General features: G+C 31.8%; 2 protein-coding genes across 26 annotated transcripts; both read left to right on the top strand.

Moving 5' to 3' along the window:
• The first annotated feature begins 1,425 nt into the window (after positions 1 to 1,425).
• Positions 1,426 to 47,231, top strand: LOC143071120 (tubulin polyglutamylase ttll6-like). 25 transcript variants are annotated; one of them, XM_076245222.1, is made up of 21 exons: positions 1,426 to 1,531; positions 13,309 to 13,563; positions 17,282 to 17,393; positions 20,337 to 20,377; positions 20,989 to 21,107; positions 26,780 to 26,910; positions 27,581 to 27,737; positions 28,300 to 28,443; positions 28,749 to 28,834; positions 29,723 to 29,948; positions 31,545 to 31,726; positions 32,055 to 32,240; positions 33,222 to 33,396; positions 35,025 to 35,252; positions 35,646 to 35,663; positions 37,383 to 37,742; positions 40,286 to 40,375; positions 40,761 to 40,989; positions 42,936 to 42,989; positions 43,480 to 43,521; positions 44,248 to 47,231. In XM_076245222.1, the coding sequence occupies exons 2-21, from the start codon at positions 13,338 to 13,340 to the stop codon at positions 44,517 to 44,519; spliced, it is 3,078 nt and encodes a 1,025-aa protein (XP_076101337.1). In that variant the 5' UTR covers positions 1,426 to 1,531; positions 13,309 to 13,337; the 3' UTR covers positions 44,520 to 47,231. The 25 variants fall into 25 exon arrangements, with proteins under 25 accessions (XP_076101337.1, XP_076101352.1, XP_076101333.1 ...); XM_076245237.1 differs by lacking the exons at positions 35,646 to 35,663; positions 37,383 to 37,742 and adding exons at positions 36,146 to 36,181; positions 36,646 to 36,684; XM_076245218.1 differs by lacking the exon at positions 35,646 to 35,663 and adding an exon at positions 36,146 to 36,181.
• Positions 47,232 to 54,956: 7,725 nt separating this feature from the next.
• On the top strand, positions 54,957 to 75,635 carry LOC143071122 (organic cation transporter protein-like). Its single transcript, XM_076245245.1, has 10 exons — positions 54,957 to 55,224; positions 57,792 to 58,085; positions 58,545 to 58,776; positions 60,860 to 61,049; positions 62,968 to 63,097; positions 68,883 to 68,986; positions 69,884 to 70,101; positions 70,871 to 71,000; positions 71,610 to 71,682; positions 72,285 to 75,635. Exons 2-10 carry the CDS (start codon positions 57,792 to 57,794, stop codon positions 72,510 to 72,512), a joined length of 1,599 nt encoding a protein of 532 aa, XP_076101360.1. The 5' UTR covers positions 54,957 to 55,224; the 3' UTR covers positions 72,513 to 75,635.
• Positions 75,636 to 144,179: the final 68,544 nt, after the last annotated feature.

The following is a 144,179-nucleotide window of genomic DNA, read 5'->3' on the forward strand; positions in this document are numbered from 1 at the left end:
AGTATGTACAGAAATATATCCGCAGTGACCGCCGTTGATTATAAACCATAGGCGGATCCCAAGGGGGGGGGGGGGGGGGCTAGGGGCCATGCCCCCCATTTCGTTGAAAACATTTGTTGATTATATGGGGAATCGCTGAAGGATGAGAGGAACCCTCCCTCCCTTTTAGGTCAGTCAGTGCCCCCCTCCCTTTATATGAAAAGTTCTGGATCCGCCACTGTAAACTAATTGATAGTAAATAGCAAATATTATTCATTTTCGTTTTCCTCCCAAAATAGCCCAAACTGAAACACGTTAAGCAAGGATGATACATGCTAGAACTCAAAATGACAGCAGAAAGCAAATTCATATACTTTATTCATAGTCTTTGTATGTCCAAAGTACAGAAAAACACAAACCGGAAGTCTAATCTGACTTAAAGTTTTGTCCAATGACGGGAAAATATCCGGACGCATTCTTTTTCGTTTTTATCCCAAAATAACCCAAACTGAATGATAATAAGAATGGATGACAAATGCGACTATACATGTTACCTATAGGACACAGAGGCATGATGATTAATTTATTGTGGAAGGAGGAGAAGCGACACCCAAAATGAGGTCTTCTCGTTTAATAGTATAGATGTTCCTGTCCCATGTAAAATTAATCAAAAAGTCCACAAAACTCATGACCATTACGAGTCAAACGTTATAAAAAAACAGAACGAGTAAAAATAACAATAAAAGTCCTGGTTTGGTACAGACATGTTCTGAAGAAAATAATGCTTTAAATTTTTTTTCTGTAAAGGAAGTTAAACCTCCCACTTCTATGACAGTTTAATCTTGTTTTATAGGTCGCTAAACCTCACACTTGTAATGTATGACAGTTGTTCCGTGTCTCAAAATCTGTTATGATTGGGTGAGCAATCAAACAAAGTCGGATTTATTTTTGCCTTAGTATCTTAAGATTCGTATATGCTTCAAAATAAAATTAAATATACAGTTTTACTTAAAGTCAATACCACAGGTGCTTGAGGCAGGGACCTCTTTTCCTGTTTTTGTTTTTCGTATTTAATATTTTCATAAAAAAATAATGCAGTACAATGTTGTATGATATTTTACCATACATGTTGTTTATTTGGTCATCTTTACTTTGAATAAGACTGTAATGAAAGATCATAGAGCAAAAAGCTACTTTTTTATGATTGACGCCGGCTCTTTAGCGAATTTCATATACATGCACAATCAAGTTGTCCCTTTATTTATGTGGGGTTACTCAGCAACGCATATCAATACGCGTTCTCAATATATTAAATGGTTTTCTTGCGCGCAAAAACAAACAAACTATGTTCAGAAAATTATAAAATTATGAAAGCGTTTGAGTTTCATAAATTGCCCGTCATTTCCCAAACTTTGGTCTATGAAATGGTTATAAAAAATAGTGCGGAAGAAGAAAATTTTAAAGTGAGTGATTTACCTCCACCATTTTTAAACAACATGGAGGATAGTGTTTTGGAAATCACGTAAAGTTATGTGTTTTTATCTACCTCCAGGTAACCATCATTCACATTGCATTTTAAATGAAAGCCAGTGTTGCCCTTGTCTCAGATTTACCCGTCAAGTCTTCACTCATATAAGTAGAGTATGCTTTTTACGTTTGTGAAAGAGGTGATTGTTTTGACACCTCCACTCTATATATATGTCATATATAGTTCAATATTCAATAATTTACAGATAACTGCAGTTTATGTCACATTCTTTGAGGTCGGAAACAGACCGCGATAATTTGTTTCTTTTTACTAATGAGAGTCCTCTTGGTGTGTCAATGATAATTCAGCAGATCGACGTTAGTGCAAAAAGGTTGAACAAATGCCAATGGCAATCATTCATTGACATTGAATCAGTTGGGCAGAATTTTTAAGTTACAAGTGAGTTGTTTACCAGAGTGAAAATTGTACATACAAGACTTTAAATTTACAAGAGAGACAATCCAGTGTGACTCAACAGCAACACACATAGAATGTAGAATTTTTATTAAAATCACTGACACTGTACATTAATGTCAATACACCTTATCGCTATTTGTCCACCATTGCTGCACATCACACAGGTCCCTGTAAAATTTTGACGTCATAATACAAAATATTTGACGCCACAATGGAAAAGCAATTGTTGTATGACGTCAATAGTTCAAGCGATACAGATTCTCTGGTCAGCCACGAATAGCAATAAGCAAATAGCGATAAGGTGTATACACCTTATAGCTACATTTGTATATGTCCACCATTACTGGACATCACACAAGTTCCCGTAAAATTTTGACATCATAATACAAAATATCTGACGCCACAATGGTAAAGTGATTGGTCCTCCTACAAAGCTTCATGTAGCTACTTATATTTTATTTTACATCAACCATTTGTCAACACATAACAATAATACCAAATTACTTTGTAATTTATACCGATTAATGATTATCTTAATTTAAATGGATTAATGATAAATCATCTATTAAAAAAAAAATCTTTAAAAAAATTCTAGATTTTTTTTCTAGCCTGCGAATTAAGTCACAGTATGCGAGACTTACATGTACATGAGTACAGGTACAACTACATGTATCTGGCAGAGGTGGCGTAAACTATTTGTATAAAGCTTTAAATTTCAAAAGGCAAAAGATCTGGATGCTTCATACATGTCATATCTTGATACCTTTTATATAAATTAAACAGGATTTTTCTCAAAATTGCATTTTAGTCTAAAATGAAAAAATCTCAATAATAAATGCACACAATAATTTCTGAATTTACAGTATATGCAATAGGTCAACACTATTTTGTGCATGAAAAAAGGTATATATATGTCTGTCTGTCACAATTAATCTTACCTTGACCTCATTGTCGTAGATTTTTAGAAATGTTGAGTTACTGTAAATTAATGATTTTAGTAAAAAAAAATTATCTTTAAGACTTTCAACATAAAATCAATGGTCATGCAGTAAAACAGGCATGACATTTATAGTGTTTGTACAATGATTTAACATTTCTAATCAATCAAAATATTAAAAATATAATATCAAATTTACACCACACACTTTTTGTGTGCATTGTAATTCATGCGTGAAATTATGCGCAGTCGAATAGTCCCGATCCACCTTAAATGTATTATTTTAGTCTCCATCATGTCCATGAACTGAAAGATCAATGAAATGAGATTAAATTCAGATTACTTTTAAACTTTTGCTATAAGATAATGATATGTGTTTTCAGTTTATACAAAATATCTAATCTTGATGCATCTTCATGATCTTTGGACTGACCCGTTTTGAAAATGGTGAGTCCAGACTGATTTCATGAGTCCAGGACTCATTGACTCACCTTAGTGAGAACCCTGTAAATACGGCGCGAACACAACGCTGGAATGTCACTTATGTCTTATATTGTAACGTCAAGACTTTGTGAGGTGTCACTTGTATACTTGGGCATTATTAGATCGATTACATTATTAAAACATGCAACGTTTTATTCCTTAATTCACATATTCCCGACATTTTGGTGCCGTGCCCAATGAATTTGAATAAGCTGAAATCGATTAGGAAAGCGAACAGAAGTGTAGTTACAAGACATTTACGGAAAATCGACGATTTGAAAAACGAAGCGGAGTTAGCCAGGGTAGATCTTTTAGCAACATTTGAAAGTGTGGAACAGAAGAAGAAACTTTTAGAAGATTTGAATCAACAAATTATAAGTGCAATCAATGCAGAGGATATTGAAGAAGAAATTCTCAACACAGATGAGTATACTTTAGATTTAGAAACTAAACTAAAACACTTGTGTATATTCATACAGAGTTTAGACAATTCGAATAATCATAAAAATCAGCAGTTTACTTCATCATATCAAACATTAAATTATGAAGCGCCACCTTTTATTCCTACTTCATGTATTGAAAATCAGCAACAGAGTTTTATCCATCACTGTCAACATTCACCACCTTCCGAAATTAACTTTGCCCAATTTCAGTGGAAATATTATTGAATGGCAATCTTTCTGGGATTCTTTCGAATCAGCAGTACATATGAACCCGAATCTTCCAGATATTCAGAAATTCAACTATTTAGAATCACAACTCGGAGGTGAAGCTTCACATACTATTGATGGGTTCGCATTGACAAACGCTTATTATAAGGAAGCAATTAACGTATTAAAAGAAAGATACGGACAATCGAATAAAATTATACAAGCACACATGAAAGCATTGCTAGACATCACACCCGCAAATAATGATTTAGCCAGTATACATGTCTTTTATGATCACATAGAGGCATCTGTACACGGATTAGAAGCTTTAGGACAATCGCAAGACACTTACGGCACATTACTAGTCCCAATAATTTTGAGCAAGCTTCCCGGAGAAGTAAGGCAACATTTAGCGAGAGATCATGGATCAAACACATGGATTTTATCCGATTTACGTAAAGCTATTCAGAACGAGATTAATATTATTGAAGCAGGTCAGGATTACGGTATCCGACAAAGCTATTCAACCACGCCTACATGTACGTTTCTCGTAGAAACACATGAATCTTACGGAAAAGAATCATATACCCCAAGAAGAGTCGATTATGTAAACAGTAACCAACGTGTTCTAACCGCGAGACCATGTATATACTGTCAAGAAATTCACGCACCGGTGAACTGTACACGGATTACAGACACAAACGAACGAATGGAAATCGTAAAACGCAGCAATCTTTGCTTCAATTGTCTGGGTACGCATCGAGTCAATGACTGTAACTCTGGACATGTATGCCGTTATTGCAAGAAAAAACATCATACTAGCATATGCTATGAATCAATGGTTGATAACAGAAGTAATTATGTCCAAAGTGGAACTTACACGAATCAAATCGTAAATCGTATCGAGAACGATGAACATGAACACGGGCATTTTACTGAATCATCACAATCCTTAAACGTTAACATTGTGAATGATAAAGAGAGAAAAACAGAAGAGGACACAAAAGTTCTTCACACATCGCATAAGGAACATTCTAATGTATTATTAAAAACAGCAGTTGCACCCGTTTGGTCCGATCGTATAGGTATTGACGTAAGTATACTGTTTGATGAAGGTGCGCAACGTTCCTTCATAACAGAAGATCTATTGCTATGAAACTAAAATTGAAAGTTGACAACACAAAAACTATACAACTATCATGCTTCGGAGACACTGGCAATCCTATACAACACCTAGGTAAAGGTACATTAATGTTCGAGACAGAGATGAAACAGAAAATACCAATTGATGTACTTGTCGTACCGAAAATAGCCGTTCCGTTCAAAAATCATATCCGCAAATTAGACTTGACTGAAAACAAATACATGTTTTTACAAGGATGAAATCTGGCTCATCCGATCACAAACGAAAGTATATTCGAAATTGACGTTTTGATAGGAGCAGATTACTATTGGCAGTTTGTTGGAGACAAAATCATCTGCGGAGATGGACCTACAGCAGTAAAATCAAATCTAGGTTACCTTCTATCTGGTCCGTTAAAGGAAACAAGTATCGTGAAAGGTTATGATAATACAATAAAGAACAAAGAGCAAAGAAGTTTCGTTTGAAGAATTGATAACGAGGGAAGTAACAGAAAAACAAAACAATACATACCGCACCACCGAGTTAGAAAAAAAAAGATGCGTGCGAACAAAGTACCGTACAAGACATTCGACCGTCCAAAACGTAAAGCAAGATTAAAAGCTGGTGAGGATGAATCTACAATCAAATGAGATGATGAAAGAAAGATGTGAACTGTTAACTACCCCTTTTTATATGAACTGTGAATCGTAATTAAAGTGTTAATGTGTCAAATTTTAATACCACTATACAGAGACAGTAATTATTTTCTATACAAAGAGACTTTAATTTTCAAGCGTAAATATTATTAATTTGAAATTTCATATTCAAATTAGAGATTGTATTTTATATTGAATTTTATCATTTGCGGCCCCCAGAATGTTGTAAATACGGCGCGAACACAACGCGGGAACGTCACTTATGTCTTATATTGTAACGTCAAGACTTTGTGACGTGTCACTTGTATACTTGGGCACTATTAGATCGATTACATTATTAGAACATGCAACGTTTTATTCCTTAATTCACGTATTCCCAACAAACCCTGTGCATTGTTGTTATTAAAATAGCATATTAAGTCAAAGGAAAATTTATCTCTAGTAAAATTTGTCTTAAACTTATAAATTTGACCTCCCCCCCAAAAAAAAAATAATAAGTGTTTGTCACTATTTTAAATTGCAATTTACTGACAATAGTGTCTAGGTCATTTAAAAAGAATGAATAGACTTGGGTTAAAAATCAGCATGTGGCTTGTGTGGGGAATAGTCACTCCAGTGTAGACCAGGTTCAAGTTTGGTTGGGGTTATATTTAGCTGGCATTGACTGTGCAAGTTGATTGTTGGAGAAACTATTGGTTTCACATATTTTGATGTCATTCCGATGTATTGTTATCGTCTAAATTTGCACACATAACTTTCGTTTTAGCTTTGTAAACGATCTGTAAAACATGATAAATACACAGATATTAACTTGTTTCAACTAACATTCCTTATCGTTTGTTATAAATACATGTACATCACTTCAATGAATACTGATAAAAAAAATTTGTTTAGAACATAAATTAAAAATATGAAAATGTTTTGTTGTTAGATAAGTAAAAAATCATTGATAATATCTATGTACATGTACTGAAAAAATTGTGTTAAAGCATGCAGAAGAATATCTCAAGATTTTTTTGGGACATTTCTGGCAAGGACCAGTAACTATTAAAGTAATTGTTTTTGCGGGAAAATATGAACGCCTACTCCTATCCAATCTTTTAGAAAAATCAGATTTTTACAGAAGAGAGTCCACCATGCTCTTGCACTGCACTATATAATATTAGAATAGTAGAATAGAATGATATACAAATGGATGAAAATTATATATATATATACATGTAACTGTACTTATATTAATATAATATATAACAACAAACCAATGTATACTGATTTGTGTCATTTATTCCTCATCCACGCACAAACTTGTCTCAGAGAAAAATATATCTCTGTACATTAACCTCAGTTTCAGGTATAGAGATTTTATTTTTTTTCTGTGACAAGTGCTTTTGACCAACCACAAGAACTTGCGCTCATCATGGTCATCCACTGTTCAGTTCTTCAGTACTTTGATTTTTTTTTTAGTAGGTAACTTTCAAATTTATGCAATTGTAAGAATATAATCTAAGTTGGTTGACTTTATCTCTCTTACAAAACATGGATGTTAAGTATAACCCACTGACCATAACTTAACCTAGTTTATCATATCTATATTAATAAAGCATACTACATGTAGTATCTGATATCCATAAACAACAAGAAAGTACTTTTTTTTAGGTAGCTTATATTTCCTGTCAATTGTTTTATTCAATTACCAAAGTTAGTTATTAAAGACCTGTTTTGTTCTTCGTTTTTGCTTATAATTGTTGACTCTAAGGTTTCACAAAGATATACAATTCAGTTTTGCCTCATTTGTGTTTGGCAGTGACCTCTCATTCTAAAAGTTAAATCTTTTTATTGAATATAAATTAACAAAACTAATTCTGTTCAGTTTAAACTTCTTATTGTCTTTACATATATTATTTTTGTTCATGCTGGAATTTTTCCAATTTGATATGCAGTATACATATAGTGATCATTGTTCCATGAATATAATAATCTCTTGCATTGGTTAAAAGAACATGGTAAACCGTCTTTATTTAAAGTCTCTATGGTGGAACAATAAAAGGCTGGGAATATATGATCAATAATGTTAACACATACATGTATATAGACCTATTATAGTATAACTTGGATGAAAAACTTGTCCTCTGTGTGTAGTCTGTAAATATAACAAGTCAATTTTGTTCAGACCATTTTTATCAACAGAAATGTCAATATAAACATCACATTAACAAATATCAATATTTGAAGTTGTTGAAGGTTTAGAAGTAGCCAGAAAACCGTATTTAAAGTATATCATATACTGTTGAAGTGTTTTATTTTCTCTTTGGATAATATCGTGGTAGACCAGTGAATTTATAACTTTTGGAATAAATATTTGTAAGATTGGTGATCATAAAATAATCATGGTTCCTGGATAATATTTTATGTTGAGATAAACTGAAAAAATGCTTTTTCCTAAACATAACAGGTAACTCTTAGAATTAAGTGTCAGACTAGTTTATGGATAGATGATTATTAGTTCATATTCATATTCATATGTTTAACTTTTAATTAATTAAAAATCTATTTAAAGCTTCTCATTAGTTAACACATGACATCTTTTCTTGCGCAAATCAAATAACTGTAAACCAACTAATTTTAGCAGGAAACTTTATTTCACGTTTAGTCCTTACTTGCCCATTTGACGCCGATTTCATTTCACAATTTTCAAATTTGTCTGTTGAAGTTAAATGAGGAAAGCTCCCAAGATTTACAGATACGGGACAATTTATATTCACGTTATTTTTTAACTTGCGAAAAATTCGTTGTTTTACAGTATTAACAAATAGCAGTATTTTGCCATTTGATCATTTTGCAAGCTTTTGAGAATTATATCTGATGATGTCATATGAAAAACCTGTGTTATAAGAGAGTAATACTAACATCATAATTATACCTTCACCATTATGTTAAATGAAATTGGATTTCCTGCATTTATCATGCATTTCAATAACATATGGTCAAATCCCTGAAAGACCGACCCCCTTCTAAATTATTGAAAACTACATGTATCATTTGCATTGATAATAATAATCTTGGTGTAAACTAGATACACCTATTCAGACTCAATATGCATCTAATACATAATGTTTCCACAGGTCATACAATTCTGTATGCAGAAAAAAAATCCATAAAAATCAATGTTTGCTTCAACCATATTATTATCCATATATATACTGATACTGTGCTCTTTGAGCAGTCAAATTGCATTGACCCTATATTCATATGTGATATACAGTCACTGACCGTATATCACCTTGTTTATGATGTTGACAATGCGTTTCTGTAGAGTTTTATTTATGACGTCAGTAAAACATGCAGGTTTCGGAAATTTTACGTCTTGCGCTCAAAATTAAGAAATTATGGTTTTTAGTACATTGTACTTTTTACCAAAAATACTTCATTTAGAACAGTTATAAATGAGAGTTGCAGTATATAAAGAATAACCATGCATTGTCTCGAAATATAAGGAATTTTTAAGACTTATGATAAATTTTACACTTAAGATATACATGCAGTACATGAGATGATTGTTCATTTGTTGTTTGTGAATTTTGATTTTGATTTATTTGTGAAAAAAAGATTTCTCACATCAGTGCCATATATAGCGGTTTATATTTATGACTTATCATCAGTAAGTTCAAAGTAAGGATTGTTTAATGAAATAAATTATTCAAAATTATATTTGTTTAATTGCCAATTGAAAACAAAAATATAGCCTGACCAATTTAATGTAAAAAATGGCCTTTTATTCAACTTGCCTCAACATTTGAGAAGAAATGACAATTTTCTCAGATTCACACAGTATTTCATCAAGATGCCAGATTATAAATTAACTAAGTTTGTTAAAGAATTTTTAAGATAGCTAGGTTGACATTGTATTGTCAACCACATTCCGTGCCTAAGTCTTTTATAAGAAATAAGTAGGTATACCTAATTTCATGGTGATCAGGAAAGGGATTGGAAAGTTTTGTCAACGATAACTTTTCTTTCATGAAATGTCATATCAAATAATCATAAATTGTGTATTAATAGTATAAATATAGAGGTGAGATTGATAATTCTGAGGGACAAACACAATTAGAGAGATAGGTGGTGTTTACCATAGCTGGCATGAGAGTATTAATCTTAACTTAACCAAATAAACACTTTAGGTCTTTGACTGGAATATTTCATTTTATAAAGAGTTGTCATTTATTTGATATGGGTATAGGTTTTAATTTATGATTATAAGTTAAGTTTGAAGATTACTTGACTTCAGGAGCAGGATTTTCGCGCGGTGTTGAAGACCCATTGGTTTCCTTGAGCTGTTTTCTGCGATTTGGTTAGTTGTTGTCTCTTTGACACATTCCCAATTCCATTCTCAATTTTATAACATATATTTTGTACATTAAAAGTCTATACTAGTTAGCCTAGAGTCCTCATCCTTATAAGTGTTATGGCCAGTATATACAAATTTGAAAGTTAAGACCCAAATAATATGAGTGGCAACGCTAAATGTTTATCATCATACATCTAAAGATAACTTTATTGTCGAGCCTGCAACTTTTGTTGCAGAAAGCTCGACATAGGGATAGTGATCCGGCGGCGGCGGCGGCTACGGCGGCGGCGTTAGCTAACTTCTTAAAAGGTTTATATTTAAGAAGGTGAAAGACCTGGATGCTTCATACTTTGTATATAGATGCCTCATGTTACGAAGTTTCCGTCAGTCACATGTCCAATGTCCTTGACCTCATTTTCATGGTTCAGTGACCACTTGAAAAAAAAGTTCAGAATTTTTGTAATGTTGAATTCTCTCTTATTATAAGTAATAGGATAAATATATTTGGTATGTGCGTACCTTGCAAGGTCCTCATGCCCGTCAGACAGTTTTCACTTGACCTCGACCTCATTTCATGGATCAGTGAACAAGGTTAAGTTTTGGTGGTCAAGTCCATATCTCAGATACTATAAGCAATAGGGCTAGTATATTTGGTGTATGGAAGGACTGGAAGGTGTACATGTCCAACTGGCAGGTGTCATCTGACCTTGACCTCATTTTCATGGTTCAGTGGTTATAGTTAAGTTTTTGTGTTTTGGTCTGTTTTTCTCATACTTTATGCAATAGGTTTACTATATTTGTTGTATGGAATGATTGTAAGGTGTACATGTCTAGCGGGCAGATGTCATCTGACCTTGACCTCATTTTCATGGTTCAGTGATGAAAGTTAAGTTTTTAAGTTTTGGTCTTTTTATCTAATATTATATGCCAAAGGTCAACTATATTTGGTGTATGGGAATATATTATGATTTATATGTCAGTCCCGCAGGTTTTATTTGACCATGACCTCAATTGCACGGTTCATTGCACAGTGTTAAGTTTTTGTGTTTTGGTCAATTTTTCTTAAACTATAAGTAGTAGGTCAACTATATTTGTTGTATGGAAGCTTTGTTAGCTGTACATGTCTGCCTGGCATGGTTCATCTGACGTTGACCTCATTTTCATGGTTCATTGGTCTTTGTTAAGCTATCTTGGTTAATGTTAAGTTTATGTGACAGTTGTAATAAAGCTTTATACTTCGGACTATCAACATAATATCAATGATTAGTAAAGAAGGTGAGACATTTCAGTGTGTGCACTCTTGTTTTTAATGATTTATAAAAACCTTTTGTAAATAACTTTAAATAAGATTTCAACTCCCTTAGGAAAGTTGACCTTAGATGGAAGAGTCTATTATTTCTAGGTCCTTTTTGGTCATGTAGATCTTGAACAGTTTTGGTTCTTGTACAATTGTGGCTTCCAAATATAATATTTGGCTTTCAGTGTTCTTGGTAAAGATTAATCCTGAAAAGGGCATCTGTGTTATTTTTTTTTGAAACAGAATTTCTCAAATTGAAATATTAATAAGTCTGTTAAAAAAATTCTATTCACCACGGTATCACATTAAAGTTTAATTTCTGTCTTATTGTTTTACTTCATGGGAAAAATCAATAAAAGACCAAATGAATAATTTATTTATTATTTAGTTATAGATCTGAGTCTTTTGTGAATTTAAAATAACAAAGGATTTGTGTGAAAGTGTAAACTAAAGGTGATAATTATATTTCATATTAGTTTAGAAGGCTGTTAAGAGAAAATACATTGTTATGTGCATTATTTTAAACAAATGTGAACCTGAAAAATATGAGTTCAAGACTAATGTGGAATAAAACATTTAGAAGATTTCATTGTAAATTCAGTCATGTCAGTGTATATTTTAGACATTGCTTTACAATCTGTTATGATCATGCCTGTACTATTACCACTTTCAATGCATAACTATTCCATGACTTGTTATTGATTGTATAAATAATTCCTTGGACAACATAGTATTTTATAGCCTTTCCATGATCTTTTCTTCTATTCTTAGTCTCACATCACTTACTATTGATTAATTGAGGATTTTTGCCATATTTATTTTTTAAGTGATTCAGTGATGAAACATCATGGGTTCCATTTTCTGTATATAACTATACTTTTACTCTTTAAAAATGTACAAGTGTACATGTGTTTGGACAGATTCAGTACCTAAATGTTAATTTTTATGCCCCACCTACGATAGTAGAGGGGCATTATGTTTTCTGGTCTGTGGCTCCGTTCGTCTGTCCGTCCGTCCGTCTGTGGTTCCGTTCGTCCGTCCAGGTTAAAGTTTTTGGTCAAGGTAGTTTTTGATGAAGCTGAAGTCCAATCAACTTGAAACTTAGTACACTTGTTGCTTATGAGATGATCTTTCTAATTTTTAAGCCAAATTAGACTTTTGACCCCAATTTCACGGTCCACTGAACATAGAAAATGAAAGTGGGAGTTTCAGGTTAAAGTTTTTGGTCAAGGTAGTTTTTGATGAAGCTGAAGTCCAGTCAACTTAAAACTTAGTACACTTGTTGCTTATGATATGATCTTTCTAATTTTAATACCAAATTAGATAATTACCCAATTTCACGGTCCATAGAACATGGAAAAGGATAGTGCGAGATGGGCATCCGTGTACTTTGGACACATTCTTGTTTAAAGATTTATTAAAAAGAAAAATGGTCTTCTGGTTTCTGAGTAGGTCTTCATAGTTTATAAAATGTTTTGATATTTCATAAGAAAAAAATTAAGATTTATCATTATAATAATAACAGTGACTCTGATGAAGATTATAATGCAGTATTCTGATTTTTGGGATTTTAAATATTCTAGATATACATGTATGACCTTAGCCTGCATTTGTGAATATATATATTAGTATATGTAATCAGAAAAAAGTGATATAAAACAAATGTAGACTAGAGTGTTTTGTATGTTTTCCAATGATAAAAAAGAACTTTATCAATACTGAGGTTATTTGTATAGATATGGATTCTTTGCATTTGAAAGGTCAAGATTTAAAAATTAATCTGTAAAACAAAACCACTACCAGATGTCTTCAGAAATAGCCTTAATTTATCAACATGATCAAGCAATATGTTTGTAAATTGATGTAATAGAAGTTACTTTGTTTTGTTGACAGGTTAATATCTGCTGTCTAAGTCGGTCATCATGAGTAACAAGGATTCGGAGGATTATCCCTCTGATGGAGATACGACTGCACGGGGAGCTGATGATGATAGTAGCAGTAGTTCTAGTGATGACAGTGATGGAGAAGAAGGGGAGGATTCAGGATATGATAATGGTGGAGGACAGGCCACCCTATCCTTGATGGATGGAGCTTCTACCCTAATACAACAGTTTCCAGAGGATGAGGATGATGAAGGCGAAGCTGACAGTAAGTTTATCACTTACAAATAATAAGAAGATTATGTCAATGAAACAGTTACCTCCCCTGAATGGGAGGAATATGCTCTGGAAACAAGTGTCTAAACTATTTGTGGTATCTTTACATCAAACCAATTTGCTGGGTCTTTTTGTCATGCACATGTTGCTTTATGAACTGGCTTAGTTTAAGATGGCTGTGCTTGTTATTATATTAGTAGTTCAATTCTTTGTACATTACACTAAATTGACATTTTGATTATCTTTGTCTGGGCCTAAATAGACGTCTTTACATAATACAGTTGCCTATAAATGCTTACATTCACTCCATTTGAACTTTGGTGGATATTTATATATATCATTGGCAATCATACCACATGACACATCTCCTTATTTTTATTTTTGCTCATTTTGGTTAAAAAGTGTGTTACGTAATAAGTTGACAGATCTTGACATAACGTGGTCCCATAATCAATGAACAAGGGATATAATTACCTCTATATCCTGTTAGACAAGTTAATGTAGGAGATTTATTTCTCACTCAATATTATAATGACTGATTGCACCAAAATTCAAAATTATTACTTAAACTTTGAAGTACATGTACCATCATTCTGGAATAGTTTTTTGCACTCTGCAGCAATAATTTAAAACGCTCTTAAAAAATTTGTTAAGAACTTTAGTGTGTTTAATTTCCAGTTCATATTACCAGCTTGTACCAAGTGGTACTGTATTAAAAATCCACAATATTTGTTTGTGTGATCTTAATCCTTTAGTATGTCTTATTAAAATTGAAATTAAAATTGAATTTTAATAGTTTTTAGATAAATCATGAAACTATCCTATGCTCGGTTCAACTTCATATTGAAATATTATACAAACTTTAAGCATAAGCTGCCATTGATTTCTTTCTGTTTTATTTACTTAAGACAGTTTAACATAATAGAATAAACTAATGTCCCCTTTGTATGCAGAATGTTCAATATTGATATGAATTATAAATTTTATACACAAAGTGGTATAATTTACTCATCAATTTACCGGTATATGTGTTTTGAGTGTTTGAAATGGGCAAACGTGGGCAAATGTGGTTGTAAAGTATGAAAAAGAAAGCTTGTTAAAATTAGGATTTAAGGATTGCCATGACTATCAGTAAGTTTTTGTTAATTTTAGTTCAGGTAGGGTAAGAAACTTGAATGGTCAACATTTTTAGCTCATCATTTGGCATCTGTCTTATGTCCGTTTTTCTCAAAATAGATCTTGTCCTTAAAACGATACATCAATTGGATTTTAACCTGAGTATGTTATGTGTCCAAAACATAGCAACTTTTACTTCCCATATATAGCAAACAGAGATAAAATCAACAACAACATACACAAAACTTTAAGAATTCTAGTAGAGTGCAAATTGCTGCCAAACTTCTATAGGGAAATGATAAACTAATAATACTCTTGATATCACAAGGGACTACAAAAAACTAAGTTATATGTTCAACAGTTGCCATAAAATGATTTTATTGAAGATCATTAACTATTTGGCAACATATATTATAATATTGTTTAGACCTTTAGTGCATTGAAGAGCAATGTTTATTGTTTTGTACAAATAAAATCACTATTAAATGTTTTATGATTCCAAAGCTTTGCTTACAAAAACATTGTTATGTCATCAAGTACTTTTTAAGTCAGATGTTAATATGTGCATTTGATTGTCAATCCATAACAACTGCCAACAACATCAAGTCAAATTTTTACTATTGCTAAAATTCTATAAAGGAAATCACTACTGAAATTATAAATGAAGGGATGCTTGCTCTTTGTAAAAGTTGATAAGAGCTGAATTAGTCCTTATCTGGTAGACATTGCACAGATACCGTAGATGCCTTAATGTCTGAATTTTCAGTCCTATAGTACCTATGGTGTCACATTATATTCTGTCATAAAACGTAAATAAAATTGAGAATGGAAATGGGGAATGTGTCAAAGAGACAACAACCCGACCATAGAAAAAAACAACAGCAGAAGGTCACCAACAGGTCTTCAATGTAGCGAGAAATTCCCGCACCTGGAGCAGGGGTTAGACATTTCAGTGTGTGCACTCCTGTGACAGGAGTCCTGTCTGTAAGGGTCTGAATCTAGTGCAAGTTGTAGCAGAAATTTTCTACTACTACAGGAACAACAACTTCCATGATGCATTTCATAATTTAAGAAATAGTAACTAATTCCAAGGTTTCAGAACTTGGTGATAGAAAATGAATTAAGAACAATTTTTAACGTTTTTCAAAAGTTGAAAACAATATAGAACAGCCATTTTTTTTCAAAATGAATTCAATGTTTGATTACTGTTGCAGTGAGTGAACATTTCAAATTTCGATGTATTTCATATTTGAGCCCAAGGTTAACTATGTTGATGGGACTAAAATATGTCACCTATAGACCCCAAAATATGTCACCTATAGACCCCAAAATATGTCACCTATATCCCCTAAAATATGTCACCTATAGACCCCAAAATATATAGCAGGTAATAAGTATTTATGATATGATGTATAAAGAAAGGATTACAACAACAAAGCTTACTGGATTACTTATATTATATATATATTAAATGCTTGGTCATGGTTTTTAATAAATTATTGGCAGAGGAGTCATTTATTAACTGAATTCTTTGATAAAATATCTGATGTTGTAAGTAATTGCATGTCAACAGTAATATTTTACTCAAAGTTTGCATGTGTATTTAATTTAGTATAAGACAATTCATGTGTACACCTTATAACCATTGTTGGGAATCCTTATCATCAATTTATAGCATATAGAATACACCAAGTAGTTGTGCAACAGAATTAAACCTGGATAAGATTGACGTGGATATGAGGGAGGGGAATTAATGTCATACATAATGCATTGTAATCATCTGTTCATTTATATACAAATGTACATGTAACATGAAATACACATGCTGTTTAATTTTATATTGCAATATATGTAGTTTAAGATGCCATTAAATGGGAACATCCCCTTCAAATCAATACATCTGTAATAAAACATACATGCCTAAATAATAGGAAATCATTCAGTATTCAAGAGTTAAGACATTTCATCCTAAAGCTCTTTTTTATTATATGGGCTGAAGTCCTGCCGTCTTTACTGCCTTGTGGCTTTTGTCTAATCATGACATGTATAGCATCTTATGATAAATATGTGACTGTATTGAGAGTATTCAGTTTAAGTCTTGTGATTGGGGACTCTAGTATATCATGTAGTGTACATACCTATATATGGTTTCATGAACTTCTTCTTTTTGACAGTAATTACCTATATAAAAGGGGTCATCAGTCTGACTGTGTATGATGTATAACTTAAAAGCACACCTTTGTCTGTTAAATGATAAAACTGATGTTTGATATTTGCAAATTGTGATTCACTGTGCATGTAATAAAACTTTGTAACAATTCATAATGTCCCTTGGTGGTCTGCTGGAAGAAAAAATAGTCCCGGATGAAATCATCCACTTTTTTCAGCCATGGTCAAATTTCCTGCCCTTCACCCTGGTTAATCAACTTTGCCAAACTAGACTCCTTGATATATTAATTAAACTGTTCTCATCATGCATATTTTTCAATATTTGCCACTGCAGGTTAAATGAATAAAAATCAATCAAATGTTGTTTGTTGTTTGTTTAACTTAAAGACATAGAAATCAAAGATTATGCATGTCTTGTTTTACAGTAGACACAGGTATTAGTACGCAAGCAGACACAGAAGCTGAGGTAGACAAACAATTGGAAGACGAAAAGAAAGAGTTAGAGAAAAAAGTGAAAAAGAAAAAGAAACGAAAGAAGTAAGTAACAGCATAAACATTTTTGTTGTCTCCATAACGTTGGTATTTATTATCTTACAGGTTTTTGTCTGCACATTAGGGTATGTAAATCATGTGTGATATACATGTACATGAATATTTCTACAGATTTCATTGTTTTATACAAGACTGCTGTTATACATGTATCTTAACTAACCCTTGAATAACAAATGCAGCAAAAAAAAATTCCAAAGATGGAATGAAAGGTATACCTCTTTAATGATTGTAGTAATGTTAAAAAAAATGGATACATACCTGAATTGGTGAGGGTATTTGTCAATAAAGACCCAAGCAAAAACAAAAAAGAAGACAACTAGAGGTTAAACTTAAAGTTTTCAACTAAGTCTTATAAAGATACATGTCAAGCTTTTCTAGAAAAGTTAACAATAAATCAAGTAGGTAACCATTCTCAAACATTTTACATCTGCCATCAAAACTAAATTAAAAAAAATATGATGATACATATCTATGTGTATTAATGGTGAAGATCATAACTGGGAATACTAAAGCTGACATGGGACTGTCAGATATTCAAATGGCAGGTTTAAATCTCTTCAATGGAATATAAAAAAAGTTGCATTAAAATAATAAAAATCTGTTAAAAAAAAACCAACCTTAGATATCGCTGAATCATAGTTAACAATATTGTATTAAAGAATGCTAGAAACAGAAATTTAAAATATTAATCCTGCCACTCTAGAGTAACTCTTAAATACCTAATTATTGAGAGTATTGGATAATTTTTTTTTTTTTTCAACAAGCACACAATAATTAATTGTTCCTTGGATGACTGTAAATACATCATGTTTAATGTTATTTCTGAGTTCACTAATACAAACAAGATAAGTCTTTAAAAGTCTTTGAATTTTTTATCAAAGCAGTTTGAAGAAAAGACATTCAACATGCACGAAAGTTAATATTGATAGTTTCAGTTTTTAGAAAGACATAAATTCTTATATTCAGATAAATTCAAAATGACTATTTAACTTTCATCACAAATATAAAATACAGATCTCTTTAAATGAAATTACACTGATACACAAAAGGAAAAATGAAATTGAGAAAGGTTGAATAAGAGCATTCCATTTATATGTCATAAATCTATAAAGGTAGCTATAATATGCTGTGAAGCGTATTTTGAGAGTAGACAGCATAAATACTGTTCAATAAATTGTAATTTGGATATCTATTTATGGTAATTCAGTTTGCATAATCATCAACATATCCATTAGACGTTTAATATTTGAAAACGATTATTCTAATATCAGTATACAATTACTTGAAGAGAACTAGGAGGTCTTATGATAAGTATTAAAGCTAGAAATTATATCTCAAGGTTGATATATTATTTATTAATGTATTCAATATTCCATTAAAAAAATACTACCACATTTAGGAGGCAGTCTTAATCTGCACTCATTTGCCTGTACATAATAAAATTGAGAATGGAAATGGGGAATGTGTCAAAGAGAAAAACAACCCGACCAAATAAAAAACAACAGCAGAGGGTCACCAACAGGTCTTCAATGTAGGGAGAAATTCCGTCACCCGGAGGCGTCATGTATATACTGTTGCATACCTCATCAAAGTAGACACCTTGCTAATAAGATCAATGGTTTTGTAATTAAATTTTCATAGTTTCTTGGTCCAGATATAATAAGTAATTATTTACTATAACATAAATTTTGAAGACTTAAATATGAGAGAATAACAGGACATTTTGTTGAATGAAAGAATTACCAGTAATTATGTTTTCTTATGATATCTGAGCTGAGTGTGGTCATTTTGTTTTATATTTATTCATAGAATACAAGTAAGATATGAAAAAAATGTATTTAAACTGACTTTTCAATGGCCTATGTTCAAATAGATTGGTATAATATACCTAGTAACGCTACACTACAATGAAAGCTTTCAAGCATTTATTTAATCTATTTAAAGGGGGATAAAGTATATATGGCCTTAATTTTAGAAAGGTCATTGCTTTATGTTTCATTTTGAATATTATTTAAATTTCTTATTTTCCCTAATTATGCTACAAATCAAAGCTCAGTGTTAATTGCTGTTACATCCTTCAGTGTACGTCCAAATCGTTGCCATCATTGTTACAGTTAAAAGGAATTCACGATATTGACCGTGATGCTTTAAATAGCAGACCTGATAATTCTGTTTGATTGTAGTAGATCAATAGGATATTGTTTTGGTGTTACAATGTTACCGTCCTTTATCAAATTTTATTAACTTGTCAAATATAATGACAATATATCGATTCAATTTAAAAAAAAATAAACCATCAAAGTTGAATAGAGAATACACAAAGCTACTTAGATATTGTATTTATTAAATGTGATAAGTGCCTTGTATTATTAACTGTTAAACAAAATATTTCAATGTAATGTAACAATGTTAAAAATATAAAGGGCTAAACATTTTAACTTCATGTAATAGTCTGAAATAGTTTTATAAAGTTATATTTCTGTTAGCTTACTAATTTAGTCTTTCAAGTATTTTAAACAAACACAGGAAACACTTTCAATACCTGTATTTTCAATATCATAAATCATTTCCAATAAAAATATATAAAACCGTTATACAAAAAAAATAGAAAAAAAGGAGGAAAGCTTATGTACTCTTAAAACTATTCTAAACCACTACATGTTGGAATAAAGAACTTTTATCATTGGATGGCATTGTTATTATCAGAGTATTACTGGCAGTGTAAGGCCAGTAGACCATGGAACAGAAGTTATTATAATAATCTATCAGACAGACCTACAAATGGACTTCTTTAAGCAAAGGGTTAACATTGTCTGAGATTTTCTTATTTTGTATAATTCTTTCCAATTTCCTGTACATCCAAACAAAGCTACAACATTAATTATTAGCCTTTTACTTAACTAAAATAAGTACTTTGTTACATTTCAGAATCTACTACATTTGTCTGACAAATTGCAAGTATGAAGTTGGTAAGTATGTTTACATTTTGCCAAGTTCTCAAAAAAGCTTCTAAACTTAAAATGGTGTGAAAGATTTTTATGCCCATTTATTATGCCCCATTTATGGGCATTATGTTTTCTGGTCTGTGGGTCCATCCATCTGTTCATCCGTCCGTCTGGCCTGCTTCAGGTTAAAGTTTTTGATGAAGTTGTAAGTCCAATCAACTTTAAACTTAGTACACCTGTTCCCTATGATATGATCTTTCTAATTTAATGCCAAATTAGAGATTTTACCCCATTTTCAAGGTCCACTGAAAATAATGCGGATAGGGCATCCGTGTACTTTGGACACATTCTTTAAAGATATGATAAATGAAAACGGTATTCAAAAGTTTTGGGAAGCTCTAAGTCACCCTCAGTCTACACAACACAATATATATAAGGAATTATCATAAAAACAAAGATCTGACAGATATTTAAATGGAGTTGTGAATAAACAAACAAAAAAATAAAGCCATAGGAACAATTTTGAACAAGAATGACAAATACATTGACCAAAAATTAAGAAACGATATCATGAGGCACTCATTATCATTGGTATCGTTTTTGTTGATCTCCATATATTTGTTCTATTTTTACAGTACGAAAGATGTCCAAGCGATTTGGATTCAAGGAAGTATCTGATGATGATGAATGGACTTTATACTGGACGGACTATTCTGTGGCATTGGAGAGAGTTATGGAGATGAAAAAATATCAGGTAATAGGTAGTGAAAAATGTATGAATGAGATGGGTAGCCATTCTTGTCAGGCTTAAATTAAAATATTGTTTGTTTGCCCTTTACTGACCGACCCTGTCAATTCGTTCCGCCTGAAAATCTTTTATTTGTATTTACCAGCAAGATTTTATTTTATTTTATCTTTTCGTTCCTACCAAAAATCTTATATTTGTATTTCCCACTCAAAACTTTTTTACCGGAATCCTCGGGTTTTATCTTTACCGTATAAGGTCTAGTCCATTTGGTATCTCGTGAGCGTTTGACATGAACACTTGCATATAGAGTTTCAAAGCATTTGTTTGAAATCGATGTTGAACGCTTTGAGAAAACATGATGATATGACGTTAGCTGCGAAAACGTAGCTCTTAAGGTCCTTTTGATGATTTTTGATATTTGCGGACCATAGATTTATGGCAAAAAAAAAAATCAAAGGACAATAGAGCTACGTTTTCGCAGCTAGATATTACGTACGTTACTCTGTATCTTTATACTTGGAGAGCAGGGTTCACTTACAAAAAAGTTCGTTTAATACAAAATTATCAACGTGTGTACAAACTTTTTTGTAAACGGACGTTGTATACTATGTACAGTAGGGATGGCCTTTTGTGATACGTAGATCAGGATGATTATGTTAAAGATGCCTTCGACCAGCATTGCTGTATTATTTATATCTGACATGAACCAAAGGTGGCAAAAGCCTGTAAAGTGGAGAATATATGGCAGTAAAAGCTCCCAAGTTTTCCAAACAGATCATTTATAAATTGCGATGTAGAATACGTACCCGAATGGAAAAGACTACCAGACAATCTCGTGTGTGCTAAGACAATTGAGAGCTTTAAACTTCGGTTGCTCTCACAACGTTGGATTAATTTTCCAGCGCCTCTCTCCCGTTGCCACTGATGCCATATATACTGGCCCTGCAACGTACTTATTCAGATTCAGAATTGAGTTCAAGTCTTGTAGCATTTTTATTGGAAACCCAGACACACACGAAAATTTAAACACTCTAGGGACTTTTTCTACTAGTAATGTATCTCTGCCCGGACATATTTTACCAGGACAAAGTAATCGCTTATGATATACAGTAAACCTTTAGATAGAGGTCAGCGTACAAGGTACGTAGTACAGAATATTAGTGCAAGTTAAAACTCTTCAAAGTTCCAGGCATATACACGTTGAAAATATGCGGCACAGCTCTATATTTTGATATTTGAAAACAAAGTAGTCTTGCATATGAATTAACTTCACATTCTTCATGATATTGTTTTTTTCAAAACTTCCTGGAACTATTATACTACTAGTCCCATCAACTTATTAGCAAAAGCAAAACAGACAAAAATGACATTATGCAGATTTTGTATATTATGTTTCTTGTCACTTGTGTATACAATGTACTATGTTTGCATTTTAACCCGTCAGGGTTTCATGTTTTTTTGCAATATAAAATAAAATATTATACCTACCTGCCTACCCATGACAAAAAATATACCGAGCCAAATTATTTTTTTTGGGAAAAAAATAAAATATTTTACCTACCTACCTACCCTGTTTCAAAACATAGGGTCGGAAAAGGGCAAACAAACAATATTTTAATTTAGGCCTCACATACTAAGCTTTCATACAAGTTTACTTAAAGTTAAACATGATCTTAGAGGGGGATTTTAGAAGACCTTTTATAGAGTGCCTTCATAATAGCAGATCATATTTCAGGTTTGTAATAATGCTCTTTTAATGTTTTATAATGTTAAATATGGCTTTAACTCATTCGCCCCCAAGACATTTTTGGAAAATCAGGCATTTTCGAAAATTTGCAAACATATGCAAATTATATGCAAATGAGCAAACTCCTGATGCTGTAACTGATGCTCATCTATTAAACTATTTATTGGGATTTGGGGGTGGATGGCATGGGTGGGGAGTGGGGTGGGAGGTGGAATATTTTCTCGTGGGTTTGAACCCACCCCCAGTGAAAAATGGTAATTTTCCGTCTATTTTTCGATTTCAAAACGACCTTGAGAGGTGAACACTGACAAGACTGTGTTCTTTGGTCATTCAAGTATTACCCTATAGTTACAGTAGTCCATTCTTGCTAGCTGGGAGTATATTGGACTTCAGTGTCTTGCTTGGGAATTATTATTGTCAAGTCAGGTCTGCCTAAATGTCCGTTTTTATGGATTTTTGACAAAACGGTGACCTAGATTTTACAGACTAGATTCCTATTGGCCATATTATACCTCGTTGTGTTCCTATACCACCTATGCATGCATATATGATAATAGTTTTTACCAACAGTGACTGCCAGTTACGTAGTGGCCATCAAAAGATGCCCACCCCCACCTGATTTTGGCTACTTTTCATGTTTTTCCGATTTTGAACTCTTAAACGGCTTTCAAAGTGCCAAATTTTCATGAACAGACATCCGAGAAGAGTTGATGGACCATGAACTGCTTGGTTGAAGTCCCTGCTATCATGACAGTTCAGTTGGGGCAGTTCAAAAAAAGTATGGAGGGTCATACGGGCCATCAAATAATGGTTGTCGCCATCACGCCTACAGGCGGGATTGGGGGTTAAAGGGTTAAAACATAATCTTGCTTCCTTAGCTTTAATATTTATATTAAATTTCAACAAATTTATTTTGACTTAAATATTACAATCTTATGCATTATATTGGCTAAGGAATTGTTAATTGCCAATATGAAAGTGTTATTTTGCTTCAGGGCAAGCATGATTTGTCAATTAGAATAATTTAAATTGTTATTGAATCAATTTAATGTATAATTTTAATGTTAACCGATTAATTATATATTTATCAGATATAATAGTTAATCCTAAGTAAAGGTTAGGTTTAAATTATGACTCCCTTTTATCACATGTAACGGGTAAATATCAGGGAAAGTATGTAATCTAAATCTTCTCGTTGTTTAATTGTTACAAAGATCTAATCAGGAAAATTTAAGGTATCTGCACACACATAAGATGCAATATCTATAATACTAAAATTTCGAGGTCCAATTTGTCAGCCATCATGGGGTAAAAACAACAAATCAAAGAATTCAACTTTATATAGCTAATATAGGACAATGGTCTTGATTAAAAATTATACCACTTCAGACCCTTTTGTTTTCCACATTAATAATATTGCCAATAATTATCAAGTTCCGGGTCTAATCCCATACTGATACCAATAGTATATTCACCTGTTACCTATTACCTTATCTGTACGTTCTGCATCTGACAGGCGCACCACCAAACAGTGTATTTAGGATTTTGCTATATACACGGGTCATAATCACAGGGTTGACACTACAAAATTCAATCATTGTCAGATTGTTCCCTATTGTGGTATTTTAATTAGTAAGACTTTCTAAGATGACAATATGAATACTAAAAATCTGGACTTAAAATAAGGTGTATAGGTACAGTTTTCAATTTGTTATCCGGCATGACGTAAAACAGCGAATTAAAGAATTCAACTTTATTTATAACTAATATAGGAAAAAAAACTCCAATTCCAGGATCTTTTGTTTTCCAAATAATTAATATTACCAATGATTGATAAGTTCCATGTCGACGGGTTCAAACAGAAAGATTTCAGTGAAAGCAGATAAAACTGTGCATCTTATAATCGTCATGACTTTATCAGACAATACCAATACTAAAACAAGGCTTAGGCATAGTTATATAATTTAATTCAGTCAAGGACCCGCGATATCACGGGTGTGTTCTAGTTTATAATGTATGTATATGTTTTATGACTTCGTTGGAATTAGAAAAATCGAAGTTTGTAGTAACTGGCATTCTCTTCACCAATGTTTATGTACTTACCGAATTGATCAATTATTAATCTAGCAAGTAATCCTATTAAGGTGCTATTTTTTTTCTAAAAATAAACTTTATCCTATACTTAATAGAAAATAAAAATAAAAATATGGGGTCACCATTCATTTAAGCTCACAATCTGCCTTCGAAAGAAGCATGCATTTTTGTTAATTTAAGGTACTTTTTTTCTGTTGAACTAATAGGAGAAAAAAAAAGGTAATATCGAAATAAAAAACAGAAATTGCTTTATTGAAAGTTTTTCAATAGTTTAGTTTAAGGATGTACTTGGGTGATCTCAGGTAAAATTAAAAAAAAATCAAGAATTTAAAATTGATGCTTTAAGCTAGAAGAGAATTAGTTAAGGATCAAAATAAGCTAGAAATATTGATAGATCATGGAGCTCCTTTCTGAGATATTTGATGTATAAAATATGGCCGGAAAAGGCTGACTCAGACTTTTACCTTACATTTGCATTGGCATTGTTTGGGTTTCAAATCAAAAGAAAGAAATCAAGAATCTGTTTAAATTTTGTCAAATGAACTTTTATGACCTATTAAGGTGGTACCCAACATCTTCACTAAAATTAATTTGGCTTGTTTAATTTTCATTAAATTTTGACAAAGTATTTACTTTGACCCTTTAACAAAAATATAAAAATTTCAAAAAAAAATTGATCCAACCGTTTTATCGGGAAAATGACACTGGTTATAGATTAGATTTAGATTTTATTTTATTTAAAGTGCAACCTGATACAATATACATGAAATTACAATTACATTTCAATACATTAGCAATAGTATACCATATCAGCCAACCTTTAGAGGCTTATGAAGCACTAACAATATTCATACAAGATTATAAACATACAAAGAATATATATTAACTCGGTTATTCATTCTGAGATCTGAGGTTGTTTTAAGTTTTTATAAAAATATTTCTCTCTTTTTTAGTGTTTGTTCTTTTACATCATTGCATAAGTGGTGGTTTTAATATGTTAATTGTGAAATTCTCATTTAAAATAGATCTGTAATATAAATATGTATAGGTGTAACACCACTAATTCAGGCCCGGCCAGAAAGCACATACCAGAAAGTAGTACATATTTAACACAAAATAGTTCCTACGCATGGACATAACTTTCAATATATTTAGAATATTTTATTAATTTTGGTATCAAATGAAAGCTGCATGACTGGTGATCATTGCAGAACAATCTTTGACTGATAAATTTGAATAATAAAAAAATGGCATGAAATTTAAAAAGGAGGGTACATTTTGCCTTTTTGTCAGATCGGAAGTACCTGTTTTGGTACATCCGAAGTTCCGGGAACCAGTTCTTTCTTATATGCAATGTAAGGTATGTTGATTTTTTCAGTACAGGACACCAGAAGGTGTTGCTTTGACATGCAATGATTGTCACTTGATTTGAACTTAAGATAAAAGAGCTGTGACCACTCGAAATTGAGGAATTTAACATAGAAAGCAATGGGGCCATTAATTAGTGGTGTACTTCCTATATAGCAGTTTGACAAAAACTTATCATGATCATTGAGAAGCTTAATATTCTCTAAACAACACAATGTAATTAAAACGTTTAGCTGATTTTACAGAGTTATCTCCCTGTAGTGTAAAGTACCACCTTAAGTCTTATGTTAAAAAATAAATAGGTGAACGAGGGGCTAACTATTTTACCTTGTATTGTATGGAAGAACACCAAGTAGTAGTTGAATCCTTAAGAAATTACATTTGAGAAAGTTGAAATACATTTCTTCAGATTGTATAGAACATGTTTAATATTTAAACATTGGAATCAACTTTTCATATTATTTTTCAGAAAATAAATCATTTTCCTGGAATGAGTGAGATATGTAGGAAGGACATGTTAGCCAGAAACTTAAACAGAATGCTCAAGATGTACCCTAAAGAATATAACATATTTCCTAAAACATGGTGCCTACCTGCAGAGTAAGTTGTGCCATAGCTCTAACCAATGTTGTCATTTAGTTTTTCATGTCATTTCTTTGTTTGGAATAACAGTTTAACAAGCTCCTCTGTAATACTGTTTACATCTATTTGTCAAATAAGCTCTTATCTATGTTGCTAAAAATTGACATATCAGTTATCTCCCTTTGAGAATGGAAATGGGGAATGTGTCAAAGAGACAATACCAGACCAAAGAGCAGATAACAGCAGAAGGCCACCAATGGGTCAATAATGTTACCCATGTCTGTTATTCTGACTTTCCGTCTTTTTGAAATAGATTTGGCTTTGCTTTCATGTTTAGTTGAATATTGATGAGTATGTGTAGCTCTTACACAATTCAAACTCTTATTGTCCTTAAAAGTCAAAGGGAGATAACTGATATGTCATTGAATAATAAGAAGGGTAAGAAAAACATCACTGTCAAGAGAAAATATTGTTATTAAAACTACAGGAAGGAAACAATTTGATGTATTTTCTATAAAACACATGTGAAATGTAATTTGATCTCAACTATATGAACAGTTTAAATAATATAAAATCATATTAAATTTCATATCATTCTTCAACTATCCATTTTGATAATCATTTTAATGATTAGAATTACATTTGTTTATATGGAACAAATTTTAACAACTGATACCTATTTGAACAGCTATGGAGATTTCCAAGCTTACACAAGACAGAAGAAAAATAAGACTTACATACTGAAACCTGAGACTGGCTGTCAAGGGAAAGGAATCTGGGTGACCAAAAATCCTAAAGAAATCAAACCACATGAGCACATGATTTGTCAACAGTATATGCCAAAGGTTAGTATTGTATATCACAGAAATAGACAGGTTCTAAGAGTAAAATATGAATACATTCATGCACGTTGTGGCTCTTCTATAAAAAATTGAAAACAACATGTTTAAGAATTTCTTGTGTCCGGAATGCTTTTCTGGATTTACCTTCATCAGGAACACTCAAAGCCAAACATGAGTTTGAATCTAAACCAATTAATTTAAACAAAAACAACATTGATTAAAACTGATCGATATCACACCAATTCCTTTGGAATAAAGTTTGATATAAAGAACTAAATTTTCGTAATCCAAATTCATTTGGAAATACAATGTACAACATATTTTAAAGGGTTCAAATATTTGATTGTTTGATAAACGTTAAATGTTGTCAAAGCAATTATTGTTGGTATTAATTTATTTCATTTATAACATGTAATTATGTGTATATTTGACTGCTATAAATTCTTGATTATCCATTGGAGTTTACCCATTTCATGTGTACAGAAATGAGATTTGTATTTAAATTTTTGAAACTTTAATTTCATTGTGATGAAAGTGATGATGTTGCATTTTTTTTTTATTACAGCCATTTCTGATTGACCATTTCAAGTTTGACTTCAGACTGTATGTGTTAGTGACTTCATGTGATCCATTCAGAATTTTTCTGTTTAATGATGGTTTAGCTAGATTTGCAACAAACAAATATGTAGAACCCAGTCATAATAATATAGTAAGTATAGAGATCAACTGTCCATGTTAAAAATAAATCTATATCTATAGGACATATATGTAGTAGTAATTGAAACTAGTCGAAAGATGTGAAAATACCAAGGGGAGATTATTCTAATTAATCAAGAAAATCATAAAGAGACTGACAAACAAATGGCAAAACAAAAAAAACAACAGCAAAAAAAACAAAATTCAAAACTATGAACTACCATAAAAATAAGCAAGTTATCAGATGTTATGGCTGTATTGTATGATTCTTTATATATACATTAAGTGTGTTTTCTATTCACTTCTTTTTTCTTTCAGGATAATGTTTTCATGCATTTAACAAATTATGCCATAAATAAACATAGTGAAGACTTTGTCAGGGATGATGAGGCTGGAAGTAAAAGGTGTGTTTCATTTTGATAATTAAGGATTTAATTGCAAGTTTCACATGTATGAACCAATTTTCTAGTTTATATAATTAGTATGAATAAAAGAAGATATGTTATAAAGATCAATGATACAATAACCCAACAACACTAGGTCAAATAAAATCACATGACCTTCAATTATTGACAAGGTCGTAAAGATCAATGATACAATAACCCAACAACACTAGGTCAAATAAAATCACATGACCTTCAATTATTGACAAGGTCGTAAAGATCAATGATACAATAACCCAACAACACTAGGTCAAATAAAATCACATGACCTTCAATTATTTACAAGGTTGTAAAGATCAATGACACAATAACCCAACAACACTAGGTCAAATAAAATCACATGACCTTCAATTATTGACAAGGTCGTAAAGATCAATGATACAATAACCCAACAACACTAGGTCAAATAAAATCACATGACCTTCAATTATTGACAAGGTCTTTCACCAAAACAAACTCATAATCACAAGAAGTATACTCATGTCTAGACAAATAGTAATAGAGACAACTAAATAATTTGACTTTGAAAAAAGAGCCACTTTCAAACAGAAAAAATAATCTGAATAGATCACTGGATTCCACAATGTTGACGAAGCTGAAAAACTTTCAAACATTTTGCTTTATTAAATGCTTCTAAAAGATTTTTGAGTACTACAGCTTGACAAAAACTATATAAACTCGGATATGATTTATTTCTACATAAGATATCTGAGAACTTGAGCTTAACCAAATCATACAATCACAGCTATGTTTTATTTCTTCAGATATAGAGTTTTCTGAACTTATGTAATAAAACAATGATTTTTATCATGTTATGAAATTAAAATGTCTAACTTCTATTGATTTCAGGAGAATTAGTACAATAAATAGATTTTTGAAGGACAAAGGCTATGACATTGATAAGATGTGGACAGAAATAGACGATGTTGTGATAAAAACATTAATTTCTGCTCATTCTATACTCAAACATAACTACCGCACATGCTTTCCTAATCATGTCAAAGGCAGCGCTTGTTTTGAAATCTTAGGATTTGACATACTGCTGGACAGGAAGCTTAGACCACAAGTTTTAGAGGTATGTATATAAAATGTACTGCTTTACATTACTCAAAAATCATTAAAAAAGAAAAAGTGGAATGATTTTCAATGAGACAATTCTCCAAAAGAGACCAAATGACACAGAAATTAACAGCTATAGGGCAATGTATGGCCTTCAACAATGAGCAAAGCCATAGTCCTAGTCAGGTGTAAAATATTGTATTTGCTTATCATATATTGTGAATAATTGAGATGTGACATGGGAAAGAAGGGGTAACAAAAAAAAAAGTATGAATAGGAATAAAAATGTAGCACAACAATGTTATAGTGTCCTTCATTATAAGTTGGAGTTAAGCAGTTAAGGGATGAGAGAATTAGAAATATAAGTAAGGAAAAAGAATGTCAATGACTGTATATTGTACAAAAATTTCTTAAAGAAAAATCACTGAATGGCACAATTTTTGTTCTTCATATGATTTGTTCTATAGGTTGAATTTGAGCAACTTTGAATTAATCAACCATTGTTCCCAATTACTCATTTGATGGTGTGTCACAGACAATCCCCACATCATGTGATATGGGCACAATGAAGACCTTTTCAAAAAGATTAAAATGTTCTTAAACTACCTGTACCCATCATAAGTTGCCTTGACACCACCCTTCTTCCCCATTCCCATTGAACAGTTTCTGTAGCAACCCTAATTAGGGCCCCGCCTTTAGGCGGGTAGCCCTATAGTGATCAGTCTGTCCGTCCCTCTGTCCGTCCGTAACACTTTAACTTTGTGTCCGCTCCATATCTAGAGAACCATTATGATTTCATACTTTACACTTTACATGTTTATTAACCACCACCAGAGGGCGTGTCATGATGTATGTACAACTTCCTAGGTCAAAGGTCAAGGTAAAAAAACGCTGGTTTCAGTTAACAACCCTGTGTCCTGTGGTGAAGATCGTGTCCGCTCTATATCTTGAGAACCGTTATGATTTCAAAGTTTATACTTGACATGTATATGAACCAACACCAGAGGGTGTGTCATAATTTATGAACGACTGCCTAGGGCAAAGTTCAAGGTCAAAAATTTTGGTTTCAGTTGACAACCCCATGTCCTATGGTAAAGATCGTGTCCGCTCTATATCTTGAGAACCGTTATCATTTCAAAGTTTATACTTGACATGTTTATAAACCAACACCAAAGGGTGTGTCATAATTTATGTGCAACTACCTAGGTCAAAGGTCAAGGTCAAAAACTTTGGTTTCAGTTGACAACCCCATGTCCTATGGTAAAGATCATGTCCGCTCTATATCTTGAGAACTGTTATCATTTCAAAGTTTATACTTGACATGTTTATAAACCAACACCAAAGGGTGTGTCATAATTTATGTACAACTTCCTAGGTCAAAGGTCAAACTTTGATTTCAGTTGACAAACCCATGTCCTATGGTAAAGATACAATTTTTTAATGCACATTATTCACAGCGGGGCCCACAGAGATGGCTCCCATCTCAATGATATCTAGTTATATATATTTATTATATTATAGTATAAATCGTTCAGAAAAAGTATTCAATGATTTTATTTGTAAATTTAACCTATGTTTGAGCTGATAATAAATAATGATTTCTACATTTCAGGTCAATCACTCTCCCAGTTTTAATACAGATTCAGAACTGGATAGAGAAATCAAAGGTGCTTTAGTCGTAGACTCTTTAAATTTAGTCAATTTTGGTGCTTGTGATAGAAGAAAATGTATAGAGGAGGAGAAAAAGAGAATAAAAGACAGATTAATGGGAAGAGGGACAAAGAAGGAATCTAAGTAAGTTAGCAAGGAACTTTGATTAATAGTTTAACTTATGATTATATTGTTTTAATGGTCAAGTACTGCAGCGTCATTGGTAATGGATAAGATCAATTGAAATAGGAAGATGTGGAACAAGTGCCAATAAGACAATTATCCATCCAAGTCACAATGTATAAAAAGTCAACAATTATAGATCAAAGTCTATTTTTTCCACATATCAAGGCTATGAAAGAGCTATTCAAATTGATTTAAAGTAAGTATATATTAAAATCTATGAAAAACAGAAATTTGTGTACATTAATAAGGTAGTATTATACTTACTGAATCCTGCTTGATTTTACAGAGAAGAATTAGAACTTGCCCAGAACCAATACCAGGAGTATTTAGAGAGATATGAGAACAATCATATGGGGAACTTTAGAAGGATATATCCAGCTCCAGGATCAGAGAAATATGAGAAATTCTTCCATAGTAGTGGTACTCTGTTTCAAGAAACTGCAGCTTTCAAAGCCAGAAGTGAAATGGCCAGGTACTAATCTTTGTAATCACAATAAAAAAAAAAAACACTTTTAAATGGAATTAGACCTATAAATTTGAATTATTTATTATTAATACTTTTAAAATAAGAAGTTTAATGTAATCCATCTAAAGAGGAGTCGCATATCAGAAAAGTATCCAGTGAAACAAAATAATGTCTTATCAAAGAGGACTCACAACTAAGAAAGCAGGAGTGGTATAGAAAAGTAGAGCTCTTAGTATATTCTGTTGTAAAAATAGACAGATAGTCATTGAGGTGGAGAAACAAATCTTTTAAAATATCAATTGAATTTGACCAAAATATTCTGTGAGCTATGAGGGGGAGGACAGGGGGGTACCCTTCTCCCTTATCCCACCCCTCTTCTCCTTTCTCCTACCCCTGTTCTCCTTTCTCCCATTAGAATAAAACATCTCCTTCCTCTCCTTTCTCCTACCCCCTTTCTCCTTTCTCCCACCCCCTTTCTCCCTGTCTCCCTTACCCCTGTCCTCCCCCTCAGCTATAGGTCAAATAGTTTGTTGAATGAAATGATAGTAAGGAATACATGTCTGTCTGGCAGGATTCATCTAAAAATGACCTCATTTTTGTGTATTAAAGAGGCTCAACATTAAATTCTACCATAAACATTAAAGCTGATCAGCTATTTTTAGTGTGTACACTCTTGTTAACAAAATACTTGTCATGAATAAAAAGGTGTATAATGTGATAATATTTGATCTATGTATACCTATATTCAAGCTTACATAAATGCCAGACTTTTTAGGTGAACCAGATTATAAAAATGTTCCCAGAGAGATAAGCATTGATGTATGTTGATAACTGATAAATTAATACTTGCTTTAGAAAATATAGAAATAGTATAGAAATTGCATTGTAAGTGTCATTAAAATTTATCTGTGATGATTTAGGCATTTTATTTGAAATAGTGTGACTCATTTGAAGACTAATAAAGATTATCTATGGTATTAATTACAGGCAACAACGAGATGAAATTGCCAGAAAAAAAGAAAAATTGGAATCTATGTTAAAGGGAAAGAAAAGTCAGCAATCCGTTAGACCAGAAAGTCCCAACAGTAGGAGAAGAAGGTCATTAAAGAGAACCACCATGCCCTCTCGGAGGCTCTCAGGTTCTAGGAATAGTTGTAGTGAGGTAAGTGAACCACCATGCCCTCTCAGAGGCTCTCAGGTTCTAGGAATAGTTGTAGTGAGGTAAGCAAACCACCATGCCCTCTTGGAGGCTCTCAGGTTCTAGGAATAGTTGTAGTGAGGTAAGAGAACCACCATGCCCTCTTGGAGGCTCTCAGGTTCTAGGAATAGTTGTAGTGAGGTAAGCGAACCACCATGCCCTCTTGGAGGCTCTCAGGTTCTAGGAATAGGTGTAGTGAGGTAAGCAAACCACCATGCCCTCTCAGAGGCTCTCAGGTTCTAGGAATAGCTGTAGTGAGGTAAGCAAACCACCATGCCTTCTCGGAGGCTCTCAGGTTCTAGGAATAGTTGTAGTGAGGTAAGTGAACCACCATGCCCTCTTGGAGGCTCTCAGGTTCTAGGAATAGTTGTAGTGAGGTAAGTGAACCACCATGCCCTCTCAGAGGCTCTCAGGTTCTAGGAATAGTTGTAGTGAGGTAAGCAAACCACCATGCCCTCTTGGAGGCTCTCAGGTTCTAGGAATAGTTGTAGTGAGGTAAGAGAACCACCATGCCCTCTTGGAGGCTCTCAGGTTCTAGGAATAGTTGTAGTGAGGTAAGCGAACCACCATGCCCTCTTGGAGGCTCTCAGGTTCTAGGAATAGGTGTAGTGAGGTAAGCAAACCACCATGCCCTCTCAGAGGCTCTCAGGTTCTAGGAATAGCTGTAGTGAGGTAAGCAAACCACCATGCCTTCTCGGAGGCTCTCAGGTTCTAGGAATAGTTGTAGTGAGGTAAGAGAACCACCATGCCCTCTTGGAGGCTCTCAGGTTCTAGGAATAGTTGTAGTGAGGTAAGTGAACCACCATGCCCTCTCAGAGGCTCTCAGGTTCTAGGAATAGTTGTAGTGAGGTAAGCAAACCACCATGCCCTCTTGGAGGCTCTCAGGTTCTAGGAATAGTTGTAGTGAGGTAAGAGAACCACCATGCCCTCTTGGAGGCTCTCAGGTTCTAGGAATAGTTGTAGTGAGGTAAGTGAACCACCATGCCCTCTCAGAGGCTCTCAGGTTCTAGGAATAGTTGTAGTGAGGTAAGCAAACCACCATGCCCTCTTGGAGGCTCTCAGGTTCTAGGAATAGTTGTAGTGAGGTAAGCGAACCACCATGCCCTCTTGGAGGCTCTCAGTTTCTAGGAATAGATGTAGTGAGGTAAGATAACCACCATGCCCTGCCCTCTTGGAGGCTCTCAGGTTCTAGGAATAGATGTAGTGAGGTATTGTTAAATCAGAACCTATTGATAGATACAAAGAAAGAAATGATACCTTATTTATATTTTTAAACAGAAAGGTGTTTATATACTATATCCATGCTAGTAACGAATGAAGCTAGTAGGAGAAAGATTTAGGACATGATGATATCTTTATTGATATAGGAAAATAAGTATGTTACTTAAATAATTTATATAGTCAAAATATTTTTTATCTAATGGAAGAAAAAATAAATAACACCATCATAAAAAAACATGAGATAAGACAACAGTTCTTAAAGAAAAACCACAATAAAAATTACTCGTTGAAAAGATGAGGTGGTTTCCACCACCAACAAGTAAAAATATTTAAGCTGCACTGAATGTAATACATTTTATTTGTTATTATAGACCTTAGGTAGTGAATCTGACCGACGATTACATGATGAGCCAATGGATACCAGTAAACCAATGGACATCCTAGAGGAGGAAGAACTGGAGAGAATCAGTGGTCTGTTACAACGTGATAACCTAGTCAGAGGTCTGGGTATAGTGGAACATGTGTATCGTCTCCTCCATTGTACACCAGGAACTATGGGAGTAATGAAAACAGATGCAAGACCTTTACCTCCACCCTTGGTAGGTTTATAAGTCACAACCTTTACCTGTAACCTTAGGAGGTTTATTGATCATGACCTTAACTCCTACTATTGGTAGGTTTACCAGTCATGACCTTTATCTTGACCTCCAGTAAGTTTATAAGTTCAGGTTGTTCACTTTTAGATTTTTAAAGCCAGAGAAATTATATTACTTATAACCAATTTGTTGGGTTGCTTGTAAAACATATTAATCAGCAATAGTTAAAAGATGCAATCAACTTTTGTAAAATAAAGTCTGGCTAGAGACGTTCATTGAAGTGAATTATGTTATATTTTGGTTAAAAACGCTTATATCCCTATAACTTCTAAATGAAAAAGACTAATAGATATTTATTATAAAACACTGCTGTAATAAAATGTACATTGTGTATAGGTTTTACAAATGAAGAAAGTGAGTACTAGAATCAACAGTCTTTCTTCTTGGTAGTTTTGTCACAATTATCAGGTTATTAAAATGATAAGGCCATCATAAGCGAAGAAAATGTGCTTGAGGCAGTTTAATAGGAAAAAACCTTGTAAACTTGTGTCTTTGAAAGTTTAAAAATTTTAAATTTAGAAATTGAAAAGTTATTACCTGTAATTTGAATTGAAATAAAAGAAATTCAAGAAAAATCTAAAAGTTTTATTAATTCACTTATTTATGCATATTAAACATTATCTATTGAAACCTTTGCCTTTTTTGTGACATATATTACAATGATATTTCTTTAGATGACACTTAGATGTTCATAGAAAGATTTAAGTTGATTTATGATTTTATTTACAATTTGATTTCAATTTCACTTGCAAATCACACATTTTTATGTTCATGTTTTAAATTTGTTATTGTTATGTAGAGTTTTTTTATGATTTAAATGGGGTGATATTTAACAGGTGGCCAGTACAAAAAATTCTCGACCTCAGACACAGGTAAATTATTTGATGTTGTGTCCATCCCTTAGACTATTAGGTCATATGAAAAGTATTCTTATTGTCGTAAATAATGTAATTTGTTTTGAGTATTTATTAAATGTTTTGTCAGTTATAAAGAAAAGATTAGGTTTTCATCATTGAAAGTATTCTGACAAGATGTTTTAAAGCAATTAGCAGTATTCCTCCCAGTTTACTAAAACTATTTCTGAAGTTACATGTAATATCCATTTACTAATTTTACATGTTTCTATCTTTCTATGTATTAACTGACTTCCCAATAAAATACACTTACTAAAATCATTAATACATCACTTTTACATTATCAGTCAAATCAATCATTTATTCATCAATTTTACTTAAAAGAAACTTAACATTAGGATGTTACGAAACCTTTACTGTGAAAATTTTTACAATTATAACCAATTTTGTTAAACAAATTCCATTGCTGTATTTCTGTCTAGCCTCCATATGGTGAAATGAGTTTGATGTCATTTCTAAAGGTAAGCCCAAACAAACTTCTGTTGTTGAAACACCTGGTCAGTAGCAGCTTAATGGAGCACTTGGCTGGAGGAGGAGGAGCAGTCACTCATCCAATTGCACATGATATATTTTTTATGACAAATTTTTTTCTTGGAGAAACTAAAATAAAAAAAAATGCTTACAATATAGGTCCTATAAAATCTCTGAATCAATCATTTAATTTTTAGGTAAAATTAAGCAAGCTTAGAAGACAGTTTAGAGATAGATTTTCTTTCAAAGTAGTTGGTATCTTTTTTAGTTTGTAAATATATACAGAGATAGATTAGATTTAAAATTTAGAAATTGCACTTTTCATTTTTGCAACTTAATAATTGCCTTTTATTGTTCTCCTAAAATGCATATGTTTTAGGACAACAGTATGGAGAAAATACTTCAGTTATCTTCTTGTTACAAAATATTGTCATACTAAAGTAAATCAAGCAGATAGTCAGAGAAAAACTGAAGAATTTTCTTTCCATTTTGTCTTTTGTCTAATATACACGCTGATCACTTTGGGAGTCAGTTAGCTTAAAGTCACATCATTCATATAGTAAAAACGAATCAAGGTTAGGATTAATTGATGAAATTGTTGTGAAAGTCAGTGTTTATATTAGATATATGATATCACGCTGCATGTATCACTACCTTACCAGCTTTCTCTCTCTCTGCACTTGCACAGGATAATCACAGATGGCTCTGTGCCAATCGGCAAAATGAATCAATCCTTGCTGGGCAACGAGCCCCCATCAGAATAAAAGATCGTCAATATTACAAAAAGTTACTGGATCGCTACTTTGGACATAACCATGCTTTAGCCAATGAAAACATCACTAAGACTGAAAAGAATGCAAGTAGATCAGGTCATAATCGATATGGAAATAACTATGATAGCAGTGTGTTCTTCCATGCAAGGGAAGATCCAAACAGACAGTTTCCTCAGGTGCGTCTATCTTATAGCACCAATGATAGAAAGGTTGTTTTAACACATCAGCCCTTCACTCAAGATGATATTGAAAATGAAGAGCTGTTTGATTTGGAGGTTTGTAACCAGTGTTGTGATTGGCTGAGTTGATGTGAATTATCTTACCTTTAACAATTGTTTTGATAGGCTCAAATATTCACAGCAAATAAACATCTGCTTATTGTTTTTACTTTGAACCTAATAATACTATAATTGTTTTGTTGTCTTGTATTAATTAACTTATAGTCAGTTAATGTAACCTACTAATCAGAACCTTCCTTACTTTTTCTTCTTTAAATGAATTAAACAAAATGGGACCTTGACTTTAATTGAGCATCTGCTTTTAAGACCATTAGTTTCCTTGGAATTATTCCAATTACAATTTAAATGTTGTACACATCTAGTTTGTAATTCAGCTGTAGGACTTTTTGACTATAATTTTTGTTTCAATATTTGTTGCGACTTTGTTTAGACCAAAGATTCACATGAGCTATCAACATTTCACATTGAATCACCTTTGTCAATGGACTTTTTGGTAATCTTCAAGTAAAAAGGCAGATAATTTTATAAAGCTTGGAAACTGTAATCATAAAGACTTTTTTGTTTAGATTTATTTGTGATGGCTCCACCAAGCACCAAGCAACCACTTTGGGTACCTTTATTTTGGATGGCATATAGGGTTAATACTTAAAAAAAATGACTGAGACTGCTGGAACATTGTTGTTGGTTTGTTTGATAACAATTATCTCCCCTTTGAGTATATTCACCAAACCAATATGTATAATTGCTACCATTATTGAACTCCTACATTTTTTTGTGTTTTTTAATAAACAAAACCTAGATATACCAGACTAACAAACAAAAGAAAATGCTGTATATCAATCACTGTATTGTATTCATTTTTTTCTGTACAGAAATATATTTTGGTAACCTGACCTGTTGGAAGTAAAGTAAGGTCCATTTCAAATAAAAAAGTCACTGCTTGTAGACGAAAGTACTGAGTAAGGTTGGGACTTGGACACTGGGACACTGAATGAATCTTTAACTATATGTTACCATACATATTAAAACAGAGTTGCTAAGTTTACTTATGACAAAGGTTTTGTTCTACACTTGCTACACATGCTATAACTTTATTTTTGCTATTTCACTTTTTACACTAATGTTTATGTTTGCCTGCACAAAATACTGACTGATAAACTGCTATATCTATTAGTAGTATTTTGCTATCTAATGGTTGTACTTTGCTAAATATATGATTTACTTCCTTTTTATCGTATTTATCGTTGATACTTCCAGATTTCCAATAATTGATGTCTAGCATCATATATTTTTTTAAATGACATATGGAGCATCAAATTGATGGTATCTTTTAATTTTGTATGATGGTCGGTAAATTGATTTTTAGAATGATTATCAGAATCTCTTTTTGAAAACTCATCCAAATCATATTTTATAATTTTCCCTTTCACCAAACTTTCTGACAGAGAGTTGAGTTGTGTATGATGAAAGGAAGTAATAAATATATAAACAGCTTGTATCAAACCTTGCTATGCTACTTTTCCCTTGCTTTGTAGCATATTATATTACATAGGATGTATAGACACTTTATATATCTCATTGTAAGTGTATTATTTAAGATGTGGCTATATATATATGTAGGTTTAGATACACATCTTGGTAGCTGTATATATGTATGTAGGTTTAGATGTTGGTAGCTGGTAGTGCAGAGACATCTTACTGGTTACTTCCCCTTGATTCTGTTATGTAGGGAATTACCAGTGATGTCTGTTGTAAAAATGATCTTGGTGATAGGTGCTTGATTATGTTTAAGTGTGTTATTTTCGTTGCATGACTTTTTTATATTTTTATTTGTATATTCACACAGATAAGTATTAATTGTAAGATTCAAGTATCCAGAAAGTATTTTACTTAGTCAAGTTTTTGCTGATATTTTTTTTTCAAAGATGGAGACGTGACTTTCCATTAGTTTTTGAATGTTTTTATTTAGCTAATTGTAAAGTTTGTTCAATAAACTATGATTTCTTGTTGCCTGATTTTAGATATACCGCATGACCAAAGGAACTAAATAGAGGAATAAAATAGTAATTTTATAAAGTTTTGTTTTTCTGCATTTTTTTTTATAACCTTTTTCTAACAAAAGCTTTGTGGCATTGAATTTGTATACTTTTTACAATTTTCATTTGTTAGACGCAAGACAGTAAGTTTTCATTTAAATTTTGAATGTCTTCAAATAATCAAAAGTTTTAAACTGCTGATGGTTTTCTTTTTTCTGTTTGATAAGAATTAAGTGTGATTTCAATTTTAACAGGATTTGTGATTTTGTTTCTTTTTTGTTTCCGTCTTGTTTTTTTTTCACTTTAAGCACTAAAATACTTAGGCTGGAGCATGCTTAGTATATTATTGGTGGCAGGTTATACTTTTATTAACATAACTGGGAGGAGTTTTTGTTTTGTTTTCAGAGTGGTCGTGAAGCGGATCTAACACGCCGGGCACACAACCACCTTCATCATGATCATTCTTTATCATCTGCACTCACCAATTCCATGCATACCCTACTCACTAATAATGTCAATAATTCTATATCATCTATCAATCAGCCTAACTACAATTCTGGGCGAGTTTCCACGTGGCAGGGCAAGTCTGGAAGTCTGAGTAACCTAAATGAGAAGACAGTACCATCATATCAGGTGAGACCAGAAGACATGAAAATCTATCATTAGAAAAACTTCCTTTTTGTCATATTTCTGGAGGAAAAAATTTATATTTTCAATTAATAAAATGAAAATTTAAATCAATTTGGAATAAATTAGATTTTGCTTTTTTAAGCCATGTCTACATTTCAAACTATAGCTTTTACATTTTACTTCTTTAAAGAAGTACAGTGTTATTTAAAAGCAACATATTGTCAACTAGTTTATAGATTTTAGTAATGCCTATACTAAAACTTTCAGTATCACATCAATCATTGGTAGATTCTTATTGTGAATTGAATACACACCTAAGTGCTTAAAGAAAATGTTTATGTTACCAAAGTTAGCATTTTGATTGAAAATACTATCTTGCACATTTCAGAGAAATAAGTTTGTAAAGAAACCTTTAGGAGGAAATCCAAGGTCAAACTCAGGTGCTCTTGTCATTCAAGAATCTGAGTTCAGAAACAATTTATCCCACCTGTTAGACACTGAAGCTGAGAGAAACAGGATATTGGCCAGGAATGGCTACTCTTCTGACTGGAGATCAGATGTAGCGACGCCCAACAGTAAACGGACATTGAGTGCCCAGGGGCAGAGGAAAGACGGAGGTGAGGAATCCAACAGTTATAGGGGGATACAATAACACACCACTTTAGCTGGATACAATTACACACCACTATAGGTGGAGAAAATTACACACAACTTTCTGTGCGTAAAAATATGCACAACTTTTGGTGGAAAAAATTACACACAACTTTAGGCAGACAACCTGAATTTTGCACAAATTTAGATAGACAAAAATTACACACATCTTAAGGTGTAGAAAGTTACACACAAGACAATGTTGTCACCAGAGTTTTACTATAACTTATCACAGATTCTTGGAAGTTTGAGATTTTAAGTACTGAATGTGGTGATATAGTTTTCAAGTAATCTCCGTTTTGCTCACTATGACTTCTTGATATTAGTTTGGATTTTTACCTGTGAAGAGAATAATATATTGTATTATACAATAGGATTGGGTGTTTCCACTGTTTCATTACACTGTAGATTTACTGTCTTCATTTGTGTAAGCAAATAATAAAATTATATAATTTAATTTATGAAATAAAAACAAATAAGCAGTTTAAAAATCAAAATGCAAGTTCAGTACAAAATAAAAATTAAAGTTTTTTTAAAGTTTGAACAATGATCAAGCTAAGAAATAATAATTAGTATTTATAGATAATGAGTATTGTTAACAACTTCAGTTATTCACTCTGATATTCCTAAATATTCTAAGTTGTAGGTTTTTTTGTGGTGGCAGAAAATCCTGTTCGATCAGCCATCTGTCGTTCATCGTATGTCCCACGTGTGTTCAGTTTAATTGTTGTGTAAAATAAAAAATGCATGATGAAATATTGTTCTATCAGAGATTGCTGTTCTATTGCTGTTTCCATGACATTCTATAGAATGATCAAAATATTTCTCTGATAGAGCGTCTAAATAATGGATGATTTAAATAATAACAGCATGTACAAACAGGCTTACAGTTAACTTGCATGTTATTTTCAGCAAAATATGGCGGAAATGTTAATCTAATGACAAAGAAAATAAGAATATACTTCTCACTTTAATTTTGCCCAATAAAATCTTTATAAGCCAATAATTATAGAATAAGAAATTAACCAATATGTTTTGTCGTCTTGCATATTCCTCCTGGATAGCAGTGGGTGTCTATAAGACGGTAGGATTACTGATAGGGTTGGACATTAGATTGTAGATGAGAATCTTTCTGGTGCTTTGCTGTGTAGAAACTGCAGCCAACATTGTTTAATTGTTTAGTGAGGGATTTACTCTGCATGTTACCACAGATTAGAATTATATATGATTTAATGAGTTCTATGGTGTTTAAGCCATGATCACAACTTTATATATAAAAATGTCATTCAGTTTAATGTAGTTATTTTCTTGTTTTCCTAGCTAAATCAGTGATGCAACAGAAAATTCAAGTTATTCATGACCATTGTTGAAAACTTTTCTAATGTAAATAAGGTATTATTTAGACATGGAATTATTGTGATATTTAACTTGTTCACCTGTCAGCCAAAAATAATCCTGTTTGGCACAAACAAATATTTAAAGAAAAAATTATATCCATGAATTTAATCACACAGTAATTTTATTTATGTATTCACAAGATTGTTTCTAATGTTTTGTGCATTGCACCAGAGTTCTGTGCATCACATACATAAGTATATAAACTAGTGGAAATTGTGGAAAATTCCTTTACAAAATGAACGTGGTATGGTGAATAAGATTATCTTAATTCTAAATAATACCTTATTTGTTATAAATTATAAATAAGGTGAGAACTGAATGCATTTTATAAAATCAGTGAGCTTTGATCAGACTTTAGATGTTGTAAACCTTTCTCTATCCCATTTTCAGTTTTACGGATGGCCAGGGCTTGTCTGTCTGCCAACTATTTGATAAGGAAAAAAAGGGTTATTGTAATATTTATCTCTCTTTTGATGTGATTATTTATTATTAAATCCACCAATTTCACTGTTAGGTTGGCGTTACATTGCACACAACTCAAACTACCCACTTTGGCAGTATCATTTAGGTATGTGTTTGTTATGGCTTAGAGACCCCCCATACACCATTCCTTAGATGTCGCTCTCTTGATAGATGTTCATATATGTTTATATTTTGCTTTTATTTATGCTGTCACTGAGCAAACTCTTTTATATTATGTCCAGGAACTGCAAGAATATCAGGAATCGCCTAAAATCTAATTTTCAAAATTAATTTAAAGAAAAAATGAAGTAAATCTTTTTAACCTTCAGAAGATGACATTATGATTTATGAAAAAAGAGACAAAAAAAAGGAAAATAATTTGATTTATAAATTGAGAAAAATGATTAGATTTTCACTTTGTTTTTCTATACTTCAAGAGTGTCTTTTATAAAAGGATATTCCGATAAGTAATTACTATGGTAACTTCCTGACCATTCATGCTTTTTGACAAGAGCAACATATAAACTGATAGATTATACATTAGTTGTACTTAGAATGTATTTAGTAAATTCTAATTAGTTTTTGGCATGCCACAGATAATATCACGTCAAAACCACCCTTGGAGTTACCGAGCGTAAGTAAGTACACAAAGATCCCGCCCGGTTAATTTCACCGCCTCCTTCCTCCTCTCATTACGTCATGGTGGAAGTGTGGGTTGTCGTTGCACTGTCTAACGATAACCGATACAATAATAATATATTAATCCTTTAACTGCTGTTGGTTTGTTTGTATGCTCTTTAATATGCTATTATTGTGCTAAACTAGATGTATAAAACACTGTATTCTATATGTTTGTAGAGTATTAGTTTACTTACAATTATTCATCCAGGAAAAATATTTTTTTTCTATTTTGAAATTCCTTCCTACTTATTTTATTAAGGAAAATTTCTTCTCTATGATCTTATGAGTTCCATCTTGGAGCTGTTTGTATTTCTACATTTATAATTGATTATTGACAAATTTAATCCTCATAATTTTCTACTCTATTAAAAGGAAAAATAAAGATTGTATGAAGTTTTATTTAGTTTTAGGATTTACAATATGAACTTTTATATATATTTTTATTGAGTTAAATGCATACTTTCAAATATAAACTATAATGGTTGAAAATTTTGTAATGCTATTGCATAATTTGCCAGATACTTCAGGAATGTTTGCATGTTAGCGTTTTATTTAATTATAACAAAGAATAGAACATTTTCCATTAAAAGTATAATTAGCATTTTCATTAGAAGTCTTGTTTCATGCCAGTCTGTAATGAAATATCACGATAACTTTGTAACTTATCTGTTCTTTGCTTTCAGACCTACCAAGAGTCGCACCCAATAATGGTCCGCCGGGTTTATCAGTGGTCTCGGCCCCTGCCCCCGTAGTACAGAGACCTGATCTTGGACATCCTGGATCGGCCACCCCTGGAAGTAATATAAGTCGGATAGGATCTCAACAATCTATATCAGAAGGTCAGAACTCTGCCTCTCTCAGGTCCACCAAGTCACAACGTATCAGAGGAGCTTCTAATAATCTCCGTATACGTCAAATAGAACTGAGGGAGAACCATGCCACCGTTCTTAGCTGACAGAACTCTTAAAGCCATTACACCTAGGTATATATGTGGCATGCCTGCATCAGACCCAGTTAGCTATCAAGAACAAACTCTCTGATATATTGTTGATATTCAAGTGTATTTCTGGGTGCAGAGAAAAGGTTAGACAATTTGCTGAACTGTGACATTGACCCTTACCAAAAAAATATCTAATTGATAGAGTACTATAATTTACAATTTTTACGGTAGAACAATTTTGAACAGAGACAAAAAGAATATGTAAAAATATTACAACAAGATACAGAATTACTATTAGTATGATATTTATATTGAAGGGTAAGAACTAGAACTGTATTTGTATGTCCAATTCAGCACATTGTCTAAGCACGGTTATTTAATGTAGGCACTTGTCCTAACAGTCTGGACAATAAGTCTGGATAACAAGTCTGGACAACAAGTGTGCAATCAGACCAATTATTCCGTCCATATTTTCTGAATTTTCTGTGATAGGGTAAATAATGTGATATTGATACACAAATTGTTATTTTTGTTATTTCTATTTATAACATGTATTTTCATAATGAATTTTGCTGCAGACATTTCATCTATAATTATTGGTCAGAATTTTGTCATTACTTCAGAAGTTAGAAATGTTGATCATTAGTTTTATTTTATTTTAGAATTGAAATTTTTCATTTTATCTTTGCAAGTGATCAGGTTTTGGGTACAATGATTCATTACAGTAAAGGCTTTCTTTCACAATTTTTTGTCTGCCAACAAATTCACCATTTTATAATATCTCCCCAAAGAAGTTATGGATGCTAAGCCTGCTGTTTCAGTAATGTTTATGTCTGTTTATGTCAATAATTAAAGTTAGTGGTTAGGTACTGTGAATTGAAAGTCAATGATATTTTATGTACCAGTTGTATAAGCATTTGAACATCTCATTTCAAAGGGCATCAAATGTGCCCCCTCTCCCAAGTCATGCAAAGATTAACTAGTTCAGTTTGTAAATACATCTGTTTAAGTGTTCTTCTAATGTTAAGCCAAAGATATTGGATATATAGTTGTATTAGAATTAGCACATCTCATTTCAATGAAGATTATATGTGCCCCTTCAGTCATGGTTGATTGATTTTGAAACTTTTGCTAAGTTTACATGTTAAAATATGCAAATAGTTCAGATTAAAGAGAGCCACTTTGGTCAATGATACTTAAAGTCATTGTTTTTTTTTTCTCATTTGTATCATAATCCATTGGTATTTTAAAATTTGTACAGTGCCTTTAATATAAGACAGTGCTAAAGGATCCATTTCAGTCATAATTTGTCTTTAGCAGGGACTGAATTATTATTTGTTTTATATGAAACATTGTTTAAATGTAGTTAAAAAAATATTGAACAAAATTACACAGAAATCTTATTGCATTTCATATACAAATCTAAGAATGGATAAAATTGAGAAAGGAAATGGATGCATTCTCAGTTTTAAAACGTAACATGTTTTGTTGTCTGTTTTATTGTGTACATGTATAATTTATGGTATTTATTTTTGATGTTACACATTTTTATACATTCTTAATCTGTGATATGTTTTATTGCTGTGCCTTCATTTATGTTAAACACATTTTTCTGTGTAGTCGGTTTTATGTGCCAAATCTGTACTTTATCCTTATTTATTTCTTTTTATCAATTTTAATATTGATATTGAAAACTCTTTTTTTTATTGTGATTTTAAGTTTTTAAGTAGCAGTTTGGCAATTTTAATTATTTGCATCATTATCATTAAATTTATATTAAAGTTGATGAGCATAATGATTTGGTCTTTGTAAGGTTTTGAAATTGAATGAAGAAATGAATATAATTTCTTTCACAATGCTTATCTAAATTTGTAAGAATTTCAAAAGCACATTTTGAATTCTTCTTAATATAATAACACATCTTTTGGTTTTTACTGTCATAGAAAAATTTAGTAGCTTCAAAGTCATATTTATTCATTGTATTTCTTTAGTATAGTTCTGCCCATCTGTATCTTATCAGTTTGTGTTGATAGTTCTTGCCTCTAGGTGTTTCACCATTTATTGGCAATATTTATTATTTAACAGGACAGTCACTGAGTCTGATTATAACAAGCACCTTACATACCAGTATTTATCTTTTAAAATTCATTATAATTTCATGAGAGTCGGGTGAATTTAGCTCTTCGTGATATGTTTATAAAATTTGACTGAAATAAGCTGAAAAGTTATTAAGATGTAATTAATATTTATCCTCAATTGAAAGATATTTGTATTTAAACCTACATTTTTCAGTATATTTCTACTTTTTACAAACTGACAAATAAGATACTAGTTTTACATTGAGCTACAGTAAATTCATGAAAACACGATGATGATGATAGGTACATTTCATTTTGGTAATTCAGGAAATTTTATCTTAAGTTTGAAACACCTCACATTTTTACCATGTTTGGATAAACAATTGGTATTGTAATTATCGGATTTATGGATTTCCTTATGGGATTAAAACTTGAAGATTACCAGCTACACTTATAACAGAATATGTTTTTATTTAGTTGATGAAGATTGTCATATTATCAGTATTATGTTAGGTATGTGATTTTTGTTGTTGTTTGTTCAGTGAGAGAATGTGACAACATTGTGATGTAACTTAATTGTACATATCATAAAAAGGTTACAAAATTGTAGACAATATATATTTAATAATTAAAATAATTTATCTTCTAATTGTTTTGTTCATTTTCAAAGATCTGAAAGCTAGTTTTTATCTTTCTTAATTTGGCAACAGCAATGTCTGTTTGTTTTTAGGTAAAGATTGCATGAAAACCTTATGGGACTGACTTGATATCTAAATATTCAAAGGCTGATCACTACATTTTTGATACACAAAATATAGTGCATTGATCATAACATTCTATACCCCATGACATTTCCAGTAATTTATGCTCTGATATTCCAGGCCCAAAATGATTTTTCACTTGTCAAAAAAATAACATAACTTTTCAAGGTGCAGGAATCTAATATCTATTCTAAAAATATAAATTATGTCATTGTTAACCTCATCTTAAAAATTGGAGTTATCTTCCTTTGTCTAGAATAGCTGTTAAATCAACAACAACCAATGCAATATTTAATTTTACTTCCCACTGATAAATTGAAGCAATCTTTACCGTTCAGTGCTTTCAAGCACTTTGATTAGCTTTAAAAATATCAGATAGTAAAAGACCTGCTTCAGTATAGAACCACTAATTTAGGACTGGCCAGAAAAAACATCTTAGAAAGTAGAAAATATGTTGCACAAAATAGTTGTAACTGTGTTAAATATTTGGCTCATTTTGGTATCAAGCGAAAAACCTAAGGACTTGGTATCACTGTAGAACCCTTGTTGGAAGTTTCTTAAAATAATTAAAAAAAATAAGGTGTGAAACAGAAATGAGAGGGCATATTTTACCTGTTGCTCAAATCATAAGTACCTGAACATGTGGAATTAAAGGTGTGCTCAATTTATCAGAACATGCATGATAAGTCACTATTTAAGGTAGCACAATACAAAGATTTTTTTACTTCCAATCACTAACCTTTGAAATACTGTAACTTTCTTATGAATGCATAGAAAATAATAAAAGAGGTATATATAGATAGACAAAAGATTAATCTTTTAAATGAATGCAATATTTTCATTATGCAATCATTATGTAATCAATTATTATGTAATTAGTGGCAAAATCTGGGTAAGTTCACTTGAATGAATTTAGCTCTATCATCTCTTTAACTATACAGAAAATTTTAACGAAATCTTAATCAACACATCATGGGCTTCAAAAGGGTGTCTCAGAATATCTCTATGATATTCCATTCTCTCATAAATCTCTAATTAGTGTAAACATCCTAACCACATAAAAGAAGATAATGTTTAATTAGGTGTAAAATTTGTTCTATACATTCTATCTGAAATTTGAGACACCCTTTTGTAGATAATGGTTATAAGAACAACATATAATAAAATCAACCCTCTAGGGATACCTATGAAGAAGCTAATTTCATTTGAAAGTGGAAATTTGGTGAAAAATATTTTAGACACAGTTAACATTATAATTGGTTACATAATTGATGCATAATACTAGCATTGCATTAATTTGAAAGAGTAATCTGTAAGCAATCCAAAACTACCACTATTATAAATTTTCAAGCATTATTAAGAGTTACAGCATTTTAAAACTTGGGAGTTGGAGTTATAAAATCTTTGTATTGTGCTACCTTAAACTTGAGACACAATAGGCATCAATGCTTGAAATTTCAGAATTCAACACTTTGTATATAGATAACTTATGTTTTAAAACTTTGTCCTTGAACAATATCTTGGTTCAGCAATTGCTTTAAATACTGGTATATAGTTTTAGACAAGATTATTTTTTGCTCTTTAGAAAAAGGATAACCTTAATTTGTATCAGTTGCCAATGTTTTCATGTTAGTCTGACAATCTACATGTACATCAGACAAATGTCACCTGACCTTGACCTCACAATAGGCTCAGTTCTTTAATCTGTAATTAATAAGGTAAAATTTCATAATTAGGTCCTTTTCTCAGTTACATTAAAGAGTACTACCCCATTTAAGGGGATGAAATGCTTGTAAGAAGGTGCAGATTCTTGTCTTGCTGGGTTAATCTGACCTTGATATCATTTTCATGGTTCATTGGTCAACATTAACTTTCGTGGTTGGGTTTGTTTCCCAGACACTTCAAGCTATAGGTTTGTGTATCACCTGTGATAAAAGTCACAGAAGTTTAGTCAAGATTACAATCCAGTGGGGATAGCATAAAATATTTGTATTAAGCTTTATATTTTAGAAGGTAGTAGACCTAGAGGTTTCATACCGTTACGGTCAGAAATCACCTTTAAATTGTAGCCAACAAAAGACACAAATTGATAATAATATTTAACAATATTTATTATACAAAAGTTTACAAGAAGTATTACACAAATATTACTGTCAACTTAACTGTCAAAATATGAGTCCAATCTTTTATCTTTTTCTGTATCCGGAAATCTTCTCGGAATCCAATCTGAATATTACATTCACTAATAAGGTCACAATCCAGTATGATGTTGTTTGAAGAATAAAAGTGTCAATCCAAATGCTGTGAATACTAACATTGACTAATGTCTATCGATGTCTAAGTCTGAAAGTTTAACTTTAGTGTCTGTTTATATATAGTTGTCATGGAAATCTCTAGAACACTCTAGGAAAGGAATGTCCTAGAAATCTACAACAGAAGATTCTGGAAAAATGTAGAAGTTTAAATAACACATCTTTTATTAGGATCATTCTGGAATCATTATGTAAGTTAAATGGAAAGTTCCAATAATTCCATCAGTATCCGTGATTGTTCCAGTTACAATATCATAACAATACTTTGAATGCATATATGCCTTACACAAGGTTTCTGTCTGTTCAATGTACATTGTCGTTGACCTCACATTCATGGTTCAGAAATTGTGAGTAATATATTGTCTATATTTGGTAGATAGTTTCCTTGAAAGGTCTAAGTGTCTATCAGAAATGTTCCACGTGACCACCTCATTTCATGGATTTAGTGATCAAGATTGAAGTTTCATGATTATGTCAGTTTCTGATATCAACTATGTTTGGTGCAGGAATGATTGTATGGTGTACATGTCAGTCTGGCATGTTTCATCTAACCTTGACCTCAGTTTCACAGTCCATAAGTCAATATTAGGTTTTTGAGTATTGGTCTGTTATTCTAATACTTTATGCAATAGGGGAATAATATTTGGTATGGGGAAATATTTTACAGTACATGTCAGTCTGGCAGGTTTCATTTTACCTTGATCTCATTTCCATTGTTCATTGTTCAATGTTATTTTTTGTGTTATTGACGTGTTTTTTTATACTATACAAGCAATACTCAACTATATATGAGGCATATAATGATTGTAAGGTTTACATGACTGTCTTACTGGTTTCATCTGACTTTGACTTCGTTTCCATGGTGCATTGATTAATGTGGTCAGTGCAAACTTTTCTTTGCTAAGTCTTTTTCTTATACACTTCAAGCAATTGATGCATGGAACGATTTTATGGTGTTCAAATCTGTCGGATAAATTCGCCCTCACTGCCATCTCACTTCATAGATCACTGACCAAGGTTTAGATTACATGGTAGGGTCCATTTCTCATATACTGTAGGTAGAAGGTCAACTTGGTTCAGGTTACATGGTTGGGTCTATTTCTAATATACTGTAGACAGAAGGTCAACTAGGTTTAGGTTACATGGTTGCTTTAGGCAAAAGGTCAACTAGATTCAGGTTACATGGTTGGGTCCATTTCTCATATACTGTAGGCAGAAGGTTAACTAGGTTCAGGTTACATGGTTGGGTCCATTTCTCATATACTGTAGGCAAAAGGTCAACTAGGTTCTGGTTACATGGTTGGGTCCATTTTCATATACTGTAGGCAGAAGGTCAACTAGGTTCAGGTTACATGGTTAGTTCCATTTTTCATACACTGTAGGCAGAAGGTCAACTAGGTTTAGGTTACATGGTTGGTTCCATTTCTCATGTACTGTAAGCAGAAGGTCTGCAACTAGGTTCGGGTTACATGGTTAGGTCCATTTCTTATATACTGTAGGCAGAAGGTCAACTAGGTTCAGGTTACATGGTTGGGTCCATTTCTCATATACTGTAGGCAAAAGGTCAACTAGGTTCTGGTTACATGGTTGGGTCCATTTTCATATACTGTAGGTTGAAGGTCAACTAGGTTCAGGTTTACATCGTTAGTTCCATTTTTCATACACTGTAGGCAGAAGGTCAACTAGGTTTAGGTTACATGGTTGGTTCCATTTCTCATATACTGTAAGCAGAAGGTCAACTAGGTTCGGGTTACATGGTTAGGTCCATTTCTTATATACTGTAGGCAGAAGGTCAACTAGGTTCAGGTTACATGGTTGGGTCCATTTCTCATATACTGTAGGCAAAAGGTCAACTAGGTTCTGGTTACATGGTTGGGTCCATTTTCATATACTGTAGGTTGAAGGTCAACTAGGTTCAGGTTACATGGTTAGTTCCATTTTTCATACACTGTAGGCAGAAGGTCAACTAGGTTTAGGTTACATGGTTGGTTCCATTTCTCATATACTGTAAGCAGAAGGTCAACTAGGTTCGGGTTACATGGTTAGGTCCATTTCTTATATACTGTAGGCAGAAGGTCAACTAGGTTCAGGTTACATGGTTGGGTCCATTTCTCATATACTGTAGGCAGAAGGTCAACTAGGTTCGGGTTACATGGTTAGGTCCATTTCTTATATACTGTAGGCAGAAGGTCAACTAGGTTCAGGTTACATGGTTGGGTCCATTTCTCATATACTGTAGGCAAAAGGTCAACTAGGTTCTGGTTACATGGTTGGGTCCATTTTCATATACTGTAGGTTGAAGGTCAACTAGGTTCAGGTTACATGGTTAGTTCCATTTTTCATACACTGTAGGCAGAAGGTCAACTAGGTTTAGGTTACATGGTTGGTTCCATTTCTCATATACTGTAAGCAGAAGGTCAACTAGGTTCGGGTTACATGGTTAGGTCCATTTCTTATATACTGTAGGCAGAAGGTCAACTAGGTTCAGGTTACATGGTTGGGTCCATTTCTTATATACTGTAGGCAGAAGGTCAACTAGGTTCAGGTTACATGGTTGGGTCCATTTCTTATATACTGTAGGCAAAAGGTCAACTAGGTTCGGGTTACATGGTTAGGTCCATTTCTTATATACTGTAGGCAGAAGGTCAACTAGGTTCAGGTTACATGGTTGGGTCCATTTCTCATATACTGTAGGCAGAAGTTCCCTAAGGAACATCGTGTAATTCCATGGTTGTCGTTTGTTAATGTGTTATATATTTGTTTTTCGTTATTTTTGGACATACATCAGGCCGATAGTTTTATCGTTTGAATTGTTATACATTTGTCATTTCTGGGCCTTTTATTGCTGATTATGCGGTATCGGCTTTGCTCATTGTTGTACAGTGACCTATAGTTGTTAATTTCTGTGTCATTTGGTCTCTTGTTGTCCCGTTGGCAATCATACCACATCTTCTTTTTCATATACGATTTGTGATTGCAAGAAATTTCCTGGGTTTTATTGTTTTTATACTACCGAAAGGTTATGGAGAACTCTTTGACGAATGACAAACCCTTACCCATAACTTTATACTACCAATGAAGGTATGATGGAACCATCTACAAAGTATGTTTAGGTCATGAAGGAGCACCTAAAGAAAGCATATGAATTTGCATCTCGAGTCGTTCCGCAAAAACAGCACACCGTTGACAAAAGAGGGACATGTCAAGAGAGCTTGTGGAAGTATTCTGTTATAAGGGGACCGTTTACGAGTCATATTAAGTTACCTTCCAAGGGAAGCATTATACATATATGAAAATGAAAAGAGAATTGTATAACAGCCTAAAAAAGACATAGCTAATTACATGGTTGAGAATTCTGTATCGAGATAAATCCTATCTGACGGACATGTAAACTTTTCAAGAATACATATACCAAATATACTTATTCTATTGCTCATTATAAGTGAATATTAAACAAGACAAAAATCTAAGCGGTTTTTAAGCAGTCACTGAACTAAGGAAATGAGATCAAGGCCCGTGACAATATACATATAACAGACGGTAAATTCGCAACATGAATATATCTTCACATAAAAAACGTAATGTCGACCAGAGAACCATGATCAAGGTAAACATTAGATATGCCTTGCATTTACACGATACATTAACTGCTTACTCATACATGAGTATGTGCACACGCTGAAATGTATCACTTAATACGTTTGCAACTGCTTTTTATGTTAATTGATAGTCCTAAATATAAAGTTATACAAGTATCACATATATTTAACACAATCGATGTCAAATTAAATACGGTAGAGACATATACTAGTATACCTTACAATCATTACATAGCCTAATATAGTTGACTTATTGCTTATACATGAAACAGACCAAACCATGGAAACGTTTTATTGACCAATGTTGAGTAGGCCCAAAAATGACAAATGTATAACAATTCAAACGAGAAAACTAACGGCGTGGTGTATGTCCAAAATAAAGAAAAACAAATATATAACACATTAACAAACGACAACCACGGAATTACACGATGTTCCTTAGGGAGCTACCATATGATGTATGTGGGGGCTAGGATGGAATTTACAAACACGACAGGACAGGAGTTTTGAGTAGTTTAAAGGCAGCTAGGATGAGACACTGCAGAAAAAAGAAGTAGACAGGAAGACAATTTGTGTATAGTTAAGTCAGGATAAACTAAAAAAAGAAACAGAAGGCAGGACAGAAATAACAACTAAAAAAAGCAGGACAACATTTTTCATCGCAGTCCCCCCCCCCCTTATATACAAATGGTAGCTCCTTTACAGGAATTGGTTGAAGCATATCTGTAAAAGAGATCAATACTCATATTGCCTAAATATGACTTTAATGTTGTAAAAACGGTAGAACACATTTTCTCCAATTAGTTAAAAATAAAAAGGAGAAAATAAATACAAAATTGATATATTACTTATGTCGTAACTACAAGACCGTTCCCTTTCCAAGAATATGACCTACCGAATTAAACTATTTACCGAGTTTGTAATAACATGAGCAACACGACGATCGGGTGCCAAATGTGGAGCATGATCTGCTTACCGTCTACAGGAGCGCCTGGGATCACCCCCAGTTTGGTGGGTTTCGTGTTGCTTAGTCTTGAGTTTTCTGTCTTTCGTACTATTGGTTGTCTGTCTTTTCTTTTTTAGCCATGGTGTTGTCAGTTTATTTTCTTTGAATTTGAATATCCCTCTGGTCTCTTTGCACCCTGTGTTCAAACTCAGTCTAGAATCGTTAAGCAACCAACAATCAATCAATCGATCAAACTCTGGAATCCAGAGCAAAATGATAAAGACATGGGAAAAAACGAAAAAACCAACTGAACACAAAACACAACATAATTTTCAATGTAAACATGGTAAACAAGGACATGTTATCACCAGCAAATTATTAAATAGTTGTGACGTTGATTCGCTATAAAACTATCATAGCGAACTGGAGAAATTAAAAAAAAGTTAGAAAAAAAAGTTAACAATTTTGATTTTATAAGTATAAATATATATATTTATGTATTTTATTGATAACCTCCATGTAAGTTTTAGAAGTAAAAACAATCTGCAAAATAACGGTTAGTGTACTTGAAAAAATATTGATTATTTTCCGTAAAAAATATCACGGTTATTTCAGTATTTATCAAAAATTAGTTGCAGTTGTAACTGGTTTAATTTTCTGGTTCTTTACGGAAATGGGAACCATGACTTGAACCGGGAACATGTGTCTAGATCATTTGAGCGCTTAAAAATATGAAAACGATGACCTTAAGATAAACTGTAAATTGACATTGAACATTTTTTTCAAGGATTTCGTAACTAAAGGCAATATGCTACCCACGTGTTCTTTTCCTTTATAAACGACTGCTTATTTCAATAAACTCATATACAGATCTTCTCGTAATGAAGACCCACCTCATGTTGTGGGATGAAACAAAACTTTATTGTTTTCGTACTACATCATAGAGACAAGAGACTACAGTCTTAGACCAAGTGTTTGCATCATATTCTATATATAGATACTTGCTTAAACTGATTGAGAAAAGGTGAAATGTAGTAACTAGTTTAAAGTTTTCTTTTGAAAGAGGAATTTCAACCCCCTTTTTTTAATGCTGTGAGAAAATCTCGAAAGAAATATAATGTAGGGAAGATACTGAGTTTTTGAATATTTTTTTGAAATAAATGATGTTCATATACAACTTAAAAAAAATCTGCATTTTGGATTGTAAGCACTAACAAGATAAATGTTTATATGTTGATGTAAAAAAAAAAGCAGCACTTCAGTGTCTAGTCCAAATAATTATGACGTCTTGGAAGGCTGTTTTTAATTTTTGCTTTGAAACCTTCCTATGCATATAATAGTGTTTCAAGATGTCATAATTATTTGGACTATTCAATGCCCTACAAGTGTATCTGTATGTGTACGTTGAAGATACCGATTCTGGCTTTTTCAACTCTAAGGTGGAAACTCCAACGTCTACAAGTTGTACCTGGAAGACAACTCTTGTATCAAGTATTATCATGTATATAAATAAAAATCAACAGGTGATTTTACCTAAAATATTCAGAAAATGTCAAATTTTTTCAACCAAAATAAATGAATAAAATTTAAAAATATTTCTGAATTATTCTTAAAAAAAATAGATGCAATAAAACAATTAAAAAGCAGATAATAATTTACTTACATGTAGTAAAACTACTGATCTATGCAATTTGAGTTTTTGATTAAGATAAAAAAAAAAAAAAAAAAGGTAAAGCTCCTGCTTGCCATAATTTTGCCCCAAACTTTAAATGAAAAAATATTTGAAATGAATTCTTATTTAAATAAAATTGAGAATGGAAATGGGGAATGTGTCAAAGAGACAACAACCCGCCCAAATAAAAAACAACAGCAGAGGGTCACCAACAGGTCTTCAATGTAGCGAGAAATTCCCGCACCCGGAGGCGTCCTTCAGCTGGCCCCTAAACAAATATATACTAGTCCAGTGATAATGAACGCCATACTAATTTGCATGAGAATATTTTAGCTAGTAAATTCTCTGTCCTCTAAAACTAACTTGAAGCAACATTAATTATGGTGTTGTAATTTATATGTATAAAAACTCCCATTTGCTGATTTGAGGCAAACTTGAAGATTTCAACACTAAGTCCATTTGTGATGCATTAATCAGTCAGGGGACTTATTTAATTTGAAATTATTTATTTAAGTAGCAAATTTCAAGTTTTATCACAAAATGTGATTTTGTAGTTTTACCAAAGTTTTAAATACATAAAGGTTTAGATAATATATTTTCATTAATAGTAAAGCTTAAAAAAAATTAACTTTTTGCTTCTTTTAAGTAGCAAGGTTTATACCTTTGATGAAATCATTTAGCTGCAAATTCTTTTTTAGTAGAAAAAATACTATAATGATAGCTTTACATAATGAACCTATACTTTTTTAACAGATTTTTCCATGCAGTGGGAGTATTTTTCCTGTAAAATTCAAGGTTTCATCTAACAGATGATGTAATAAAATTCTACTGGTTGCGATAAAAATTTCACTGTTCGGGGGTTATTAAAATAAAGATACTTAAAGTAGTGATTTTTTTTAAGGAACTAATACGTAAACAAGTGATTTTTATGTCATTATCCTATATTCAGTACAAGAGAGGGACGAAAGATACCAAAGGGACAGTCAAACTCATAAATCTAAAACAAACTGACAACGCCATGGCTAAAAATGAAAAAGACAAACAAAAAACAGCACACATGACACAACATAGAAAACTAAAGAATAAACAACACGAACCCCCCAAAAAACTAGGGGTGATCTCAGGTGCTCCGGAAGGGTAAGCTGATCCTTCTCCACATGTGGCACCCGTTGTGTTGCTTATGTGATAACAAATCCGGTAAATAGTCTAATTTCGATAGGTAACATTCATGAAAGGGAAGGGGATCGTAGTTGCGACGTAAGGATCATATCCGATATCATTTGTGAAACGGTTATTCCATAACGGTCAGAACAAGGTCATCACCTGACATGACCCGGTCATCCTATCAACACAGATGTTGGTTCTGATAATTTTAACAACATAATTAGTCCCTGGATCATTACTATTCTATATTTAAAGCTACAATACAATTAAATCACTTAGTCTAGTGATTAATTTGTACTACTTAAATAGGTGATTATTAAAGAAAGACTCTTTCTTCCAACCTTTATGGACATAATGTTACTTGAATCAGTCATTTAGAAAATCACTCATTTAAGTAAGTCCCCTGACCGTTAAATCTGTGAAATCCCTTGTCCTTATTTTTTAGTTGCATTACATTTTATTTACCATATTTTCATGCAAATTTTTATTATCATTTATTAGTATTTCTCTATCATGTCTCAAAGATGAACTTTTTTGACAGTGAACAGATTTAGATATTTTTGGATTAAATTTGGAAACTTTCCTGGGTTTTTATGAAACTCTAACTTGAACAGAAGCTAATGTTCAAGATCAAGAAATAAAATTTGTAGATTTTTTTTTTAATTTAACACTTTTAAAATTAACATTGATGAATATGGAAGACTTCATTCATACATGTACATGTACTCATGGTAATAGAAATTCCTATTTTACAGATGTCTGAGTATGAAGCAGTTTTAAAACAGCTTGGTTCATATGGACCTTTACACTATTTTGGGAAATATCAGTTTAGAGTATTCATCATTGTAAGCCTGTTTGAGACGCCAGCAGCATGGGCAATGTTATTACCCATCTTAATCAATGCAAAGCCTACATGGACATGTTATGAGGATAATGGTAATGCAACCAGAAATATGACACAGAATTATACAATGAATGCATGTGCAGCAGATAATAAAATGTGTGCGGCCATGAAATTCTCAGAGGACTTTACTTCTATCATATCAGAGGTAAGAATACTAGAAATCAAGTACAAATGTAAGTAGTCGTGGTAGTTAGCTGTTTTCAAAGTCATGATATACGGATGTAATTTTTAACAAGTTTATGTCATTTGTTCTTTTGATCTTTAAATCAGGATGTTCATAATATAGGTACTATCAGACTGATATTCAGCAGTGACCCAAGAATGAGTTGCTGATTGCATCTTTTCCCAACTGTGCTGACACTCTCAGCTTTTCTCTTGTGTACTCACCAACTTATCTTTGTGCTATTCATATCACAAGAATCAAAATAAATAGAATTCTTTGAGTTGTTTCACATCATACATTGTACTTCACATCTCTTATTTATATGAACTTATTTGCATTTTAAAATGTAGAAACGTTACAATAATTATTATGGTAAGAGTACTATCTGAATGAGAAGATTAGTCAATTTGTAATTATTATTATAATTTTGATTGTTTTCAGTGGCATTTAATCTGTGAGAATGAAGGTATACCATCATTAATCACTACTATACAGATGCTTGGAGTATTTCTTGGTGCATGTATCACAGGACAGCTGGCAGATAAGTTTGGAAGGAAGAAACCTTTATATCTGGAGTACCTATTGCTTCTTATTTTACTATTTTGTAGTGCATTTGCTCAATCATGGCAAACATTTGCTGTCCTCAGATTCTTCATTGGTGGATTAGTTGGAGGTATTTATATTCCTGGTTTATATTCCCCTTACAATTGCTTTCTTTTGTATGATTTTTTAAGAGTTGTTTATCTTAAGAGTCCTTAGTCTGTACACAATTTATATATGAGAGTATGACTATTTTATGTTTAAAGAATAAAACATGGTAAAATTGATTTTGATTTATAACAGTAAATGCTTGAGATGGTAGTGTTTTATTCTTCAATGAATATTTTCAGTGGCGGATCCAGAAATTTTCATAAGTGGGGGCCCACTGACTGACCTAAGAGGGGGCCCGCTCCAGTCACGGTTCAGTGATTCCCTATATAAGCAACCAAATTTTTTCCCAAAAAGGGGGGGCCCGGGCCCCCCCCCCTAAATCCGCCCCTGATTTTTAAATTATTTTAAAGATTGAAATTACAACATTGTACAAACTTAAATGATTTTCTGTCTAAATGGGAAATAACTGAAAACAAAATATAAATTTGACATTAATAGACCTGTTAATACATGTAGGTATAGGAAGATGTGGTGTGAGTGCCAATGAGACAACTCTCCATCCAATAGATATAGGAAGATGTGGTGTGAGTGCCAATGAGACAACTCTCCATCCAATAGATATAGAAAGATGTGGTGTGAGTGCCAATGAGACAACTCTCCATCCAATAGATATAGAAAGATGTGGTGTGAGTGCCAATGAGACAACTCTCCATCCAATAGATATAGGAAGATGTGGTGTGAGTGCCAATGAGACAACTCTCCATCCAATAGATATAGAAAGATGTGGTGTGAGTGCCAATGAGACAACTCTCCATCCAATAGATATAGAAAGATGTGGTGTGAGTGCCAATGAGACAACTCTCCATCCAATAGATATAGGAAGATGTGGTGTGAGTGCCAATGAGACAACTCTCCATCCAATAGATATAGAAAGATGTGGTGTGAGTGCCAATGAGACAACTCTCCATCCAATAGATATAGGAAGATGTGGTGTGAGTGCCAATGAGACAACTCTCCATCCAATAGATATAGGAAGATGTGGTGTGAGTGCCAATGAGACAACTCTCCATCCAATAGATATAGGAAGATGTGGTATGAGTGCCAATGAGACAACTCTCCATCCAATAGATATAGGAAGATGTGGTGTGAGTGCCAATGAGACAACTCTCCATCCAATAGATATAGGAAGATGTGGTGTGAGTGCCAATGAGACAACTCTCCATCCAATAGATATAGGAAGATGTGGTGTGAGTGCCAATGAGACAACTCTCCATCCAATAGATATAGGAAGATGTGGTATGAGTGCCAATGAGACAACTCTCCATCCAATAGATATAGGAAGATGTGGTATGAGTGCCAATGAGACAACTCTCCATCCAATAGATATAGGAAGATGTGGTATGAGTGCCAATGAGACAACTCTCCATTCAATAGATATAGGAAGATGTGGTATGAGTGCCAATGAGACAACTCTCCATCCAATAGATATAGGAAGATGTGGTATGAGTGCCAATGAGACAACTCTCCATCCAATAGATATAGGAAGATGTGGTGTGAGTGCCAATGAGACAACTCTCCATCCAAATAACAATTTAAAAAAAGTAAACCATTATATGTAGGTCAATGTATGGCCTTCAACACAGAGCCTTGGCTCACACCGAACAACAAGCTATAAAGGGCCTCAAAATTACTAGTGTAAAACCATTCAAACAGGAAAACCAACAGTCTAATCTATATAAAATTTAAAAAAACGAGAAACGAGAAACACGTTTAAATTACATAAACAAACGACAACTACTGTACATCAGATTTCTGACTTAGGACAGGTGCAAACATTTGCAGCAGGATTAAACGTTTTAACATGTTAGGAATAGAGACTTCTAATAACAATATGTTATATGACAATCCTGTTTTATTCTGATAAACACATTTCTGTTTGCTTGAAGAAGACAAACTCTTCTGTCATTTTTTTTTAAATTGAAGAATGAAGAAAAACTAGAATTTTGAATAAAAGAAATATTTTAGAATAAAATCAGCAATTGAATTGACATGTTTTTTGTGTGTTTTTTTCAAAATAAATAGTTTTTTTTTAATTACATTTTCAGGTGTGTTGGTAACCAACTTTGTGTTACCATTAGAATATGTTATTCCATCCTGGAGAGTATTTTGTGGATGTGTAGGTTTCTGGGCGGTAGGATTGATGCTGCTAGCTCCTCTAGGATATTTGATCAGAGACTGGAGAACATTAACAATGGTGACATCACTTGTAGGATTGCCCATGCTTCTAAGCTGGAGGTAAGATGGTAGTAATATTTAAGAGAGTGCTTAAATTATGTCAAAAGGAACATAAAAGTAAAAAATAAGTCATAAAATAATATAAAAAAAGTAGGCACTCCTGTTTAAATTATAATTACAGAGAAAAATATACACAATAGATCATTGCTAAAGTAAGCTAGCTTTGTAAAATAATTCTTTTACTCCAATGAGAACTACCTTTTTATACGACTGTAAAAATCAAACAAATTTTGGTGGTACATGTATACTGGTATCATGTCGTCTGCGTCGACCGAAGACAGATTGTTTCCGGATAATAACTTTTGAATAAGTAAAAAGAAATAAATAAGATTTTAAAAGATTTTAAAACAATGTTTATAACCACAAAAGGAAGCTTGGGATAGATTTTGGGGGTAATGGTCTCAAAGGTTTAGGAATTAGGGGCCCAAAGGGGCCAAAAAACAGCATTTATCTAGTTTCAGGACAAAAAGTTGTGTATTGGTATTTCAATTGTTCTGAAATTGTACCACAATGTTTAATACCATAAGTAGAAGGTTGGGATTATTTAAAGGGGTTATTGGGCAAACAGTCTAGGAATTAAGGACCAAAAAGGGGCCAAAAACAAGCATTTTTCTAGTTTCAAGACAATAACTTGTGTGTAACTGTATGGATCTCTCTGATATTGTACCAAAAGTTTCCATATAACAAAGGGAAGGCCGGGATTTAGTTTGGGGTTAATTTTCCCAAATATGTAGGAATAAGGGGCCAAAAAAAAAAGGGCCAAAAAGAAGCATTTTTCTAGTTTACAGACAATAACTTGTGTTTAAGTGTATGGATCTCTATAATTTTTTACAAGAAGGTTCAATACCACTAAAGGAAGGTTAGGATTGATTTTGATGATTATGGTCCAAATAGTTTAGGAATTAGGGGCCAAAAAGGGGGCCCAAAATAATCATTTTTGTAGTTTTCAAACAATAACTTATGTTTAAGTGTATGAATCTCTCTGAAATTAAACCACAAGTTTCCATACCATGAACGGATGGTGAGTATTGACTTCGGGGGGTTATGGCTCAAAATGTTTTGGAATTAGGGGCAAACAAGGGAAAAACTAGGTATTTCTGGTCAATGGACAATAAAGACAATTTAAAAGCAGTGTAAGGGAGGTAATTCTAAAACATTTAACATACAATGTTGGGTATGTTCAGATTTACCTCCCTTACACTACTTTTATATTATTATGTATAAAGAAATGTCAGGTTTTGGACTAATTGCAAAAAAAGGGGGAGGGGGTGGTAGTTGTTTTCAATTTTTTTTTCTTCAAATTTCTCAAATTCAAAATTTTTGAAAAATTAAAAGAAGAAATCTTTAATTGCACAATATTGCGCAATAGATTTGTAAGAACTTGACATTTGTTTTGTGTCAGAAACTCATATATTGTCAAAAAATTGATCACACTCCAAATTCAGAGCTGTATCAAGCTTGAATGTTGTGTCCATACTTGCCCCAACTGTTCAGGGTTCAACTTCTGCGGTCGTATAAAGCTGCGCCCTGTGGAGCACCTGGTTGGTTTATGACCTGTATGGATTGTTAAGGACTATAATGTTTACTGTGGGTCAATCTGTCTATTTTTCTGTCCCTTATAATGTTAAAGGTTTTGATTTTTTGTTGTCACATCAAATTGAAAGTTAAAAGTTAGTACATATGTTTATTTATATCAAGTGAAAGTTGAAAAAATATATGAAAAAAATGATTTTTGACCCCGGTTCTTTAGTTTACTGAACAAAGAATTGTGATATTGCAAGTTGGGCTTAAATGTCCTATGTACACATATTTTTGGATTTATTACAATTGACATTTTCTTTGTATTTGTTACAATACTAGCATCACATGACTATTGTTTATAACCGTTTGTTTATAAACATGCATGTAATAATTTAAGATTGGTACCAGAAAGCCCTAGATGGTTGCTTAGTAAAGGTAGATACGAAGAAGCTAAACAGATTATACTTACCATGGCAGCTTACAACAAAGTAGATAATCCTGATCTCACTCAACTACAATTATCTATGGTAAGATATTCCTGATCTCACTCAGCTACAAATATCTGTGGTATGAAAATCCTTATCTACTCAACTCCAAATATCTATGGCACAATAATTAAAAAAAAAGTTAATCTGGATCTCACTAAACTACAAATGTCTATAGTACAATAATCTGGATCTCACTGAACTACAAATATATATGGCACAACAATCATAATCTCACTAAACTACAACAATCTATGACTCAAGACTCATGATAACTACAAATATCTATGGTACAATAATCCTTATCTCACTAAACTACAAATATCTATGGAAAAATAATCCTTATCTCACTAAACAACAAATATCTATGGTACAATAATCCTGATCTCACTTAACAACAAATATATATGGAACAATAATCAGGATCTCACTAAACTACAAATATCTATGGAACAATAATCAGGATCTCACTAAACTACAAATATCTATGGTACAATAATCCTGATCTCACTAAACTACAAATATCTATGGTACAACAATCATAATCTCACGTAAACTACAAATATCTATGGTACAATAATCCTGATCTCACTAAACTACAAATATCTATGGTACAATAATCCTGATCTCACTAAACTACAAATATCTATGGAACAATAATCATAATCTCACTAAACTACACATATCTATGGTACAATAATCCTGATCTCACTAAACTACAAATATCTATGGTACAATAATCCTGATCTCACTAAACTACAAATATCTATGGTACAACAATCATAATCTCACTTAACTACAAATATCTATGGTACAACAATCATAATCTCACTTAACTACAAATATCTATGGTACAACAATCATAATCTCACTAAACTACAAATATCTATGGTACAATAATCCTGATCTCACTAAACTACAAATATCTATGGTACAATAATCCTGATCTCACTAAACTACACATATCTATGGTACAACAATCATAATCTCACTAAACTACACATATCTATGGAACAATAATCAGGATCTCACTAAACTACAAATATCTATGGTACAACAATCATAATCTCACTAAATTACAAATGTCTATGGAACAATAATCAGGATATCACTAAACTACAAATATCTATGGTACAAAAATCCTGATCTCACTAAACTACAAATATCTATGGCACAATAATCATAATCTCACTAAACTACAAATATCTATGGTACAATAATCCTGATCTCACTAAACTACAAATACCTATGGTACAATAATCCTGATCTCACTAAACTACAAATATATATGGTACAATAATCCTGATCTCACTAAACTTCAAATATATATGGTACAACAATCCTTATCTCACTTAACTACAAATATCTATGGTACAACAATCATAATCTCACTAAACTACAAATATCTATGGTACAACAATCATAATCTCACTAAACTACAAATATCTATGGTACAACAATCATAATCTCACTAAACTACAAATATCTATGGAACAATAATCCTGATCTCACTAAACTACAAATAACAATGGTACAACAATCATAATCTCACTAAACTACAAATATCTATGGTACAATAATCCTGATCTCACTAAACTACAAATATCTATGGTACAATAATCATAATCTCAGTAAACTACAAATATCTATGGTACAACAATCATAATCTCACTAAACTACAAATATCTATGGAACAATAATCCTGATCTCACTAAACTACACATATCTATGGTACAACAATCATAATCTCACTAAACTACACATATCTATGGAACAATAATCAGGATCTCACTAAACTACAAATATCTATGGAAGATTAATCCTGATCTCACTAAACTACAAATATCTATGGAACAATAATCCTGATCTCACTAAACTACAAATATCTATGGAACAATAATCAGGATCTCACTAAACTACAAATGTCTATGGAACAATAATCAGGATCTCACTAAACTACAAATATCTATGGAACAATAATCAGGATCTCAGTAAACTACAAATATCTATGGAACAATAATCAGGATCTCACTAAACTACAAATATCTATGGAACAATAATCAGGATCTCACTAAACTACAAATATCTAAGGAACAATAATCCTGATCTCACTAAACTACAAATATCTATGGAACAATAATCAGGATCTCACTAAACTACAAATATCTAAGGAACAATAATCCTGATCTCACTAAACTACAAATATCTAAGGAACAATAATCCTGATCTCACTAAACTACACATATCTATGGTACAACAATCATAATCTCACTAAACTACACATATCTATGGAACAATAATCAGGATCTCACTAAACTACAAATATCTATGGTACAACAATCATAATCTCACTAAATTACAAATGTCTATGGAACAATAATCAGGATATCACTAAACTACAAATATCTATGGTACAAAAATCCTGATCTCACTAAACTACAAATATCTATGGCACAATAATCATAATCTCACTAAACTACAAATATCTATGGTACAATAATCCTGATCTCACTAAACTACAAATATCTATGGTACAACAATCATAATCTCACTAAATTACAAATGTCTATGGAACAATAATCAGGATATCACTAAACTACAAATATCTATGGTACAAAAATCCTGATCTCACTAAACTACAAATATCTATGGCACAATAATCATAATCTCACTAAACTACAAATATCTATGGTACAATAATCCTGATCTCACTAAACTACAAATACCTATGGTACAATAATCCTGATCTCACTAAACTACAAATATATATGGTACAATAATCCTGATCTCACTAAACTTCAAATATATATGGTACAACAATCCTTATCTCACTTCACTACAAATATCTATGGTACAACAATCATAATCTCACTAAACTACAAATATCTATGGTACAACAATCATAATCTCACTAAACTACAAATATCTATGGTACAACAATCATAATCTCACTAAACTACAAATATCTATGGAACAATAATCCTGATCTCACTAAACTACAAATAACAATGGTACAACAATCATAATCTCACTAAACTACAAATATCTATGGTACAATAATCCTGATCTCACTAAACTACAAATATCTATGGTACAATAATCATAATCTCAGTAAACTACAAATATCTATGGTACAACAATCATAATCTCACTAAACTACAAATATCTATGGAACAATAATCCTGATCTCACTAAACTACACATATCTATGGTACAACAATCATAATCTCACTAAACTACACATATCTATGGAACAATAATCAGGATCTCACTAAACTACAAATATCTATGGAAGATTAATCCTGATCTCACTAAACTACAAATATCTATGGAACAATAATCCTGATCTCACTAAACTACAAATATCTATGGAACAATAATCAGGATCTCACTAAACTACAAATGTCTATGGAACAATAATCAGGATCTCACTAAACTACAAATATCTATGGAACAATAATCAGGATCTCAGTAAACTACAAATATCTATGGAACAATAATCAGGATCTCACTAAACTACAAATATCTATGGAACAATAATCAGGATCTCACTAAACTACAAATATCTAAGGAACAATAATCCTGATCTCACTAAACTACAAATATCTATGGAACAATAATCAGGATCTCACTAAACTACAAATATCTAAGGAACAATAATCCTGATCTCACTAAACTACAAATATCTAAGGAACAATAATCCTGATCTCACTAAACTACACATATCTATGGTACAACAATCATAATCTCACTAAACTACACATATCTATGGAACAATAATCAGGATCTCACTAAACTACAAATATCTATGGTACAACAATCATAATCTCACTAAATTACAAATGTCTATGGAACAATAATCAGGATATCACTAAACTACAAATATCTATGGTACAAAAATCCTGATCTCACTAAACTACAAATATCTATGGCACAATAATCATAATCTCACTAAACTACAAATATCTATGGTACAATAATCCTGATCTCACTAAACTACAAATACCTATGGTACAATAATCCTGATCTCACTAAACTACAAATATATATGGTACAATAATCCTGATCTCACTAAACTTCAAATATATATGGTACAACAATCCTTATCTCACTTAACTACAAATATCTATGGTACAACAATCATAATCTCACTAAACTACAAATATCTATGGTACAACAATCATAATCTCACTAAACTACAAATATCTATGGTACAACAATCATAATCTCACTAAACTACAAATATCTATGGAACAATAATCCTGATCTCACTAAACTACAAATAACAATGGTACAACAATCATAATCTCACTAAACTACAAATATCTATGGTACAATAATCCTGATCTCACTAAACTACAAATATCTATGGTACAATAATCATAATCTCAGTAAACTACAAATATCTATGGTACAACAATCATAATCTCACTAAACTACAAATATCTATGGAACAATAATCCTGATCTCACTAAACTACACATATCTATGGTACAACAATCATAATCTCACTAAACTACACATATCTATGGAACAATAATCAGGATCTCACTAAACTACAAATATCTATGGAAGATTAATCCTGATCTCACTAAACTACAAATATCTATGGAACAATAATCCTGATCTCACTAAACTACAAATATCTATGGAACAATAATCAGGATCTCACTAAACTACAAATGTCTATGGAACAATAATCAGGATCTCACTAAACTACAAATATCTATGGAACAATAATCAGGATCTCAGTAAACTACAAATATCTATGGAACAATAATCAGGATCTCACTAAACTACAAATATCTATGGAACAATAATCAGGATCTCACTAAACTACAAATATCTAAGGAACAATAATCCTGATCTCACTAAACTACAAATATCTATGGAACAATAATCAGGATCTCACTAAACTACAAATATCTAAGGAACAATAATCCTGATCTCACTTAACTACAAATATCTAAGGAACAATAATCCTGATCTCACTAAACTACAAATATATATGGAACAATAATCAGGATCTCACTAAACTACAAAAAGCTATGGTACAATAATCCTGATCTCACTAAACTACAAATATCTGTGGTACAACATTTATAATCTTATACTGGTAAACTATAAAAATCTATGGTAGGAAAATCGAGATCTCAATAATGTTAGTTATGGCGATCTGAGAAGAGTCAATTTGATTAATCTTAACAACAGCTGTCTTTAATAGGACAATTGTTCTACTGAAATCAGTTGCATATAGATAAAAAAAGATGCAGTATGATTTCCAATAAGACAACATTTCACAAGAGACTGAAATGACACTGAAATTAACAGTTAAAGGTCAATGGACGGCTTTCAGCAATATGCAAAAGCCCTATAGCATAGTCACCTATCAAAAGACCCAGAATTCACAAATGTAAAACAAATCAAATGAGAAAACTAATAGCCTAATTAATGTACCAAAAAATTTAACAAACAAATATGTAACACAGCAACAAAAGACAACCACTGAATTACAGGCTCCTGACATATATGCAGAATGTGTTAGAGTTAAACATGTTAAATTATTGTAATTTCAGAGACTTCAAGGTTTTAAATATTGCATTATAATATTACATTATCATTTAATTTATTTTATCTCTTTATGTAAATTAAATGTGCAATTGTGACATGGTTTCGGCTGGTCATATAGGACAATGTAATGATAAGTGCAGTAAAAAATTTCTGACTTTGCAGTTACTAAAATCAATTTGTTGTTAAAAAATTTAAGAAGTTGTAAGATTAACCTTATATCGAATCATTTATAATGACTTGTATTTATTTCTTACAGAAAATAGATAGAAATGAAAATAAAGGGTGTCAGATGTATAGCTACCATAATCTTTGTAGAAATCCAAAGTCTGCATTCCACAGTTTTATTGCTATGTTTAGTTGGTGAGTATTGCATCATTACTGTGTTAAAAACACTTTAATAAGCTTTCCCTAGCCAAGGGTCATTTCAGCTGTTGTGACCACTCTTTCATGATATTTAAAGTACAGTTTCACAATTCTGTGGTTTATCATTGAAACAACTTGAAACCTGAGGCAAATCTGTTGATTCAGAACAATTTATTTTGAATATAAAAAAAAAGATGTGGTATGATTGCCAATGAGACAACTGTCCACAAGAGACCAAAATGACACAGACATTAACAACTATAGGTCACCATACAGCACTCGACAATGAACAAAGCCCATACCGCATAGTCAGCTATAAAAGGCCACGAAATGACAATGTAAAACAATTCAAAAGAGAAAACTAAAGGACTTATTTATTTTCTAAATTTAAATATGTTGCATTAAGCAATGAACATGATCAAGCATGACTGCCCAAAATAACTTCAAATTTTAAAATAAGTTTTCTTCATTAAAGTTACAAGGCTACAATTTGTATGTATATTTGTTTTTAAATCAAAGGAATGGCAATTCAAAAGTTTTTTTTTTTAAATCTGGTCTGACACCAAAAACTGGTATAGCTACTCATGAAAAGGTTAAAAGAATGAACCCTAAAAACAACAAAATTTAAAATACTTAACATCTAAACTTATTGAGTCAGTAGATGATAGCCCATTATTTCAATGTAAAAGTCTTTTTATCAAAGTTGTTCAAAGTATAATAAACATCCATATCTGTTTCAGCAGAGTGATAACTCCATGATTTAAAAAAAATTGTTTGCTAAGATAGAAGATGATGCTGTTGCACAAGCATTAATGAACCTTAAAAAAAAAACCTGACAATAAAATAAATCAAAATAATTAAAATTATTTGTACCGTTTATATTTTTTATTTCAGGTTTGTTTCAAGTTCCGTGTACTATGGTTTAAACTTTAACACTAAGAATTTAGCTGGTGATAGATACCTCAATATCTTTATATCAGGATTGGTAGAAATACCAGCATTAGTATTGGTTCTACTTATTAGTAATAAAATAGGACGACGAAAGACGATCTCAGTTTTAATGATGTTAGCAGGAATCTCATGTTTCTCAGTATTATTTATAGACCTAGCTGGTAAGTATTTAAAAACTAGGGCATATTCAATGTTGTCTTTTACATGTGTTGTTTAGAAAACTGTAAAGAACAGGTTGAATCCTTAATTGGTAATTGTATAATTAAACTTAATTGCCAAACTTTATCACCAGGCATTATAGATTGAAGTGCTATTTTTTCTTGTTTAAGTCTAGACTACTGAGGATTCATTACTATTCTCAGGTTTCCAATTATCATGGATTTTGTGGATACTTTTAAACCAAGAAATCAAATATTCATTTCCTAAATCTATGAAAGTTAATGAATCTATAGTACATGCAAAAAAGACAAAACAATAACGTAGCTTTTAACAAATGTATTTTATAACAGGTTATATAAATATAAGAAGATGTGGTATGAGTGCAACATAACCTTGGCTCACACCCAAAACCAAGCTATAAAGGGCCCTAAAAATAACTAATAAAAAACCATTCAAACAGTAAACCAATGGTCTAATCTGTATAGACCATCACACCCAAAACCAAGCTATAAAGGACCCTAAAAATAACTAACAAAAAACCATTCAAACAGTAAACCAATGGTCTAATCTATAAACCATTCACACAGTAAACCAATGGTCTAATCTGTATAGAAAACTCATATCAGTAATAGTAAAATTGTTAACATATGAAGTCATTTCTACTGTTCTCTTCCTCATTGTTAAAAAAAGCTATGTTTATAAACTTCGAATGGACATATGACAAAACATTCTTTCTTTTCACATGGACTTATATAGTTATTGAATTTAAAGTTTCAGGTGAAAAGTCATCTGGTTTAACAATACTAACAATAGTACTAGCCATGCTTGGGAAGTCAGGAATAGCCGGTGGCTGGGCTGCAGTTCAGGTTTTCTCTGCTGAAACATTCCCAACTGTTGTCAGGTGAGTGAAATGATATCTTTGCAAGTTGGAATTTTCACAAATGTTAGATATACTGTAAAAACTGTTGATATATTATTAAGGTGGGTCCTGGATTTCACAACAGGTTGAGCATACAATTTGAAAATTAATTGCAGTTATTTATGTTCTTTAAGTTATTAAGACAGTAAAGGTTTTTTTTTTTACATAATTTGGCCAGCATAACAGGTTATGTAATTTATACAATCTTAACTCTTCCTTAGTGAGTGTGTATATTATATTAACATGAAAAGGTGAGGAGATATAAAACATCAGTATTTGGAGCATCTTCCCAACATTTAGTAGGAAGAGCAAAGAGCTGTTGACCCAGGGTCATAATTTATGTGTCCATGTAGACTGACGTGTCTTTCTGCAGACTCTCATCATGTAAATTATCACATTTAAAATTAGTTTCAGGTGAAGTTTTGATGAAGTTGAAGTCTGATCAACTTGAAACTTAATACACATGTTCCCTAAGATATGATCTTTCTAATTGTTCTTGTTAACCTTATATATTAAGTATGCTATAAGAATATAGGTATAGCTGCATGTTGTATGTCAGCTGTTTTACTAGATATATATTGTATTTTATAGGAATATAGGTATAGCTGCATGTTCTATGTCTGCCAGAGTAGGAGGTGTAGTAGCTCCACAGTTTGAAAGTTTAGTAAGTATTACATAAGTTTATGAATCATACAAATGTGAATGGTTTCACACAACTATTGATAAACAAGTAGACAGGACTATGTTAACAACTTATAAATATAAAACTAAGATAAAAGAAATTTTTGTCCTGTCCATCTTTCTTGCAAGATAAGTACACTCGAGAGACAAATGAAGGACTTAACAAAGTATACAATATTGTTAAAAAAACCATATCTTTATACCCACTTATATACTTCAAAAATACTTGGAAATGGTAAACATTTCTATTATTTTCAGATATTTTATGCAATTAACAGGAATAGTTGTTTTGTAGTTAAGATTTTTTTCCAATAGAACAGATAGGAAATGATTTTATGCTTTTAAATCTTATGCAAAAACATGTATGCTCACCACCTTGTGAGGGATTTTCTTCCTGCATTGAATACCCATTGGTTGCCTTCGGCTGTTATCTGATTTTTGGTTGAGTTGTTTTCTCTTTGACATATTCCCCATTTCAATTCCCAACGTTATATAAATAAGTGGAGTTTACTGAGTACTATATTTACAAACATGTTAATAGATTATATAATATGCTTACTTACAATTATTGTTTTTCTTTCACAGAATTCTATTCAGCAATCATTACCATTCACAATATTTGGAGGATTAGCATTAGCCTGTGGCATATTAGTCTGTTTCCTACCAGAGACAGCTGGTAGACCATTACCGGACAAGTTAGATATAGATGTAATGGTGGAAGCTCCACTCAATGATAAAAGGGAAAAGGCAGTAGGTGAAGTTCTAGAGGATACACCTCTACAGAATGATTATGAACAAGAGAATGTTTTATAAGTTGTTGTGTTGTGATATAGTTAAAGTTTAGGACATTAATATTGTTACCCAGAGTGCAATTTCATTTAGATTTTTCAGCAGGCAAAAACTATTGTAAAATGTAAACCTGGCTTTCTAGCTGACTATGCGGTATGGGCTTTGCTCATTGTTGAAGGCCGTACGGTGACCTATAGTTGTTAATGTCTGTGTCATTTTGGTCTTTTGTGGATAGTTGTCTCATTGGCAATCATACCACATCTTCTTTTTTATATACTATGTATAGAAAATTTAAACTTTATCAATAATGATTACTATTTGCTGAAGTGTAAAGTATCCTTACCAAGAGAAAATGTAAATGAAAATGTCCTCTGAGTCAAAGTTATAACATAAATATCTTGCTCAAATAGATTTATTATATTTGTTAAAACTTAGATATCAAATTTTATTTTGCAAATGACTTAATGCCATACCAATGTGTTCAATTTTTATTAGAATATTTATAATCATGACACTTTTGCGTTATTGAGTATGAGTTCTTGAGAAACGCTTTCATAAATCACAAGTTTTGTTCATATCACTTGTATCAAAGTGTGTGTGTTATTTGTACATTATTTAGACTTTTTAGTCAAACCAGTTTTATTAACCTACAGCTATGTGGCTATTGCCAAGTGCTTTGACAATCCATCCTCTGTAATGTTATGTTAAAATGAATATCACCATTACATCAGTCAATTATATTTTGTATAAAATCATATTCCAAACAATATTCTTCCATAGTTTAATTACAATTTGGAAATATTTGCCCAACATGTGTTTACAGAAATAATGTTTGTACTATTGATTCAACATTTATAGGTATATTTATTATTGTACTATTGTAACAATCATTATTACACCAACTAAATTGCAGATTTGTATACAAATTGTCTCAATAGATAAATAGTACCAACAATATTTCTATAAATATAACTTCAAAAATTATTTTTAGTGCTTAAAAATTGTTTTAACAATGAAAAGGAACATATGAGTGTGATGCTTAACATTACAACTTTGGTGTGTTCTGATAGTCTCAGTATATTATAAAATTTATGAGTATTTTATTGTTATGTTATGATAATGTATATATTGTGATGTTTATGACATATGTCTCATAAGAATTTGGACATGATCTGTATGTAATTATTTATTTCACATGTTTGATAAAAGAGTTACTATTTACAGGAAATCTATTATGAATTTTCAGGTCTTTATTCAGGATTGTATGATGGGGGAAAAAAGGGGAAGGGGGTATTTGGGGTCATTACACACTGACTTTTACAGTATAAGTTCAATTTGAATCTCGACTTTAATAGTCTTTTATAGTATTTGTTTTGTTTTCACTTAAACCTCCTGGCTATGGGTGGGATTTTGTCATGAAGTGTTTTTTTTACAACAAAAAATCTGTTATATTCTAGGAACCAAATTTTGTTCATTTACTAAGTATGACGTTTTAATCATGAAGTTTTAGGGTATATAGAAAATCAGTCTGTCCATGGACCTTGTTTAGGCAATTCCTATTGAATGGCTACATAGATATTGAGAAATTGTCAAGAGTTATAAAATACTACATGAGAATGTACTTAAAGGGATATATTCCCAAGTATTACATTGCTAAGGGGATATATTCAAATTTACTTAGTTTAGTATTGCAATATATCATGTGACTTGCAAGCACAGCTTCCAAATAAGTAGACGGTTATTGATGAAACACAATGTGAAATACTTCCCTGGGCTGTACAATCTGGAATATAATACCGGTCCTTTTTATGAAAGTGGAGATAATCAAATTACTTACTTCAATACCTGCTGATAGTCTCTCTTAAGTAGAACTCCTTAAATAGTTTTTATCAACCAAGAATAAACACAAAGGAATAATATGTCAGTAGCTGCTAGTATTCCTTTGTTAATTTATGTATCATTGTAATTTGCTAAGTTTCTTGTGTAACCTATTCTGACATCAGACTCAGACTTCTTTTGAACTGAGTTTTACTGTGAATATTGCTGTGTGTTTTGTATGTTCTATATTCTCTAGATATAATGGGGCATTTTTTGTGCCTGTCCAAAGACAAGAGGCTCTGGCCTTTGTTAGTCTGTATGTTTTTTTAAATTTTAGTTCATTTATATATTTTGGAGTTTAGTGTACGTCCATTTTCACTGTTATTTTCATTATAAGTCATTTATATTTTCATTATACATTTGTACTAATATTATTGAAGGGCAAGGGTATCAACAATTCTACTTTGTTTTACCTATTGTTGATTTAAAACTAAAGTACAAGAAAATTATTGCATTCCATTTATCTTATGCATTTGCATTGTTATGACAGTATTGTACACTGTCAACAACCAAAAACTTGAAATTTTTCAGGGAGCAATTGATAATCAGCAAACTTTTAGTTTGTTCTAATGTATAAAAATACTGATCTCGAAGGAAAATCTAAATGGAAAGTCCCTAATTAAATGGAAAAATCAAAAGCTCAAACACATCAAAGATTGCTTGAAACAAATCAAACTATCTCTGCAACACTGAGATTGTTCTCTACATATCTTTACATATCTCTACATATCTTTACATATTTTTGTGATATTTTTCATTCTGGCATTAAGCTTTATCACAATGTTTAAAAATACATTTGTGTATAGATAAAAATATGTTTTCAAAAATCTTTGAGGTATTTTTTAGGCATTAAAATTTAAGGCATTTAATTGTAATTAAAGTTTGTGTGATGAGATGCTCATATGCATTATTAATAATAAAGGGTTATTGCATGAATATAGGGGAATATTGTCCAGAGTAGAATTTTATATTGCACAAGCTAGCGAGTGCAATATATGTTTTACGAGGGACAATATTCCCCAATATTCATGTAATTAACCCTTTTATTGTATAGCAATATAATATTCAAAAGTAAAAATTGGTTTAAACTAAGATTTTGTTGTTGATGACGTCATGAATTTTGAAGATTTATTGCACGCTAACTTTTGGTTACTTTCTGTGGGAAATATTATATTGCTATGCAATAATAATATTTATTATTGTAAGTGTGAGTATTTATATTTATGAATTGTTTCTATTTTGCACTGAATTAAAGCATAATAAATAAAATGTTACTTTACATTATATGGCCTTAGATTGTACTCTGAAAAGAGAAAAAAAAACAGTATAAAAGTTTGAAAGAATGCTTTGAGTTTAATGTTCATAATAGTTTTGAATGAACTTTTGCCTTGCCTGAAATGATAGTTAACAAAGAGACAACAGTTCTGTATCCATTTTTGTATTAAACCGGTTTATCTATTTTGAATATACAAACAAAGAGAAAATAATTGAGGAAATTGCCTGAACAAGCCTGAATGCACGTTAAAGGCTTTATTCTTTTACTGCTTGCCTTTAAATTTCAAAGGGTCTTAGATTTTTATTTTATTAATATTTTTTTTGTCTGATTTGGTCTGTATTTCATAGCTATTCATTCATATTATTTAAAGCTGACAGCAATATTTGTGAAGCTTCTCCAAGCAGTTGTTAAGGTTTGCTGACATTAACAAAAAAAAAATCAATGTTACCCATTGTCACAAGTATTGTTAATTTAGCTGACATAGAAAAGATTAAAATTGTAACAAGTGTGGGTTAGTGTGATAATTGAAAGATTTTGTACTCCCATTGTTTTATTTTGACAGAAGAGCCATGTAACCACCTGTCTTACTTGATGTTCGTCTTCTTTTTATCATTAGTTTATCAACCATAGAGGCCTCACATTTTAGCTGATCAAACCAAGGATCAAATCCTCTTCAGAAGTCTAACAAAATAAGGCATCTTGAGAGAATACATTTGGTTCTATTGAGAATTTAAAAAAAGGCTTTAACTGAAAATCAAAAATAATTTATTGAACTGTTTTATTTGCATAAAAATATAAAATGGTTAGTTGTACATCCATACAAAATATCTTTGAAATAGACGTTAGCTTATTTTCCCAAAAACAATCCATGATTTGTTCATAAAAATGATTTGCTGATGCTTGATTGATTTTTGTTTAAAAGATGGGAAATAATCACATGGTATTTAAACGATATCAGACTATTAGAGTTCTTCCTCTTTTGATGGCAATTCTTCAACATAACTGACAAAAGCTTTTTGTATTGTCTGATTGTCTTAACTTGAGAAATCTTTGGCTCAAGACATGCTGAACCATTTTAAACATTACTTCACAAATAGGTTTCAGTGACAAGGTTTGTTTCATAAATATTAAGCAAAGATAAAATTTGACATTGAAACCCTGTGGGAAATTGACCGTTTCAGAATCCAAAGGTCTATCTGTCATACAAGTGAGAGGTTTAGCTAGCTATAAAACCAGATTCAATCCACCATTATCTACATAAGAAAATGCCTGTACCAAGTTAGGAATATGACAGCTGTTATCCATTAGTTTGATGTGTTTGAACTTTTGATTTTGCCATTTGATTGGGTATTTTCCTTTTTGAATTTTCCTCGGAGTTCAGTATTTTTGTGATTTTACCTTTTGACTTCATTGTACCTCAAAATGAAAACATAGTCACACCATTGGTTGATTTTTCATTATGTAGTTCCTTCTAAGCCAATCAAAACGTTTTGATATAAACGTTCGAAAATATTTGTGGATACATTAGATTCTGACACGGTAAATTTTAGTGTGCTTTATAAGAAATTAATCAAATCATGCCGAACATTTTCATTCGTAACAACTTTAGCAAGTGTTGTTTCTTTGGTCTTGATGAAACGTAAATATGACCACAAGGAGTCAAACATTTGTCCTATTTGTCTATAATTTAATATTTATAGAAGCAATTGAAATCAAAACGGCCATGTATGATCCTGTGAAGATCCTTAACATGGTTGTCACTTTGATGCTGCTGGGAAATTCAAAATACCTGCTAGAAGGATGACGACCTTTGCACTGAAATCCTAAATGAAATAACGTTTTGCTTTTCTTTTCAAGAAAAGATAATAAAAAAATGTTCTTTAAAGGAATTTACCCAGAATGGTTGTCCTAAGAAACAGTATAATATTCATTTGTGGGTCAAAAACAAGTCAAGTTGGCGCTGACATTTTCAAGAAATATAGTGACTCAACTGAAACCACATTTAAATGATGTGTTTCATTTGTTATTTCTTAGATTCTGATGAAAAGCCTATATTTATATTTATGGAAAGTAAAAGAGGGACAAAAGATACCAGAGGGAGAGTCATAGATTGAAAATAAACTGACAACGCCATGGCTAAAAATAAAAAGACAAACAGAAATATTAATAGTACAGAAGACACAACATAGAAAACTAAAGACTAAGCAACACGAGCCCCACCAAAAATTGGGAGTGATCTCAGGAGCTCCGGAAGGGTAAGCTAATCCTGCTCCACATGTGGCACCCATCGTGTTGCTTATGTTATTACAAATCCTGTAAATAGTCGAATTCAGTAGGTCACATTCGTGAAAAGTGAAGGGTATTGTAGTTACGACATAGAGCACATGCCTGATATCATCTTTAAAACGGTTATTCCATAACGGTTAACCAACTCGTGATGGCGTCCGTAAAATATATGAAGGGATGATTTCAACTTCACCATTTTGAACTCTTGGTTATTAGCTTTCTGTAAGTAGCAACCTCTATCAAGAAAATCATGATAGGAAATGCAAGCACGCGAATATCGTATCAATTGGGAGATAAATACCCCGTATGCAGGTGCTGCTGGAATGTTGCTACTTAGAAATGGAAAGTTCACAATTGGAAAGCTGAAATCATCTCTTTTGTCGTAAAGTTTTGTTTTCATAGACCCTCATTGTCAATTTCTAGATGTAAGTCAAGATATGAGGCCGACTTAACTGTATATGTAGTATCCTTTATCTTTATTTACACAAGTGTAGTTTCTTTAGTCTTTATAAACAGAAAAGCCATGTTGCCCATTGTCTTAATTTGGTTATTTAAGCTAAAAAAATGTCTTTTATAGCTGATTACGCATTATGGATTAACTCATTGTTGAAGGCCGTACAGTGACCTATAATTGTTATTTTCTGTGTCTTTTTGTCTTGTGAAGAGTTGAAATTATACCAACTCTTCTTATTTGTAGAAAAGCCATGATGCTACACGATGCCTTACTTTGATTATTTAACATAACTTAGATTTATAACCTATGTCACCTGTGCCTATTAATCCGTTTCCATTTATTAGAGATAAGAAATTATTATGTGAATAAATAATCAAGCAACCAAGGAGCAGGAATACAGATAACAGTAGTATACCGGTTTTAAAAATTCATAAATCGATTGAGGAAAAATACCAAAATCCGGCCTACAAACTAAAACCGAGGGAAACATCAATCAGTAGAGGAAAACAAATGCACAACAGGAACACTGAAGTGCAACACAACACATGCCAACAGACATAGAATTATTTGATAACAACTGCAATATTCCTGACTTGGTACAAAACATTTTAAGAACAAAATTGTGGGTTGAACCTGGTATCGGCTAGCCAAACCCCATTTCATGACAATATTAAAACATATTGCAAAAATGACACTACCTGACAGCACATCCGCAAACTAGAACATTTATCACCGAGAAACACACAAACATATAATATAATAGTCGACACAACATGCAAACTGCAGAACAACAACGAACATATAACATAATACATTGGTGATGACACATATAATTGAAAGATATTTCATGCAATTCAAACCTGTCGAACATCAACTTTAAATCAAAACTTATTTCTTCAACTTGCTATTAAGAAATTTAAAATGCATAGTTGCACATATACACAAAAATGCATTTAGAATTGACATAAAACGTTAAAAAATAATATTGAAAATCATTTTTTTCCCCCAGAAAGTCCAATGATTATTTTCTTTTTAAAAAAAGTCGATATTTTGATGTCATCAATATTAGATTGAATTCTCTATCAATAATTTAGAATAATCACTGGATAATTAAAATAAAATAAGACTTTTCAGAGATGTTTCTCCTTAGTTGGCACTTCTTTAACAAACATGACATCATTATCTTTTCTAATTTCTTATTCGCTGAAGTTATGATATTGCTAAACCCTTATCAACCTAACCTAATGCTCTTAAAGCATTCATATACTAAGAAGAGTTTTATATGTTTAATTTACAAAACAATCCGCTTGTGTTTATCTTTTAAAACAAGAAAGTTATGAGTATATACCAAAAGCACAGAAATAGAATAAAAAAAGGTAAAAATTTCGGCCCGTTTATCCCTAAAGAAGCATATCAATTTTTTTATTATTACATATTTGAATTGAATAGGTAAACCATGTTTTAAATTTTTTAACCTTAAAAAAATGTATCCTATGCCCTATATCATTAGCTAAGTATTCGTTGCTTAAGTAATGACATTATTGATAACACACTTTTCTTCATTTTCTGTTTATAAATTAAGGAATGATGAAGAAACTTATTTTTTGGTTATAATTAACGGACAATTAAGGAAAGGTTGTTATAAATCATGCTATAAACTTCATGTTTGATTATTCTTTAAAATTCTATAACTCCCTATAAGCAATGACAATTTCGTCAATGTGCGATAACAAATTGCATCATGTGTGACGTCTTATTTTATTTTACTTATTATACTAGATTATTAATTCACTGCTCTGATTTTTCAGTCTATAGTTAGAGAAACTCTCGGAAAGACAATGAGTTTAAAAGACGTTCCAGTTTAACCGAAGAAGAAGGTTTGATCAAGTTTATCTTTTCGGATTCCGCTTCCTCAGTTTTAAAACATCTTTCAACGTCATTTTAGATAACTATTTATTATTCTCATATATATCATTGACAAGACTTGGAACTTCTGCTGGCATGTTTGTCAGTTCATTTCAGAACAAAAAAAATTGGAAAACTGCAATTGTCTCTACTGTTCTTTAAATGTAAGATTTCTATGAGAAATTATATGACAATAAACGCATTATTCAGTCAGTTAATCAGTTGTAAATCTTTATTACATAATAATACAGCAAATTTAGATGAATTCTATTCTCGTTTATCATACTAATTGTAGCTTCCTACTGCTTCCGATGACAAATATATGAACGAAAAAGATTTATTTAACGCATTGTGTAATGTGTTGTACTACAGGCGGACCCAGAAGTTAATAGCAGTGATTTCAATATATCATTTAGGAAAAGGAACAAGAACGATGATTTGAATAATGAATTTCGATTTTTTTGTGTGACTTGAAGATGATTTATATCGAATATTAATTGATTTTGTAACAGAGCAATCTCCTATAATGTATTTCAAACATTTTGTACATCATTAGATGGACCAGGCTTTCAAATGTTTGGATTTTAGCGTTCCTGATGAAGGTTTATCCGGGAAAACGATTCGGACGTATGAAATTCTTTTATCTTTTGTTCAGATAATTGATACTTGAAATAATATTAGTTTTGAATTCATTTTAATTAATACATATTTTAGACGATCATTTAAAAATGAAACCGAAATTTCATTTTTTTTTAACACTAAACATGATATACTGACTACAAAAATTAAAATATTAGAACACAAAAATCTAGTAAACCAAAGTAGTGTTTTTTTAAAGTCTCAATGAAATAGGTAGAAAAGAAGAACGAAAGATACCAGAAGGAGAGTCAAACTCATAGATAGAAAATAAACTGACAACGTCATGGCTAAGAAAGAAAACGCCAATTAGACAAAATATTGTACACAAAACCGAACATTTGTGTCTGTTTTTATTCATTAAATGACACAGAAGCTTCCAGTTGATCGTGGGTACAAATCGGTGTCGAGATGAGTCAAGGAAGTTATACAATTAAAAACGCAGAAAATGATACGGTAACATTCCTGGTTACGGTTCAATGATGTTAGAATTAGCCCAAATATATGTATTTTGAAAAATTCTATTGTAATGAATTATGAAATTTGTAATAATGGTTAGATAAATTGGTGACAGTGCGTTTAGTCCGTTTGATAACAAATCTTATATAATTTAGAATAATAAAAAAAAAAACGTGTGAAGAAAGAGGAGAGAGATAATTCGAAAACAAACTGATATTGTCATGGCAATAAAAATTAAAAAAAATTGTATCAAAACACTATAACATAATGACGGATGTATAAGTACTACCAAGAACGTCTAATGGATATAATCAAAAATAGGGTAATCAGTAAAAGTAATGATTTACAAACTAACTGGAAGAGTTTAACGACCTTGACTGGATATGCATCCCTCGCACGGTCGGCTCGGTGCCCGAAGGCGTTTGGTTAGTATTTACATATTTTATGTAGTGGGTCAGGAACAAATGGAAGACGCCATTTTGGTAGGTCGCCATCTTGGTTTTGATGAGTTGTTTTGATTTTTTACTATTTTGATGTTTCTTTTAGTTGATACTCCACACCGGCTGCTTTGATCAGCTTGACAGCCCGCTAACAACGACGATGTGTTGTTGATAGATGAATCATTGACTCTGTAGTAGATGACTGCAATTGACAGTTTACAACTGCAAAACTACAATACCCATAGCCCTCGGACGTCTGGGCAGCATATGACACTCACCCATCCACAATGGGTTTCAGAGTGTCACTGACGCGGGTTTACTGTAAGGGACGTCTCAAGCCTACTAGTTTGTCGTTGAACCATCTGAGCAGCGTAACATGTTGTTGCGAACGGGTAATCAGGAGCTGATCCAGCACGTCCTTTCAGCTGTAAGGACTGAGACGTGATTGTGATTGGATTGGATTGGATTGATGATTTACAAAGAAAAATAAAAGAAATGTATACAAATGTTGATGTAAAAACATGTTCCTCGCAAAATATGGTGGGATAGAATATTTAAAATATTTGATTAATATACAAATAGTTATCATCGGTACCAGGATTATAATTTAATACCCTAGACGCGCGTTTCGGCTACATAAGAATCACCAGTGACGCTCCTTTCAAAATAGTTATAAAGCCAAACAAATAATCTGTATGTTTCTTAACCCCTGCACAAAAAAAAAAAGAAAAAGAAATCAGAAGTGACAATTGTTAGAAGCAGCATTTAATTAACAAAATCAATTGTAATATTTATATCTTATCATACCATTATGAATTGATCTAACTTACAACTGGTACTTAATTATTTTTAATTTGTATCTAATAATTTAGTATGTAATTTCACATGATTTATCTTGAAAAAAAAAAAAAAAAAAAAAAAAAAAAAAAAAAATAAAAGAATGCTACAACTCGTTTTTTAGGATAGATTTTTATTCAACAACTCCCAGAAAAATTGGAAGTGCTATCCAGTATAAAATTAGATTCCTGAAATAAAACAATACAGAACAAATTTTTACATCTCATAATAAAAGATTGTAGCAACAAAATCTTCATCTGTAACCATCCGTTACTTTCAAATTTGTTGGGTTGAGCGTTCCCGATGAAGTTTATTTAAGCCCACTAAACGCCAATATCATAATGTTTCAGTGTTATTAACATGTTTATAAATCAGACATAATCGTTTTATCACTTTCATTACTTTTAAAACTAATGATTACTTGAAACTTTCATTGAACTGTGCCAAATAGTTATTGTCTTTATTAGCTTATTCAAATGAAAAGTTCACAGAATCTTAAATTTTGTTCTTTTTATTTCTAATTATAATATTTCATGGATTGAAATTATTAATTTCATTAAAGAAATCGCTTTCTTAAGTTAAATGATGTAATTACACATTGATTTATGACAACGTAATATGATATATATTTTCATTCATACAATTTAAAAAATTGTAAGTATGTCCATATCGATCTTTGATATATAAACGTTTTGTTTTTTTCAAGATCTCTACTTTGCTGAAATTATGAAATGAGAATAAAGTGTATTGTACGTTCAAGACTTCGATATAATGGGTGTCTGATTGTGAAGTGAATTGATATAATTTGACGCCTTCTTAATCCTTTATTTGTACGTTATTTATTTTTAAAAATGTATTTTTTTTATGTTTGTTTTATGATTCTCTTATTTCGTATCTTGATACTGTGTGCTGTGTATGTTCATATTTTGCTAAACAGTTTCACTTTGACTTTTTATAGATGTCATCTCCAACGAAATTTGGATCTTTATTGTATCAATCTCATATTCTCTGAAATGATAATTGAATATAACTATAGTACAAATCATTAAATTTGCACGAGCGTTGAATGTTTTCCTATATTGTTTATATTGTTTTAGTATTTTTGACTATAGACGGTCACATACTTAATGTACATAAGGATCTGTTGTCTCCACTTTTCCTAGAAAGTCTTTTAGCTGAGTTATTACATTTGGGTGGATAGACTTTTATGATTTTCGTAACTCTTACAATAAACAATATCACAAAACAGTGATCCACAACGACAATAAAAACAGACAGTCTCTTATCAAATGGCAAAATCCAAAGCTCAAACGCATAAAAAATGAAAAAGAACTTTCCGATTCCCGATATGGAACAGGTATTTCCTTATGTATCATGGGGATAAAATCTGGTTGAAGAGCTAACATACCTCCTACATGTAATACAGTCGCATAGAACAACGTGTGAGCAAAACCAACAGACAAACTAGTTAAAATTATCAAAAAATTGAGTAAAGCAGTCTTCATTTTATAAATGTACATATACACATACTTTGAACGGCAAAATTATTTCATTTATTGATATTACTTTTACTTAAGGATCTTGACATACTATGAATGACAAAACTATTTTATTCAATAAGACTACTTTTTCTGTTTAGTCTGTTTTTTATGATATACATTTGACGTGAAACTGTACTTATGTATCCCGTCATACTTTGAACCACGTACACCATTGTTTTATTTATTATTATTACTTTTACTGTTAAATCTGGTTTTTGTTATATCTACTTTACGTGAGTCTGCATTTATGTATGCCGTCATAAGACAAAATTATTTTTATGTCTACCTGTGCGAATTTCAAACGCGCAATTTTACACCAGTAATGAAAACCTTCTATCATTTATGGGTAGACTTTACATAGATAAATTCAGCCGTATTTGACGTGAAACTGTACTTATGTATCCCGTCATTCTTTGAACCACACCATTATTTCATTTATTATTTTAACTGTAAGTCTGTTTTTTGTTATATCTACTTTACGTGAGTCTGCATTTATGTATGCCGTCATACGACAAAATTATTTTTTATGTCTACCTGTGCGAATTTCAAACGCGCAATTTTACACCAGTAATGAAAACCTTCTTTCATTTATGGGTAGACTTTACATAGATAAATTCAGCCGTATAGGAAAAGCAAAATGAGAATGTTGAATTTGATGTTTGCCTTTTTGTGCTACTTTGTTACATTTGTTGTTTATGTAGTGATATTAAGATGATAACACAATATTGACTGTTGTACCCCTATTTTTGACATTATTACTCTTTGAGTATGTTTGTTTTGTTCATGCATCGTTGACAATGTAATGGAATTTGATGCGACTGTCATACAAGTGAGAGGTTTAGCTAGCTATAAAACCTGGTTCAATCCACCATTTTCTACATTAGAAAATGCCTGTACCAAGTCAGGAATATGACAGTTGTTATCCATTCGTTTGATGTGCTTGGACTTTTGATTTTCCTTTTTGAATTTTCCTCGGAGTTCAGTATTTTTGTGTTTTTACTTTTTATGAAATTGTTTCTTTTTCTGGATTTTATGGCTAACAAAATAATTAATTACTTAATATATAGCATACATTATGACAAGTGAGTCAGTTAATTGTGTTATGACAACTTTGTTATGATGAAGACGTATAATGTATCAATTGTTTTATTATAAAAAATAAGAAATTTCAAGGGATAGGTTCGTGATTGATAGCATCTTACATTTCTGTTCAAATTAAGTATCTTTCAAGAATATCGACATTTTAACTGAAACTGAAAACTTTAGTTGGTTTAAAATTTCGAAACATGCTTAAAATAACCAAATATGTTCTTGATCCGGGACTTTTAATGAATCTATGTCAGATGATATATGCTTTGGAAAGTCATACTGAAAAACACAAAATGTAGAGCAAATTTGAATTTCGGCCAGATAAATGATTCCACTGATTTGATTCTATCACAATGGAAGTTAGGGTGTGTCTGATGCTTATCATTACTATAGAACAGTGAAAATGCATGCACCTTTTTCAAATTCATACACAGCTGTCATAAAAGACTAAGGATGCAAATTATTCGTTCAAATTTAACCACTAACTGGCTGTTCTATGTAGTTCTTGATGGTGTGATACTTAGAATCATTTGTATATACCACCTAGAGGCATTATGTTTTTCGGTCTGTGCGTCCGTTCGTTCGTCATTCCCGCTTCAGGTTAAACATTTTGGTCAAGGTAATTTTTGATGAAATTGAAGTACAATCAACTTGAAACTTAGTACACATGTTCCCTAACATAAGACGTTTTTGATTGTGATGCTAAATTTGAGTTCGACCCCCAATTTCACTGTCCACTGAAGATAGAAAATGATAATGCCCGCTTTAGGTTAAAGTGTTTTGTCAAAGTAGTTTTTGATGAAGTTGTAGTCTAATCAACTTGAAACTTAGCAAACATGATCTCTTTAATTGTGTTGCCAAATTAGAGTTTTGACCCCAATTTAACGGTTCATTGAACATAGATAAAGATAGTCTGAGTGTGGCATCCGTGTACTCTGGACACCTTCATGTTGTATATAATGTCTTAACTTTACGTTTTCAGATTTCAGGCGCTGAAATAATGCTTATTAGAATCAGTATAATACATGATTAGAGTAAAGTTGTTATTACTGCAGCAACATTGTATGTGTGTGTTATCTGATTTATGATTGTTTGTATGAGACAACCACATTAGTTATCTAACATCTTATTTTACACGTCACTATAAGGGCCTCACAAACGGATTTGCCATTATTCCTTTTAAAAGCTCTTAAGTTGTTATCAAAAGTACCAGAATTATAATTTAATACACCAGAAATATTCAATGTTTTGTAAATAGGAAATACATAAAAATGACTATATAGTATTCATGTCAACACCGAAGTGCTGACTACTGGACTGGTGATACTCTCATGAACGAAACGTCCACCAGCAGTGGGCATCAACCCAGTGGTGTAAATAGTTATCAAAATCAAAAGTACCAGGATTAGGATTTAATACGTCAGACGCGCGTTTCGTCTACATAAGACTCATCAGTGACGCTCAGATCAAACTAGTTATAAAAGCCAAACAAATACAAAGTTGAAGAGCATTGAGGACCTAAAATTCCAAAAAAATTGAGTCAAATTCAGCTAAGGTAATCTTTTCCTGGGAAAAGAAAATCCTTAGTTTTTCGAAAAATTCAAAGTTTTGTAAACAGGAAATATATAAAATTGACAATATAATTGATATTCATGTCAACACCAAAGTGCTGACTACTGGGCTAGTGTTACCATCAGGGACGAAACGTCCACAAACAGTGGCATCGACCCAGAGGTGTAAATAGTTATCTAAAGTACCAGGATTATAATTTAATACCCCAGACGCGCGTTTCGTCTACATAAGACTCATCAGTGACGGTCAGATCAAAATAGTTATAAGAGCAAGTACAAAGTCGAAGATCATTAGGTGTGGTAAGTCTTGTTTGGACGAGGCGCGTTTTTGACGTAATGAATTTTAAACCTGATGCCTTTTGTTATCTATTATTCATGTGTTTCTTTGCCAAATACGTTCTGCTATTTATTTGTATTGTAGTCCTGTATTATTATGTTGTCATTTTAATGTTATATTTAACAAAGCCATCAAAGTGCGAGGTTTGGCATGCCACAAAACCAGGTTCAACCCACCATTTTTTCTTTAAAAATGTCCTGTACCAAGTCAGGAAAATGGCCATTGTTATATCATAGTTCGTTTCTGTGTTTAACATTTTTACGTTGTGTTTCCGTTGTGTCGTTTGTTTTCTCCCATTTTTGAGTTTGAATTCACATTACTATAAGACGTGTAACGGTACTTTTCTATCCCAAATTCATGTATTTGGTTTTGATGTTATATTGGTTATTCTCATCGGATTTTGTCTAATGCTTAGTCCGTTGCTGTGTGTGTTACATTTTTATGTTGTGTCGTTGTTCTCTTCTAATATTTAATGCGTTTCCCTCAGTTTTAGTTTGTTACCCCGATTTTGTTTTTTGTCCATAGATTCATGAGTTTTGAACAGCGGTATACTACTGTTGCCTTTATTGATAATTGAGAAGCTTAATATTTCATAAACAACACAACGAGCTAAATGTTTATCTGATTTTACAGAGTTATCTTCCTGCAGTGTTAAATACCACATTTACCGTCCCAAGGCTACATTAAGGTAAATGGGGTGTCTCAATTATAATTCATAGAATTTTTAATAATTTGCCAAAATGAAGTTTATATCATTCTTTTTAAAAAAATATTTAAAAAAAACAGGTCACGCGGCTTATTTTCATCCTACAGGTTGTTCAAAATTTACAGATTTGGTATCGATTATGCATGGAAAACCCAATTTTTTGCAATAAAACGAAAACTGCACCATATAATTTTGAGATAAAATATGAAAAGATAGCTTTAATAGTATGCTTTCAGATAAGAAACGAAAAAATGAGCTCACCGCACCCGTTTTATTGCTACATAATAAAATAGAGAAATTACTAACACATTCTATTATAAAAGTACCTGAATTATCTGTCATTACATTTGAATTGTCTTCCCTTATGTGGCAATATTTGAAAAAATTGAATCAAACAAAAAGTTTTCTGTTTTTTTTTTAAATTCAACCATAGATATGATTAAACATGTCATTTGCTATATTGAAATGAAATCCAAGATGGATGAAGACATCCTATCTACCTTAAATATGATTTATTACCATTAAGTTGTCACAAGAAAATTGAATTGACAACGTTCCTAACTCCTTTCTGGTGGATCCACCTTCACGTACCTTTATAAAATTTTGCTTTCTTTTATATTAGGGTCATGGTCAATTTTGACCATTATACCTTTCATTGTAACATATAATATTATCTATTTACTTGTTGAAAAAAAAATGTTTTGTTTTGATGGTCAACTGTTCAGACCGTTTTTTTCAAATGAAAAAAATATGATTTTCTTTTACTACGTAGGCATGGATTCGCTGTGGCCATCTGTGATATCATAAGCAGTCGTTCTGTATTTAGTTCTACTAACATTTGATAGTAAATACTTTTGTGGACGAAACGCGCGTCTGGCAGAAATTAAATGATCCTTGTATCGAAGTAAGTTTATTAAAACTAAGGGTTGATGCTACTACGGGTGGAGGTATCTCACTCAATGATATCAACAGCCCGGTAGTCAGCATTCTGTGTTAACATGAATTATCATGTATATGGTCGTAATTATGAATTAACTTAACACGTACTTTTCTTAGATGCATTATTATTTTTAATTTATGGCAATGCACATTTTTTCAAGGACAATGCAGGACTTTAACTTTAATACATCTGTGGATTCAGCCATGCCTCAAAACAAAGTTATCAACAAATTGAATACGTTATCTCTACGTAGAGAAATCTACGGAGTGTAAAAAAAGTCTCTTTGTTTAAGAAATAATCCATGCCAAAAAATATTACAAAGGAAAGCAGAATTCTAGAAAAAAAAAATACGAACATTACCATCTAAATTCATTCGCATAAAAACCACTCGATTAAGTTGCACAGACTTGCTGTAGACAATGTTATTAACTATTCCATGGCAGTTCTGATTTCTAAAATCTATAAAGTAATATGTATAATCAACTAAAATGAGAGAATTCATCTAATTTTCTAATGGCATAAAGTTTGCATGTAGACAACTCATTTGAATGTCTAGCATACAAAATTACATAACCAGGAAATTGTAATCGCATGGTAAATACAAAATAAAACGCTCTAACTCGATGAACTAAATTATTCCTTTCGTGTCATATGATTTACTTAGACTCTGACCATTACCATATTTGCATGCTCTTACATCCATTAATTGTAAATATTGTCTACCAATTATGCACACTTTTGAAAAAGATATCAAGGGGACAATTAGACAAAACCAGACAATACTGTGACCAAAAAAGAAAATGACTAAAATACAAACAACTGTCTTTTAAGGTTCTACTTAGAAACTTACGATTTGGCAACATAAAACTCGCTATATACCTCTTATGAAACTAGGATACACCATATTGATACAATAATGACATCATTTTGTTCATAACTGCCCTTTCTATGCTAGTAGTTTATAGTAAGACTGATGTTTGAAATCTACACAGAGCAAATTCTGGTTTACAGCTGCAATAACATTCTGGGTATTTTGTATTGTTCACCTTAGTACTATTTAATCTTTTAAAGTCTAGAATCCGTTTTTGGGTAATTGTAGTAACCAAGTTAACTAAAATTGCATATGAAGATGTAATCAGCAATATGTTTGTAGTATTTGACTCGCACACCCTTTGTGGAGGTGTTTATGGATTCGTCTTCGGTTCTCTGAGAGCAATTGTTTGAATATGTGTAATTAGATAATCACTTGATTAATATAAAAATGTTAATAAATATAAAAAGAAAACATATCAAACGATGAATAACAGCTGTCATATGCCTGACTTGGTACAGACTTGGTACAGACATTGTAGGCTACAGTAAGTAAAGCCTTTATTTTGGAAAATCATTGCATAAATGTAATAAGCAATTGAACTGGAACTGGCATATTGAGAGTAATTAGTACAATTTCTGCAATTGACCTTCACTCTCATTTTCAGTTTTGTGGGATTTGGGTACGGTTTTCAATGGAAAATGGTTGCAAAAATACTTTAAAAAACAGTTGACCGAGGCTTATATCTTGACTTATATCTAGAAATGTCGCAATAAGGGTCGATTGAAAACAAAAGATTCCGACAAAATATGTGATTCGACCCGACATATTAAGAACTTTTCTTTTTTATGTAGCGACATTCCAGCAGCACCAAGTTGTTTTTTCCTGAATTGTTACAAATATTGTGATAAGTTAGAACAGTGTTTTTTTATTGTCTGCAGTCTCATCAATACTTAATAGATTCAACTGATATAATAATTTTACAACGGAGTATTAGTATTTACAATTGAGATGTACCTGTGCTTTTCATCTCATATCTATGAAAAAGTGAAAATGCATACACTTATTTTCAATTCTATGCAAAACTGACATAAAAAAATTAAGTTGGACATTCTGTGCTAAAAGTTTGCCATTAACTGGATGTATGGCCTTTGATGGTTTGATACTTTTAAGTTATCTTTTTATATATTGTTGCTTAACTCTACGTCTTTACATTCCAAACACAGAAATCATGCTAATTTTTAAATCAGTATAAAACATGGAAAAAGTATAGTTGCAATCACTTCAGCAACATAGTATATGTTTGTCTTAAATTAGTATTGTTGATTTGAGACAGTCACATAGTTATCCAACATTAAATTTACACATCACTTTTAGGCCGAGATTTGTAATTATGCTGTATAGATACCTCTTAATAGACCAAAGTCTTTACTAAAAATAAATCAACACCTTTAAAATGTCAATAGAAAAGTGAATGCCGTCGACAACGAGTGACAATGTCCCTGACTTTCTGGTGAACCCATCTTCACGTCCCTTTATAAAATTATTCATTCTTTTACATATAACTAGGGTTAATATAATTTTTGACCATTGTACCGGTTACCGAGTTGTAGCTAATATGTAGTTTAAAAGTATGATTGTCCTTGTTTTATGCCACTGCTGGTGGACGTTTCGCTCCCGCAGGTATCACCAGCCCAGTAGTCAACACTCCGGTGTTGACATGCGTATTAATAATGTGGTCATTTTTTATAAATTTCCTGTTAACAAAACTTTTGAATTATTCGAAAAACTGAGGATTTTCTTATCCCAGGCATAGATTACCTTAGCCGTATTTAGCCCAACTTTTTGGAATTTTAGATCCTCAATGCTCTTCAACTTTGTACTTGTTTGGCTTTAATGATAGTTTGATATGAGCGTCACTGATGAGTCTTATGTAGACGAAACGCGTGTCTGGCGTACTAAATTATAATCGTGATACCTTTGATAACTATTATGATCAACTGTGTATGCCTGTTATCAAATAAAAGTATTAAATAAAAAAAAAAAACAAATAAAAAAGTATGGATTTCATAAAACGTACGGATGGATTTGAGGTGAACATCTGTGTCCTCATGATCAGTCTTCATGTACTTATTTCGACTTGATGTTGACTGGTAAAATTTTGGACCCAACCTTTGATAAAACAAAGCCTGTCATCGATGGTGAGTTTATTATATATCACTGGGTCGATGCCATTGCTGGAAGGGGGGGGGGGGGGTGTTTCCGCGAGGGTATCAAAAGCGCAGTAGTGTTTGTTTACATGAATTACTGTCGATTCACTTATTTTCGTGGGTACCAATTTTCGTGGATTATAGAAAACTTGCATGTTCGTGGACGCTTTTAATTTCGTGGTTTTGCTGATGTCTGCATACAAGTTTATAGAAAATTTCGTATTCGTTGGACATTAAATTTCGTGGTTCACCTATAACCACGAAAGTCACGGAAATTGGTATCCAAAAAACTAAAAAGTAAAAACACAAAAAAAAAAAAAAAAAATAAACTCCGAGGAAAATTCAAAAAGGCAAGTCCAAAATCAAATGGTAAAATCAAAAGTTCAAACACATCAAACGTGTGTCATTTTTTCAAGAAAAACGTGGTCTTTATATATATATAAGTTAAGCCAAGCATCAACACTTGTGCAGTTTAATAGTTAATCTGTATGCAAAGTAAGTTTAATAGTGAAAAAAAGGTCACTTTGCTTAAGAAAACCCCATGCCAAAAAATATTACAAAAGGTGGCAGAATTCTGGAAAAGAAAAACAATACGAATATTCCAATCTCAATTCTCTCGCTTAATAAACCACTAGACTAAATTTCACAAACTTGCCTAGGACAATGTCATGAACTTGTCCACTGCATTAATTATTTGCAATATCTTTAAAGTAATATGTATAATAAACTTAGCTGAGAAAATTAACATAATACTCAATGACATAAATGTTTCAAATAGACAAATGATTTGAATGTTGAGCATACACAATTAGGTCGTACGGTAACCCATAGCTGTTAATTTCTGTGTCATTTGGTCTCTTGTGGATAGTTGTCTCATTGTCAGTCATACCATATTTTCTTTTTTACAATTAATTTACCTGGACGTTGGGTTCACATTCAGAATAAATGCGCTTACTCAATTAACAGTACTTAAATAATTCATTTCATGTTATAAGATTTACATAAATTCTAACCATTACCATATATAGCATGCTCTTACATCGTTAACGGTAAATATTTTCTACCAAATATGCACACTATTTCAATATAATGCTAAAGATGCCAAGGGGGCAATAAAACAATAAGTGGAAAAAACCAGACAATACCGTGATAACAAAATGGCTAGAAGACAAAAAAAACTGTCTTTAAAGGCTTTGCAAAGAAACTAAAGAAGGGGCATCACGAAACTCGCTATAAACCACTAATGAAACAATGACATACCTTATTATTATAGAAATCAAATCATTTTGCTCATAACAGGTCTCTTTTCGTTGATAGTTATAAGTAACGTATCAAAAATACTGAAGTCCGATGATGTTTAAAACCACAATTCGTTAAGCAAATTGCAAAATAAAATGCTAAAACACATCAAACGAATGGACAACAGCTGTCATATTCCTGCCTAGGTACATACTTGGTACAGACTTTGTAGGCTATGGTAAGACAAATTTTTGAGATCTATAGAGATGAAGTCTTGGACAACATTCTGGTTCTTTTGAATTGTACTGGTTAATTTTTTGAAGTCTATAATCCTTGGTGACAATTATTGGATAATTGTAATAAGCAAGATAACTAAAATTGCATATGAAGATGTTAACCATATGTTTGTAGTAATTGACTCGTGGATGTGGTATGAGTACCAAAGAGACAACTCTCCATCCAAGTCACAATTTTCAGAAGTAAACCATTATAGGTTAAGTCTGCCTCATATCTTGACTTACATCTAGAAATTGACAATGTGTGTCAATAAAACAAACTTTGTGATAAAATATATGATTTCAGGCTCCTTTTTGTGAACTTTACATTTCTATGAAGCAACATTCCAGCAGCACCTGTATAGGGAGCATATATCTTTCAGTTGGCACGATATTCCAGGGGTTGGATTTTCTATCGTGATTTCCTTGAAAAAGGGATGCTGATCACAATGGAGATTTCCAAGTGATGAAGTAGAAATCATACCTTCGTTAATTCTACCGACGTTAAGAAATAATCGTTTCACAGATGACATTGAATATGTTCCAAACGTTGTAATTATAATCCCGTCTGTTGTTCTCTGAATGTGACCTCTTAAAATATCATCAGGTTTGTACTTACATGAGGAAAACGGCGGGTGTCACATGTGAAGCAGAACATGTTGACCCTTTAGGAGTAATTTTGATACCCCTACATTTTTGTGGGATTCGTGTTGCTCAGTCTTTAGATTTCTAAGTTGTATTTTGTAAAGTGTTGTTTGTCTGTTTGTTTATTTGTCTGTGTGACTTCTATTATTTTTCTTTTATAGCCATGGAATTCTCCATTGTCTGTTTGATATCTTTCGCCTTACTTTTACTTATTTTACTAGCAAAATATGCACTTTTGACTCTCCCGGATCATATTTTTTTTGTGTATTGTTTTCTTGAAAGACTTCACAGCAATTTCATAGTTTTTCCTTTATGTACTGTGTTTCTTCTTTCTACCAACTGTGTTTAAAAGACTCATTGGTATCCAATAAGTATTTCAATGAGTCAAATTTGTTGATATCTTAAAATATTTACGACAAATATCATAAAAGTTAAACCAACCTATGATTTCAACATTCAGATACATTTTTTTACATTATGTTATGTTTTTAATTCATCTTAGCTTTGTTAGTAAATAGCTTTGTCTTTAGACATTAAAAAACTTTAATTAAGCACATTAAAAGTCAGTATGTTATCATTAAAAAAACTCAGTAACATTTGATAAAAGTGCAGATGAATTCTGTCCTGATAACATGATCCAAAGTACGAGAAAGTGCCTCCAGGAAACATACTACGGTAAAAGCTATCTTAAGGATTTGTTAGATTCGTTATGTACAATAACAGACTTTATTGACTTTACATTCACATACAGAATATATCAATTAAATCAATTCGAAGTGTTTGTAAGAGTGAATAATAGAAGGGAGATATAGGTCAATGAGAAAACATCATAATGATTAATAGACATGTAGAGTTATTGCTCTCATTCGTCCATAGTCTGAACAAACTGTGAATAATTCAAACAGAGGATATCAACGATTGACCATTTACACGCAATTCTACCAACATTCAAACTAATTGATTTAATGAAGAAGACAAAAAAGGAAATGAGTTCAGAGATACACAGACAAAGATATTTGAAAAAATTGAAAACTACTAAATTACTAATAATATACAAAACACAGTTTAGAAAACCAAATGCTAAGCAACATGAATCCCACCAGCTTTTGACGCATGTAATTTTTTTTTTGCAATGATCTCAAGCAAAACTTGACATCAGGTCTTGCTGTGACGGTTATGTTTAAGTCATATTGTTGTTTCTGAGTTTGATTTGTTTTGATGCTGCCATCTAGTTTTGACAACTGAGTGAAATGCTAATCTAGCTTTAAAATCAGGTTTAATCCTCAATTTTCATGAACAAATGTCTATACCAAGTCGGGAATATGACAGTCGTTAATTGTTAAATGTCTATACCAAGTCGGCAATATGACAGTCGCTAATTGTTAAATGTCTATACCAAGTCGGGAATATGACAGTCGCTAATTGTTAAATGTCTATACCAAGTCGGGAATATGACAGTCGTTAATTGTTAAATGTCTATACAAAGTCGGGAATATGACAGTCGTTAATTGTTAAATGTCTATACCAAGTCGGGAATATGACAGTCGTTAATTGTTAAATGTCTATACCAAGTCGGCAATATGACAGTCGCTAATTGTTAAATGTCTATACCAAGTCGGGAATATGACAGTCGCTAATTGTTAAATGTCTATACCAAGTCGGGAATATGACAGTCGTTAATTGTTAAATATCTATACCAAGTGGGGAATATGACAGTCGCTAATTGTTAAATGTCTATACCAAGTTGGGAATATGACAGTCGCTAATTGTTAAATGTCTATACCAAGTGGGGAATATGACAGTCGCTAATTGTTAAATGTCTATACCAAGTCGGCAATATGACAGTCGCTAATTGTTAAATGTCTATACCAAGTGGGGAATATGACAGTCGTTAATTGTTAAATATCTATACCAAGTGGGGAATATGACAGTCGCTAAATGTTAAATGTCTATACCAAGTCGGCAATATGACAGTCGCTAATTGTTAAATGTCTATAACAAGTCGGCAATATGACAGTCGTTAATTGTTAAATGTCTATACCAAGTCGGCAATATGACAGTCGCTAATTGTTAAATGTCTATACCAAGTGGGGAATATGACAGTCGCTAATTGTTAAATGTCTATACCAAGTCGGCAATATGACAGTCGCTAATTGTTAAATGTCTATACCAAGTGGGGAATATGACAGTCGTTAATTGTTAAATATCTATACCAAGTGGGGAATATGACAGTCGCTAAATGTTAAATGTCTATACCAAGTGGGGAATATGACAGTCGCTAATTGTTAAATGTCTATACCAAGTCGGCAATATGACAGTCGTTAATTGTTAAATGTCTATACCAAGTCGGCAATATGACAGTCGCTAATTGTTAATGTCTATACCAAGTCGGGAATATGACAGTCGCTAATTGTTAAATGTCTATACCAAGTGGGGAATATGACAGTCGTTAATTGTTAAATATTTATACCAAGTGGGGAATATGACAGTCGCTAATTTTTAAATGTCTATACCAAGTTGGGAATATGACAGTCGCTAATTGTTAAATGTCTATACCAAGTGGGGAATATGACAGTCGCTAATTGTTAAATGTCTATACCAAGTCGGCAATATGACAGTCGTTAATTGTTAAATATCTATACCAAGTGGGGAATATGACAGTCGCTAATTGTTAAATCTCTATACCAAGTGGGAATATGACAGTCGCTAATTGTTAAATGTCTATACCAAGTGGGGAATATGACAGTCGCTAATTGTTAAATGTCTATACCAAGTGGGGAATATGACAGTCGTTAATTGTTAAATGTCTATACCAAGTCGGGAATATGACAGTCGTTAATTGTTAAATGTCTATACCAAGTGGGGAATATGACAGTCGCTAATTGTTAGCATTTGCTTTTGTCAGTTTTTATGGATTTCTCCAATTTGAATATGCATAAGAGTTCGTTATACGTTTTATCATTTTAATGTTATAATAAACATTGCCATTAAAGCGGGAGGTTTGTCATGCCACAAAACCAGGTTCAACCCACCATTTTTATCTTAAAATGCTCTGTACCAAGTCAGGGAAATAATCATTGTTATATTATACTTTGTTTATGTGTGTGTTACATTTTAATGTTGTGTTTCTGTTGTGTCGTAGTTCTCTTATATTTGAGGCGTTTCCCTCAGTTTTATTTTGTAACTCGGATTTGTTTTTTCTCTATCGATTTATGAATTTCGAACAGCGGTATACTACTGTCGCCTTTATTTACAACACTGGGTCGATGCCACTGCTGGTGGACGTTTCGTCCCCGATGGTATCACCAGCCCAGTAGTCAGCACTTTGGTGTTGACATGAAAATCAATTATATGGTCATATTATAAATTTCCTGTTCAACTTTGTACTTGTTGGGCTTTACAACTTTTTTGATTTAGTCTGATTTAGACGAAACGCGCATCTGGCGTATTAAATTATAATCCTGGTACCTTTGATAACTAATTAGATAATCACTGTGTCTAAACTACCGCGGCAAACAATTATTGGACTCGATAGTATATAATATCTGGTACGGTGATGGATCATCAGAGGAGTCGCAAGTTATCTAGCAAACTGTAGGATCAAATAACGACAGTGGGTCTTTGGGTGGTTTAAGGTCTCCAGCAGGTCCCGGAAAACGATTTTCAGCGTTTTAGTTGCAAAATTTTTTTGGGTCAGGTCAAGTTTCTACTTAAATTTTAAAAACATTTTTTTATTCTATTTATTACATTTAAGTTCTCATCTTACTTAGATCAAACTTTCAAGTAAATCCTTCCAATAACAAAAAAGTATTTAACATTTTCCTGTCCGTTAGGACATTATTGTAACCCATAATCGTATTTAAGAAAACAGCAAGCAAACAACAATTACTAAGAGTAACAGACTTCTGTTAAAATGAACCAAAATAATATTTTCATCTTAATTCTTTCACTTTATAGACCAATAGATCAGATTTCAATAACTTGCCTTAGACAATGTTATGAACTTGTCCATTGCAGTGCCATATTCTTATATGTTTAAAATACGTAATATATATAATCAATTTAAATGGGATATTTACCTAACTCTCTAATGGCGTAACTTTCTATGTAGACATGATTTGATCGTCTAGCATACAAAATTACTAAACGAGGAAATTGTTATCGCATGGTACATACAAAATAAAACGCTCTAACTCTATTTTTATTACTCCTCTCGTGTAATATGGTGTACATAGATTCTAACAATTACAGGATACAGCATGCGCTAGCATCTTTTACTATAAATATTTTCTGCCAATTATATACACTATTTTGATATGTTGCAAAAAATGCCAATGGGAAATGTAAAGCTAAGTAGAAAAAACCAGACAATACCGTTACCAAAAAGAAAATTACCAAAAGACAACACTGTGTTTTAAAGTTCTACTTAAATAACTCAGAACTGGGAAACACGAAACTTTCCACAAAACACTCACGAAACTAGGACACACAATATTAATACAAACATACAACCATTTCGTTCAAACCTGTCTCATTTTTGTGCCAGTAGGCTATAATAAGACAGTGTTTTGAAATATAGAACAAATCATGGTTTTAGGTGCAGTCTTGGATATCGTTTTGGGTATTTTGTATTGTTCACTTTAGTACTGGTAATTCTTTTGGATTTCAAAGCAGGTTTATCTTCCAGTTGGTAAGTTTTTGCAGGGATTTCCAAAGAATATCATGATAAACGAGTGCTGCTCACAAGGTAAAGTTTCAAGTGATAGAGTTCATCATAAATTCGTTAATTTTACGGACGTTATTGAAAATTCGATTTACAGAACTACAATCCCGTCTCGTGTTCTGCATGTGACTTACCGGAATATCACCGAGTTATTACTTAAATGAGCAAAACGGTTGGTGCCACATGTGGAGCAGAATCTGCTAATCTTCAGGAGCAACTTTGATCACCCCTTCCTTTTGATGGGGTTCGTGCTGCTAAGTCTCTAGTTTTGTATGTTGTAATTTTGTGTAGTGTTGTTTGTCTATTTATGTATTGGTTTGTGTGTCTGTTGGTTTTTGTCGAGCCTGCAACTTTTGTTGCAGAAAGCTCGACATAGGGATAGTGATCCGGCGGCGGCGGCGGCTACGGCGGCGGCTACGGCGGCGGTGTTAGCTAACTTCTTAAAAGCTTTATATTTTAGAAGGTGGAAGAACTGGATGCTTCATACTTTGTATATAGATGCCTCATGTTACGAAGTTTCCGTCAGTCACATGTCCAATGTCCTTGACCTCATTTTCATGGTTCAGTGACCACTTGAAAAAAAAGTTCAAATTTTTTGTAATGTTGAATTCTCTCTTATTATAAGTAATAGGATAACTATATTTGATATGTGCGTACCTTGCAAGGTCCTCATGTCTGTCAGACAGTTTTCACTTGACCTCGACCTCATTTCATGGATCAGTGAACAAGGTTAAGTTTTGGTGGTCAAGTCCATATCTCAGATACTATAAGCAATAGGGCTAATATATTCGGTGTATGGAAGGACTGTAAGGTGTACATGTCCAACTGGCAGGTGTCATCTGACCTTGACCTCATTTTCATGGTTCAGTGGTTATAGTTAGATTTTTGTGTTTTGGTCTGTTATTCTCATACTATATGCAATAGGTCTACTATATTTGTTGTATGGAATGATTGTAAGGTGTACATGTCTAGCGGGCAGATGTCATGTGACCTTGACCTCATTTTCATGGTTCAGTGGTCAAAGTTAAGTTTTTGAGTTTTGGTCTTTTTATCTAATACTATATGCCATAGGTCAACTATATTTGGTGTATGGAAATATTTTATGATCTTTATGTCAGTCGCGCAGGTTTTATTTGACCGTGACCTCATTTTCACGGTTCATTGCACAGTGTTAAGTTTTTGTGTTTTGGTCTATTTTTCTTAAACAATAAGTAATAGGTCAACTATATATGTTGTATAGAAGCATTGTTAGCTGTACATGTCTGCCTGGCATGGTTCATCTGACCTTGACCTCATTTTCAAGGTTCATTGGTCTTTGTTTAGTTATCTTGGTTAATGTTAAGTTTATGAGACAGTTGTTATAAAGCTTAGCTTTATACTTAGGACTATCAACATAATATCAATGATTAGTATAGAAGGCGAGACATTTCAGCGTGTGCACTCTTGTGTTAGTGTATGCATATGGAAGAAGGTTAGTTTTAGTGACCATTGGCAACATGATCATTTGACAAATAGAGCAGGAATTACTTACTATTTCAGAGCAATTGAGAACCCCTTTGAATATTTGTTTAGTTTATGTGGATCAGTCTTAAGTTTAAATTTTTGCAGTTTATTGTGGTTTTGTTTTCATACTTTTCAGTGCTACTTTGACATAGAAGTTTTATTTCTCCCTTTGGTATTTGTAAATTGTTGCTTTTAGATTTTAAAAATCAGACAACCTGTTCTGGAGTTGTTGCCCCTTAAATGTTGATTTTTTGTCGAGCCTGCAACTTTTGTTGCAGAAAGCTCGACATAGGGATAGTGATCCGGCGGCGGCAACGGCGGCGGCGGCTACGGCGGCGGCGGCTGTGTTAGCTCACTTCTTAAAAGCTTTATATTTCAGAAGGTGAAAGACCTGGATGCTTCATACTTTGTATATAGATGCTTCATGTTACGAAGTTTCCGTCAGTCACATGTCCAATGTCCTTGACCTCATTTTCATGGTTCAGTGACCACTTGAAAAAAAAGTTCAAATTTTTTGTAATGTTGAATTCTCTCTTATTATAAGTAATAGGATAACTATATTTGGTAAGTGCGTACCTTGCAAGGTCCTCATGTCTGTCAGACAGTTTTCACTTGACCTCGACCTCATTTCATGGATCAGTGATCAAGGTTAAGTTTTGGTGGTCAAGTCCATATCTCAGATACTATAAGCAATAGGGCTAGTATATTCGGTGTATGGAAGGACTGTAAGGTGTACATGTCCAACTGGCAGGTGTCATCTGACCTTGACCTCATTTTCATGGTTCAGTGGTTATAGTTAAATTTTTGTGTTTTGGTCTGTTTTTCTCATACTATATGCAATAGGTCTACTATATTTGTTGTATGGAATGATGGTAAGGTGTACATGTCTAGCGGGCAGATGTCATGTGACATTGACCTCATTTTCATGGTTCAGTGGTCAAAGTTAAGTTTTTGAGTTTTGGTCTTTTTATCTAATACTGTATGCCATAGGTCAACTATATTTGGTGTATGGAAATATTTTATGATCTTTATGTCAGTCGCGCAAGTTTTATTTGACGGTGACCTCATTTTCACGGTTCATTGCACAGTGTTAAGTTTTTGTGTTTTGGTCTATTTTTCTTTAACTATAAGTAATGGGTCAACTATATATGTTGTATAGAAGCATTGTTAGCTGTACATGTCTGCCTGGCATGGTTCATCTGACCTTGACCTCATTTTCAAGGTTCATTGGTTTTTGTTTAGTTATCTTGGTTAATGTTAAGTTTATGAGACAGTTGTAATAAAACTAGCTTTATACTTAGGACTATCAGCATAATATCAATGATTAGTATAGAAGGCGAGACATTTCAGCGTGTGCACTCTTGTTTAATTAGCCATGGTGTTGTCAGTTTATGTCAACTTGTTCATCATTGTCTCTTTGGTATATTTCGCCTTTTGTTTGCTTATTTCATTAGCGGAACATGTACGTTTGATTCTCCCGGATCGTTTAAAAGTTTATCGTATATTGTTTTGTTGAAAAATGTCACATGTCTATCGTTTTTCTTTTTTATATTTTTACCAACTCTGTTTGAAAGACATATAGATTATCGTTGATCATCTCAACGAGATTGATGTTCTCGCTTGAGCCGGTATGGTGAAAGCGAAAAAAACAATCGATTTGCGATGACCAATGACAATCTGTTAATTGCTATTTCAACTATGCGACGTTGTTAATTTCATTACTTTCAGCGATAATTTTCCATATCACTGTACTGTACTTAGAAAGGAAATTATCTGTCAACAAGATCAAAGGAAAATTTTGTGAAATACCGATAATCCTTGGTCACCAATCAGTATTTCAATGAGACAAATTTGTTGGTATTTCTTTAAATATTTACAAAATTTATTATAAAAGTTCAACCAACCTATGATTTCATCATTCAGATACATTTTTTATAATATGCTTTGTTATCATTTCATCACAGCTTTCTAAGACAATAGCTTGATAATTTTAAAACTTGTACAAAAAATTCAGAACAGACGCAAAAAAGCAGTTGTTTTGATACTTCGTTTCATATTAAACACGTTAAAAGTCAGTTTGTTTTCATTATACATAACTCGGTAACATTTGATAACAAACAAAAATCGAAAGATAAAAGTACAGATGAATTCTGTTCTGATAACATGATCCAAAGTACGAGGAGGTACTTTAGGAAAGTAACTACGGTAAAAGTTATCTAAAGGAGTTGTAAGATTAGTTATGTCTAAACATTTACATACAAAATGTATCATTTAAATCAATCCAGAGTGTTTGTAAGAGTGAAAAATAGAAGAAAAGTATAGGTCAATGAGAAAACAACATAATAATAGATAGACATTTAGAGTTCACCATACAGTCTCGACATTAGACATGTCTCTATTATATGTTTTGCTCTGGGTCAACCATATTCTGATCAAAATTTGATTGATTTAAACAGAGGTTTATTTATGATTGAACATTTGTTCGCTATTTTACAAACATGAAAAAAGCAGTATATGTCCTATTTAATATAGGTAAAATACAATTTTCAAAAGGTGTGTAAAATCTTGTCAATACCGTCAAAAGATTCTACAGTAATTTTGTGTTTTAGTTCCACATTATTTCTCAAAATGTATGCCTGCTTTACTTAATTTTACATAAACGCTTATACCGTTTAAAACATAACATACTGCTTGTTTAAGCGTCATACAAATGCAATTAATGAAGGAGACACACACAGGAAATGAATTCATAGATAATACAAGTTTTTCTATTTACTGATTTAAATGATCGATAAACTGATTATGTTTCTTATTTTCATTTTGATCAGCTGTGTTAACAGGACAGACCTCAATTTCAGATCTATATAGAAAGTAAAACAAAAGCGTTACCTTTAACATTTTGGTTGACAAGGTCAATACTTTTTTTGTCTTTTTTATGTTGCATTATTGTTTTAATTAAGACTTTTGAGATGTATCATTTTCTTTTAAATGTAATTGTTATTGTTATTTTTAAACACCTCAAATTATGCACAGTGTCATGCTTGGACAATAAGGTGTCCATATAAAGATAATTGTCATGATTGACATTAACAGACAGACGATTTTGTAATTATTGTACTTGACGTGATTGTAACAAAGACGTTTGTCTCGTGAATAGATCACGTACACTGCAGTTGTCCGCAATCATTAGAAAGGTTTGTTCATAATACGTATGCACGACATTTCTTAAACACACGAATGATGTCATTTGTACACTAAGTATCCATCAGTTTAGAGCATTTAACAGAAATATTGCAATTAGAATTAAAAAAAGGAAATATATTTTGAAAACAATAATCTGCTTTAAACATGCAATTGTTCGAAAAGTACTTAAAAATTATGAATTGTTTATACAAAATATGTGTAAAAGGCACAAATACATCTTTTCAATATAAAGATGTTTAACTTAATTTTTAAAGATGAAAGATCATGGTGTAGAATGGTAACGGATTTTAATATTATCGGTTTTTATTCGTCGTGTTTGCACTTATGTTCTTATTCAATACTTCAGATGAACATAAATAATTTATAAAGAAAAACTCAATTATTTGGTTATCAGCTCACCGCTGCCATCACAAATAAACACAATCTAAAATAGAAAAGTATTCTTTAAGTTGAAGAACAAAATCTTTATAGTAATGCATATCATATACGCTATTTACTACATACAATACTGTGTACTTTCCTAGAAGTCTTGGAAGGGTTGGTGGTGGGAAACGATACTGTTATGTCGGATAGGAGAACCTCAAATGACAATTCTAGACTATAATTCTATAATTAAGCGAATATATCGTAATTAATATTACCCAAACCGGTAATAAAGAGATACACGTGTTACGGAGTAATTTTTATAAATTCGTTTCAAGTTCGGCAAGCCATGAGTGGTAATGGATACCGTGTTATTTTTATTTCCAATTATCTCATGTAAAACTTGACATGAGGTCTTACAGTTACGGTTAGCCTTATTATTATTTCTGTGGTTTGATTTATTTTGGTCCTGCCAAATGTTTTAACAACTGTGAGCGGTTTTACCTTCAACGTTTTCTAAACTCCATTTGGTGTAAGATGATTTTTGTATTAAAGAAAACTCCATACCAAAATATTTTACAAAAGCTGCCGAATTTTGTAAAAGAGAACCAAAACAAGTATTTCTATCTAAGTTTTTTCGTTTGATAAACCGCAAGAGTAAATTCACAGATTGGCCGTAATCAATGCTATGTTCTTGTCCATTAAAGTAATCTGTGTAACTGGCGTACTAAATTATAATCCTGGTACCTTTGATAACTATAACCAACTTACATGAGAGTATTTACACAATTTGCTAATGGCGTAACTTTTTCATGTAGACAAATGATTTGAATGTTTAGCATACATAAATACTTTACCAGGAAGTGATCGCATAGTACATACAAAATAAAACGCAATGAGCACATGGTGCATACAAAATAAAACGCTGTGATCACATGGTACATACAAAATAAAACGTTGTGATCGCATGGTACATACAAAATAAGACGCTCTAACTCAATTAACTGTACTTAAATTCTTCCTGTCGTGTTATACGGTTTACATAGATTCTAACCATTATTATATATAGCATGCTCTTACATTGTTGACAGTTGTTGTCCATTCGTTTTTTATGTGTTTTGTCATTTGATTTTGCCATGTGATTAGGGATTTTCCGATTTTATTTTCCTTGGACTTAAGTATTTTTATGATTTTACTGTTTAACTGTAAATATTTTCTACCAACTATGCACACTATTTCAACATATTGTCAAAGATGCCAAGGGGACAATTAAACAATAAGTTGGAGACAAGAACAATAATTAAAATGACTAAAAGACAAACAACTGTCTTTTAAGGTTCTACTTAGAAACTAACGACAGGGCAACACGAAACTCGCTATAAACCACTCATGAAACTATGCCATACCCTATTTTATACAGATAACTTATCATTTTGTTTATAACTTGTCTCTATTTTATGATAGTAATAAGTAAAATATTAAAAATACTGAAGTCTGATAATGTTTCTAAACAACAAGTCGTTAAGCAAATTGCAAAAAAAAAAAGCTAAAACACATCAAACGAACGGATACAAGTTGTCATATTCCTGACTTGGCACAGACTTTGTAGGCTATAGTAAGACAGATTTTTGAGACCTATATAGAACAAATCATAGTTTAAAGGTGCCGTCTTGAATAACATTCTGGGTATTTTGTATTGTTCACTACTCTACTGTTAAATCCTTGAAAGTCTAGAATCCGTTGTGACAATTATTGTATAATTGGAATAAGCAAAATAACTAAAATTGCATATGGTGATGAAGACTCGCAATCTCATTTTATAGGTCTTTTAAATTCTTCTTCGGTTCTCCGTGGGTAATGGTTTGGATACATGTTATTCGATGATCACTTGATAAATTATATAAATAAGTGAAGTTTGCCTCATATCTTGACTTACATCTAGAAACTGATAATAGAGGGACGAAAGATACCGGAGGAACGAAAGATATCAGAAGGACGAAAGATACCAGAGGGACAGCCAAACTCATAAATCGAAAACAACTCACAACGCCATGGTTTAGAATGAAAAAGACAAACATACAAACATTAGTACACACGATGCAACATAGAAAACTAAAGAATAAGCAACACGAACCCCACCAAACACTTAGCGGTGATCTCAGGTGCTCCGTAAAGGTAAGCAGATCCTGTTCCACACTTGGCAACCGTCGTGTTGCTCATTTTATAAGCTTTGGATTTCAAATATTTTGGCCACGGGCATCAATGAAGAGACATGTATTGTCGAAATGCGCATTTAGTGCAGAAAAATTTAGTGAAAGAACATCATCTATATAGCGGAAAATAGAGTTAAAGGATATTGCTAACTTCTTATCTTTCTTCCTAAGAATTTACTATTTGAAGTCAGCCTCATAATAATAAAGAAATAAGTTGGCAAGAAGAGAATCATAATTGGTTCACATTTGTCTGTTGAAAAACACGTTCTCCGAACGTAAAAATATGATTTTAACTGTCCCTCCGGTATGCTTCGTCCCTCTTTTATGTAGTATCTAATAGAGTGATGGACGATCCAGTTCTTCATCTTTGGTTAAAATTCCAAAGAAACATAGAACAGACCTATGATTAGATTATTAGGGTTTCCTCTTTGGTAAATGTCATGAGGGTATATGTTGAGTTTCCAAGTGAATTGTTAATAACTAATTCGTTTATCAAGCAGTTAATGTAATGAGTTTTACGCACAACAACGATGTTATTTGGGGCTTTATCTGTGGGGACAACAACATATTTGTCATGGAGGTATGATAAGTATTTTGCATCATTTGGGTCATTAAAGATTGACGTAGATGGCATAGATAGATTCTTAATTCTGATTTGTATTAACGACCTCAACGCCTTTATCCATTCGGAAAGAGTGTCTACGTCTTCCTTCTTGCGCTTAGCCAATTGCCTGGCATAATCCTCGACTGCATCCATTAGACTTTTGAAGTTTCAATTGATGGATTAAGGCTCACGATATTTCGGACCTTTCGATAACACATTACGCAAGGAAGTGTTATTGACCATGTTGAGGTCACCGGTAATAACGTGGCCAGCCGGATTATATGTTTATTGGGAACTAGCACAAGTGCAATCAGGAAGTTTAGACTTGAAGTCGTCAATATTGAGATTCTGCAAAACGTGTTTTTAATTGGAAATTTTAGTTGCGATAGGTTTGTTATAGGTATAAGAAATTATTGGTACATACTGATCTTTGAAATAAGGAGGTATTTTCGATCGAACTAATTTATGATGAAGGATATTGCCTAAGTTGATGCCATCGAGACCTTTGTTGGCAAAGGAAAGATTAAGAAAAGATCTTTTCTCTTTGTCCTCTTTTCCAATGCGACCTAGTTTGAAATTTCTGTGACTTGCAATATCCGAAATTATAGCTGTACGTTTGTATTGATTTGAATGCTGGTTTGTAACAGTGGCTTCTTAACATAAATTGAACAGAGGGTTACTTGAAAACAAAACTGTGTGATAAAATATAAGATGTCAGCCTCTCTTTTGTAAACTTAACATTTCTATGAAGCAACATTCCAGCAGCACCTGTTTACGGAGTTTATATCTTTCAGTTTGTACGATTGAATCAGGGGTTGAATTTCTTTCATGATTTGATTAAGTTGAAATAATACTTGCGTCAATTTTAACGACGTTATGGAATAATCGTTTCACAGATGACATTGGAAATGCTTCAATTGTCGTAATCATGATCTCGTTTCTGTGTGTGTGTCTGTTGGTATTTTTCGTTTTTAGCCATGGAGTTTTTAGTTAATTTCATCGTATGTTCTCCATTGTCCCTTTGTTATCTTTCGCATTTCGTTTACGTATACACTAGCGGAACATGCACTTTTGACTCTCCCGAATCATATTGATAATTTTTTTGTGTATTGTTTGGTTGACTTTTCATTGTTTTTCTTTTATGTACTGGGTTTTCTTTATTCTACCAATTCTGTTTGACGACTGCTTGGTATCCAATTAGTATTTCAATGAGTTAATTTGTTGATCTCACTGAAAATATTTACGACATATATCATAAAAGTTCAACCAACCTATGATTTCAACATTCAGATATATTTTTTATGATATGCTTTGTTTTCAATTTTCATAGCATTGTCAGACAACAGCTTTGATTCAAATTAAGCACAATTTGCCAATATGTTATCATTAAATATAACTCGGTAACATTTGATAACAAAAAAAAAAAAAAAAATCAAAAGATAAAAGTACAAATGAAATCTGTTCTTTTAACATTATTCAAAATACGGGGAAGTTCCTCCAGGAAACAAACTACGGTAAAAGTTATCTTAAAGAGTTGTAAAATTGATTATGTACAATAACAGACTTTATTGACTGTAAATTAACATACAGAATGTATCATTTAAATCAATCCGAAGTGTTTGTAAGAGTGAATAATAGAAGAGTGATATAGGTCATGTAGAAAACAATAAAAAATAGACATTGAGAGGTCACCATTCAGTCTCGACATTAGACATGTCTTTATGATATATATTGCTCCTGGTCGTTCATAATCTGAACAAACTGCGAATGTTTTATACAGAGGCTATCAACGATTGGCCATTTACACGCAATTCTACAAACATTAAAAAAACAGCAAAATGTTTCTAAGTTAACATAGCTATTAATCAGAGTTACAAAAGGTGTGCCACATCTTGTTGATATCGTTTAAACATTCCATAGTAACTAAGTGTAATAGTTCCAAATTATAATTTCGCAAAATGTATACATGGTCTTATACCATATTTGAGTTTATATGAACTCTTATACCGTTTAAAACGTAACATACTGCTTGTTTAAGCGTCAAACAAATTAATGAAGAGGATACAAACGGGACAAGAGATAATACAGGGTTTTCTATTTCCTAATATGAAACATCGATAATCTGATACGGCATTTAATTTCCATCTTGATCAGCTGTGTTAACAGGACGGAACTCAATTTCAGATCTATATAGAAATTAAAAAAAATGTTATCCTTAAGTTTAATACTTTATTTGTCTTTTTTATGTTTCATTGTTGTTTCAATTAAGATTTTTAGGATGCAACATTCCTTTTTTAAATGAAGCTGTTTTGGTTATATGGCACCTCCAAATAAACACAGTGTCATATTGAGACAATAAGGTGCCCATACCAGGATAATTGTTATGTTTGGCATTAACAATCATTAGATTTTGTAATTATTGTACTTGACCTAGTTGTAGCAAAAACATTGTTTTCTAAATAGGTCACGTACACTGCAGTTGTCTGTAACCATCAGAAAGGTTTGTTGATAATATCATGAATATATATGCACGATATTTCAATAACACACAAATACACTAGGTATTCATCCGTTTCAAGCTTTTAAAATATTATACTTATGTTGCCTCTATTTATACGATAGCAAAATTCAGTTTAAAGCATAACATGCTACTTATGTAAGAATAAAAAAAATCAATTTGAAACATGAAAGAAAATAAGTTCAGAGATAATACAGACTTTTGTATTTCCTGATTTAAAAGACCGATAAACTGCTATTAATTCCATCTTGATCAGCTGAGTTAACAAGACCGAACTAAATTTTTGATTTATATAGAAATTCTATTCATACTAAAAGCGTTAACTTTAATATTTTGTTTGATATGTTTGATATTTTTTGTTTGTCCTTTTTATGTTTCAATGTTCTTTTTTATTAAGACTATTTGGATGTAACATTCTCTTTTGGTATGACATTGTGTGTTTTATTTGGTACCTCAAAGTATACACAATACCATACGGAGACACTAAGGTTCCCATACAGGGATAATTGTTATGTTTGGCATGAATAGACAGACGATTTTGTAATTATTTTTGCTGCATTTGTCTGCAATCGTTAGAAAGATTAAATTATGAAACATATGCACGAAATGTCTAATACACACGAATGCTGTCATTTCTCAGATAGTATGATAAACGAAAACCTGTGGAATTGTTGCAGTGAAAAGATTTTTGTTGTTGTTGGTTTTGATATTTTGTACACCTTACATGCATACCAAACATTAAATTCGTAATTTGAAAAATGTAAAACAGCATGAGGTGTTACTTATACGGCGAACCTAAAGAGATAACAGTAAGTCAGTGCCCCGAGTATATCTTGTAGCGGTAATGTCAATCTCAGTATGATGAGATCCCCTCTGGTATCTTTCGCTTTTCTTTTGTAAGGGAGAGTCGAAAAATACCTTAAAGATATTGAGACTCATAAGTCGAAAACAAACTTTCAAAGATATGACAAAAAAAAAACATTATTATTATTGTTTGCAGTTATAGCATGCAAAACTTGACATAATGGTTTGCTACAACGGTTTATAAGTATTTCTGTGTTTTGATTTGTTTTGGTCCTGCCAACATTTTTTTTTACAACTGAGTTAGTGATTAAGCTAGCTATAAAACACACATGGAGAAAAGGAGGGAGTTCAGTTTATTTTAAGTTTTTAACATTTTTTTATGATATTGAAGAATAAAATGATTAAAACTAAATTCACCATTTTTTGGTTTCATTTTTCTTATTTCTCAAATAGATAGAACTGTTGTAGAGGATATTACATCTCAGGATCGAAAAAAGTTATAATGGCATTTATGTTCTTCAATATTAAGGAAATAACAAATAGATAGATACAGATTCCTACACTGCAACAAGTGTATTACGATATTTCTCCACTCGAGACAGTTAAATTTTATTAATTAAAGCGCGAGGCTTGTCGAGCTCTTTAAATAACTAAACTTTAACTGTCGAGAGTGGAGAAATATCGTAATTCACGAGTTATAGTGTCGAAATCTGTTTCTCTTATGATTTTTATCCTTATTTTTCAAGATTTTCAGAAACTTGTGTTCTTTATATGCGACGTAATGAGGCATTGCCGCCTTTTTTCACGGCGTCACAATAGGAAAATTCAGAAGAAAACAAAACTTTTAGACGTTATAATCAAATTTCGACTAATCATTTGCCGGGAACAGATTTTTCACTAGTGAGGAGAAATAATTTTCTCACACCAGTCAGGAAATGTGAAAATAGCACAAAAATAAGAGAAGCAGGAATTCAACCTTTTTTTCAAACTGTTGATAATCTGTCATCAAACCAAATATCATATACTATTAAGTCTAAATATTTGAGGTGCTGAACACCAATATATAGTACTGAACCATTCCATGTTGCAGAATTTCAATTTATCATTTCTCTTCAACATTTGCAAATGTTTTGAATCGAGTGCTATGGATCATTCTTATCATTTTGATCTAAGTCATTTTGGTCTCTTGTGGACAGTTGTCGCATCATGTTTGTTGATAATTTGTCTTGTTGCTATCACCAGCCCAGCAGTCACAGCTGGTGTTCTTATGCTGACATGAAATATCAATAATATGTTAATTTCTGAAAATTTACGGTTGATAAAACGTTAAGTTTTTCTGACACAAGCTATAGAGCGCTTTGATTAGCCATATGCAGTACAGCGTTTTGAAATTTTTATGTATAATGCTCTACGACTTAATAATATTTTATTTAGTTTTACAACTGATTTCTTTTGCAGTACGTCTCCTGTTAGCAGTATGTAGACAAAACGGTAGTCTGACATACCAACGATAAGCTTTGTATCTGTGATGAATTATGATCCCAATTTTCTTACTCTAGCGTACCATATTCCAGGTATCATGATATTATACTCTTTAGAGTACCCGATAATTGCTATTCAAGACAAACATGTTGTGCAATGACAATGCAAAAAAGCGCATGTTTCAGGCGTTGTACATTAATCAATCAATCAATTTAGTTTTTCAGATGTAATTTTATCTAAAAAGGCTTTTTTTTGCTCTATGGTCGGGTGGTTGTCGCTTTGACATATTCACCATTTCCTTTCTCAATTTTATTTTCCATTCTTTCTTTGTGTTGTGTATAATCGTCAAATTGACTTTTTGTCTTATAAAACATATTGTCCATAACAAAACAATTTTAAATGAATAAATGGGGATATGTGTGCAACGAGACAGTTATTCTCAAAGACCAATGTAAAATGATGATGTAAACAATCACCGTTCGGCCTTCAGCAATTAGCAAAACGCACACCTACGTGTCATTCAACTCATCTGGTTCTCTTTACAGGCGACATTGATTTATATTTGTTATCTTTATTATTGACTTATTTTGATAAACTCCCAATTTAGTCTATAAACTACAAATTTAGCTCGTTATTTAAGATTTATGATTCACAATGCTCATTATTGATTAACGTGGCAAATTGCGTAGATGTATTAGTTCTTCTCTGACAGATGCCTTTAACGTATCTTACTTATACAGCTTTCATGTCGAGTTTTAAATATCTGTTTGTGTGTATTGAGGTTACCTGCATTTTTTGGTATTATGAATGACAAATTGATCTTATTTTTTTTAAAACTGATTGATAATCTGGCTGATTTGGTTTTTAGATAGTGAGGTAAATGCCAATTTACACTTTTTTCACATATTTCTACATACTTTGTAATATTTAGCCCGTAAATGAAATATGCTTCACTGAAGAACAAACGATCAGTATTCTGAAAGTTCTAATTGACAACATAATGTTCCAGAATATAACTACTTTACCCTCGTATGGGGTGTACATTTCTGAACTGAAATTTTGAAGCGCCAGGAACGTCTCATCCGTTTTCCAGATAGGTCATCTCAAAGTGCTGTGACTTTATAGATAAACATTCAGTGTCTACTTCGCAAATAATACAAGATGTTCTTAAGTGATAGATTTTAGGTACTGAAGTTGTGTATCTTATATTTTTACTTTATTTTTTTGTTTTTTCCTCTTATTTGCTGTTATGTTTCTTCCGATCATCAGACTTTTGATGTCAATCAGTTTTTACGTATCCCTACTTTTAATCTTTCGGCACTCCTGTTTCTATGGTGCATTTAAGAGTCAAAAGGTTAAGTACAGTGTTGTTTCTATTTTGTGTTCCTTTGTATTCATATTTACTTAGGTTTTACTTTTTTAAGAAAGTGAATACTGATTAAAACGTTTTTTGTTGACGTCTTTGTCAAACTTCGGACGCCTGAATTTTCTTATTTGTTTTAACTTTTTACTATCTTCTTCAGCTTTTGTGTTGGCGTCTTTGTTAGTGCCTGTATCATTAATTGAATTTTTGTCAGTTGAGTTGTATGACGGAGATGTAAGTTTTCACAGTTTTGGTCGCTGGGTTCCAATTATTGTCACATTAACTCATCATGACTGTTTGGGTTGCTTATCTTATCTTATCTGTGATACAAGTGGGGGTAAAGCTAGCTATAAAATCAAAGTTTAACCCACCATTTTAATCAGTATCAAGACATGAATTTGACAGTTGTGTGTCACTTGTTCTGTTGATTGGTAGCGTTTGATTTTTTCATTTTTATGGCCTTCCTCCGTGCTGAATTTGCCTTAGAGTTCTGTATTTTGATACACCTTTTCTATAACAACAAATAAATAAATAATATCAACCTGTGTAGAAATTCATAGTGATGAAATAACTTATACTTGTGCATACACTTTCTTTTGCTATGTGCACGACCTTCATCTGCAAAGGACAAGTAGTCAGTTCATCGTTATGAAACACGATCTACTGAATTCTTCTTCTTCAAATTAGAAATGTTATATTGAGTAAAAAAGAAATAATAAAAAGCGTAAGTGCTTTGTCAGAAGACTTTTGTTTGCTCCCAAGATGTATGTTTATTTGACAAACGCAGTTGGATTTGAATAAAAGTGAAAACGGAAAATTTTGTTTGATTTTTCTAATTTTAAGTGGCAACAAATTCGCTTGACCTAGGCGATGAAAAAAGACATTAATTATTTTTATTTTAATATAAAAACAACAATAATTTTAGAAAACTTGAGGATTGCATTCTATGATTTAAAAACTAAATATTCATTATGGAAATACTTTTTGCCCATTATAAATAAAGGCAACAGTAGTATACCGATGTTCAAAATTTAATCGATAGAGAAAAAGCAAATACGGGTTACAAATTAAAACTGAGGGAAACGTATCGAATATAAGAGAACTACGACACAATAGAGACACACCACCGAAATGTTACACACACAGAAACGAACTATAATCTAACAATGGCCTTTTTTCCTGACTTTGTACAGGGCATTTTATGAAAAAATGTTGTTTTTTTTTTTAAGTATTTCTCTTTTTAAATACAGATGGTGGAATTGGAATAAAACAGCAGTATAAGGAAAATAAAGCGTACGAATATGCAAGAATATCATTTGAGGATTACATTCTATAATTGAATAATACATATTCTGGAAATACCTTCAGTCAATTCTTAGAATTGCTCTCTTGGAATAAAGATGACAGAATAAACTTAGACACGACATTAGAGAGTAAATCGGCAATATTAGGAAACAAAGCGTATAGGTTGTCGACGAATATGCAAAATAAAGGCAACTGTAGTATACCGCTGTTAAAAATTCATAAATCATTTGAGAAAAAAATAAAACAAATCCTGGTTACAAACTAAATCTGAGGGAAACACATCAAATATAAAGGTACCACTACGGCACAACACTAAACAGTAACACCCACAGAAACTAACTATAATATAACAATGGCCATGTTCCTGACTTGGTACAGGACATTAAAGAAAAAAAATGGTGGGTTGAACCTGGTTTTGTGGCTAGCCAAGCCTCCCGCTTTTATGGTAATGTTAAAAATAATTAAAATGACAATATTTCATGACAGGTCTACAATACAAATAAATGGGAGAACATAAAGGACAGAGAAACACACACATAATAGCTATCAGAAGAATACCAGGTTTATAATACGCCAGACGCGCGTTTCGTCTACCCAAGACAAATCAGATAAAAAAGTTCGAAAGCCAAAACAAGTACAAAGTTGTGCCTAATATGGCTAAGGTTATTTGCCTGGGATAAGAAAATCCTTAGTATTTAGAATAATCCATACCTTCGCAAACAGTAAATTTATAAAAATGACTATATAATAGATAAACATGAAAACCCCGAAGTGGGTACCACAGAAAAAAACCCATACACATAAAACAATCTAAACCAGCACACAGCCGAGTTAGCCGAAGAGATCAACGAACAAAGTGACGTCACATTTGAATTGCTAAAAATGTCCAAAAAATAGGATAGAATTAATAAAGAATTCAAGATTAGGTTTGTAATACTGATATAACATTTATTAATAACAATGAAAATTACATTACTAATTAATATAAAATTTTAGTAGTTATTAGATAAATAATTGTTTTATCTAGCTATGTCTGTTTTCTTTTAAATCAAACTGTAAACATAATGCATCGTATAAATTTAGTTGCCCAAACTAAAATCTGATAATTGAACTCTAATAATTGAACTGATGATTAATTATCTTAACCAGAACACACGAATACAACAGAAAAAAAATAAAACTACAAGTTTGACAGGGCTTTCAATACCATCAAACATAACTAAATATAAATTCCTATACGGCAATGCACAATGCGAAATGTCTTTGAGTCTTTGCAAAAATAGTTGAGTTGTCAATTATACAGAGCTACTAATAGCTGCAGTATACGTAGATCACTTAAACGTACTTAACATTAAATAGTTTTTTGCTTGGTAGAAAGAAAAATGTGTTATATTTATGAAAGATTCCGTTTGACTTAAATATCTAATGTCACAATGTCCTCTTTCAGATTTATTAGAAACACAATCTGTTTAGTTGGAGTGGCAGACATGTGATGAAGTTATTGCCTTACACAGATTTCGTCTGTTGCCTGTAAATTACAAATAAATTGAATGCTTATTACTTTTTTACGTAATTACAACGGATGACATATAGATTCAAGGAAACTGTTCAGACTATTACTGATTACAATTAAACAGTTGCTTACGTGACTTATGTTTATTTGGTGTAAATAATAATTTCCTCTTATTAACGAAACTGTTCAACAGCTTTGTAAGTAATTTCAAGCATATCCGCATATTAAGAAAACAAATTATTTTTTTCTCGAATAAAGAGTCTGTTGAAATTCATTTAAAGTAATCGTTTACTATATGATTTTTTGTTTGACTATCATGACTATGATCACTTTTGGTCAGTTTAGAACTAAAAAAAGTGAACCCTAGTGTTGTTACAGAGACTGGAGATAAACACATAAGTCTATAATAGAAAGGCAAACTCCTTTGAATTTTGGTGGCTTGATAGATTTAGTAAACAGTAAAAGTTTAATCAACGGAGTATTGATAAAATTTTAATTTGGAATTCACAGCAAATCTTTGTAATCCAATATATAGCCCTACTACATTCATTGATACAGATGGACGTATTAAAACGTGATTGTGTCAACGTCTAGTCTGAACAGTTACTAAGAAGGAGAGCCGTGGTGTAGTGGTTAGGTAGCAATACACAATTAGAAGTTTAGTTTCGCATTATGGCCCTGTGAATTTTTCAAATATGAAAGTTTTTGTACAATTAAATTGATTTTTAGATAATTGAAGAATAATATAGCCTTCTTAGTGGGTTTATATGAACATTTCTATCGTTTTAACATGTTTTATAGGCCATTTATATGATTGACAGTCCGTATTGTCCTATCCGTACCGTCCATAGGTCCATAAATTATTGAAGTATTTATCAACAAAGATTTTGCGCGCGATCCTTTCAACTCAATTTTATAAAAAAAACGAGCAGACATGCATAGGATTTTTTTTACCACTTGGTAGATATAAACCTATGGATTCAGGAAAGGTATCACTGTAATTGATTGAAATTTTCCTTTAGACCAAATTTTGGAGACTTTTGTGACATGTTCACCCCCTTTTTTGCTATATTTTGTATCTAAGAAATGCAGATTGTTGCCATGGTTACACACAAAAGGGACTATATTTCACCTTTATGACCATTAGAAATCAAATCTATTGAAGATTATCTTTCTATAAGTATATACATGCATAACACACATATAAAGCTTTCTTTGTTACACAGGAGGGAAAAGAGAGTGTTTAAAAATAATGAGTGTCAATTTTAAGATTGTGTATTGCTACCTTAGAGAATCGGACTATCAACACAAAGGTTCCTGGTTCAAACCCCGTTCCGGAGAAAAACTTTCAGGGACTGAATGTTTGACTCTCCCTTAACACCATTTGCGAGTATGGTCTTTAGAAACGATGATGGTCTGAAGGAAAGGAAATATAAATGGCTGACCCGTGTTAAGATAAAACCATATCTCTTGCACGTAAAAGACACCCTTGTAGATTTCGAAAAAGGGCCGCTAAAGCAGCTTCAGATCAGCACTCATATCCACAAAGTGGAAATAGATTAATATAAGTTGCAATAACTTGTTTCCCAATTCAATATAAATAAATATGTTTAAAACTAAACAGTTACTAACAATCTGAACAATTGCATTGAATTTACAAATCTTAACAAAGAGGTTTGATTTTGAGTGTTTTCAAGTACAATACGACTTCATCAACAGGGTACTCTAAGACACAAAACATGCTCTAGCGGAGTTATATTACAGAACGACATAAATCGACACACCACAAGAGTAATAGTTTACTTCACTAATTTATTGACATTTGCGATGTGTCTCTCTAAAATTCACTGGCGATATGTTTTTGCTGTTTTGGTTCTTCATATGGTCCGTGTACAAAGTTATCGTCCCTTGATTTTCGTTGTCCACGAATATAGTCCCTAGTGTGGACAGTGTGTTACTTTCCAATCTTTATTATACCCCTTCCAAATTTATTTCTTCATGTTTTAAGACTTAAATAGCAAGTAGGGGCATTAAATTACACTGTGACAACATTTGATTCATGAATTTTACAGTAAAGTGGTGTTCTATTACCGATTGTGGATTCGATCTACGAATGATGCATGTATATCAGGTCGATGTAACTGGTTTCTTCTTAAGCAATTTACTATAATTTGTATATCTTCGTAATAGAATAATGAAATTGATGTAACGATTTTAAAGGTTCGTGGACTGGCACACGTTAGCATTGAAATGGCATTTGTGAGTTAATTTACGATTTATGAGTTTGAATGTCCCTTTGGTATCGTTTGTCTCTCTTCTATAACAGAAGTATGAAAATAACAATAAGGTAATCTGTAACAATTATTTGAACCAAGAAATCTGATATCATGACCAGTAGAAAATGGATATTGAAAAATGAAGAAGCATCCTAACGATAATTGATTCTTCGATGATGCATTGTTGAATATGCTTTTATAGATTGTAAGTGGTATTGTAAGAGATGTATTGGTTGATAGTATCTTCTTGAGTTAATGATGAATTAACATCGTTTTTTTCACTCTAAACACAAAGCTGTCACTTAAAGAAAAGTTTCCATCTCTCATAATGACACTGCACATTATATTAAAAAATAAATATTTATCAAGTCCAGTGTGAGCATGGTACGAAATTAAAATACACATTCCCTTATACGATTCTCAACTTGAAAATAATAACGGTTGCAATTTCATTATCCGATAAGGGCATTTCAAATACGCTTTCGACTTGGGGTTCAAATCTTTTAGAAAAAAAAAACAGACGTTTTTGCTATCATTAAGGAAGCACAAAATATTACGATTAAGATATCTCAATGATGCTTTGACATAGAGACATGTTTTATTTGCTGTTATTTATTACATAAATAACTAGATTGTTTCAGTACAAAAAGATATGCTTGATAAACATGTATCGCCGTTCTTATAATATTTTAATCGACGAATCTTTCTTTATTTCAATAGATATAAAAACTGATTGAATGCAACAAAAGAATAATTGTTAAAGAAATAGTATATACGACGAACTCAAAGAATAACATAATATGACATGAGTATTAAAACAAAACCTGATATCATAACAATTATTCAAATCACTCTTATAAAAAAAGAAGATGTGGTATGATTGCCAATGCGACAACTCTCCACAAGAAACCAAAATTACACAAAAATTTACATCTATATGTCATCGTACAGCCTTCAACAATGAGCAAAGCCCATACCGAATAGTCAGCAATAAAAGGCCCGAAATGACAATGTAAAACAATTCAAACGAGAAAACTAACAGCCTTATTTATGTACAAAGAAATGAAAGAAAAACAAATAAGTAACACATAAACAAACAACAACGCCTGAATTACAGGCTCCTGACTTAGGACAGGCATATATATAATTAATACTTAATACACTTTTTTATAGCCTTTTTCGTGGTGTAACGTATAAAATGTTCCTTTTCTCTGTACATTCATTCCTGGACCAAAAGCTCATTATTTATTGTGAGCTACACTTAATTTTAAAATGTCTGGACTAAGCGTCTTTTACATCTTAAAGTGCCGCCAATATGAGATACTTTACATAATTAACATTGTTACTGTATCTAGGAAATTTAATTGCGTTTTGATTATTTTGATATTTGTCAGTCATATGAAAGATAACTTTACAGGGAGAGACGCGCCAATCAACAGTAAAGAAACAGGTCTAATGAATAAAATATGATATTTAGAATTTTACACAAGTTTAAATGAAGTGAACAGACACATCTATCTTTATAGCAATCATTTTATGAGAAATTTATCGAGCATTGTTTAATTAGATTAATGTCTCTTTTGAAAGACAGACATATTAAAGATATGATGGAGTAATACGTTCAACCTGCTTCTCTGGGAGAGAGATACATTGGCACAGATACTTGTTGGAAAGTGCTTAAATCAACAACCAGAAGGCGGTAACAGCAAAAAAGAGACAAAAACACATAGAAATTGATAAAAGAGTAACTGAAAGTATTTTAAGCTTATTCAAGTTAAAATCATCTATTAAATAAAAATGAAAAGCACAACAAAAGCAGTGTTTAAGTTGTGTCGTTTGTTTTCTCTTATTTTTGAGTGTGAATTCACATTACTTTAAGACGTGTCACGGTACTTATCTATTCCAAATTCATGTATTTGGTTTTGATGTTATATTGGTTATTCTAATCGAATTTTGTCTAATGCTTAGTCCGTTGCTGTGTGTGTTACATTTTAATGTTGTGTCGTTGTTCTCCTCTTACATTTAATGCGGTTCCCTCAGTTTTAGTTTGTTACCCCGATTTTGTTTTTTGTGCATGGATTTATGCGTTTTGAACAGCGGTATACTACTGTTGCCTATATTTAGATGTAAGAATTGATAATATATAGGAAAATAAAACTATAACAATGCATATAGAGTTATTTTTTACTTTATTCAAAGCAAATTAAATATAAATACCGGTATAGACTATATGTACTCAAAGATGTTACTTTTGTATTCACAGTTGTTATTCGGTATATCTAGAAAAAATGATTAACGTTGGTCATATATTGCGATTTTAATAGAAAACATTTGGCATTGGAGAAGACCAAATCATCGTCTTTAAATATTCTTATTTTATTAGTTATAATGAAAAATATTGGAAATAAAAAACTGCCTGTCGAAAAGGTTCAACAGTATGACCAGTTACAAAAAAAAATATCAAGGTTTGGAAGAACACCGTTATATAATATACAAAAGGAAGATTATTTATCTCAGTTTAAGAGAATTGTACATGTAACCAAACATGATGTTTTTCAAGTTTTACAACTATTGTCATAAAATTGACATTAGATTTATTACTATTTCAAAGATTTCTTACAGTTTTTTTTTATTTGAAGAAGAAGACATCAGTCACATTCCTGTTTTAGAACAGTTCTTTTCCTAAGAAAATGATTTATTACATCTATTCTTTTAGATAGCAAATACGCCCGCTTATGTACAACAGTTGTTAAATATTCTGTAATATTGCTACATTGGATTAGCAAAGCAAACAGACATAATTGGTTAACGCGCCAATATCTAGGATCCATCAGTAGAACTGTTTAAACATACATCACAGACACACAAAGAACTGAATTAAACATCCGAATAGACTTACAATTAAACCAGTCAAAAACGCCACCAAAAATTTGTTGTTATTGATTGCAGAGTCAATATCGTATGGCATAACAACAGAACCCCTTAACTGTCACGTTAATATCAAAATTTTCGTTTGCTGGATATTAAATCTAGTTTGCACCAGTTAAAAGAATCGTGCAAACGAAAGAAAAACTCGTTAGCGACTACTCAGACCGTGCACACGACATTAATCTTGTGCGCATTTTTTTCATCATGACTTTCAAATTTGCCCGGACGACTTTCAAATAGTGTTCCAATCAATGAGCGCACTGGTTTCAAAACTAAATTAATGACTTTCAAGCATTTGAAACTCTTGTGCACCAGTTTTCTTTTTTTTATTTCACACCGCTATTGTTATGAACTACGAAGCATTATAATACCAAAGAAACATCTCAATTCCACTACATGACATTTTCAGTAATGCCAGCATGAATATCACTTGCTCATTTCAGCTGTTAAGGGATATTTGTGATGCAATTTGTGAGATGATAAACAATGTCGAAGACAGGAAACAGGAAATGGCAATCTGACAAAGAAATTGGAAAATTTATCTATTGCCGTGGACAAATTGTGTTTTTGTTTAATTGTTCATGCGTCTTTGTGTGAGAGGGTGATCAAGTCAATTTCTGAACTTATAGTTGAGTGCACAGTGTACTATCTATAGTGATTTGTTTTAATCTAAAGAAAGTATTTTTAAATAATGATGAACAAAAATATCATCGATTGTTAAACGCGAGGAATGAATAAAAGCAAGGATACCGTCATACGTATCATTTTAAAACATATAGAGGTATGCACCTTAATGATCAGTGATGTTGAAGAATTAATTGCTCATGTGTTTGGAAAAAAATAATTATGTTATATTTATGTTGGATAAAAGTTGTTATTATAAAACTGAAACCTAATATAACTCATTCATTTTTTTTTTAGAAATAAATCATAAATTTATATAAAAAATACAGCATTTTGTTTTAATTCTATCGTACAGAGACAAGTGTAATTCTAGATGATTAGTTACTTTGATGGTCATAGGAAGAGATTTATTCATTTAAAGGGTACCGGTAGTTGCTTATTCGTTTCCATGTTTAACAAGTTTAACCTTCATCATAAGATTGACAGGTGTGATTTAAATGAGTTGAATCTTTCAACTTAATTCTACCTAATAATTTATTACTTTGGTTGAAATTATCATTTATTATTTGTAAAAGAATAGTTTTCCTGAAAGTATTACATTACCCTTACTTAGTCCCCGAGGGTTCACCAGCCCAGTAGCCAGTACTCCGGTACTGGCATGAAAATACGGATTTTTTGTTTTTATTAAAATTTGCTGTTACAAAATGTTAGAAATTATTATAAATTAAAGAATGTATCACTCATGCAAAGCTCTGATTCCTATCATGGATTTGGCTATACTTTTTGGTACTTTTGAATTATAGCTCTTCATCTTTTATATAAGCTTTGGATTTCAAATATTTTGGACACGAGCATCACTGAAGAGACATGTATTGTCGAAATGCGCATCTGGTGTAGAAAAAATGGTACCGTTATTGTTATTAAACCTAATTTCAAAATCGGTTAAATTTAATTACTGCAATTATTCAATGTATTACTTATAACGGATGGTAGTATCATTATTGTTGGTTAATACCGATCCAAGTAGATGTCTTGACTCACACTTTAAAGTAGAAATAGCATTGTAATTAAGTACAATCTTAAAAACAATGCCACAATCTTTCAAAAGGGAAACGTTTTGTGAACTAAAATCATGCAAGGTTTGCATTGTAATTATGACTATTTCAATATGTTCTTTATGTTTATCTGATTTTTTTTGTATCACAAAGTTGTGAGATTTATTGTCCGCAAATCTGTATGTGTTTATGTATATCTTACGTTTTTTTCTTTAACCATTGTCCATAACATGCATTAGATATTTGCCACTTTATGTGTTTATGTATTTCTTAGGTATGATCTTTTTTGGGCCTTAATGTTATACAAACTCGTACTTTGCTTCGCCTTTTAACTTTTGGATTCTACAGTTAGGTTGATTCGTTTGTAGACGAAATACACATCTGGGGAAAAATAAGCCATTTTTTATGAGTTTGTTTAGGTGGTACCCAACACTTTCACTAAAATTAATTTGGCTCGTTTAATTTTTATAAAATTTTGTCAAAGCATTTACTTTGACACTTTAACAAAAATATAAAAATTTAAAAAATTTTGAACCAACCGTTTTGTCAGAAAAATTACACTGGTTATATAGCAGATTGACAAACACCAATTTTGATCATTGAGAAGCTTAATATTCCCTTTACAACACAACGTTATTAAAACGTTTGGCTGATTTTACAGAGTTATCTCCCTGTAGTGTTAGGTACCACCTTAAATAACCACTTTATATCATTGAATTGCCATCAAGACATATATAATCGAACATTAACTTTTGTTTTATAATAATTGGCATTGGTAGGACAATTTCAAATACAAAAGTCTACTCTTACAAATGTTCCATGACAAGCCTACACATATAACATACTTTTTAATGACCCGGATGTTCAATAATTATGAATAAACAGTAGATTACAATAGTTTTATTATGGCAACAACTGAAGTCTATAGCATAAATCAATTCATAATAGTTTAGTATAATTTAAGATTAGAACAGTTAAAGTCAATTACAAAAATGCATTTAATATACAAAAAAGAAATTGCTTTTCTAGTCATTACGAAAGACACACAAACAACATTTTGTAATTATATAAAAATATAATAATACAAAAGAGACATTTGACGGAATTGAATAATATTATCATACGTTTAATTTTTATTATTTATATTGGATATAAAACATTACGCAAAGTACTTTTATTTATTAAAGATAAAATAGTTCAGATAAAAACGTTCTAAATAGGCGGTTTTATAATTTTGGATCGTCTAGATTTTACAGTGTTTCATTTTCTTCCCTTGTTTTATAAATAATTGAAAACTAATTGAGTTTTCAATTTTCAAATTTATTTTCAACGTACTTTGATGTCGTATTGATACTTGACACTCTGGATATAAAACATTTATCTTCATAAAATAAGAAAATCCTTTTAACTAACAGTACAATTCTTTGAGCCTTAACGAAGTCAATTTGCAAATTATATACTTTTAAATATTCGATAATTTGATTCAAAAGAGCATGTTGATGGTAATGCACCAAGAGAACAAAATAAAAAAGTGGGGAAAAGCCAGTTTTATTCTTCTGTTTCACGTACTTCTTTATAAATGATGAACTCTAGAAATTTAGTTAGAATGTTGAACGGATCGACATCGTCGAACTGACATAGCAAAACATACAATAAAGTCTGTCTTATGTTTCTAATTGCGTCTTGATATTAAATTCCAGCAGAGCTCAAATTATAAATTTTCAAATCTACTAGCATATGGCAACATTTCAGCCGCGCCTATTCGTCTAGAACAAAATGTATATATATCTCGGTTGATATGATATTCTTGAGCATGAGTTTCTTATAACGATTTCCTTGTTGCAGGATTAATGCTTACAATACAGTTATTTAACCAAGAGTTCTCTAGTAAAAGCTGAAGTTATCCCCCTTATGTTTTATGGAGGTCATCAAAATGTGGTTGACAGTCATTGAAAATCTGTGCCACAAATGACACTGATCATTGAATTGAAATATAAATATGTAAGTCCAGTGTGAGCAAGGTACGATATTGAAATAGTTTTTTGATACAAATTATGTGATACGCTTCACAACTTAAAGATACTAACTGTGAAATTGCAGTATACTATATGCGCATTTCAAATACGCTTCGACTTATAGCAGTATTGCTATCATTTAGGACCCCCAGAATATTAAGAAAGATACATCTTGATGATGCTTTTACACGGCAATATATTCTTTTTGCTGTATATAACTAGATTGATTCAGTAGATTTTAAAAGATATGCATGATGAACATATGAAGTCGTTCTAAAAAGTCATTTGATTGTTGAATCTTCTACTTAAAGTATCTTTCTTTATTTCAATAGAATTAAAAGGGCACTAGCTACGAGATGTATACACAATTTAAAATATGATTTTTCAATCATTAATGAAAACGAAATAGTGAAATTTTTGTTCGCTCTTATACGCCTGTATAGTTCAAATATGTCAAAAGTTGAGAAATATTGATGATGAATTATTCACTCGAAAATGAATAATTCGACCTAATTGAATCCGTATTCATGTGAACTTCAATTTAACATGTAAGCTAAAGATGGATGATGCATGAATTGTGCATGTGTTGCAAGGACATGAAAAGTAAATCAAAGATAAATCACTTGATTGACTGATCCGATCCTTTAAAATCATTCTTATACAGGTAAAACGATGATCAACATATATTTGTAACCTATAATACGAAATTAAACCGACCTAAAAAAATCGCATTGCACAATCTCATTATCTATGTATATATATAGCTATCATTATATCGCTAATATAGTCATCTGAGGTCTTTGGAGTTCAACTCGATAGTTAATTAGTTGACGTCTGAAGTAAAATACACACGAAACGAAGCTACATGTTATCGAGTCCATGCCCTTTAAATTATTCATTTAATACTTTTTATTATTTGGATAAATGTTTACATTGTTTTGAATCAAATATGTGAATTTGTGTCAAATCGGTGACCATGAATTTGACAGCTAGTGCCACTTTAAGAACTATATATGAATGCGAATATCACAAGAGTATAGTTGTTAAAGAAACAGTGGATGCGAAATACTCAAAGACCATTATATTATAACATGATTGTTAAAACAAAACTTATTTGTCACAACAATTATTTGGCAAACTCTAAATACGAGTTGGTTGACCGTTATTGAATAACCGTTTCACTAATGATATCGGATATGTTCCTTCCGTCGTAACTACAATCCCCTTCCCTTTCATGAATGTGACCTACCGAATTAGACTATTTACCGGATTTGTTATCTAAAAAGCACCTCGACGGGTGCCACATGTGGAGTAGAATCTGCTTACCCCTTCGGAGCACATGCGATCACCCCTAATTTTTGGTGGGGTTCGTGTTGTTTATTCTTTAGTTTTCTATGTAGCTTCATGTGTACTATTGTTTGTCAGTTTGTCTTTTCATTTTTAGCCATGGCGTTTTCAGTTTATTTTCGATTTATGAGTTTGACTGTCCATCTGGTATCTTTCCTCCCTCTTTAATAAATATTTTTTATAACCGTTTTCGTAGTATAACGTATAACGTATAACATATTCCTATTCCTGTATATTCATTCCTCGAAAAAAGCTCGTAATTTATTTTATGCTACACTTAATTTTCCAAATGTCTGGACTAAACGTCTTTTACTTCATAAAAGTACCGCCAATATAGATACTTTACATAATTAAAAGATAACTATTCAAGTAGAGACTCGCCAACCAACAATAAGGAAGTCGGTCTTTTAAAATAAAATATGATATTTAGAATTTTACACAAGTTTTAATGGGCTTAACTGACACATCTATCTTGATAGTGTTCATTTTCATGTGTATTAAATCTGGTTCACAGCTGTTTATAAAATCGTGCACACGAAAGCAAAACTCGTTATCGCGACTACTCAGACCGTGCACACGACTTTAATCATGGTCGCCTTTCTTTCAACTTTTGCCCTTGACTTTCAAATTTGCGCGGACGACTTTCAAATTGTGCTCCACTTTCAAACTCATGCTTATATTATTTCAAAATTTAAGGGCACTGGTTTCAAAATGAGATTGATAACTTTCAAGAATTTGTAACCCATGTAGACAATTTATTTATAAAATTTAACATGTTATTGTTATGAACTACGAGACAATATAATACACAGGAAATATCTAAATTCCACTATATGACATTTTCAGTGATGCCAGCTGGTATATTACTTGCTACTTAAGGGAAATTTGTGATGAAATTTTTGAGATAATAAACACTGTCGAAAACATGAAACAGGAAATGTCAATCTGGCAAAGAAATTGGGAAATTTAACTATTGCTGAGGATAAATTGTGTTTTTGTTTAGTTGTTCCTGCGTCTATGTGTGAGAGGGTAATAAAGTCAATTTCTGAACTTATATTTGAGTGCTCAATGTACCATCCATAGTGATTTGATTTATTCTAAAAAAAAATTTAGATAATGATGAACAAAAATATATTCGATTGTTAAACGCGAAGAATAGATAAAAGCAAGGAAATAGAACCGTCATAGGTATCATTTTAAACATATAGAAGTATGCAGCTTAGGTCAGTGAAGTTTATAAATTAAATGTTCATAAGTGCAGAAAAAAAATATCATATTACATTTATATTGTATAAAATTTGTTATTATAAAACTGAAAACCGAAATCACTCGTTCTTTTCTTTTAAATTGTTTATATTATTTATATACACATTACAGCGTTTTGTTTTCATGTTATCAGAGGCATATCAAATTCTAGATAATCTGGTCATAGGAAGAGATTTATTTGTTTAAAAAACAGCTAATTGTTATTCGCCTCCATGTTTTACAAGTTTAACCTTAATCATTAGATTGACAGATTTGATAAAAGAGTTTTATCATTCACCATTAATTCTACCTAATAATTTATAACTTCAGTTGAATTTATCATTTATCATTTGTAAAAGAGAAGTTTTCGTTAAAGTATTTCATTACCTAAGGCTTATTATTGTAATAAATAATTTACTAACCTAATTTCGAAATCGGTAAAATTTAATTACTGCAATCATTCAATGAATTACTTATAACTGATGGTAAAATCATTATTGTTGGTTAATACGGATCCAAGTAGCTGTCGTGACTCAAACTTGAATTAGAAATGTCATTGGAATTAAGTACTATCTTGAAAATCCCTCAAAAGGGAAAACATTTTTGTGAACTAAAATCATGTAAGGTTTGCATTGTGATAATGACTATTTCAATATCTTCTCTATGTTCATCTGATTTTTTAGTATCACAAAGATGTGAGATTTACTGTCCGCAGATCTGTATGTGTTTATGTATATCTTACGTTTTTCTCTTTAACCATTGTCCATAACATGCATTAAATATCTGCCACTTGACGTTAAGCAACCAACAATCAATCCATAAAGAAATACAGCATGTATGGATGCAATTTATAATTTTAAACATTAACGAGTTTTTTCCCCAAACCAATTGGTCGATAACGTTACCGAAGGTTACGCCAGTACTTTTGACATGAATTCTCATTGTGATATTAAAATTATGAAATTGTTTAAAAAAAGAAGTTTAATTGTACAATACACATAGGATTTTCGACCACAAGAATATATATAGTAAGCTATATTTTGCAAAAACATATCATTTTTTTTTACCCTTCAAGTCGTACTTTGATTTGCCTTTTAACTTTTGGATTCTACTGTCAGGTTGATACGTTTGTAAACGAACTACACATCTGGGGAACAATAAGCCATTTTTTTATGAGTTTGTTAAATAACAACTTTATATCATTGAATTGCTATTAATACATATATAATCGAACATCAACTGTTGTTTTATGGTAATTAAGGGTATTGAAAGAAACATTTCTCAAAAAAACAAAGGTCAACAAATTACCAGTGTTTGTGTGTTGAAATAGTTTGCTACGACATGCCCATTAATATAGAAGAGGGACGAAGGATACCAAAAAGAACAGTCAAACTCATAAATCGAAGAAAAAAAAAAACTGACAACGCAATGACTAAAATGAAAAAGACAAACGAAAAACAATAGTACACATGACACAACATAGAAAACTGCGGAATAAGCAACACGAACCCCACCAAAAACTAGGGATGATCTCAGTTGCTCCGGAAGAGTGAGCAGATACTGCCTCATAGGTGGCACCCGAGCTGTTGCTCGTGTTATAAAAAAAAATCGGTAAATGGTCTAATGCGGTGGGTCACATTCACGAAAGGGTAGGGGATTGTAGTTACGACGTAAGGAACATATCCGATGTCATTTGTGAAACAGTTATTCCATAACGGCCAACCAACTCGTGAAGACGTCCTTACAATTTACGAAGGGATGATTTCAACTTCACCATTTGGAACTCGTGGCTTAGTAGCTTCCTTGTAAGCAGCAACCCTCTATCAAGAAAATCATGATAGGAAATGCAGCACGGGAATATCGTATCAATCGGGAGATATATAATCCGTATGCAGGTGATGCAGGAATGTTGCTATTTAGAAGTTCACAATTGTGAAGCTGAAATCATCTCTTTTGTCGTAAAGTTTGGTTTTCAACCGACCCTCATTGTCAATTTTTAATGAGGCCGACTTAACTGTATTTGTTGTATCCAGGGATATTCGATGGGATAGATGCGTTCTACATAGTCACCAAATTTTGAATTATTTAGTGAAAGAAAATAATCTATATAGCGGAAAGTAGAGTTAAAGGATATTGCTAACTTCTTATCTTTCTTCCTAAGAATTCCTGTTTGAAATCGGACTCATAATAATAAAGACGCAGGTCGGCAAGAAGACGAGCACAATTGGTTCCCAATGCCGACAGTCTGTTGAAAAACACGTCCTGCGAACTTAACAAACATGTAGTCAATCAAGAAATCAAGCATCGTGATAATGTCGCTCTCAGAGAACTTTTTGTTTAAATCAGAGTGATCCTTTGCAAAGTATGATTTATCCCTCCCTAAGACCAGGTACTTGTATCTTTGTTGGCCATTCTTATTTTATGAAATAAAGCAATACCAACTCTTATATAACATACTTTTTAATGACCCAGATTTTAAAATAGTTATGAATAAACCGTAGATAACAAGAGTTTTATAATGGCAGAAACGTAAGTCTATAGTATGTATCAAAACATAGCAAAACATAAAAAATAAGTATATATTTAAATGCACAGTAAAACACAATAACAAAAATGCATATGATATAAAAAAAACTTGTTTTTCTAGTCATTTCGAAGTCACCCTAAATATGGAATTCTTAATTGAGCTTTCAATTTCAATTTTTCTTTCAACGTCTTTTGATTTTTTATTGATGCTAGACACTGTAAATATTAATCATTTATCTTCACGAAATAATAACATCCTTTTAACAAAAAGTGCAACTCTTTAAACCTTAGCGAAGTCAATTTGCAAATCCTAAACTTAAACTTTTCTTCTCAAATATTCGATAATTTGATTAAAAACTGCATGTTGATGGAAATACACCAATAATTTTATTCTTTTGTTTCACTTTCTTCTTTTGAAATGAAATTTCGTGAGAATGTTGAACGCATCGATACCGTCAAACTTGACATAACAAGATACAACAAACACAGTAAATATAAAAAAGAATATGTGGTATGATAAATTTTCAGAAGAAACCAAATAAAGTTTATCTAATATTTCGGCTTAGTTTTAGGTTTTAGCTATTGGGGAATCGATGAGTAATTAAGACAATAACAATCAAAACCAAGGAGTAAACAAAGACTCACAAAACTAAAAGACATTTACATCAACAGTTATAAATAATAATTACGAAAACAACACGAACTCCATTGAAAACCGGGAGTGAAATCCGGTGCTCCGGAAGGTAAGCATTTACTGCACCGTATACGGCACCCGTCGTGTTATTTCTTTGTTCAGTTCGGTAATGATGGAAGGTTATTATGACTGAGAAAGAATATCAGATATGATTTCTGACACACTTTTGTCATAATGGCCAATCAGCTCATGATGGCGACCGTAATTTTTTTGAGTGATGACCTTAATTTGATTGATTCATAGCCCTGTCTTAGCAACTTTTGAGAAAGCAGTATTCCTCGTTCAACAAAATCAACGTATTTGAGCTAGCTCTAGAGTAACGTATCAATTGAGACACATATACTCCATATGCTGGTGCCGCTGGGATGTTGCTACACAGAAATGGAAAGGTGACTATAGGAAAATTAAAATCATCGCGTTTGTCATAAATTTTTGTATTCAACCTACAATCAGTAGTCATTTCGAGAAAAAAAAAAGGTCTAAATATGAAGCAGATTTATCTGTGTCGGTAGTATCTTTAATTTCAAGTTCACTTGGATATATAAAATGTAAGTGATCACTGAATCTATTATAATTAAGAGACTGTACATCATCAATATACCGAAAAGTGAAATTAAAAGACCGGGCTTATTTCTTTTCTCCTTTCTGTACAAGCCCTTGAATAAATGCTGCTTCATAGGAATATAAAAACAAATCTGCAAGTAGAGGAGCGCAATTGGAACCCATTGGGATTCCAATAATCTGTTGGAAGACTAAACCTCTAAATTCAACAAATATGTTGACAATTAAAAAGTCCAGCATGGCATTGATATCCTCGTCGGTATATTTTTTCCTTGACTCTGTATGATTTTTCACAACGTAAGCTGAATTCAAGCCCAAAACTAGATATTTAAACGTCTAGTGTCCTTTCTGCTAAAGAAACATAAGCTGACGAGTTCTTTCAGTCGAGATTTAAGTTTAATATGTGGAATAGTGGTATAAAGAGTTGAAAAATCAAAAGTGTTAATGTTGGTACAATGTTTTAATGATTGAGATTGTAAATTACTAGTAACTCTTTTTAATTTTTCAGTATCCACATCTGATTAACACCACTTCTTGAATATGCCGTTTCGGAATATTTCTGAAGTCCTTCTTTGACTGCAGTTAGTATGGCAGTCAAAACTTTAGAAAGGGGTTTAGTGGAACACTTGGAAGAACCTGCAATATACCTTTCCTCATGAGGATTCTTGTGAAGCTTAGGAATCCAATATAAGGATGGAAGATCCTGGTCTTCATCCTTTGGATTAACACCAAAGGAGATAAGCACCGGTTTGTGGTTTTCCAGGATCTCCTACTTCGTAAGCGTACTTAGTGTATATGTAGGATTTCCAAGTGTGTTTTTTATCCCCAATTTCTTAATCAGACAGTCAATGTAATATTTCTTGCAAAAAAAACCAGTATTGTTTGAGGCTTTGTCAGCTTGAACGACAACATATTGGTTATGGAGGCAAGACAACTCCTCTATGACCTGAAGGTCTTTGAACATGGAAGAAGCTTTGGTGCTCATTGATCCTTTAAGCTTACATATTCTTATCTGTACAATGACCTCACTGATTTTACCCATTTCCGAAAGAGTGTCAACCTCAACCTTTTCTCTTTTTGCCCAGTCTTTTGCATAACCCTCAACAGAATCCATTAGTAGTTTGAAGTTCTGCTTCCAATTGCTTGGCTGTGGCTCTTGTATTTCGGATCCTTGGACAAAAAGTTATTGACTATGTTTAGAAATGACATGGCCAGCAGGATTATACACGAAATGGGAATGTGAACAGGCACAATCAGGTGGTTAAGCTTTAAGGTCATCAAAAAAGATTCTGCAACACTTTTTTGTGATTAAAATTTTAGATGCAACAGGGTTGGTGTAGGAATAGGATACTATAGTTGTGTTGTTAAACTACACGTAATAAATTGATGATTTCGGCTTTTAACTTATGAACTATTAAAATTTACTTGGGTTTAGCATTCCAACAGAGCTCAAATTATAAACTTTTAAAATCTACTATCATATGTCAACATTCCAGCCGCGCCTGTACGTAGTGTATATTTCTCGGTTTACATGATATTATGGAGACTTATCACGATTTCCTTGATGAATGATTGATGCTAAAACTAGAGTTATTTAACCAAGAGTTCCGTAGGAAAGTTGAAGTTACCCCCCCCCCCCCCCCGATGTTTTATGGAGGTCATCAAGATGTGTTTAACCGTTATCGAATAATGTGTCACAGATGACACTGAACATTTTATTACAATATAAATATTGACAAAGTTCAGTGTGACATCGTACTAAAATAAAATAGTATTTGGTACTATTCTCAGTTTAAAGATAAGAACTGTGACATTTTTATTATACTATATGGGCATTTCAAATACGCTTTCGACATATGGTTCAAATCCTAAATTAAGAAAAAATGACGGTATTGCTATCATTTAGGACCCCATGAATATTAAGAAAAACATATCTTCATAATGTATTTACATGGCTATATTTTCTATTTACTGTTCTTTTCTCAGTATATAACTAGATATAGGAAGATGTGGTGAGAGTGCCAATGAGACAACTTCCATCCAAATAACAATTTATAAAAGTAAACCATTATAGCTCAATGTACGGCCTTCAACACGGAGCCTTTTCTCACACCGAACAAAAAGCTATAAAGGAACCCAAAATTAGTAGTGTGAAACCATGTAGATTGTTTCAGTAGTTTTTTAAAAGAAAATTGTTCTAAATAGTCTTTTAATCGACGAACATCAATTCTACTTAATATCATTATCTTTCTTAACTTTAATAGATTCAAAAGGGCACTAGCTACGAGAATTATAAAACATCGTAAATATGATTGTTATTCGTTCAATCATTAATAAAAGTGAAATAGTGAAAAATTAGTTCGCTTTTATCAGCCAGTACCGTACAATTTTGTCATAATAAGTTAAGAAACACTTGCTAGTGAATAATTCGACATCATTGAATCCGTATTCATATAAACTTCATATAAAACCCTTATCTAAAGATTGATGAAGCATTAATTGTGCCTGTGTTGTAAGAAAAAAAAATGTCAACATTGAAAGTGAAACAAAGGAAAATCATTTGATTGACTGATCCGATCAACTAAAAACCATTCTTATACAGGTAAAAACCATGATTAAGATATACTTTTAACCTATAATACAAAATTAAGTCGACCCAGAAAAATACCATTGCACGGTCACATTATCTATGTATACCTATATCAATGTTTATTTCGCTTAAATGGTCATCTAAGGTCTTCTGAGTTCAACTCGATAGTTAAGTAGATAACGTCTAGACTAAAATACACAAGGTACGAAGCTTCATTTTTTCGTGCCCATGCCCTGTAAATTATCCATTTAATACCTTTTATTATTTGGATAAATGATTTACATGGTTATAACTTAAATATGAGAATTTGAGTCAAATCGGTGAACATGAATTTAACAGCCAGTGCCCCGTAAAGAACTATATATGAATGTAATAATCCCAAGATGATAATTATCAAAGAAACAGTGTATGCGAAGTACTCAAATACTATCATATTACAACATAATTATAAAAAAAACTGTTTATCATACTAATTACTTGAAAAAACTCTTAATAAAAAAATTTTGATAATTTATTTCGAGGTTTAATGTATAACATATTTATTCCTGGAACAAAAACTGATAATTGATTTTATGCTACACTTGATTTGCAAATTGTCTGTATGTACTCAAAGATGTTTCTTCTGTGTTCACAGTTTTTATTCGGTATATCTAGAAAAATAAGAATGAAAAAATAATCAACGGTGGTCAAATATTGAGATTTGAATATGAAAGATCTTTTTGGTATAGGAGAAGACCCATGTGTCGTCTGTAAATATTCTACTATTATCAGTTATAATGGAAAATATTGGAAATAAAATAAACTGTCTGTCAAAAAGGTTCAACATTATGACCAGTTTCCTGGAAAAATCAAGGTTTGAAAGTTCACAGTTTTATAAAAAGCAAAAGGAAAAGGAAGTTTAGTTTGTTCTCAAAGATTACCAAATTGGAGTAGCAAACCACAATTGGTTAACGCGCCTGACACCGACATTAAACATTCAAACAGACTAACAATTAAAACAATCTTAAACGTCAAAAATTGTGATACCACAGTCAGTATAGTATAGCATAACAACGGAGCCGGATATTTTAATCTGATGCACAGTTTAGAAAACCGAATACATGATGGCAAAACTCGTTCGCACGACTTGTTAGGCTGTTTGCACGACTTGATAGGCTGTTTGCACGACATTTTACTTTATTCATATTACTTTCAAAGGAGGGACGAAAGATACCAGAGGGACAGTCAAACTCATAAATCGAAAATAAATTGACAACGCCATGGCTAAAAATGAAAAGGACAAACAGACAAACAATAGTACATTTAAGGTAGATAGGGTGTCTTCCTCCATTTTGGATTTTGAAATACCAGAAAACAAGGTCTAGATTATTGATAAAATGTGCAAATTTTTAAATTAGTAGGTAATTCATGAGTAAGATTTTTCATTATAATATAGAATATGCCATGTTTTATCATATTTATAATTGTATTTTACCAAAACTTTGTCAAATAAGGGGAGACAACTCAAATGCAAGGGCAGATAATTCAGATAGTGTTACTTTTACAATAGAATGTGTTAGGAATTTACCCATTTTATTATGTAGCAAGAAAACGAGTCCGGTGACCCCATTGTTTCTTCTTATCTGATAGAATAATTTTGGAACTATCTTCTCATATTTTATCTCAAAATTCTATGGTGTAGTTTTCGTTTTATGACCGAAAACTTGGTTTTCCATGCATAATCTATACAAAATCGGACAATTTTGCACAACCTGTAGTGGGAAAATAAGTCCGGTGACCCATTCTTTTTATTAATGTTCTTAAACAAGTAGGATATAAACTACATTTTGGCAAATTATTAAGAAATTCTATGGATTATAATTTAGACACCCCATCTACCTTAACACAACATGGAAAACTAAAGAATGAACAACAAGAACCCCACCAAAAACTAAGGGTGATCTCAGGTGCTCTGGAAGGGTAAGCAGATCCTGCTCAACATGTGGCATCCATCTTGTTGCTTTCAACGTGTGAGCTTGCCTTTTAAATATCGCGGGCGACTTTCAAATTGTGCTTCACTTTCAAACACGTGCTTATTTTTTTTAAATATGGAGCGCTATGCTTTCAAAGTTAAATTGGAACTCGTATCAACCATTTTGTTTTTATTTCACCACGTTATTGTTATGAACTACGAAGCAAAATATACAAGGGAAATGTTTAAATTCCACTGTATGACATTTTCAGTGATACCTGCAGGTATATTACTTGCTAATGTCAGCTGTTAAGGGAAATTTGTAATGAAATTTGTGAGATAATAAACAATGTCGAAGGAAATGTCAACCTATCAAAGACATTGGAAAATTTATTTATTGCTGATGACAAATTGTGTTTTGTTTAGTTGTTCCCGCGTCTGTGTGTAAGATGGTGATAAAGTCAACTCCTGAATCAATAGTTGAGTACACAGTGTACTATCTATAGGGATTTGTTTTAACATCATCATCGATTGTTAAACGCAAAGAATTAATAAAAGCAAGGAATCAGAACCGTAATACGTATTATTTTAAAACATATAGAGGTATGCACCTTAAATGGTCAGTGATATTGAAGAATTAAATGCTCATGTGTTTGGAAAAAAATAATCATGCTACATTAATATTGTATAAAAGTTGTTATTATAATACTGAAAACCGTAATTACTCGTTCTTTATTTTTTAAAAATAGTTCGTTTAATTTATAAAAAAATACAGCATTATAATGCTATTGTACATATGCATACCTATTCTTGATGAGTTGTTGCTTGGATGGTCATAGCAAAAGATTTATTTATTTGAAGGGTTCCGGTAATTGCTTATTCGTTTTCATGTTTAACAAGTTTAACCTTATTTATAAGATTGACATATGTGATATAAATGAGTTTTACCCATCGCCTTCATTCTATCTAATAATTAATTACTTTAGTTTAATTTTATCATTTATCATTTGTAAAACAATTGCATTACATTACCCTAACCATTGTAATTAGGAATTTACTAAACTTTATTTCAAAATCAGTAAATTTTAATTACAGCAATCATTCAGTGTATCACTTATAACTGATGGTAATATCATTATTGTTGGTTAATACCGATCCAAGTAGCTGTCTTGACTCAAACTTGGAAGCAAAAATATTATTGTAATTAAGTGCTATATTAAAAACAATTCCAGAATCCTTCGAAAGGGAAAACATTTTTGTGAACAAAAATCATGCAACTTTTGCAATGTGATAATGACCATTTCAATACCTTCTTTATGATTATCTGATTTTTTTCTATCACACAAAATTTAGTTGTTTGCAAATCTGTATGTGTTTAGGTATATAAAGGCAACAGTAGTATACCGCTGTTCAAAACTCATAAATCTATGGACAAAAAACAAAATCGGGGTAACAAACTAAAACTGAGGGAAACGCATTAAATATTAGAGCAGAACAACGACACAACATTAAAATTTAACACACACAACAACGGACTAAGCATTAGACAAAATCCGATGAGAATAACCAATATAACATCAAAAACAAATACATGTTGAAATGATGTCCTAAAAATTTCCAGATGGTCTAGAAACATTTATCTTCACAAAATAATAACATTCTTTTTACTAACAATGCACTTCTTCAAACATTAACGAAGTCAATTTGCAAATTCTGTACTTTAACTTGTCTTCTTAGATATACTTACTGTATTTGTTTTGAAATGATGTCCTAAAAAAGTCGAACCTAACATAACAAGATACAAGAAATACAATAAGTATATCTTAAGTTTGTCTTTTAAAGCATCGTCCAGAAAATGCATGAAATATTTGCCACTTGACGTTTAGAAACCAACCATTAATCCACACAGAAATACAGCATGTATGAATACAATGTATAATATGAAACATTAACTAGCTTTTTATTCCAACCAATAGGTCAATAAGGCTGCCGAGGTTTACACCAGTACTTTGGTGTTGACATGAATTATCATTGTGATATTAACAAAATGCTATTGTTTAACAAAAAAATCAAATTGTTCAATTGTACGATACACATAGGACTTTCGACCCCAGGAATATATTACCTAAGATATATTTTGCAAAAACTTTATAATTTTTTGGGTCTCATTGTTACTATAAGTTCAGAAATTATTGCGATGTTTTTATTAATGCGAAAAATGCGAGTGAGTTACAATCGCAATAATTTGAAGTCGCAATTATAAAACATTCTTATGAACTAAGCAGGTTTTTTCTTAATATCACAAAAATTGAAATCGCTTTCTAGTTTAAAATGACAAAATCGCAATAATAAATGCACGCAATAATTTCTAAATTTACAGTATTCAAAGTCGTACTTCGCTTTGCCTATTAACTTTTGGATTCTACAGTTAGGTTGATTCGTTTGTATACGAAGCGCACATCTGGGGAATTATAAGCCATTTTGTATGAGTTTGTTAAATAACCACTTTATATCATTGAATTGTTATCAATACATGTATAATCGAACATTACCCCTAGTTTTATGGAAATTATGGGTTTTGAAGGAAAATCCCCCCCCCCAAAAAAAAACGAAGATCTAACAAATTACCAGTGTGCGTGTATTAAAATGGTTTTCTACGACATTGCCCACAAATATCAGATACTTCTAAATGACCCGAATGTTAAATTATTATGATCAAACAGTAGTTTACAATAGTTTTATTATGGCGAAACTTTAAAGTACACAACAAAAGATAAAAAATACGTTTATATTGAAATGCACAGTAAAACACAATAACAAAAATGCAGGTAGATAGGGTGTCTAAATTATAGTTCATAGAATTTTTTAATAATTTGCCAAAATGTAGTTTATATCGGGCTTTAAATAAAAAGAATGGGTAACCAGGCTTATTTTCACGCTTCACAGTGTTCAAAATTGACAGATTTTGTATAGATTATGCATGGGAAACCCAATTATCTGCAATAAAGCGTAAACTTCACCATAGAATTTTGAGATAGCATATGAGAAGATAGCTTTAATAGTATGCTTTCAGTTAAGAAAAAGAAAAATGGGTCACCGGACCCATTTTCTAGCTACATTATAAAATAGGTAAATTCCTAAGACATTCTATTTTAAAAGTATCTTAATCTGAATTATCTGCCCTTGCATTTGAGTTGCCTCTCCTTATGTGGCAAAATTAGAACAAATTTTAATCAAACAAAAGTTTTCTGCTTTTTGTAAAATACAACCGTAAATATGATAAAACATGTCATTTTCTATATTGAAATGAAAGTTCTTACACAGGAACTACCTATTACTCTAAAAATGTCCACATTCTATTAAAGATCTAGACCTTGTTTTCTGGTATTTCTAAATCCAAGATGGAGGAAGACAACCTATCTACCTTAATATGGAAAAATGTTGTTTTTCTAGTCATTACAAAAGACAAACACATTAACAACATTTTGTAAATTATATAACAATATAAAAGAGACAATTGAAGGAATCGGTAATATTTTCTTACACGTTATTCTATTATCGGATAGAAAACATTACGCCAAGAACTATTAATAATTCAACCTAAAAAAGTCGTGATAAAAAGGTCTGAAAAGGCGGTTATCAAATTTCCAGATGGTCTAGAAACATTTATCTTCACAAAATAATAACATTCTTTTTACTAACAATGCACGTCTTCAAATATTAACGAATTTGCAAATTCTGTACTTTAACTTGTCTTCTTAAATATTCGATAATTTGTTATAATAACTCCATTTTGATGGAAATGCACCGAGAGAACATAATAGAAAAATGAAGAAAAGTAAGTTTTATTTATCAGTTTCACTTTCGTCTTTTGAAATGATGTCCTTTAAAACTTTAATGAGAATGTTGATCTCATCGACAACGTCGAACCTAACATAACAAGATACAAGAAATACAGTAAATATAAAAAAGAAGATGTGGTATGATTGACAATGATACAATTTTTCACAAGAAACCAAGTAACATTTGTCTAATTTTTCGGCTTACATCTAGTTATTAGCTATTGGGGAATCGAATGAACATTTAAACTACACAACATAAATTGAAGATTTCAGCTTTTAACTTATGAACTTTTCAAATCTACTAGCGTGTAGCAACATAACAGCATACCTCAAATTATAAATTTTTTAAATCTATTATCATATGGCAACATTCAAGCAGCCATTTTACGTAGTGAATAATTCTCGGTTGATACGATATTCTGATGATTAACATATAGTTTTACCAAAATGTACCAAATTAAACAGACCTAGAAAAATCAAATTACATGATCTCATTATCTTTGTCTATCTATATCTATGTATATATCGCTTATATGGTCATTCGAAGTCTTCGAAGTTCAACTCGATAGTAAATTGGACGACGTCTAGACTAAAATACACACGAAATGAAGCTACATTTTATCGAGCTAATGCCCTGCAAATTAATTCTTTTAATACTTTTATTACTATTTGGATAACAGTTTTACATTGTTATGAATCATATGCAAGAATTTGTTTCAAATCGGTGAACATGGGGTTGACAGGTAGTACTTCGTTTAGAATTCTATATGAATGAAATTATCCCGAGAGAAACAGTGTATACAAAGTACTCAAAGACTATCATATAATGACATGATTATCAAAACATTTTTTTGTCATACCAATAATTTGAAAAACTGTTATTAAACATTTTTTGATATCTTTTTTTCGTGGTGTAATGTATAGCATATTCTTTTCCTGGATATTAATTCTTGGAACAAAAGCTGATAATTGATTTGATGCTACACTTGATTTGCAAAATGTCTGGACTAAGCTTCTTTTACTTCTTAAAACGCCTCCAATATAAACTACTTTACATAATTAGTTTCGTTATTGTATCTACAAAAATTAATAACGTCATTATTTTGATATTTGTTACCTCATTTAAAAGATGATTATACAAGTAGAGACGCGCCAATCAACAATAAGGAAGTAGGTTTTATAAAATAAAAATGGATAATTAGAATTTTACACAAGTTCAATTGAACTGACCTGACACATCTATCTTAATAGTGTTCATTTCATGAGAAATTTATCAAGCATTGTTTTATTAGATTTTTGTCTCTTTCCTCTGCTTAATATATGTGATAAAAACTAATAGATATAAAGAGTAAATATTTTGAATTACCGTGTACTTTTAAAGCTTAATTTCCACTACTAACGTTTAAAACACACATTTTTAAATGTCATTACCATTTAATTTGATTACATTCATTTTGATTTTTGTTTGGGATAAAAAAAATACGTTTTAATGTTGAAGTTATTTACTTATTTGACAATCGGTATATCAAAATGTGAAACAATTCAACAGAAAACGCAGTTCTTTATTCATGCTAAATGAGAAAAGACAACATTATGAACATACGACAACCAATTCATTTTAAAGACAGACATATAATAACATGATCATTAAAACAATACAATTATTGGAAAAACTCTTGATCAACATTTTTTGATAAAATTTTTTGTGGTAAAATTTATTACATATTCCTTTCCTTGGATATTGATTCCTGCAACAAAAACTCATAATTTATTTTATGTTACACTTAATTTTCAAAAATGTCTGGACTTCGCGTCTTTTACTTCTTAAAATTGCTGCCAATATAAGATACTTTACATAATTAATGTTGTTACTGTATCTAGAAAATTGAATTGCGTCATTATTTTGATATTTGTTACGTCATATAAAAGATAACTTTTCAAGTAGAGACCCGCCAATCAACAATAAGGAAGTAGGTCTTATAAAATAAAATATGATATCTAGAATTTTAATGAGCTGAACTGACATATCTATCTTGATACTGCGTTCATTTTATGAGAAATTTATCTAGCATTCTTATTTAGATGTTTGTCTCTTCCCACTAATTGATGAATATACAATTAAAAATATACTCGAGAATACAAGTAAATGAGTAAAAGCATAGAATCAGAACCGTTATACGTATCATTTTTAAAAAATATGGAATAATGCACCTTAAATGGTCAATGATGTTGAAAAATTAATTGCTCATGTGTTATTTGTAAAAAAATCAATTATGTTACATTCATATTTAAAATGAGTTAATATTCCGCCTTAATTCTATCTACAAACTTGTTAATTTAGTTGAATTCTATCATTATCATTTGTAAACCAATACTTTTCGTAAAAATATTACATTACCCGAAAAGAGGGATTAAAGATACAAGAAAGACAGTCATAAATCAAAAATAAACTGACAACGCCATGGCTAAAAATGAAAAGGACAAACAGACTAACTTTCGTTAAGAACTTACTAAAACTAATTTCAAAATCGGTATAATGTGGTTACAATAATCATTCAATGTATTACTTAAAACATATGGTTATCATTATGTTTGGTTAATACGGATCCGAGTACAATATTTCATGACTCAAACTTGTGAGTAAAAATATTATTGTAATGACTATTTCATTACCGTCTTTATGGTCATCTACATTTTTCTATTACAAAGATGTGAAATTTGTCGTCCGCTTATCTGTATGTTTGTTTATATATATATATTTTTCATTTTTCTCTTTAACCACAAAAGAAATACAGCATGTATGAATATAAATAAGAGGATGTGGTATGATTGCCAATCAGACAACTCTCCATAAGAGACCAAAATGACACAGAAATTAAAAAACTATAGGTCACCGTACAGCCTTCAACAATTTGGAGGAAAGCCCATGCCGCATAGTCCCCTATAAAAGGTCCCAGAATGACAGATGTAAAACAATTGAAACGAGAAAACCTAACGGCCTACTTTAAGGGCAAAAACTCATAAATAACACATCAACAAACGACAACCAGTGAAATACAGGCTCCTGACTCAGAACAGGCACATACATTATAATGTGGCTGGATTAAACATGTTAGCAGGATCCCAACACTTTCTCTAACCTTGGACAGTGGTGTTACAGTGACAATACACAAAAAAAACCACTATAATATCCGGTGAAAAAAGCTCATCAGATGTATTCACATAGAAATACTATACAAATTGGACGTGGCCGCGTACATGTATATATCCCAACAACAAAAAAAAAACTAAGTATAGATCTGAGATTATCCTGATTAAAGAGTAATTTCTCCCAATTTGATTGGCTGATATTGTCCTAATGAATTACAGTACAATTTTTTATAACGTCAGTTGGAATTATCGTCTTTATTTATTACGTCAATTGGAATTATCTCCCTTATTTACTACGTCAATTGGAATTATCTCCCTTACACCATTTACCTAATGAAAAAAAAAATCTTTTTTAAGTTGCTTTATAGTCCTAATGTTTTTAATTTTTCAGTTTTATATTAAATATCTTAATATATTTGGTTGATATTTTCCTAATATTTAATTTGAATATAATAATATGTAATATAACAAATTCAGGATAAATTCGTTACAGTGTGCATTTGTCCTAATACAGGGTCAATAAAATGTTTGGATTCGTCTTACCGAATTTTATTGACCCGATAAATTCTCGTATTAGGACAATTGCACACTGTGTAACTAATGGGACCCGAAGTTGCTGACAGCTAGTTCAATGCAATTTACAACTTATAAAAAAAATCATGCATCTAAGACTAAATAATCAAACAGTACGCATCAAACATCCAAAATGAAAAGACGGCATAAACAGTCAGAGAAAAACACGACCTTGTGCAATGCCAAGATGAATGCGTTTTACAATGAAAAACATTACCGATTTTTTTTTCAACCAATGGGTCAATAACGCTGCAGAGGGTTACGCCAGTACTTTAGTGTTGACATGAATTAGCATTGTAATATTTGCATATGTTATTTTTTTAATTATTTCTAGCTGTTCAATTGTCCAAAACACAATTTTTAACCACAGGAATATATAAGCTATATTTTGTAAAAGCTTTATAAGTTTTGGGGTCTGAATTATTCAAATTTGTACTTAACTATGCCTTTTAACTTATCGGATTCTACAGTTAGGTTGATTCATTTGTAGACGAAATGCACATCTGGAGGACAATTAGATATGTAAAATAATTAAGATTAAACAGTTGATAACAACAGTTTTATAATCGAAAAAAAACTTTAGTATAGATTATAGATCAAAACAAATTAAAACAGAAAAGTTGATATTGAAAAATGCACAGTAGAAATCAATCACGAAAATGCATTTAATATACAAAAAAAAGAAATTGTTTTTCTAGTCATTACAGAAGATACATCAACAACATTTTGTAAATTATATAAAAATATAAAAGAGACAATGGACGGAATTAATAATTTTTATTTTATAATTTTGGATCGTCTATATTTTACAGTTTTTCATTTTCTTCACTTGTTTTATAATGGATTAAAAACTAAAGCAGTCTTTCAATATGGAATTTTTCATTGATCTTCCGATTTGCTAATTGTCTTTCCACTTCTTTTGATTTTTTATTTGGTGTTTGACACTCTGGATATAAAATACTTATTTTTACAAAATAATAACATCCTTTTAACTAACAGTACAATTATGTAAACCTTGACGAAGTCAATTAGCATATTCTATACTTCAACTTGTTTTTTTAAATATTCGACAATTTTATTAAAAACAACATGTTGATGGAAATGCACCAAGAGAACATAAGATAAAATGAAGAAAAATTAGTAATATTCCTCAGTTTCAGTTTCATCTTTTTAGATGATGTTCT

Source organism: Mytilus galloprovincialis, chromosome 4 (genome assembly GCF_965363235.1).
Source record: "Mytilus galloprovincialis chromosome 4, xbMytGall1.hap1.1, whole genome shotgun sequence".
Lineage (NCBI taxonomy): Eukaryota > Metazoa > Mollusca > Bivalvia > Mytilida > Mytilidae > Mytilus > Mytilus galloprovincialis.

What these genes read in the sequence shown, in the direction of transcription:
- LOC143071120 (XM_076245218.1), top strand. Translation starts at nt 13,338, where the DNA reads ATGAGTAACAAGGATTCGGAGGATTATCCCTCTGATGGAGATACGACT. An exon ending in TGATGAAGGCGAAGCTGACA is followed by an intron (nt 13,564 to 17,281) that starts GTAAGTTTATCA and finishes CTTGTTTTACAG; the next exon opens with TAGACACAGGTATTAGTACG. An exon ending in GATGAGGCTGGAAGTAAAAG is followed by an intron (nt 28,835 to 29,722) that starts GTGTGTTTCATT and finishes TATTGATTTCAG; the next exon opens with GAGAATTAGTACAATAAATA.
- LOC143071122 (XM_076245245.1), top strand. Translation starts at nt 57,792, where the DNA reads ATGTCTGAGTATGAAGCAGTTTTAAAACAGCTTGGTTCATATGGACCT. An exon ending in ATTATTTATAGACCTAGCTG is followed by an intron (nt 70,102 to 70,870) that starts GTAAGTATTTAA and finishes TTGAATTTAAAG; the next exon opens with TTTCAGGTGAAAAGTCATCT. An exon ending in CTCCACAGTTTGAAAGTTTA is followed by an intron (nt 71,683 to 72,284) that starts GTAAGTATTACA and finishes TTTCTTTCACAG; the next exon opens with AATTCTATTCAGCAATCATT.